The sequence below is a fragment of the Prionailurus bengalensis genome, chromosome C2 (genome assembly GCF_016509475.1).
Source record: "Prionailurus bengalensis isolate Pbe53 chromosome C2, Fcat_Pben_1.1_paternal_pri, whole genome shotgun sequence".
Lineage (NCBI taxonomy): Eukaryota > Metazoa > Chordata > Mammalia > Carnivora > Felidae > Prionailurus > Prionailurus bengalensis.
The window spans coordinates 21152193-21296371 of record NC_057350.1 but is presented as its reverse complement, the minus strand read 5'-3'; the positions used below and the strand labels follow the sequence as shown (position 1 = coordinate 21296371).

Here is a 144179-nt window from a genome sequence, read left to right as displayed (position 1 = left end):
AAAAAATTCCCTCCCCGAAGCATTATGGCAAACCTGAAACAATTTTAAGTCTGACATTGCCTGCAGATGAATCTGATGAGACACAGATCAAAGTCAAGGTGAATGCTATTCCTTTCTTCTCCCTTAGTGAACAAGGTAAGCTTTCTCAAGATTTGCTTGAGAAAATAGTCTCCAAGATAACTAACCATAAGGAGGATGTAAGATCTCATTTACTTAAGGGGTGCTTGGGTGGCTCAGTTGGTTGGGCATCTGACCTCGGCTCAGGTTGTGTTCTTTTTGGCTCATGAGTTCAAGCCCCACATCAGGCTCTATGCTGACAGCTCAGAGCCTGGAGCCTGCTCGGGATTCTACGTCTCTCTCTCTCTCTGCCCCTCTCCCACTCACACTGTCTTTCTCTCTCAAAAATAAATAAACATTTTTTTTTTTAAATTCTCATTTTCATAACATCCCTTGGTATTTCCCTCACCCAGTGTTAGTTTTTTTGTTAGTTGTCAAGTTGGAAATAATGTAATTAACTCTTTAATTTAATATGTTCATAGTATACATGTATGTCTTAGATCATCCCTCTAGTGCATGTTTACCTTTTTTTAAGAGACAAAAAAAAAAAAAGAAAATCAATCTCCAGCTACATAAATTGTGATACTGATACTGGGTATACAAATTAAGAAATTTAACCATCTATGTCTCCTCATGAACTTGAAATAATATCCTGGATTAATTATTTAATTATATAGTTAGATATACCCTTGATCTTGTATACTACATTGGTATCCGTGGCAGTAAAGGATTTTCACTTAAAAGATAATAGCCTACTGTTTCAGATGAAGGAATCCCAGAAATAGATCACTATAAAATTGCCACGTTATGGACAAAATATGAAAATGTGGATAACTTAAAATAACTATTTCCCTATTTCTAGATTTCTTCCAACAGGTAAATTAAAGTATATACACACAAACTATAAATATGTAGGTGTTTTAGTTTTATTTTTTTACTGTTTTTAATTATTTTTGAGAGACAGAGTACAAGCAGGGGAGAAGCAGAGAGAAAGGTAGACACAGAATCAGAAGTAGGCTCTGGGATCTGAGTCAGTACAAAGCCTGATGCCAGGCTCGAACTCGGTAATGGTGAGATCATGACCTGAGCCAAAGTCGGACACCCAACCAACTGAGCCACCCAGGTGCCCCATATGTGGGTATTTTAAAGAAACTGAATCTTTAAATGATAAGTTATTATAAAATATTGAATTACATATAATGTTAAAAGTAATACATATTTACAAGAGTTTGTTTGTTTTGCCTCAGTTAAATTTAGGCAGTGAACCCATGACTTCTAGCTCTTAGAAACGGGTATGATGAAGTCCATTTCAACTATATCCTAAAAGTGTAAAGAAAATTGGAAATCTAACATTAAGAGTCTCTGACAGATGTTTTCCAGAATTCTTTAATGGTGTAAGAAATGTTTAAATGACAAAGGTTAGCCATTTATTTTTATTTTTGCACATTTTGAAATAAATAGTATTAAACATGACATACTTTTACATTTGACATTAGATTGGAAATAAGCTCTATACATTAAGACACCTAACTACAAAGAATATCATTCATCTAGGACGATACAACAGAAACAATAAAGGGAAAACGATGTCTGTAGGAGGAGATATGGAGTTCCTAATTTGAAACCGTCAATAGTTTAACAATATACATTCAATGGACGTTAGTAAACCCATACATTAAAAAAATATGCATTTTAATGTAATGAAATTGGTTGATTTAATTGGTTAAATAATTGCTTGTTTAGAAAAGTGGACCATTTAATCATATTTTTCTTACTGTTTAGTTTTTAATCAGTGATTATGTCAACAACAAAATCATCTTCTTCGTGGAGACTTTGCAATGTGCCTACTTGGCTAGAATAAACTATATTTCTCAGAATTCCCTTTCCCTGTATGTTTCTGGTAGTGTGGGCAACAAGGGAGATTTTTTCAAGAGCTGGGGAGCAGAAGGGAGTCCCCAACCATTTTAAACAACTCACTTGTTTCTGATTTGCTGAATCAACATGTGGTCTTGAGGTAGCATCTATGTCTGCATTATTCTCTCTCCTGGATTTTCCTTCAGTTTCTTTGACTCATGGGTTCTATATTTTTGTTCAATTTCATCTGAAAGAGCCCAGAATTCTTCAGGAATTTTGGTGACATAGGTCACCAAAGTCAGAGGTTAAAAATGATACGGGGCCAAAAAAGATCAGTCGTTTACAAGGACTGACAGTGCATGAAGGGTTATTTTGAAATAGATTATGAATAAATTTTTCACAACGATGTGAATATTCTGTATACTAGTGTGGCAATGGTTATATGACTTCTATATTTTTCACTCATCAATTTGCTTTTTAAAAAGTGGTGAGTTTCATGGTATGTAAATTATAACTTAATAATACTCACCATAAAAGAAGAAAACACAGCAGTAAGTTATTTGACTCTTCTGGGAAATACAAAATCAAAGTAAGGTAATTGTGAATGGTATAGCATTGTGAATGGTATAATAAAAATTTTGTAGGGCAGACTATATCGGTATGTCAATTATTTGGTATACTTCTTAGTTTTTATGTCATGTAACTGGGTATAAAAAAAAAAAGTAACCATGGGTGATTTCATTTTCAAAGCTTCATGTCTTGAATTCAGGTATCTCAAATCAATAACAAGCTACTATATATATATATATATATATATATACACACACACACATACATACACATATACTTATATATTTGATATATAATTATAAGCACACAAACATATATAAAATATATTTTTGTATATGTTTGTGTGCTTATACATATGCATACATGCATATGTATTATTTAATGTATATATATATGTTTAATTTCAAATTTATGACATAAAATAAATCTATCAGTATTTTGACTATTAATTTCTTACTTAAAAAGATAAAATACTATAAAATTGCATATAACAAACTTGTTATTATATTGAGTGGTGATTATGTGTTCTAACAATGACAATGATTATAAAGCATTCAATACTTGTCAATCCACTAGGTACTTTACTTATTATATTCATTATTTAAATTAACCCAAACTAAGAGAGTCATTTGCTTTCTGAATTTGGAAATAGTGCCACCCCTCAATGCTATCGTCTGTATAATGAGAGATTTACTAAAAGATATGTAAAATCTCTTACCACCCTCAAATTTAGAGAGTTAATGAAAATATAACATGAATAACTCTTTTTATCTCAACTTTTAATAGTTTTATAGTAGGTATTCAACACATTTCTTATGTCAAAATTAATTTGTTTTCTTCCATTGAGTAAACAGTTTTAAATTAGGTATTCCTGTAAAACTTCTGATAATTTGATCTTATAGTTAACTATTTCCCTTTTGAATGTATTTCCAGCAACGAGACTGATCATTTCTGCTATATTTTGCTTAATATTTCACTAGTTTTATTCTGTATTTAATATTAAATTCTCTCTACTTTGTTCTTTGATTAGCATACCTTTTAAATTTATCACGGTCTACCTTCTATTAATGTACCATTTGTGTAAGAACTTCAGAATAATATGCTTTTTTGTCTCCCCTACTGAAAATTATTTTGTCATAACCTTCACTTTTAATATGTTATAAACCCCATTCTACATCTTTGCTATTTTTGTTCTAAAAATTACCCTTTAAAAAGATTGAAATAATTAACAAAACTCTTATATGTTTAACCTTGTAGCTACCATTTTTAATGTTCATAGTTTATTTATTATGTGGGTCTATATTTTCATCTGGTATCTTTTTGGTTTGTTTGCTTGAGGAATTTCTTTAGACATTTATTGTACTGCCACAAGTCTGGTGATAATGAATTCTTTCATTTTTTATGTATTCTGATAATGTCATGTTTGTTTTTTTAAAGTATTTTCTATAGATAGATTCTAGATTGACAGTTTTATTTTTCCATTCAGTACTTTAAGAACAGCGCTCTATTGTCATCTGTCTTGAAATCTTTCTCATTAGACATCTGCTGTCATCCTTTTTTTTCTGCTCTGCACATAGTGAGTCCTTTTTTCCCCATATTTTAAGAATTTTTCCTTATTATTACTTTTCACAGTTTATTTTGATGTGCCCTCCTATAGTTTTTTTTTTCCTTCTTCATGTTTTCTTGGCATTGGAGATCTTTAAGCTTTTGAAGCTTTGAGCTTGTAGTTTTCATCAAATTTGGAACATTTTCTGCCATTATTTCTTCAAATTCTTTTTCTGTTGTATCTTCTCTCTTTTCTTTAGGAGCTCTAGTTTCACTCTGATTTCAGCTTACTGACGCTTTGTTTATTTTTTTAAATTCTCTTTTTCTTTGTATTTCATTTTGGATAATTTATGCTGATGTTTTCAGGTTCTTTTCTTTTCTCCCCCCCACCCCTGGCCCCCCAGCAATTCTTAAACGACTGCTAATTCAGTTTGGTGCATTGTGGTTTTCTTTCTATTAGTGTACATAACTCACCATTATGAGACATGATACATTTTCTTGGATTTTTTTTGCATGTCTAGTATTTTTTTATAGAAAAACATGTGTTTAAAGGTTTTCTTTATTGTAAATGAATTGTAAATTCATTTTTGTATGAATTACAATAAATTCTTTATTGTAAATGAATATATATTATTCATTTGTATAAACATTCTGAAACTAGTATATAGTTAATTTACTTCAGAAAAAATGTTGTTCTCTTGGGCTTTGCCTTTAAAGTCTGTTTGATGAATGCAGTCTGTGCCCAAACTGTGGAGGTAAGATCTTTCTCTGTGTCCTTATGCAAGATTCAACGACCTGAGTTTTTCCATTCTGTTTGGTGGTATATTTAGCTGTGGTATACCTAGGCACTCTGACTTCTAATCTCTTGAAGTGGTTCTTTCCCAGGCCTGAGATATTTTCCTTAAATTCATCAGCAAATTAATACAGCTGAATACTAAAGGATACCCTCTCCTCTCTGGCACTCTTTTTTTTTTTTTTTTTTTTTTTTTTTTTGCAGATTCTTGTCACTTGAATCTCCATGGTTCATCAAAGCTAAAGTCAAAATCTAGGTCAATTATAGACTTACCTTGTTTGTTTTCTCATCTCTCTGAGGTTACTGTCTTACAGTGCCTAATGTCCAGTGAATGTTCAACTGATTTGTCTTCTTTGTGGTTGTTTCAAGTAGGAAATTGGATCTCGTTTTCTTCTTCATCTTGGTTAGAAGCAGAAACCTATAAGTCCATATGTGGTTGTTGAACATGTTTCATTAAAGTGAATTTCTCTTTCATGGAGGAATCTAATTAATATGATCATACTCTCTGCCAAGGGCCACAGTATGTATACATTGCTACATTTATGTTTCATAAACACAGTATTGAAACAAAGCAGAAACTGATACATATGATCAGAATACCGATACATATTGAGAGAAAAGATTCTTGGTTCATAACCTGGCTCCCTAACCCTGGCACTTTCTTGACTATTAAAAGAAAACAAATATTCCACACATCAGTATTTTGTACACATGGCTTTTTTTTAATTGTGTGTATAATTTTACCTTGTATGTATCCATTCTCTCGTCTACAAGTTTGAAAATTCTGGAAATTCTCTACTTCAAAATCAGAAAATATTTTGAGGAAATTAAAATGGAAAGCCTAGAATATTGTTTATTCACATCTTAACTACTGCCTGATTTTATGCAAATAATTTTGCTTTGTAATGTTGGGTGACTGAAAACAAGTCACTTACTAATCAAAATTTTCAGATAAGTTCTTATAATCCAAGGGATGCCTGGGTGGCTCAGTTAGTTAAGCGTCCGACTCTTGATTTTGGTTCAGGCATGACCTTGCAGTTTGTGAGACTGAGCCCAGCTTTGGGCTCCCTGGTGTCAGTGTAGAGTCTGCTTGGAAGTTTCTTTTTCTCCCTCTCTCTCTCTCTCTCTCTCTGCCCATTTGTGCTCTCTCTTTCTCTCTATCTCCCAAAATAAATTTAAAAACTGAAAAAAAAATAAAGTTCCTATTGTGGTATATTATTTAAAGATTGTCCTTTACCTCATTGGATTGGCAATGAAATGTCGTTTGCTTGGATTGCTCATATAGTAAGACAAAAGTCAAACAATTGAAACAAATACAAATTCTTTTTTCCCCTACATTAAAAATTCCATTTCCAACAAAGTGTTCCTACTTCTTGGTTTACTTTATGCATATCTTCAAGCAAAAGTACTAAAATAAGATTTGTAGTTTTTCTTTTTTCTTTTCTTTTTTTTTTTTTTTGATTCCCAGTTTTTCTTAAAACAGTGTTGACTATGCTTAATACAGTATCTTGGCAGTCTATTTCAAACTTACTGATGTTGTGCCTTCTGTGAGTGAGTGATAGCAAGAATCCCAATAATGCCTTTACAGTATGGGATACCATGATTTGTTTTTAGGTAAAGGAATGAGAGTAATGTGTAAAATTGACTGGAGGGTTTTTTTTTAAAGAATCAATTTAAACAGGTAAATATTCTTTTAAGGTTTTCAAATATATTTATAAACATATTGTGTATCATATAAAAATTCATATATGGACGACTTATCTGTTGGGAGGTCCTATGCATTTATTTCTATAAAGTATAGGAGGTTGAATCACTGATCAAATTTTGTCCCAGAATCTCTGATGGACTGTGGTATTGTCATGCCAGGAATAACAGTGGAGAATTTTTTCTTTGTACCAGGCCCTCCAACTGAAGGTGACAGACTCTCAAGGAAGCAGGAGACCAGAATCAGCACTAAATTGCCAAAGTCAGGATGGATGTGACTACTATAATGAAAAGAAGATCACAGCTATAATCAGAATGTTTTTACCTACAGAGATTTTTAACACTGGCTCATAGATCACAGGAAACTTGAGAGATGATCATCATCATTGTTATCATTGTCAAAAATAGCAGCACTAACAACATGAAAAAGTTCTTGATTTATGATATAAAAAGTTTCTAGGACTCCTGAACAGAAATCTGGCTTGAATCAAAACCAGTTCCCACACTAAGGACTTATCAAAGAAATCTATGAATGAAGAGAGAGCTGAGTGGCGCTGAGGAAGAACACTACCCCACCTATGAATTGTAACACATATCTTCCTCTCAACTTTTCCCAAAGCAGTCTGCCTATTTACTTTGTAAAGGGGAAGGGAGTATAACTAGAACTTGATGGGAGTACTGGTCACTGATACTTAATTGATAGTAATTTCTGTAGACTCAGGAAGAATATGGACTTACAGAATGGAGGCAATTAATGGAGTTTTGGTTCCTGGTGAGAACAAGAGACCCTAAATCCACTCTGTGCTTGATTGCCCAATTTCAGAATGTGTAGTTGAAACAGCCATACTGAACAACAGTCATAGTCTCCACACTGGTTTCCTAACCCATGGAGTGAGAGCTTTATAGGAACAAGGCCAAGTGGAAGCCATTAGAATTATTTCTGCTGAACAAAATAATATACTAAAATCAATATCACATTTATTTAAGGATTTGTAGAGATTATTGCTATACTTCAGTAAGGTCAACCACATATTTGATGGCAGATTTTTAAGGTTTTTATCATGGAAGGTGTAGTCGTCTGTGCTCACTGGAAAATAACCTAGCTGTGGATTTCTGTTTCACTGCCTGTAAATATTTTGCCAAAACCATCCATGGTTTATATAATGCCTTGCTCACTTTCATATTATACAACAGGACGTTGCTTCTGACTAGGGAATTCCTTTATAGTGTGTGAAATGCAACACTCAGCTCCCACTCTTGGAGTTCACTGGTCTTATTTTTTATTACCTAAAACAGGATGACTAATAACACAGAATTCCTGATAGAATAGCATGCCTTTAGCTGGCAGTGCAGTGTGTGGCCATGTTAATATCTACTAGAACATGGTATTTGCTTTGAATCAGTAACCACAATATGTTACTGTTTCCACAGGCCAGGATTCACATGTCTTGCTATCAGAGAGAGAGAATGTAGGCAACTCCTCTCTTTACTGCCTCTTATGATGTACCAGTAAGAGTTTTCTTACCGGTTGGGTTGACTAATTCTGAGCCCAAATGGGATAAGAGGAGGATTTTGTGGGACACTTCTTTGTACTCTCATTTACTTTTATGTGTTTTGGTGGGAATCACATCAAATATTTAAAGCTGAAAGAAGTGTTAATTACTCAGATACTTCTGGAAAGAGGCTTTGGGTGTCCCACAAGCAAGCTGCCATGACCAACAGAAGTGCTTACCTAGGACAAAGTGAATATGAATTGGATGGTAGAAGAAAAAAAATTATAAATACCCATTAAGACTATGTTATCTGATGCAAAAACGAAGACCACAATAGTTTATAGACTTTTCTTCCTTAAGTTGATATTATTTTATCTCCATCTTTTATATGTAAATATTACCATTCTTTTTCTTCTCTCTCATTCTCTTACTATCTAGGGGATACACAAATGTGTTAATACTGTATCTCAGTATTGAAGTTATAGGAAATCAAAGAAGAATGTGACTTAGAAGAATTAAAATATGTCAAAAATGGATAAAGTGGTGCACGAGTAGTGATGTGATGGTATAATTATTTAACAGCTATCTCTGATTTAAAAGAAAAAAAAAGGCATCTGTAACATTTTCTCATTTTCAAATGTCAATACTCTGATATCCAAATGCAGAGTTGAGAAGAGATACACAAAATCAACCCTCATGGGCCGATGCAAGAGAGCTCCAACACAATAGTGAATATTGAGCTTTGCAGATTATATTCTCCAAAGATGGCCAAGAGAAGATCATCTCTCCCACAATTCATTTTATGATGGGACTTCCATATTCCTCTCATTGAAGATTAGGATCTCTTTTATCTGCGGGCTCATGACTATGACAGAAGTGTTACTATGTGATATGTGAGGCTAGGTCATAAAGGCAGTTCAGCTTCTCTCTGGATCTCTTCATTTTCTGGCTGTTCAGTTGCAGGAACCACATTGTGAAGACCAGGCAACCACATAGATAGGCTCCAGGTAGGTTTTCTCATGGGTTTCCCCACCTGGGTTCCCAGCTGATAGCATCAACAACAATCGTGTGAGTAACTGAGCCTTTGGATGAATCCAGCTCTCAGTTATCAAGTCCACTCTGGCCTTTTAATGAAAAAACCTAGAATGGGCTTCTACACAGGTAAATGCATAAGAAAGAATTGTATTTCGGGGGAGAATTTACATAAACTTGAGTTATACCAAAATAGCTAATATTAACTTTTGTGCAGTAACAGCTCTTACGTTCCAGAAACTTTTGGCTTTTATGAGATGTGCAGCATGCATGGGTCTCACATTTGGCCATTCAGACCACGTCTGTTTGAGAATGGCAGGACTCTTTCAATAGCCTTCTTCAACTGCCTCTGCTCACTCCAGTATTCATTTGTTCTCTTTTAAATAGGCATGATTTATGCTTCTACCAGCAATATTCCCTTAGATGACCATCACAGAAAGAGTGGATATGTGCAACAAGTAGGAATTGATAGCTGTTAGTATAGTTAAGTGAAATTAGGAAGTGGTACCAAGGTAAAAAGGAGAGAACATTTAGACAAGAAAGAGATAGCTCTCCTTCTCAGGCAACCACTTAGGTTTTCCCTGATTTTAGAACTGGATCTGGTGTCACGGTGAAAATCACTTGTACTGGGAGAATATATTCCATGGTCTCTTACATTTCTGTACATTTTGCAGAGCAAGGAATGTGTTGCCTTTTGTTGTGCACCACCTTTTGAAAGATGTCTGTGTAGCAAAAAAAAAAAAAAAAAACCTTGAAGGATAGAGGCAGTGTCTTCCTTCAGAACAAAAGGCATATTTGTTTACTATCTATTATAAAATACTTAGGTTCCCTATATCCACTGGGAGCCATTCTGCGAATTGTCATACACCTAACCTCATCTGCATGACCCCTGTGGAAGCTGAGAAAAGGAGAGGTAAAGTATTCTTCCTGTGGTGGTTGTTGGTGACTATTTCACTGAGCATAATGCAATCCTTTTTTCTGATTCAGGAGTCTTGTGTTTTCTGCCATCTTCTATGCAACTGTGCAGCTGGTCTTGTTGGCTTGAAAGCAGAGTGAAATCACAGACCCTTCACCATTCTTGACAATCTGCAGTCTATAGTGAGGACAAAATTTGAGCAGATAATATTTTTCCCAATTAGCTTACAACAGAAGTTTTTGAAAATTCCTCAAATTTTGCATTGTAGGAATTTAGTAGACTAGTTTTTAAATGTTGAGAGGGCACTTTTTTCAAACTGAGATTCTCACTGATGTTTATCTTCCCTAAGCATGTCTACTAAGATGTTGTTAGATACATATTTGCCTAAAAATCACTGAAGCGGAGCGCCTGGGTGGCTCAGTGGGTTAAGCGTCTGACTCGAGTTCAACTTTGGTAATGATCTTGTGGATTGTGCAATCAAGCCTCTCATCAGCCTCTGGACCAACAGTGAAGAATCTGCTTTGCATTCTCTCTTTTTCTCTCTCTCTGTCCCTCCCCTGCTCATGCATGTGTGCACTTTCCCTTTCTGTCTCAAAATAAATAAATAAACTTTAAAAAATAAAGATCCCCGAAGACAAAATAAAAAATAACGGTCTTCCACATTCTAATACTTTGTTGTCTAGGCAAAGCCAATTATTGTTTATCATTCTAATTGGTTTCCATCAAGATTATTTTTGCTTTTTCTTTGATTTTAATTATGCTTCCAATCCATTCCATTTTATTTAAAATTTACTTTACATCAATGTTTGTCTACCATTTAAAATTGCACATTTTAAAACATCTGTTTCAATTAAGCTTTCTCTCTTATTATCATATTTGCTGCAGCTGTTTCTACCATTGCCTGTCTGATGCCAGAAGTTTATTTTGCTTGATTTTTCAATTTGTTTTTGTTTATCTTAGGAGGAAATGCTTTTTAAAAACATTTAGATTAGGGCAACCATTTTCTTATTATTTTCTTTGTATCCCTGTGTAGGAGTTCTTTCTTTGCTCTAAAGAAGGTAAACTGTTGAAGCTAGTCCATGGGGAAACCCCAACTATGAGTAGAGCCACCTGGGAAAAGTTTTACAGGCTCAGTTGTGAGCAGTGCACTTGGCTGTGTCTTATGACACCAGACAATATCACCACAGGCAGGACTCCAAGAGCAGAGTAAGTGAAGCTAGAAACATAAAAATTGAAGCAATAGTCATCTGACAGTGTCCTCCACCAGGCTCTTTTTTTTTTTCTGTAAGATTGTTAAGAAAGATTTCAGGAACAGGTAAACATGCGTGTTAAGCCAAGAATTTTTCACTTTGAATCATTGTAACAGTTTAGAACTAAAGGAAAAGTAAATAAATCCATGTGTAGGGATGTATATATCTGAATATTCAGATAGTTCCGACCCATAAAATGGATTTTAAACCCATTAACTTCTGGTAGTTATTGTACATATTATACCATTATTTTTATCCAGTATCTATCCAATATATATCGTATATGTTACACTATTGTTTGAATCACCAAAAATGAAAATACCTTGAATTAAACGAGACAAATATTTACAGCTCTTCTGCATTTGTAACTTTCTATTAGGAACATTCACAGTGACAGAATGTTAATGGCACTTAAATAATGTTGTTTAACAGGCTAGAGAACCTTACAGTGATTTCATACATAATATCCCTAAGCTCTTTACAAAAGTACAAAGGGTCTCCTATGGTCTCCATTTTATGGAAGAAAAAAGATGAAATTCAAAAATACTTAGGTAATGTATGTATTACAAGTCACAGGCATACTAAGTGACCAAAGTGTAACAAGGAAACTGGTGCTTTGACTTATTTTAGCTTCCTTTCCCTGTATGTGGGAGTAATGGGAATGTCACTGGTCAGGACATTTGTGTGTAATTCCTGGAATTATAACATTTGTTTCTAATTCTAATTCAATCAATAACAGTATATTTGTTAATGGACAGGTGATTTTAACTCTCAGTTATTCATTTTTTCAGTTAGATCAAAAATTAAGAATTCTGACTCAATACTTTCCTAATGCTTTCTGGTTTATATATTATTTCCTATAATTCCAAGTTTTCTAAAAATTATGGTGTGAATCAGATGCTCACATATTAAATATATTACTCACACACACTTATGTGTGTGTGTGTGTGTGTGTGTGTGTGTGTGTTACTTCTGATACTTGGGAAGAAATGATATCAAAATCTAGGCATTTTCAGGGCACCTGGGTGGCTCAGTTGGCTCTTGATTTTGGCTCAGCTCATGATCCCAGGGTTGTGGGATCAAGCCCTGTGTGGGGTTCTGTGCTGACTATGGAGCCTGCTTGGGACTCTCTCTCTCTCTCTCTCTCTCTCTCTCTCTCTCCGCCTCTCTGCCCCCCTGCCCCCCGCGCTCCCACTCTCTGTCTCCCTAAAATAATTTAAAAATATCTAGGCATTTTCATAGAAATAATCCATATTTCTAGAATTAATTTTATTTTTATCAGCCAATTTTCTTTTATTAACAATATTAATTACATGAAATGAAATATGTAACTTTATATTAAGACATTCAAATGTATAGTGGTAAATTTTTACTTACGTCATCATTTTAAACCAATCTAAGAAGTATTATCCTTCTAATAATGGATTTTTTTCATGACATAGTGTATATTCGTTCCGTTTAGTTATCAGATGGACTTTGGTAAGGATTATTTTGAAGATAGTGACTGATCTGAAATGGCAATCATCTTGTTTTCTCTTATTTTCTGTTTTCTTTAAAAATTGCCCATCTTTTCTTTGCCATGGTAGTGATATCATTATCATGATAGTGATATCCAACCAAACTTGGAAGAGTAGAAATAAAAAAAAAAGTTTTAATTGTTGGGGTGTACATGATAAGGGAGAAGATAAAAAAATGCTTTTGAAATTCTCTGAGTTGGTCAATTAGCATAAAATACGGACAAATTATATTTGAAACGTATAGCCTCCCATTTATCTTAACAGTTTAGGAGTCTTGTTAGGAATGAGGTAATTGCTTCCTTTTAGATAGTTTATAATTCTCCTGGAAACATATTTGAGGTTTATAGTCATGAAATATGAAATGAAAAATTCCTCTTATGAAATTAAGAAAGGGAATAACGGAAATTCATCATACTAAGATATCAAAATGATACTTGAAAAATTTTACATGAATAGCTACACTAATTGCTAAGGCCATTCCTTGCTCAGATAGCTATTTATCAAAGACAGAATGATAAATATAAGCTGTGGTTTTTAAAATCCTTTTGAAAATATTAAATGATTCATATTGTGCACAGATGGCTAAATGCAAAAGTACTACATTATGTATTCAGAGATTTTTTTTTTCTTTATGAATTGGGTAGGATTTCAGTGAACTAAATAAGCAAAGTACCTTTAAATGAATTATTGGCATGATTAAGTTTTAGAAGACTTTTAGAGTGTGAAAATCCTGAGACACCATCATAATAAATTGCAGTAGGGATTTTAGAGTTAGTTTAAACGTGTAATTCACAAAACTATGGAATTTTAGTCTATGAGGGTGCAATTCTATAGAAGAAAAAATGATGAATGCTGATAGTTAAACATCAAAACATCTTATTTTCTGATTGTGTGAGATCTCTACACAAGTTGTTACTGTTGTCAGCATGAAGGTTGTTAAGTGATTTTGTTTCTTTTTTACTTCTTGATGCTGTGCATAGCACTTATCTAAAGGTACTTGGAACAGAATATTTCATAGAAAAATGACTCCCCTTTTTATTATCATTTTTTATTTTATATTACCTAACAAAATATTATAGTTTTTTGCCTATATACTCTCGATTAACATGAAGATTGGTAAGATTATGTTTCTGGAATTAATTGAATATGATGGGAAGAAATAATTGCATTGAGGAAAATGGTTTCAACATTCATACAAATCTCAGCTATCCTGAAATTTGTTTGGGGCAAGTCACTTGCAATATTACCTCTGCATAATTTTCTTAATCCATTATCATAGTAATTCCTATTTTTGTTCCCCATCAACAGCATAATTACAAATTAACTTTTAAACCTGGGAAATATGTTTATTTTAGAGCAAATATCAGCAAAATTTTTCTGTGAATAGCCAGCTAGCAAATATTTTAGTCTTTGTGGACAACACACTCTTTGTAGGTAGTTTTCAGTACTCAACGTTGTAACACAAAAGTAGCCACTGACAATGCCTAAATGAGCTGGAATGGCTGAATCCAGTAGAAAATTTATTCAGCAAAACGGGTGGTCATATTTTTCCTGCAGAAGGTGGTTTGCTAACCCATGTGAAATGGAATATAAAAGAAACATTCAAGCATGGTGGAAAGACTGAACATGCCAGAGGTATGTAGTCCCTGAAATGGTTCCTGGATGCCTTGTCTTCCATTGAGACATTTTGGCAGAAAATTCTCAAGGAAGTGTTGGGATTGTCACTTGGGCAGAGTGGACAGGAAGATGTGTTGATAGTTTTCAGAACAGTTGAGAGTGTCGCAGAAGGTATAACCTGCCTTTTTTCCAAGTGAATTATAAGGGAAATTTCATTAAATCCTGAGAAAATCCTCTGATGCTTTGGCAATGTCACATGGCCACAAAGAAACTTCTCGGGGATTTGAGGTGCCCAGATGATTGTTCCACCAGTGGGAGAATGTTGACAAATGTCCTTTTCTATTTAGTCATCTGTTAATGTCACGTTTATCCTCATTAAATAAAGGGTTGTGATTGCCTCCAGAATCTGTTTGCCTCCTTTGTCTACCTCAAAGCTTAGTATCTTGAGTGTCTAAATCAAATTACCTGGCTGTGAAGTCTTGTGTGGTGGGGCATGATCTCACATAATTGGGAATAATGACTCAGCTATTATCCATAGCTATATATTAGGCTAAAGAAAAGGTAGAAGAAGAATCAAACTTAAAAAAATCAAGCTACTGTAAATAGTATCTTTCTCATAGTAAATCATCTATTCAATGAAAAATGAAATATATCAAACAATGAATCTAATGTGATTTATTAATTAAATTATGTGTCATTTAAGTAGGTTTTTTTCATCATTTGGACTATGAGGAATTTGTGTCCTTGATAAACCACCTCCTGCAATAGTCATTGAAATAGCTCAATAATAGCCGACTTTTTTCAACACATTTATTTTTGGAAGGCTACTCTGTCTGTACAGTGAAACTCCAAAATGTCTTTGTTTGGGACAAATGTTATTGGTCTACTCCCTCTCATTTTATATCATCTAGTAAATAGCATTATCTAAGTGTTATTTGGAGATAGAAATTAGACTTACTATCCATATTTAGACCAGACTTACTATCCATATTTAGAGATTTATTGACATCCTTTGTGCATATCAATGTATTTCATGATACAAAATATATTTTTTAATGAACACTTTAAATAAGTGGGCATTGGCTGTTATACTTCGGTTCATGCCATGGTAGAATGAAACACTTTAAATCAAATGGATGATGTAAAAAAAAAAATGGATGATGTCAGCACCACTGAATCATACTCTTAGGCTAATTGTTTTCTATTTCCTTGGGCAGGCTATTTATCTGATACTCAAATATGCTTCTTTGATTGTGTAATTATACCTTATTGTATGAATTAGCATTCGGAAGCTGAGGATATCCACACATACATTTAAATTGATTTTACACATGTACTTTACTCAGACATATATTTATTTATTTATTCATTCCCGATTCATTAACTTGCATATACTTTTATGTCCTTTCTGGTTATAAAGAACTATCATTTACAGAGTTTAGGTCTTTAGTATTTTTTGTGGAGATTATCCACAATTTTATTTTCTTAGGAAAGTTTAAACAAAAGATCTATATAACATAGCTAGCATGTTATAATAATACAATAAGAATTGAAATTGATTCACGTTACTAAAAAAGAAAAGGGAGAAGAAATTAATATTACTAACCAACTACTGAATATCAGACAAAATAAATCTCACTGATTCCTATCAGCAAGGCATTGGTTGGTCTATGTTCCTAGTTAAGGAAACAGAAAATGGATGCACTTTCCCCCAAAGCAACCCTAAGCTGGACAATGCCTAAGGATTGTATTGCATTTATTAAGGGAAACCAGAAAAGAAGTTTAAGAGCAGTTAAGGAATTGGACCTTAGGCATAATGGTATCTTTCACTTTCTGTTGGGTGTTCCACAATGAAGCCTTTAGCACACTATGAGATTTTATTTTTAGGGTAGCATTGAACTTCTTTTAAAATTTTTTTTATGTTTATTTATTTCTGACAGAGAGAGAGAGACAGAGCATGAGTGGGGGAGGGGCAGAGAGAGAGGGAGACACAGAATCCGAAACAGGCCACAGACTCTGAGCTGTCAGCACAGAGCCCGATGCGGGGCTGGAACTCACAGACCGCGAGATCATGACCTGAGCCGGAGTTGGATGCTTAACCAACTGAGCCACCCAGGCGCCCCGGCATTAAACTTTTTTTGATTCTTATTCCCTTTATCTATCTAAAGGGAGTGCTTAGTTTTGGTCAAACAATGTGTTCATATGTTGAAATGCCCTTTGAACAACCACTTATTTTGCTTCAAATAACCAACCTAATTCAGCTGTTTCTTTTCATTTCAATTATAGGTTTTTATAGACCATAATTTCACTCCTGCACATAAAAATCAAGGATACTCTTCTAGTTCTTCACTCTCCAAACTTGGACCTAAAGAAATCCTCTTTCTCCCTAGGATGGAGAGAAGTAGGGAGATAGAAAGCAACCAAATAATGTGGTTAACAATGTGGTCTTTCCTAAACCAATACAGAATTATTCTAGAATAATGCATTCTCAAATTTGGAAGCTATATAGTATTAAGATTTCAGATTGAAGTGGAGAACAAGTTCATATCAGGGAAATAGAAACATAAGAACCTAAAAATTCAGAAATGAGTCACAGGACCTCAACCTTATTGCCAAGGTTAATCTTATCTAATTTAGTTCTCATTTATTCTCATTACTCTCTGATACAGTTTTTGCAACAATGAGGACAATTTCCTTATTTTCTCTCCTAAAGAGAGAACATATTTACATTGACCTGCTTCTGATGAAAGCACTTCATTTCTCTGAAAGCAATTAGCAAATACATTTCTGAGCACTGACTATGTGCCAGACCTTGTGTTGGATACATTAGAAATGAAATATATCAGCATTGCCAATCTTTCAGTGCCAAGAGTAACACCAGAGAAATGTCTCTGACTACTTCTAAAATTTAAATTCTTTTCCTCTTTCTGAATAGCAATTGGCCTTAGTAATACAGTGGATTGTTTTTCTTTTGTTTCTTGTCCTTCATTGCATCCAGCCATGAGGATGTATTGGAAACTGACCTCATCTCAGTGTGTTCTGAAACATTTAGTACTTTTATGGCTCTGTAGCAACATCTATATATTCTTTTATAGAAGCACTTTTAATTGCACTTTCTTAACTGATCCCATGAGCTAAATTGGTCAGATAGTATTATTTCCATTTTACTCTTAAAGAAAATAAGTCTTACCGTGATTAAATGGCTTTTTAATGTAATTGATATTTTGGAACGGAATATTTATATGCTATTTGCTCTGATCCAAAATTCCATACCCTTTTCAGTGTTTCATGTGATTCATTTTGAAAGATTAGATTTACAAGAAGGGCTTCCAACTGAACTGCTTATATTGTTCTACACACACAGAATTTTCTTCTACCTAATGTAATTTTTTTGACCTGCTATGATTCCAAGTTAAATCTAGAACAGCCTGGAGAATAATTCCATTTGAAGAAACTGGGCGTAGTTTCTGTCAATATGCAATACTTTAAGATTTTTAACTTTACCATAAAACTGTATTTGTGATACCATATCTCTCATTGATTTCATTAGTCTAGTGCAAAGCTCACAGAACCTAAGTACCAAACATAATACAAGTGAATGATTTTGTAGTTTATAAATTCTATCATTATTCTTTTACATTTTAAGTGAAGCGCTCAAAGATACAGTTTCTAAATCAGAGTGAGAGAAAAGTAAGATACTAGGTGAAAAAGTAGATGAAGTCTTTGAAGTAGATGAAGTCATCTGAAGGAGATGAAGTGTTTTTAGGAAGCATAATTAGGAAGTGTTTGTGAGAAAATCTTTCTATCACTTTGTATTCAATGCCTTGGATAGTACTCGCCACATAGTTAATACACACTGTATAGGTTTTTCTTCATGAAGACTAGAAAGAATAAAAGAAAGTAGGGGACCAACAGAGATAATTTAATAAGTGATATTTAGGGTAACAGTTACCTGGAAGGTAGTGTAGGTGACAGTATTCATCCCATTACTGCTAGCCAGTGCATCAATAGACATGTTCATATGTTGCATTGTAGTGTTTGGCAAATATTGTGGCAGTATGTGAGATTCAGCTGGAAATGAACACCAACAGTGCAGACTTCTGTTTGAAATAATATGAGATATATCACATAATATACGCAGGAGCACATTCCAGGTTGTGAGGGGGCAATAATATCCTGGCTAAAATAAATAACTTTTATTACGTTTAACATTAAACTGGCAAAAGGGTCAAGATGCTTTGGAGCCTACCAAGAAAGATAAAGCAAAAATCATGTGCCAGAAACAAGCAGCAGGCCTATTTTCACACTAAGTGCCTCCGCCAACCGCTGTAAAATTGAAATTCTGAAATGACAATTGCACTGAGCAGAAGGGAGAAAGAAATCGCATGGCTACCAGAAAGTTAGGAAGGTAATAGGAGAATCTCACATACTGCATTGACTACGAGAATAGCAATCACAGTGGGGACATGATTGGAAAATAAACCTAACTATACAGAAAAGGACAGCAAAAACAATTACCTGCATGTGTTACTAGGTAGAAGACACACACACACACACACACACACACACACACACACACACCATTTATAACCACATAGAAGAAATCAACCCAAAAATGTTACTAGGAATAAACTTATACCAAAAAATATGAAAAGACAGAGGAAATCCATATATTTGTAACAATAAATAGAAGATAAAAATTGACTCAGGAAGAAATAGAATAACTGAATGGTTCCAAAACCATTAACGTAATCTAATTAGAAATTTAAGAAACCCTTTACACAAAGTGATATATATGTATGATATAGAATGCTTTTCAGGTGAGTTCTATCACTTAATAAACATAATTCTAATATTACAGGAACTCTTTAAGAAAAAATAAAAGTGGACATTCTTCACCTGATTTTATAAGCCATGCATAGTCTTTATACCAAAGCAATTGGAATACATTAAAAGAATGAAAAAAAATGCATGTTCATTTCACTGAAAAAGTAGTCATAAGTGTCATAAATTAATTTCTAAGTAATGCATGAATACATTAATGCATATTAAAAAGTTTTGTTTATCCCACAAGTAAACTAAATGGTTAAGATTAGAACATTGTGGGGCTCCTGAGTGGCCCAGTCTTTTAAGCATCTGACTTTGACTTAGATCATTATCTCTTCGAGCCCTGCATTGGGCTCTGCACAGAGCATCTCTGGGATTCTCTATCTCTCCCTCTCATTCTGCCCCCCCCCTTCAATGAGAAATGAAAGGACTTTAGAAAGCAATATAAGAAAATACATTTTGAATTTGGGTAAGAAATTATAAAAGAAAATTACAAACCATTTGGAAATAATTTATAAGGTTGACTTATCCAGTATAAAATGTTATTTACTTAAAAGTCCATAATTAGAGTGAAAATACAGGTCACACACTGCCAGAAGAATGCTTATTACCAACCAAGAATTTTTATTCTAGATATATAAGCAATACTTGTGAATCAATAAAAATAATTTCCAAATGAAACCACTTGAAAAACAGCAACAGATATTTCTTATACAAATAAGCCAGAAGCCTATTTAAAGACGCTTAATCCCATGAGCATCAGACAGAAGAACTTTAAATTCATAATAAAATTCATTTTTATATTCATCAGTTTGAGAAGTAAAATTAAATTAAAATCTATCTATATTAAGTGTATTGTGAGACCATAGGAGTTTCCATCCTACCACTAGTGGACGTGTATTCGATACATTCATATATGGTTTTTTTTGGCGGGGGGGGGGGGGTAATTCCCAAAAAGATGAATATTCTTTGTCGTTTTCAGGAATGCTACTCTCATATTCAAAGGAAATATTTCTTAATGTGAGCAATCAATGTATATATTTAAATTTTATTATGATTTTCCAAACCAAAAAGATGAATTTTACTCCATTTTATTTTTACAAACAGTAAAACCTTGGTTTGCGAGCATAATTCACTCAGGAAAAATGCTTGTAATCCAAAGCACTTGTATATCAAAGCAAATTTCCCTATAAGAAATAATGGAAACTCAGGGGCGCCTGGGTGGCTCAGTCGGTTAAGTGTCTGACTTCGGCTCGGGTCATGATCTCGTGGTACACGAGTTCGAGCCCCGCGTCGGGCTCTGTGCTAACAGCTCGGAGCCTGGAGCCTGCTTCCGATTCTGTGTCTCCCTCTCTCTCTGACCCTCCCCCCATTCATGCTCTGTCTCTCTCTGCCTCAAAAATAAATAAACATTAAAAAAAATTTTTTTAAAAAGAAATAATGGAAACTCAGATGATTCGTTCCACAGCCCAAAAATATTCATACAAAAAAGACAACAATACTGTAATAGAATGTAAAATAATAAAGAAATTACAAAATAAAAGAAAATAAACTAATCTACACTTGCCTTTGAAAACCTTCGTGGCTGATGTGAGGGAAACAAGAGAGAAGGAGGGTTATTGTAGTAGGATGACTTTCACTATCACTAATGGAATCGCTGCTATCGATTGGCTCAATGGAATCTTATTTCTTTTCCTGCAACTTTAACAAGGAACCTATCCAACAACACTTGCTTTTGCCTCCTTTTGAGGATTCCACGGAAATGTGACATTGCATTGTAGTTACACAGATTCATCACTCGCACTCCTACAGCCTTATTCAAGTGGAGCTTTTCTACAGAATTTTGCAGTTTCCCACATTTTACACATCTTCTTAATCTCATTTCCAATGAGGGATTCCTCAGCCTTTTTCTCTTCCTCTGCAGACAAGACGCAGAAGTAGACTTCTTATAAAATCTTGCAATTTCAGCCACTCATGTATCTCATTCATACTTCTCTATTATTTCCTTCCTAGTTTCCACTCTAAGCATTTCCTTCTTACCACCTTTATTTTCAACCTTTTTCTGCATGGGCTCCTTCGTATATGCTGGCACAAATTTGGACTACAGTACAGTAATAATAAACTCTGGTCATATACTATATTTAATGTAACTGGCAATAAGACAGCAGAGGAAAGGGTCTACATCTGCAGGCAGCCTGACCTTCAATGGAGCAAAGCATTCCTAAGCTTACTCTTGTATGGAAAAGCAAAGGACTGTCCCTACAGTCTGCTTGGAAGTGGCAAAAAAAAAAAAAATACACCAACGCCAGTTGTGGGCACCTTCCAACGTTCTGAAGAGTCATTGATTTCTGCCAAACACCACGGCCTGACCCTGAGCATCTGAGTATGGGAGGCAATCACCCACAATTCTGCAGAGAGAGAGAGAGAGAGAGAGAGAGTAAGAGAGAAGAACCATTGGCTCAGTTGTAATTGTGTGACATTTCGTATCACATACTACTCAGTATTGCCAGATATCACTCGTTTATCAAGTTCAAATTTACTGGAAATGCTTGCTCATCTCGCAGAGCACTTACAGAACAAGTTACTCACAATTCAAGGCTTTACTGTATTTCACAATAAAAATGTTCAAGAAAAATAGGTGAAAAAATATTGCCAATGAAGTTGCTGTGGTAGACCACTGTTGTTAACATGAAGTACGGTTTTTTTTTTATGTTTTATTATTTTTTTAAGTTTTATTTATTTTGAGAGAGAGAGAATGAGTGAGGGAGGGGCAGAGAGAAAGAATCCCAAGCAAGCTCTGCACTGTCAGCACAGAGCCCAACACAGGGCATGAACCCACGAACCCACGAACCGTGAGATCATGACCTGAGCCAAAATTAAGAGGCAGTCGCTTAACTGGCTGAGCCACCCAGATGCCCCAACATGCAGTACATTTTATATGTTCTATATATTTGTTCCAGTTATTTTAACATAGTGAGTTGTAAGACATCTTATTCAAAAAGAAGTCACAAATTCAATTTAAATATCCCACTAATATTCAAGTTATACTGACAGTTCACTGAGTTTAATTCACTGTGTGTATATAGTCAGCTACTAGTCTGCTGTCACATTTTATAAAAAGAGTTTTGACAAGGCCACACATCCATAGTAATTTAATACAGTGATGTGAAATGTAAATTAACTAGAAAATAATGCATTACGATCTCCATAATACCTAAATTAGGATGGATATATTAATTACTCTCATTTTTGGTAGCTGCCAGCATTTTTGAATAGATAATTACATGTATGATTATTTTCTACATGAACCAGAAAGATATGAAACTTAAAAAAAAAGAAGGAATACATAGTAAAACTGATTATAAATATAAATATATCCAACACCCCTAAGGATACTTTCAGAGGATCTTGGCATTAAACTTATATTTCAAATATTTAAAACATGTTTCTCAGTGTGTTATAGCTTTTAAGTTTATGAAATAAAATATATTATTTTTTCTCAGTGAGCTCTTGAATTATTTTTCTTTCCTAAAAGGACCCTCTAACATTAGAATTGTTTTAATATTCCACAGCATCAGTCTTTATCCTTTGGCTCTCATTCATGTCTTTTGTTTTTTCCATAAATATATATGTTCTACATGGCTTTCAACCAAACTCTTTGCTTTCTTCTATTTTTCTTTATTTAGGTTATTTCAATTAAACTTAACATTTTGATTTGATAAAATTTTATACATGTTTAATTATTCTTTTCTAGGGCCATAGCAGTTCAACTGATCACTTACTAAAAATACATGTGTTGGATACTGTTACTGTTATTGTAGAAGAAGCAACTTCTTGCTTTCATTAAGCTTGCATTCTAGTGGGAGGAGACAGAAATACAATTAATAAGAAAATATCAGAGATTAAACAGGTGCATTAGAAAACTCAGGTAGCAAATCATTAGATAGTTAAAATAGTAAATGATGGCCTGATTTAGAGGTCATGTAACATCTGTAAGCACAGTCCGTGAAAGCTTTAGCCAATTTCGAAGTTGATTTCGTGGGTCACAGCCAGCATTTAAAAGTGTAGAATAAAATAGCGGACTATGGCGCAAATGTCATAGCATAGAATTAAGTGAAAAAACTCAGGTGCTCTATGCACAGAAAGAGTAAATCTTCTGAGAGTTCTTTCGTGTGTTGTGTGCGTGTGTGAACCTGCATGAGTCTACACACGTTTATTTGTTTGTGTACCCAATCACAATATCAAATGCATTTCTTATGATTGGTCAAAAATATTTGGAAAGCACTGAGATATGTAAACATCCTCTTATTCTATTTCTATGGAAATAGAGGCGTGGGGGGCACCTCAGTGGCTCAGTTGGTTGACCATCTGACTCTTCCTTTTGGCCCAGGTCATGATTTCAGGGTTCATGAGAGTGAGCCCCATATCAGGCTCTGTGTTAACAGTGCAGATCCTGCTTGGGATTCTAGCTCTTCCCTTTCTCTCTCTCTCTCTCTCTCTCTCTCTCTCTCTCTCTCTCAAAATGAATAAATAAAATAAAATAAAAAAGAAATAGAGGGTTGGAAGATAACAGTTAGTAATTATTATATAGCAGGTTCACTGCTAAGTGCTTCCCATTTAATGCCTGCCATAGTATTAGATTGTGTTAACATTATTCTCTTTTCCAGATGCGGACATTGAGGCAACAGACGGGTTAAGTGCTTTCTTAAGTGTGGTTTGAAACTAACATTAAATTTGAATGTATACGGAAAGATACTAAATACACTTTAAAATGGGGTTTACAGAATTGTTTTTCATGATTGAGAGAGATAACAACCGTCTTTCTCTTTTGGACACTTTGCTGCTTTATTACTCATTTTTCTTTTTACTCATAAAAATGCTGCAGTAATCTTTTATAGATAAAATTATATGCATGTCTGACCATTTCCTTGACAATTTTCTTGGATATATTTGAAGCCCCAGATGTATTTTGACAAAATCCTATCTAGAAAGATCACTGAAATGTATGCACCAATCGAAAGTAAGAGCGTCTTGAAGGCGGAGGTTCTCCTGTAGGAAGACGCAGGTTCTCTGATTAACCTAGACACTTGAGCTTCTTTGTGCTATTGTTCTTTGCACAGCTCTTGAAATTAATCTGTTATTCTTCCCATCTCTGCTCTGGTTCACAGAGCTACTGCTGAGATTTCTACGTATGCTAAGATCCAGTGAGCTTCTGTAATTTTTTCAACATTTTTATGCCATATTGCCTTATTGCCTACAGGAAGTCAGGGTTTTGTTTTGTTCGTGCAGTCACATTTGTTTGTTTTAGTTTTCCCCTGATACACAGAAAATGAAATAAATTAGTAGCAAGCCGTGATATTGGCTTTGGCTCATGGTTGACACACAGACAGGTCATGACCACTGTGACCACTGGTTTTTCTGTTGAAAAAAGATCCCATAAAACAGAGTAGGACACATAGATTTCAAATGATTAAAACTATTTCCCTATGTCTTTGGGGCCATCTGACCTTTCCAAGCTCAGATGATAGATTGTCCTTTGTACTTAATGTGTTTCTCATCTCAGGCAATTTTCAAGCTGACAGTTTTGTTTGGTTCAGCTACCAGCCTTAAAAATAGAGTGAACTGGGCTCTGCTCCCTATTAACCTAAAGATAGTATATCCTGATAGAGAGTATGTGCAGAAGAAATGACAGTAAGTCTATTGGATGACCAAAGAGTTTCTTTGAAAGCAATATCATCTGGGATGGGGGCTGCTGTGTTGCTGTTGGATATAAGATACTTAGGATTTTAAGATGTGAATGAAGTTCCTTCAACGTCCTTCAAATTACATAACCCTGCAATGTCCTGTGATGTTATCAGATATGATGGATAGATAGAAAATGCTTAGGAATACATTATCAGTACCGTAGTCATGTAGGGATATATGATTGGTCACGTGATTAGTCATCCTTCGACAATCTTAGAGGTCAGCCCATGAGCCAAGGTGCTCAGTGCTGAAAGTCTAAGTTCTATGGCATTGAATTGCCTGTAAGAACAAGGAGCAGTCTAAAGTAACTAATAGTAATTGTTAAAGAACAAGGAGCAGTCTAAAGTAAACTAAAGCAGTCTAAAGCATGGAGCTGGGATTTCTAGCATGATGAACACTGGCTCTAGAAGATTGTAGAAGCAGGGATGCTTTGGCTGGGCAGTTCTGTAGCACAGGATGCCAACTGGGACTGCAGGTATCTTCACTGGTCTGGACTTGTATGGCCCAAATGAATCACTCTCTTGACTAGAAGTTGATGCTATTTCTGGCTGGGAGTTCATCTGCAGCAGTTTAATTGAGTGATGCCTGTGGCCTCTCCGTGCAGCACGGACTTCTCAGTGCATGGTGGCTGAGATCCAAGAAAAAGCAAGTGGAAGACGCCAGATATTTTCAAAATTTGGTACAATCCCACAATGTCACTCTTGCTGTGTTCTAATAAATTCAATTCCTCATTAAAGAGTGAAATGCACATATGAGAAGGGAGAGAATTGAATATAATCATTTATAAATCTTTTTATGATAAAAATCTTTTAATTAATTATATCCATCACTCTTGATGATTCATTCATTTAAATATTCTATTGAGATGTCTTCAAATTCACTAATCTTTTTTTTTTCTTTTTTTGGTGGGAGGGCTGTGTATAATCTGTTGCTAAGCCTATCCAGTAAAATTTTCATTTTACATATTGCTCTTTTCAATTCTAGAATCTCCATCTGGTTCTCTTTTAGAGTTTCTATTCTTCCACTGAGGTCCCTCATGTTTTCTGTTATTATACCATTTTTTTTTGTTCTGAAAATATGAGGGCAATGGTTATGTTAAAGTCCTCGCTTGCTAATGTCAATTCCTGAAACTTATGTTTTCACATGTTTTTATATTTCTTCTTTCACCAATTACCACAGGTTGGGTGACTTAAAACAACAGAAATTTGTCATCTTACAGATTTGTGGGTCAGAAGTGTGGCATATATCTATCTCACTAGGCTAAAATTGAGGTGTTTGGGAGCCATGTTCCTTTCTTGGTTTCAGGGGAGAATCCATTTTCTTGACTTTTCCAGCTTCTAGAGGCTGCCCCATTTGATTCCTCATGCCCCGCTCCTCCTCCAACTTCAAAGCCAGAAAAGGCAGGTTGAATCATCATGTCACATAACTTAAAACTTCTCTTCTATTTCCTGATCCAGATTTAAGGATTCTTATGATTACCATAGCTTCATTGGAAAATCCAGTATAATCTCTCTATTTTCATGGTCATTTAATTCTGTCTGCAACCTTAGTTTTCATAATCTAACATTCATAGGTTCTACAGATTATGATGGGGACATCTTTTTTATTCAGGTAAGGGGACATGATTATTCTGCTTATTCACATACCAAGTGAAAATTTCATTTCAGATATTGACTTTTTCAGTTTAGAATTACCATTTGATTTCCTATATAGTTTCCATTTTCCATTGATATTCCCCATAATTTCATTACATCAGTCTTTTTCTCTATGGCTTTGAAACACTTGTGTAGTTGTATTAAATTCTCATTTGCTAATGTTAGTTTTCTAGATTATTTTTTCATATAATGCAGGATATACTTAGTCTAGACCACATTTTAACCAGGACTTTTATTTATAAGGTGTCAGTAATAGTTTTTGATTATAATCAACGTGTGCTCTTTAATACCTGCTTATAGGCATTTATGTAATTAATTTATGGAATACCTTTAAGCCAATCCGCTCTAAAACATTTAAAGCATGTTTTGAAATTTCTCTTCTCATTGCTTTGTCATTGAATCTTTTCTAATGTTTGATAGTATGTCCTTAACTTTGATGTTTTCCAAGCCCCACTTATATATCGGTCCATCTACAGATCCTTCTTTGGTTCATCTGGCCCACATATTTTTCGTTTATACATTGTCTCTGTTACTTAAATTCCAGCCCTTAAATGTTTGTTTCATGGGCCAGTTTTTGACCTCTGATTCATTCATATAGGTGTATGGAATAGGAGGGATGTTAGATTCAGACAACAGGGAAAATGAGTATCTTTTTTTACAGTTCTGAAATTGTCTAATTGTCATTTCCAGATGCTTCAAAGTAAAATGTGAAATCCAAGAAGATCCAAAATAAATGTATGTGTGAATGTGTGTGTGTGTGTGTGTGTGTGTGTATGGGTGTGTGGGTGAGTGTGTTCCTTTTGGCATGAAGGAGAATTCAAGAAATTTTATCTTTTCCTGAAAATAAAAGAAAATGAGGAACCTAAGAATCCACTTCCGCCAAACTATTTCTATTTCTATTATTTATTTACATTTGCTCAAAGAGTCAATATGGTTACTTATTTTTCTGATCTCTAAGATAGGATCCTTTTTATGCGTGCCTTTCCTATATGTGAATTTGAAATCTTTGTTGGTGACTTTTCTGTGTAAGAGCATGTGTAAGTGTATGAGGATATGGATGTGTGTGTGTGTGTGCTTTAAGCGTTTAGTAGATGCAAGCTTTGGGTTTCTTCTAGAGGATAAAATGTGTGATTTATACCTGAAGACTCAATTAGCTACCTTTTTTGTATGCCTCTATAACACCTTTCACTCTCTCCTACCAGGATTTAATTCTCCATTGTAGAGCAATGTTTACCTTGTCTATATTGTTAATTTTCATTTATTTGTTGTTATATTTCTAGGACCTAGCCCCAAAGAGCACTTCCTGGGATATGCTTATGAGTGACTTATTATTGAGGGAGAAATTTGATTTATGAAGGAATATCTGTAAATACAACCATGTCAACAAAATGAAAAACTTTGAAAAAATCAACTTACTGTATATTTTTTTACAAATTACTAAAGTAAGTTGTTTAATTTTTATCATATTTATTACAGTGCAAACTCAAAGTTTGTAAACATCAGTATGAGTGGCACTTGTCAAAGTTTGCTGCTAGCTAGAAAACATTAGGAAAATCACTCCTACTGGCAACGTCGATGTGAAAGATTTCTTTTTTTTTTTTTAACGTTTATTTATTTTTGAGACAGAGAGAGACAGAGCATGAACGGGGGAGGGTCAGAGAGAGGGAGACACAGAATCTGAAACAGGCTCCAGGCTCTGAGCTGTCAGCACAGAGCCCAACACGGGGCTCGAACTTACGGACCGCGAGATCATGACCTGAGCCGAAGTCGGCCGCTTAACCGACTGAGCCACCCAGGTGCCCCGAAAGATTTCTTTCTAAGAAAACATGTAATAACATCAACATTTTCCTCAAGAAATTATTGCGTCTATCTTGCTCATTTTCTCACTCTAAAGTGCACATTTTATTTACGGATTCATTTTTATCACCTCTTAAAGCAAACTTCTGTATTATGTGGCCTCTGGTTCCGGCCAAGGATCAGTGGTGTGTCAACAACTCTATGCTTAGCCCGTGTGAAACAGGAACATGGAAAGTCACGCACGCCAAACAAAATGACCTCATGTGTAGAAGTTGAACATATAATTACCTTAAGAGCTACATGAGGCAGTTTTCTTACAGGAATTGTATTAATAGGTAAGGTAGCAAAATAGTAAACAGAAGGGAAAATGAAAACCAGATTCTAGAACACGTTGGCATGCTCTCTTATCAGCCAGTTCTTTTTTTATTTCTGTCATTGAACTCCAACAGGTGCTTTTATGAAGCATAAGTAAATTAGTGGCTAACCTACAGCTATCACGTTCACTTTGCTTCTCGTCAGAGGGTGACTGTGATTGTATGACAGCCAACGACTCAGAAGAGAACATGAGGTTTCAATTCAGGCGATTTGGTTGACGGCTTGCCAGACAATGACCATATATTTTGGCCATGCCCTTTATGATGTGGGTCACAAATAGGCCGAATTAAGGTAGGACACTATGACAAAGAATTCAAGCAGCCAGGAGTTGAATGAATGACAGGCACTGGATGTTGAAGCCAGCAGACTGAACTGTGGGGCAGAGAGAAGCCCACATGAAATCAAGCAAAAAATATATCCACTAAATAGGATGTAGGCAGAGCAGACAGACACGGCAGGAGTGAGGAGTAAATTTTGCCCGAGATTATAGTGCAACAAGTCAAGGTTCTAGACCTTCTGCCTTGAGTGCCCCAGGATTGTTAATAAGTATTTGTTTTGTTTAAGCATTGATGAATGTAATATTAAAAACATATTATGGGCCGCCTGGGTGGCTCATTCGGTTAAGCGGCCGACTCCGGCTCAGGTCATGATCTCGCAGTTCGTGAGTTCCAGCCCCGCGTCAGGCTCTGTGCTGATGGCTCAGAGCCTGGAGCCTGCTTCTGATTCTGTGTCTCCCTCTCTCTCTGACCCTTCCCCGTTCATGCTCTGTCTCTCTCTGTCTCAAAAATAAATAAACGTTAAAAAATTAAAAAAAAACATATTCGTTTAATTTGGTATGTACTATACACCAGGAAATTTACAAATACTTGTGTTGACCTTGTGATAACTTCAAAGGGTAACTAATAGTGTCACGTTACTGATGAGAATTTAGACTCAAAAAGTTTGAGAGATGTACACAATAGCAAACAAAGTAATTAGCAACAGAAACAAATAAAATCTGTCCCTGTAATGCTTCATGTAATTAGGCAAATTTGGAAGAGTGACTATCTGAGAACTACAATCTGTGATCCTTGCCTTTTTATGCGTTTTTCTCATTATTCTGTCTCAGTGTTACATCCATTTTCTGTTTCTGTTTCTGTTTCCTCTGTTTCTAGTTCGCCCAATCCCTAATACTGTGGTTTGGAAAATGAGAGTATGTGTGGTCCAGCACGGGACAGGTGTCAGCCATAGTCCAAACTCCGTCATCAGGTAAGCAGAACCATATGGGAAGAGGGTGGTGGTATAGTTTGCCAAGGCTGGCATTGCAAAGCACCATAACCTGAGTGGCTTAACAACAGAAATATATTGTCTCCCAGGTCTGGAGGCTCAAAGTCTGAAGTTAAGCTGTCCGCAGGGCTGATTCCTTCTGAGGACTGCAAGGGGTGGATCTGTTCCAGTCTGTTCTTCTTGGCTTGTACAAGGCCATCTTCTCTTTATGGCCCTTCACTTGGCATGCACATCTCGGTCTGCATGTTTCTGTTCAAAGTTCCCATTTTTACAAGAACATGTCTTCCTCACTTTAACTTAATAACTTCTGGGAAGACCCTCTCTCTAAATAAGATCACGTTCTGAGGTACTTGGAGTGAAGAATTCGGTACATGAATTTTGGCGTGATACAATTCAACTCATAATTGTGGTTCTCATTTGGACAACATGGTTGAGGTTTCACAGAAGAACATAAGATGCATTCCCTGAATTACAACCCATGTTATTTATAGTATATTAACCATGATGCAGAATCACACCTAGTAGCTCCAACTGGGTCTCATATCATCAGGAAAATTTGTACATTTGAGGTCCACACAATCTAGAGATCTGGTAAGTTCAGTCCCCTTGATATTTTCTGCTGTTTCCACAATTTTTATTTCTGTGTTATTTACTTATTTACTTTTATTTTATTTTTAATGATTTTTAATTTATTTTTGAGAAAGAGAGACGGAGATACAGAGTGTGAGTGGGGGAGGAACAGAGAGAGACAGAGACAGAATCCAAAGTAGGCTCCAGGCTCTGAAATGTCAGTTCAGACACGGGGCTCGAACCCACGAACTGTGAGATCATAACCTGAGCTGATTTCGGACGCTGAGTTGACTGAGCCACCCAGGCACCCCTCTGTGTGATTACTATTTTTTTAATGTCCCTGCCTTTCAAAATCTTTACATTAATCACAATACATTATACATTTCTTAACTTTCCTAACTCTAAAGTAATAGGGATAATTGTGCATGTACAACTTTGACCACAGTACATGGAAATATTTACTTGAAAAATAACTTGTTCCACCTGTACTGTTTACATTATGTAACAAGGCACCTGCCCATGAGGCTAGTTGATAGTGTTTAATTAATTTGCAGAGTCAGCACAATGTTTTGGATGGATGACCAAGCTAAATGAGTCTGATATCACCAACCAGCCAGCACGAGAGAAACAGATCATTAAGCTTGTAATTTTCACAGGTAATAAAGATCTGAAAATAGTCACTGAATGCTTGGCCCCATCCTATGATTATATATTTAACTCCCAAAGAGGTAAACTGAAGCCATAAAGCTACCAAATATTTCGAGAGATATACTCAAATATACTATCAACTTCCATTTGTCAAGTGATTGCATTAATAAACTAACCAGTTAGTGGCTTTGAAACTGGATTTTTTTTTTTAGTGTGACTGCATGAACATGAATTTTGTGATTAAATGGCAAGGCAAGATTAGCAGAACAGATTAAAATGAAACCAATGTGCCGATGTCAAATATTGCTAGCTAATGCTTGACTGATAAACAGTGTTACACAAAGCAAGTGCTATACAGTGAAGTCAAGTAGTAAGCCAGTCAGCTGACTGGTACATAAGCAGGTTCTAATAATATCCGAATATAGAACCCAAAACAAAGCGGCACATGCAGGCCTGCTCAGACACTTCAGGTAGAATGCCTCCACCTAGTTTCAGCCAGATAAGGTCACTCTGAGCAGAGGCAGTGATGCTAAACTTTACCTTATATTGTATCTTGACTCCAACTATGACTAATAGATTTGCAAAGCAAAAACCCAAACAAACCAGAGCAAACCCTAAACTCTCTCTTCTGATGTGAATTTACATTTTGTTTCATAAAGTATATTTTTTCCTTTAAGAAACTGTCTTGTTAAATTTGTGCACTGACAGTGTATTCTGATATGGTTGGTCTGTCTGTCTGCATAGTTATAAGCCATCTGTCTACCTGTCTACTGTCAGTCACTTGCCTATCCCTAACTTAGCTAACTTGGGAACAAAGCCAATTTCTTGGTCTATGCCCGTGGCTATATCTCTTTATCTCTGAAAGCCTTAGTTCTCACAATTATAGAGCAAAAGGAACAATAGTTTTTACCTTTAACTGTTGTAAGATTGAAGAAGTTAATTTCAGTAAAGCAACCAAAATGTGATTTTGCATGATTTTATATTTGCCCATACAATAGATATTATTTCAAATACATTTTTCCCTAACGCAAATTAATTAATTAATTCCATGGATCAATAAATGTATTGTGAATATATGCTGTCGGGAAATTCCCAAGTCACTAGAGATATAAATAAGTCTTAAGTATCTAGTATGCAATAAGCCTTTCTAGTAACAGGATATATCAGAAGTTACCCCAAACACCTTGGGCTAATGGAGTGGATAATCTAGTGGGGAGACAGAGAATGAATGTTAAAAACATTCTCGATTAGTAAGGAGTGTTAAACTGCTCCTAAAAAAGGGCAATTCTAGTCAGAGAGAAATGTGGAGATACATCAGAGAATGAGTGGTCCCTACAGGCCTTTCTGACAAGTGGACCATCATGTAGAGACCTTAATGGGATGAGGCAGCACTGCCTTGCTTGAGAAGGTGAGTTGGGGTTGAGGGAGTTTGAAAAGCAACAGATGAGAGGCATGGGCAAGTTTTGCACGTTCCAGGAAGATACTCAGGCCCGTAAAGTTAAAAGCCATTCACAAAGCCTTGTGTGTGTGGTAGGTAACACAGTGTCCAAGGAAGTGAGGACTCAGACCAATTAGGACCCAATTTACAGCAGGGTAGGGAGTTTGGAGATGGGAATTTGGAAATGTGACGTGTCTCAGAATAACGAACAAGTAAAACAAATCGTGTCTTTCTTTTGAGGTTTTTAAATCTGGGAGAACATTAACTGATTAAGGACTTCAAAGGAACTCAGAATATTAAAATGGAGATAGAAATAAAATGTACTTGCTAACATGCTATTCATTTAGAACTGAGTGCCCAGAATCTATACATATTTAAAACTTTATCATAGGTTTTACATTTTATATTTATGATTTTAATTGTAAAGTGCAAACCAATCTGTCATTCACTTTCTATTAAAGGGTCACAGTATATCGATATTCTTATTTTTCATGAATTGGATTAAATTTACCTTTAACGTGTATCCTTATGCTAATCACAAAGCAACACAAAACAGCACATATTTTGTTTGAAAATAACACATAACACGGGAAGCAAAATAAGATGGTTTTCAACTCGGAAGCAGTACATTCAAGCCACTTTGATTTCTTACAGAAAAATGGGTTCCTCCCTGAATACTCTGTCCTAAAATCATTAGCTTCAGCTATGCATATAATTTTCTGCCAAGATTATTTAATGGACATACCACACTGGTCCCCTGGCCTCCCAGAAGGAGGGCAGTAACAGTGACGGGGCTCTGAGGAGAAGGTTGACAAAAACACAAACTAGATTCTAAATCTGCTGTAATCAAGAGGCTGCACTTTGTTTCAGAAGATTTGTGTTTCTAAAACAGAAAATAATTCATGCCACGTATGTTTTGTTATCTTTTGCAGAAGGCGGTATATATCACCTAATACAAAACGTCCCTAACATTTCAAAATATGTTAACACTGCCACGCAGCTAAGACAATCACCCTCAGATATCTGTACTCACCCCTGTTTCTGGTTCCCACTGTGGTTAGGTTGTTGTCGTAACTATTTCTGGCCAGTAGGCTGTAAATTGAGGCAAACATGTCATGTCTGTTCTTGGATGAGAAGTCATTTATCCAGATACACAGCTTGGAGTTAGAACAGATCCACCCGCCTTTCCTGAACTCTGAATGAATAAAGACTGAAACATGTGATGTTTAGTTTCTGCAGGGTGTTGATTCTAACATCTTGCTTACAAATACAGAAATCAGCCCCTGGGTGGAATAATGTTTAAAAAATAAATAAACAGGGGCGCCTGGGTGGTTCAGTTGGTTGGGCGTCCGACTTTGACTCAGGTCATGATCTCACAGTCCATGGGTTCGAGCCCTGCATCAGGTTCTGTGCTGACAGCTCGGAGCCTGGAGCCTGCTTTGGATTTTGTGTCTCCCTCTCTCTCTCCGCCCCTCCCCTGCTCAAGCTCTGTCTCTGTCTCTCTCAAAAATAAATATTAATTTTTTTTTTTTTAAATAAAGAAGGAGGGGCACCTGGGTGGCTCAGTCGGTTAAGCGGCCGACTTCGGCTCAGGTCATGATCTCACAATCTGTGAGTTCGAGCCCCGCGTCAGGGTCTGTGCTGACAGCTCAGAGCCTGGAGCCTGTTTCAGATTCTGTGTCTCCCTCTCTCTGACCCTCCCCCGTTCATTCTCTGTCTCTCTCTGTCTCAAAAATAAATAAACATTAAAAAAAAAATTTTAAATTAAAAAAAAATAAAAATAAAGAAGGAAACGAGAACAAACTTAATTATATGGTATTGGCTTAGGAGTAGTTGGGTGGGGGTGAGGTAAGGAAACTGATAATCCAAGTATAAAGAGATGCAGGGGATTCTTATTAACAGTAGCTAAATATGTGGATAATTATTGCCTGAAATCATTTGGCAAGCAAATCCTAGACCTTGTAGCTTGTAGCTCTGGAGGAAAAAGTTAGAACCATTTTAATAGTATGCAGGCATGGGTAGCTATCACCTGCATTTATCAAGGCCACAGAAAAAAGTGGCAATCTCTAAATCTGATTGTTAAATTTAATACCAAATTTAATTTGATATTAAAAACAGATTCAGACTTAGTAGATTATTTGGAAAGTTGATTGCAAGAGACAGGCAGGGGGTTGTTACAACAGGAGGTAGGACACTCCAATAACAGGGTGAATATTCCAACCAAGAGACAAGCCAGCATCTCAGAAGTCAGGCAGAAAAAGGCTTTTCTTTTATCAGGAGGAGTAAACAAGACTAAAATGAATAAAGTGCGGGAGAGTAAGATGATCAGGAAATACTTTTCCCTGAGGTCAGTAAATTCTCAAAATTGTGAACAGGGTCTTTAAGAAGGGGCTATATGTTTGCTGATGGTGTGTCAATGTTTTTAATTTTTTAATTTTTTAAATTTTTTTAATTTTTAATTTTAATTTTTTTTAATTTTTTAATGTTTATTTTTTGAGAGACATAGAGAGACAGAGCACAAGTTGGGGCAGAGAGAGGAGACACAGCATCCGAAGTAGGCTTCAGGCTCCGAGCTGTCAGCACAAAGCCCGACACGGGCCTCGAACTCACAAACCGTGAGATCATGACCTGAGCCGAAGTCAGACGCTTAACTGACTGAGCCACCCAGGTGCCCCAAGGAGGGAAACTTAACTACAGTTTGGGTAAGTCACTTAATAAGCACACAGGTTGATAGGCCATGATAGACAAGTTCCACTCATCTTTCATGAGGCAGAGTGGTATTTGGAAGGTCTGGCTTTGATACGTATAAGTAAACACAGGGAACTTTTCTACGTCTTACAGGAAGTTATGGGGCTGGGAGAGGGCATTCTTTTTAGCAGAAGTTTCTTTTTCTTATCCCAAAATGGTACTGGCAATTTTTTAACCATGGCAGTTTTCCAGGAGTACAGGTATCAGATAAAGTTTAATACTGTAACAAGCAGAACTTGGGACAAATTCTGCGACTCACAGAAAGTCAACCACTGTCTGATCCCCAAAAGTAAGACATGATGTCACCAAAAAAACTTTTAACCAAAAGTCCGGTAACATTTCTCAACCAGTGGCACAGCTTAAGTATTCATTATAAAAGATTCTATTAAGTGAGATGGAATCAGGTAGGGCAAGGAAGCGAAATTTCCAGGAAATAAAACAGGTTTTAGAAACACGTCTCCAGAGAATTTTAGGTGTGGTAATTAGAGCATGAAAATGACTGGAATCAAATAGATGAGAAGACAACTAAAATGCTGAGTAAATTTTTCTGGTAAAGAAGCTAAGAGATTGGACTCGAAAACTTGGAGAATTAAAAAAAAAAAAGAACAGGGGTGCCTGGGTGGCTCAGTGGGTTAAGCATCTGACGCTTGATTTGGCTCAGGTCATGATCTCATGCTTCCTGAGAGCGGCCCGTCTCAGGCTCCTGCTTGGGATTCTCACACTCTTGCTGTGCCCTCCCGCAAAATAAATAAATAAATTGAAAAATAAATTGAAAAAAGAAAACACTTAAGAGAGGTAAAAATAGAAGAAACAAACCATGCTTGGTCCCATAACCTGACTCATATGTCGATAAGGAATACAAGCTATGGATACTCACAAGAGCAGAACAAGGCAGGAGCCAGGAGAAAAAGGAGTTCTGAGAGAAAGGACTATGGGATTTCAGTTATGAGCCCCACCCCCAGACTTACAGTAGGGAATCCTTCAAAGTGTCTTGTCAGTTGCAGTCACTGACTGGACAGGACTTGAAGTCTATCCTTAGGAAAAGGGATGTGTGTGTTCTGTGTGCAGAAAGAAGGAATCAATGAGATGCATGGTGAATAGGACAGATTTTACCCTCTTTCTACCATTCTTACTCTCTTCTATGGCAGCTTCTGTTGACCGCTTACATAGGAAGTACGAATATTCTATGGGCCACATGTCTTTAATTCCTTCAGACCATATAAGAGTGAGGGTTGAACTCTTATTGTGCTAAGCACGTAAATATTTTTTTTTCTTTAGGTCTATTGTTATTGCATCATAGCTGAGCATTTTATTATTTAATGTGAATTATAAGCCATATTTGTTATATTTTCATTATTCCCAAACCAGCATCACCATTTGTTTCTGATTTCTGTTCTATAAAGTTTGTGTAACATTTACACACATTCTATACACATGTATTACCTTTATCCCAACTAACACGTTTCCCTCATCAAAAGACCCCTTGTTTATCGTACACTCTCACTGCAATAATAGCTATTAACTCTTGTTTTATTTTCAAATGCAAAAGAAATACCGATTTTATGCTATGTTATGGACAGTGTTCCTTTTTTAAAGGCTCTCTAGCACACTACAAACTCCAAAATTTATAATCTACTCAGATTTCTTGCAAAGATGTTAAGGGTATTAAATTCCAAATAAATTTTTCTAATGTAGTATCAAGTGATAAACTTAATAACTAGTTATTAATATTTTTATTTGTTCCAACATTTGTGATGCAAATATTACTTTTTTGGGGGAGTATAAAATACTCAATTAATCCTTTACTATTTCTAAAATAATATTTCTTGCACATAGTCATGATTATATACGGTCAAATCTATCCAATATGCAATGGAAATCATATCTGGTTGCAAATAATGTTAATAATTTGTGGAATTTAATGTATATCAGTGAACATTAACACATTCACTTTTACATAATAAAAGTCAACCCCTTTTGCATATTCAACGTTTAGACAGTTGTAAAACTCCATTGGATGCCCTGTAGTTAAGAATAATATCTCCATACTTGAATTACTTTAGAATAATTATTGTCTTGTTCTGTTATTGTTTAGATTATATGACCTAGGTCATAAATTCAGATATATCACACACAGTCATTCTGGTAGCAGATTCCCCAATTCTATAATGCTTTCTCTACAATAGATTATTCATTTTTGATTTTCAGTTTCACCAAAGGAACACTACTGATTTATAACTAAATATTAACCTTGTGACTCCCCAGGAACTATAAGCCCTAAAAATCTTTGCAAATCTAGTGATGTAAAAAAAAAACAAATTAAAATTAAAAAATAAAAAAGGGAATAGGTTCATTTTCTATTTCCTTGATATCCAAAATGTGGCTTATATATCGGACACATTAGCATGCCTTTGTGTAGCTTCTTAGAAATGCAGAATCTTAGGCCCTACCCAGAACTTATCAAACCAGAAACCATACTTTTGTAAGATACCCATGTGATTTCTACAGGTGCATTAAAGTTGGGAATACACTACTCTTTACCCCGGGGTATGATGCGTGTTTTTTTTGTTTGACATAACTGAGAAGAGAATAGGTAGTAATGAACTTGGTTCTGCAACCAACATTCCCTTATGTAAATTTGTAGAAAGAAAAAGAATGTTGGGGCGCCTGGGTGGCTCAGTCCATTGTGTCCAACTCTTGGTTTCGGCTCAGGTCATGATCTCACCGTTTGTGAGTTCGAGCCCCACGTCAGGCTCTGCACTGGCAGGGTGGAGTCTGCTTGGGATTCTCTGTCTTCTCTCTCTTGTTGTTCCTCCCTTTATCTCTCTCTTTCTTTTCTCAAAAGAAATACTAAAAAAAAAAAAGTCTTTAAAAAAAGGAAAAAAAGAATGTCAATGGAACTTCAATAAAAAAGAGAAGCTTCTGCCCACCACCCTCCCACTCTTTTCTTTGCTGGTCACAAAAACTAACACAGTCCCTCTTCATCACCTATTAATACTCTTTGTGGAAATACACTGCACATTGACTTGGAGTTTCCGACGTAATAACTAACTTCCTATCTCTTAAGTAATGATTTTCGACTTGACCATAACTTTGAAAAGGCATTTATGATCTCACATTAGGAATGCGAAAAAGGAAGAAGTGATATCTTCTTCTTAAGTTGAGTGTTCATATTTACGATGCAGAAGGAAACGGAAGGATGATAAGTGTACAATATTATGGGAATATATTGTGTACAATATGATGTTCATTCCATTACTCTCTTTTCTAATCATTCATAGAAATCTAAATTTTGTTCTTTGTAGAGGCAATGATTTGAATAAGATTATTTTTTATAAAAAAGTTGGAGAAACTGTTTATGTAAAGCAATTAGGAACTTGCCTCAATACAAATTCATTGAACTGAAAAATATGTTCTGATTGCCATTCAAGCTTGAAAACAGCAAAACATCAGTTTGCAGAACCAGAAAAGGGCCTCAGAGAGCAATAGGAGAAGATGAAAATCATCATTCTGAGTGCACTAAAGAAATTAGCCCTAAGATAGCCCCTCCCTTCTGAGGCTCATTTACATCTTAAAAGGAGTCCTAAAACTGGTTTATAGATGAATACTTTTTTTTTGACACAATTCAGTAAAAAAGAAAATATTGGATTATACTTGACTTTCTGCAAGTATTTCATTTTATTTTTAGAAACACTCTTTTTATTGTTATCCAGTTTAAATTAAGCAAAATACGTCATTGTGACTATTAAGTTCTTTGCCTGTAATGTATGTTTGTGAGATAATGAACCATATTTTCCCACTGTGTAAACTACGCCCTGGGGACTAAAAGGCACTTTTAAAAGTTGTACAAACTCTTTTAGGTCACTGGGATACCACTTAGGAAATTAGCACTCATTACACTAAATGATACCCTAGTGGCTTGGAAAGGTCAACATAGCTTTCAAAAAATTATGACTCTTTGAGAGTGTATTGCTCAACTGTGATCATATTATTTGCAGTGCATTTGGCTAGAAGTTTGTAAATAAAGATCTTGTTGTATAATAATTGATGGAGTATTTTTGCTGTATATGAAAATAAGCTAATTCAGATTTAAAGGAATATACGTTTATATAAATAAACCAAATGTAGTTGATCTCTTTCCTTGCAAAGATGAATATTTGATATGTTCTATAAATGATGACAGCTAATAGATTCATCAGATCTCAATTCTGTACTTTACTCATAGGCTAGTTCATGTATATAGAATAACAATATGCATTTGTAAGTACTATATGAAGGCATTACAATGTGATTCAGACAAATTATCTCCAACCTTATGAAAATATTTAGTATACATTAAAGTGACAGAATCTATGGGTTATGGTGTATAATATGCATAACTAACATTTATTGAGATTTTAATATGTTCCAAGTACTTTTCTAAGCACCTTGCATGACTGAACTTACTTATTCCTCCTAATCATTCTATAACACTGGGATATTGCTTGGATATTGAAAGACAAATAAGAAAACTTGCCTTTACGAGATTGGCTTGAAGGTCTAAGGTCACATAGAAAATTGATTGCTAGCTTCCAAAGCCAGGTCAGTCTTAAAGTTTGTTTGGATTTTTCTACACTATATTACAAAGAAGTGGACAATTTCTGATAAACATTTTTATTCCTTATTTATTACCATAGCCTTTTAAAAAATCAATGCTTAAATTTCCAACGCTGCTGTTATCTTAGTTCAGGACACCAGCCTCTCTTACTTGGATTACAACAGTAACTACCTAGCTGATCTCACTGACCACTCCCTTGCTCTGACACCCTTTTCCATTTCTCTGTCAAAAACATAATTTTAGAATTCAGACTGAAGATTTCATCACCCCTTGAAGCACCTTTGAGTGCATTTAAAGTATGTCTAAACAAGGTCAAATTCTCTATGTCTTTGCCTTAAGGTCCTTAATTATTTCCGAACTTATTTTCCATCCAGTCAAATTACCAATCGGCTGCAAAAGTAGAATAAATACGTTTTCAAGCATACATTTAAAAAGCACCCAACAGAATAAAATAAACCCTCACATATATGGTCAAATGATCTCTGACAAGGAAATAAGACCACTCAATGGGGAAAGCAAAATCTCTTCAGCAAGTGGTGGTGGGAAAACTCAACATCCCATGTAAAAGAATGAAGTTGAATTCTTTACCTTATGCTACATACAAATAACTCAAAAGGGACTAAAGACCTAGACATAATACAAAAATCTATACAACTTTAAAAGAAAACATAGAAAATTTAATGACATTGGATTTAGCAATGATTTCCTGGAAATGACGCCAAAAGCATAGACAACAAAAGAGAAAAGAGAGAGAGAGAGAGAGAGAGAGAGAGAGAGAGAGAGAGAGAGAAAGGGAAATGGAAGTACATTAAACCTAAATTTCTGTGTACCAAAGGTCAAAGCCAACACACTGAAAAAGCAGCATACAGAATGAAAAAAAAAATTGCAAACATAGGTTTGACAAAGGGTTACAATCCACAACATATTAAAAACAGTTGCGTGCCCCAGTGTCTGACGCTTGATTTTGGCTCACGTCATGATCTTGCAGTCATGGGATCAAGCCCCACGTTGGGCTCTGTGCTGGGTGTGGAGCCTGCTTGGGATTCATTCCCCCTCTCTCTGCCTCTCTCTCTCTCAAAAACAGAATTAAAAAAAATAAAGTAGGAAAAAACTCTAATGTATGTATTTCCATTGAAAGAAAAGCAAAGTAAATGAACAAGTAGGCAAGGATGGTAAAGTAAGTAGCCCCAGAAATCCATTTCTCTATAAAAACAACAAAACCGCTCAAAAATTATCAAAATTAACATTTCAGAACTCTGGAAATTAACCAATGGCTTGCAACAGTCTTGGGAGCAGTCAGTGAAAATGGCAGAATTGGTATACTATATGGCATATTAACTTGCCCCATTGCTAGCCCCCTCTATCCAGCGCTGCAGAAAATATGAAAAAGAGCAATGTCATAATCACAGTAGAAACTAGAAGCCTAGCAGCCACTAGAAGGGGCAAAATGGCATTAGTATTCCTCAAAAGCAACATTCTTAGAGAACTGCAATTATTTGATTTGTCTGGCAAATCCCAGAAACGATCAATGCAGGGATCATTTTTATTTGATCCGACTCAGAACTTTCCCAGTGTGAACAACCATTCCCCAAAGGTGTGTGTTAAGAATAATCAGTGCAATGGTTTTTTTCCAAAATGGAAAGTATGAGAACAATGTTTCACTAAATGAAGGATGACAATAAAGAAATTGAAATTAAAAAACAGAAAGTCTGTGGAGTTGAAAAATAAAACAGAAATGTAAAATTCACGAGTGGCACACAGCAGATTTCAGCTGGCATAAAGAATAATTTGGGTCTGAGGATAAGCCATTGATATTACCCAGTTTGAGAAAGAGAATTAAAAAAAGAATAAATGCCTCAGAGATCTGAAGGACAGAATCAAAGTATGAACATAAGCACAATGGGAGTACCAGATTAAGACAGAAAGAGGTAGAAATATATGAACATTTTTTTTTTTTGCTAGCAGATCAGACCTATAAGAAATACTTCACTGTGAAGGAATCCTTCACTGTGAAAGGAAAAGACACTTGACAGTAACATGAGTTCACACAACAGAATAAAGAACACTGATAAAAATAACTACATAAGTATATTTCACAGAGAGCACAATGCATTTTTGTTTGTAACTTTTTGCATAAGCCAATAATTGTAAAATTATGTCGACAGTGTTAAAATGTGTAAAGATGTAATTTGGATGACAATAAATCACAAACAATGGCTTTGAAAGCAGTTATGTTGGTAAAACAATCGTATACTCTTGAAATTAAGTACATAGTAATGTGAATTAGATTATTTTAAATGAAATGTTAATTGTAATCTCGTGAAGCACTAAGAATAATTCAAACAATATATAGTTTTTTTTTAATTTTTTTAACGTTTATTCATTTTTTGATAGAGAGAGACAGAGTGTGAGTGGGGGAGGGGCAGAGGGAGAGAGGGAGACACAGAATCTGAAACAGGCTCCAGGATCTGAGCTGTCAGCACAGAGCCCGACGCTGGGCTCAAACTCACGGACCTGTAGATCATGACCTGAGCTGAAGTCGGATGCTCAACCGACTTAGCCATGCAGGCACCCCTCAAACAAAATATAGTTAAAGAATCATTGAGGAGATTGAAATAGTCCAGTGGAAAATATCTTTTGGGCACAAAATAACTCAGTAATGGAAGAATGGAGCCAAAAAAAATTAGACATATGATAAATAACATGATGTCAAACACAAATCACAGCTCATCCATAATTACATCAAATGCAAACGGCTTAAAACTTTAGCTAGAAAGCGTAAATTTACAGAGTAAAATTTTTAAAATATGACCAGTTTTTCGCTGTCTCTGAAAGACACAGTTCAGATTTAAAGCACAAATAGGTTAAAAGGAAAATAATGGAAACATATATGCCATTCAAATAGTAAACAATGAAAAATGGAATGGATATATTGATATAAGGTAACATAAATTTTATTTATTTATTTATTTATTTATTTATTTAATGAAATTTATTGACAAATTGTTTTCCATACAACACCCAGTGCTCATCCCAAAAGGTGCCCTCCTCAATACCCATCACCCACCCTCTCCTCCCTCCCACCCCCCATCAACCCTCAGTTTGTTCTCAGTTTTTAACAGTCTCTTATGCTTTGGCTCTCTCCCATTCTAACCTCTTTTTTATTTTTTTTCCTTCCCCTCCCCCATGGGTTCCTGTGAAGTTTCTCAGGATCCACATAAGAGTGAAACCATATGGTATCTGTCTTTCTCTGTATGGCTTATTTCACTTAGCATCACACTCTCCAGTTCCATCCACGTTGCTACAAAAGGCCATATTTCATTTTTTTCTCATTGCCACGTAATATTCCATTGTGTATATAAACCACAATTTCTTTATCCATTCATCAGTTGATGGACATTTAGGCTCTTTCCATAATTTGGCTATTGTTGAGAGTGCTGCTATGAACATTGGGGTACAAGTGGCCCTATGCATCAGTACTCCTGTATCCCTTGGATAAATTCCTAGCAGTGCTATTGCTGGGTCATAGGGTAGGTCTATTTTTAATTTTCTGAGGAACCTCCACACTGCTTTCCAGAGCGGCTGCACCAGTTTGCATTCCCACCAACAGTGCAAGAGGGTTCCCGTTTCTCCACATCCTCGCCAGCATCTATAGTCTCCTGATTTGTTCATTTTGGCCACTCTGACTGGCGTGAGGTGATACCTGAGTGTGGTGTTGATTTGTATTTCCCTGATAAGGAGCGACGCTGAACATCTTTTCATGTGCCTGTTGGCCATCCGGATGTCTTCTTTAGAGAAGTGTCTATTCATGTTTTCTGCCCATTTCTTCACTGGGTTATTTGTTTTTTGGGTGTGGAGTTTGGTGAGCTCTTTATAGATTTTGGAGACTAGCCCTTTGTCCGATATGTCATTTGCGAATATCTTTTCCCATTCTGTTGGTTGCCTTTTAGTTTTGTTGGTTGTTTCCTTTGCTGTGCAGAAACTTTTTATCTTCATAAGGTCCCAGTAATTCACTTTTGCTTTTAATTCCCTTGCCTTTGGGGATGTGTCGAGTAAGAGATTGCTACAGCTGAGGTCAGAGAGGTCTTTTCCTGCTTTCTCCTCTAACGTTTTGATGGTTTCCTGCCTCACATTTAGATCCTTTATCCATTTTGAGTTTATTTTTGTGAATGGTGTGAGAAAGTGGTCTAGTTTCAACCTTCTGCATGTTGCTGTCCAGTTCTCCCAGCACCATTTGTTAAAGAGGCTGTCTTTTTTCCATTGGATGTTCTTTCCTGCTTTGTCAAAGATGAGTTGGCCATACGTTTGTGGGTCTAGTTCTGGGGTTTCTATTCTATTCCATTGGTCTATGTGTCTGTTTTTGTGCCAATACCATGCTGTCTTGATGATAACAGCTTTGTAGTAGAAGCTAAAGTATGGGATTGTGATGCCTCCTGCTTTGGTCTTCTTCTTCAAAATTACTTTGGCTGTTCGGGGACTTTTGTGGTTCCATATGAATTTTAGGATTGCTTGTTCTAGTTTCGAGAAGAATGCTGGTGCAGTTTTGATTGGGATTGCATTGAATGTGTAGATAGCTTTGGGTAGTATTGACATTTTGACAATATTTATTTTTCCAATCCATGAGCAGGGAATGTCTTTCCATTTCTTTAAATCTTCTTCAATTTCCTTCATAATCTTTCTATAGTTTTCAGCATACAGATCCTTTACATCTTTGGTTAGATTTATTCCTAGGTATTTTATGCTTCTTGGTGCAATTGTGAATGGGATCCGTTTCTTTATTTGTCTTTCTGTTGCTTCATTGTTAGTGTATAAGAATGCAACTGATTTCTGTACATTGATTTTGTATCCTGCAACTTTGCTGAATTCCTGTATCAGTTCTAGCAGACTTTTGGTGGAGTCTATCGGATTTTCCATGTATAATATCATGTCATCTGCAAAAAGCGAAAGCTTGACTTCATCTTTGCCAATTTGGATGCCTTTGATTTCCTTTTTTTGTCTGATTGCTGATGCTAGAACTTCCAGCACTATGTTAAACAACAGCGGTGAGAGTGGGCATCCTTGTCGTGTTCCTGATCTCAGGGAAAAAGCTCTCAGTTTTTCCCCGTTGAGGATGATGTTAGCTGTGGGCTTTTCATAAATGGCTTTTATGATCTTTAAGTATGTTCCTTCTATCCCGACTTTCTCAAGGGTTTTTATTAAGAAAGGGTGCTGGATATTGTCAAAGGCCTTTTCTGCATCGATTGACAGGATCATATGCTTCTTCTCTTTTTTTTTGTTGATGTGATGTATCACGTTGATTGATTTGCGAATGTTGAACCAGCCCTGCATCCCAGGAATGAATCCCACTTGGTCATGGTGAATAAATCTTTTTATATGCCGTTGAATTCGATTTGCTAGTATCTTATTGAGAATTTTTGCATCCATATTCATCAGGGATATTGGCCTGTAGTTCTCTTTTTTTACTGGGTCTCTGTCTGGTTTAGGAATCAAAGTAATACTGGCTTCATAGAATGAGTCTGGGAGTTTTCCTTCCCTTTCTATTTCTTGGAATAGCTTGAGAAGGATAGGTATTATCTCTGCTTTAAACGTCTGGTAGAACTCCCCTGGGAAGCCATCTGGTCCTGGACTCTTATTTGTTGGGAGATTTTTGATAACCGATTCAATTTCTTCGCTGGTTATGGGTCTGTTCAAGCTTTCTATTTCCTCCTGATTGAGTTTTGGAAGAGTGTGGGTGTTCAGGAATTTGTCCATTTCTTCCAGGTTGTCCAATTTGTTGGCATATAATTTTTCATAGTATTCCCTGATAATTGTTTGTATCTCTGAGGGATTGGTTGTAATCATTCCATTTTCATTCATGATTTTATCTATTTGGGTCATCTCCCTTTTCTTTTTGAGAAGCCTGGCTAGAGGTTTGTCAATTGTGTTTATTTTTTCAAAAAACCGACTCTTGGTTTCGTTGATCTGCTCTACAGTTTTTTTAGATTCTATATTGTTTATTTCTGCTCTGATCTTTATTATTTCTTTTCTTCTGCTGGGTTTAGGCTGCCTTTGCTGTTCTGCTTCTAGTTCCTTTAGGTGTGCTGTTAGATTTTGTATTTGGGATTTTTCTTGTTTCTTGAGATAGGCCGGGATGGCAATGTATTTTCCTCTCAGGACTGCCTTTGCTGCGTCCCAAAGCGTTTGGATTGTTGTATTTTCATTTTCGTTTGTTTCCATATATTTTTTTAATTTCTTCTCTAATTGCCTGGTTGACCCACTCATTCATTAGTAGGGTATTCTTTAACCTCCATGCTTTTGGAGGTTTTCCAGACTTTTTTCTGTGGTTGATTTCAAGCTTCATAGCATTGTGGTCTGAAAGTAAGCATGGTATAATTTCAATTCTGGTAAACTTATGAAGGGCTGTTTTGTGACCCAGTATATGATCTATCTTGGAGAATATTCCATGTGCACTCGAGAAGAAAGTATATTCTGTTGCTTTGGGATGCAGAGTTCTAAATATATCTGTCAAGTCCATCTGATCCAATGTCTCATTCAGGGCCTTTGTTTCTTTATTGACCGTGTGTCTAGATGATCTATCCATTTCTGTAAGTGGGGTGTTAAAGTCCCCTGCAATTACCACATTCTTATCAATAAGGTTGCTTATGTTTATGAGTAATTGTTTTATATATTTGGGGGCTCCGGTATTCGGCACATAGACATTTATAATTGTTAGCTCTTCCTGATGGATAGACCCTGTAACTATTATATAATGTCCTTCTTCATCTCTTGTTACAGCCTTTAATTTAAAGTCTAGTTTGTCTGATATAAGTATGGCTACTCCAGCTTTCTTTTGGCTTCCAGTCGCATGATAAATAGTTCTCCATCCCCTCACTCTCAATCTAAAGGTGTCCTCAGGTCTAAAATGAGTCTCTTGTAGACAGCAAATAGATGGGTCTTGTTTTTTTATCCATTCTGATACCCTATGTCTTTTGGTTGGCGCATTTAATCCATTTACATTCAGTGTTATTATAGAAAGATACGGGTTTAGAGTCATTGTGATGTCTGTCTGTTTTATGCTTGTAGTGACGTCTCTGGGACTTTGTCTCACAGGGTCCCCCTTAGGATCTCTTGTAGGGCTGGTTTAGTGGTGACAAATTCCTTCAGTTTTTGTTTGTTTGGGAAGACCTTTATCTCTCCTTCTATTCTAAATGACAGACTTGCTGGATAAAGGATTCTTGGCTGCTTATTTTTTCTGTCTAGCACCCTGAAAATCTCGTGCCAATTCTTTCTGGTCTGCCAAGTTTCAAAAGAGAGATCAGTCACGAGTCTTATAGGTCTCCCTTTATATGTGAGGGCACGTTTACCCCTTGCTGCTTTCAGAATTTTCTCTTTATCCTTGTATTTTGCCAGTTTCACTATGATATGTCGTGCAGAAGATCGATTCAAGTTACGTCTGAAGGGAGTTCTCTGTGCCTCTTGGATTTCAAAGCCTTTTTCCTTCCCCAGTTCAGGGAAGTTCTCAGCTATGATTTCTTCAAGTACCCCTTCAGCACCTTTCCCTCTCTCTTCCTCCTCTGGGATACCAATTATGCGTATAGTATTTCTTTTTAGTGTATCACTTAGTTCCCTAGTTTTCCCCTCATACTCCTGGATTTTTTTGATCTCTCTTTTTCTCAGCTTCCTCTTTTTCCAGAACTTTATCTTCTAGTTCACCTATTCTCTCCTCTGCCTCTTCAAGCCGAGCTGTGGTGGTTTCCATTTTGTTATGCATTTCGTTTAAAGCGTTTTTCAGCTCCTCGTGACTGTTCCTTAGTCCCTTGATCTCTGTAGCAAGAGATTCTCTGCTGTCCTGTATACTGTTTTCAAGCCCAGCGATTAATTTTATGACTATTATTCTAAATTCACTTTCTGTTATATTATTTAAATCCTTTTTGATCAGCTCATTAGCTGTTGTTATTTCCTGGAGATTCTTCTGAGGGGAGTTCTTCCGCTTGGTCATTTTGGATAGTCCCTGGCGTGGTGAGGACCTGCAGGGCACTTCCCCTGTGCTGTGGTGTATAACTGGAGTTGGTGGGCGGGGCCGCAGTCAGACCTGATGTCTGCCCCCAGCCCACCGCTGGGGCCACAGTCAGACTGGTGTGTGCCTTCTCTTCCCCTCTCCTAGGGGCGGGATTCACTGTCGGGTGGTGTGGCTCGTCTGGGCTACTTGCACCCTGCCAGGCTCGTGATGCTGGGGATCGGGCGTATTAGCTGGGGTGGGTAGGCAAGGTGCACGGGGGCAGGAGGGGCGGGCTTAGCTCGCTTCTCCTTAGGTGATCCACTTCAGGAGGGGCCCTGTGGCAGCGGGAGGGAGTCAGATCCGCTGCCGGGGGTTTGGCTCCGCAGAAGCGCAGAGTTGGGTGTTTGCGCGGAGCGAGCAAGTTCCCTGGCAAGAACCGGTTCCCTTTGGGATTTCGGCTGGGGGATGGGCGGGGGAGATGGCGCAGGCGAGCGCCTTTGTTCCCCACCAAACTGATCTCTGTCTTCCGGGGGCTCAGCAGCTCTCCCTCCCTTTGTCCTCCAGCCTTCCCGCTTTCCGAGCAGAGCTGTTAACTTATGACCTCCCAGAAGCTAAGTCGCACTTGTTGTGGGAACACAGTCCGTCAGGCCCCTCCGCTTTTGCCAGCCAGACTCGGGGGCTCTGCTTGGCCGGCGAGCTGCCCCTCCGCCCCAGCTCCCTCCCGCCAGTCCGTGGAGCGCGCACCGCCTCGCCGCCCTTCCTACCCTCTTCCGTGGGCCTCTCGTCTGCGTTTGGCTCCGGCGACTCCGTTCTGCTAATCCTCTGTTGGTTTTCTGGGTTATTTAGGCAGGTGTAGATGGAATCTAAGTGATCAGCAGGACGTGCGGTGAGCCCAGCGTACTCCTAAGCCGCCATCTTGCAAAACCTCTCAAGGTAACAAATTTTAAAAGAAAAAAACTGTTACTAGAGACAAAAGGGATTTTTTGTTATAATAAAGTCAGAAGTATTTTAGAGAAGCATAACAATGATCAACAAATATGTAGCTAAAAAGAACCCCAACATACGTGATGTAAAAACAAAATAGTTGAAAGGAAAAATAGATAAGTCAACAATAATTGTTGCAGACTACTGACCTACTTTGAATAATGAATGGAACAACTGAGCACAAGATCATAAAATAGCCAAAGACTTAAACAGTGTAAACTAACTATACCTAACACATCTATAGAACACTCCAACCAATCACATCACAAAATAGTTTTTTTCTGAAATGAATCTGGAATATTTTCTAGGAAAAACATTTGATAGTTCATGAAATAAGCCTCATAAATTAGACTTCATCAAAGGAAATATTTTTACTTTAAAAAACACAATTATGAAGAAATATGCAGATAATGGGAGAAAACATTTTATATCATTTATCTGATATGAGATATGTATCTAGACTATATAAGGATTTCTTTTTTTTAATATTTATTTCTGAGGGAGAGAGTGAGAGGAAGAGAGCAAACAGGGAGGTACAAGGAGATGGAGACAGAGAAACCCAAGCCAGCCCTGTTCTGCCAGAACAGACCCCGATGAGGGGCTCAAATTCACAAACCGCAAGATCGTGACCTAAGTCAACTTCAAGAGTTGGACTCTTAATAGACTGAGACTTCCAGGCGCTCCTGTAAAGAATTTTTAGGGGCACTTGGGTGGCTCAGTCAGTTGAGCATCTGACTTTGGCTCAGGTCATGATCTAGCAGTTCATGAGTTTGAGCCCCATATGGGGCTTGTTGCTGTCAGTGCACAGCCTACTTTGGATCCTCTGTCCCTCTCTACCCTTCCCCAAATTGTGTGCACGTGCAAGCACACACATTCTTCTCGCTCTCTCTCAAAAGTAAACATTAAAAAAATTCTTAAAACTCAACAATTAAAAGACAAAAAAGGTAATTTACAAATGGGCAAAAGTATTTAATAGATATTTATCAAAAAAACAAAAAAGATTACGAACCTCAGGGATATCTGTAGATATTTCTTTACGGTTCTTAAATATATTCCCCTACATCTCAGAGCCAGCAATGGCATATCAAATTATCTCAAGTGGAATAAATCTGATTACTGTATATGCAACGTTTCTCTTTCTCATCTTCTGTGGCATCTCTCTCACCCTACCCAGAGAAAATTTTCTATTTTTAAAAGTTTTGTGATATTGGACTCTACCTCCCAAACCCCATATATTCTGAGATATCTCTCCATTGTAAGCCTATAATTTTAATAGCATTGGCAAAATTCCCTTTGCCAGGTAAGGTAACATATTTGTAGATTAGGATATGGATATCTCTGGAAGGACTTGCTATTTACTACATATAGCACACTACCATCACTGTGGGTTCCAAGAGGTTAACCAAGGAACTCATCTCCCACTTCACCCTGCACCTTGCTCCACAGAATCAGGCAGCGGAACTCTGGACTACCCGACTTGGTAGTTTTGGTGGAGTCCAGCAAAGAATTTATCACCTATCCCTGGCTCATGGAAATAAGTATGTTCTGATTCTTTCACTGAGGTAGCATTGGTAGGTCTGAGAGAGAAGCTGGTATACCATTTCCTGTCTTAGGGAAGCAGGTAGTGCTCCCATTTTCTCAGCCAGGGTAGTTTCAGTGAGGTTTGGTGGTAAGATAAGCCTCTACTCCCACCTGGCAGTAAGGAAACTTAACAGGGCACCACAAGGAGCTAGTACCCACTCTGAATTATACCTTTCCACATCACTACCTAATGTCAGGAAGATTAAACAAAGCAGGGAGAGTCTAAGCTAATTAGCATCTTACCACATGCACCTGGGACCCATAGGGCCCAGTGTGTAGGGGAGCCTCAACACCCACAGGGTAGCAGTGACACTGAATGAGGCAGTGTGAGCTGGGACTACTGGGCACTTCGGTATCTCCACTTTAGAATGCTAAGGCCCAGTGGGGAGCTGAGCCTCCACCATGGGCCTTCAATGAAGAAGATAGAATAAGGTGGTACAAGGAAGGACTGATTGGCACTTAGCTTCTTCCTTTCTAAGTCTCAGCGCAAACCATGAGGAGCTAAGCTTATACCCCTATCATACAGAGAGAAGGTAGTATGTATCAGTCCTATGGTTCCCCTTTCTCTCAAGTTTGTGAGGCTAGCAGAGAGGTAAGCATACTCTCCCACTTGGAGGTAGCAAGATGGTATGAATAAGTGCTCAGTTTTTTTCCAGGATAGTGTTGGTGGGGTCCAGTGGGAAGTTGAACGGGAATACCCAAGCAGCCTTAGTACTACAACTTAACAGCATTACCAGCTTCAAGAGAAAAAAAAAAGATCCATAGTTTTATATAGAATATCAACATATCCTGAATATAATTGAAAATCACTATTCATACCAAGACCCAGAAAAATCACCAGTGGAATGAAAAACAAAACAAAACAAAACAAAAAACAAAAATCAACTTTGAAGTGAGTTAAATGTAGCAATTATCTATTCTATACCTGGCTAAAGTATATTTTGGGAATTAAAGGGAAAAAAGACATTCTGAGACAAGAAAAACTAAGAGAATGTGTTGCTAGTAAATATAATCTTAAGAGTAGCTGAAGTAAGTTCTCAAAACAGAAAGATGTTATAGAAAAGGGCTCATGGGGTGCCTGGATGGCTCACTCTGTTAAGTGTCAGACTCATGGTTTTGGCTCAGGTCATGCTCTCATGGTTCCTGAGATTTAGCCTCCCAAGGTGATCTCTGTTCTGACAGCATGGAGACTGCTTGGGATTCTCTCTCTACTCTCTCTTTGCCTCTCCCCTTGCTCGCATGCTCTCTCCCTCTCTCTCTCAAAACAAATAAATAAAAATTAAAAAAAATAAAGCCTTGAAACTTTATAAAGGCATTAAAGAAACTTATGGACGAGATGGTATAGACAAGTTTCTTCCTTCTCTTCCCTACTAAGTAAACCATAAACTCTTAAAATAATGTGAGAGACAACCAAAGGAGAACCTAAGGTATGGAGAAGGAGAACTGGTGTGAGATGGCACTACTGGAGGAAAATCAAAGCAGTAGGGAATCTTAAGTTCCCTTTCTCCGCAACAGAAAAGGTGAGCCAGAACTGGGATTTTCCATCTCCAAGTTAGTAGCAGAAGGCAGCCAGGTAGGCTTATTTCCCTTCAAATCAAACATGATTCTTTCTCACAGTAAGTCTGACATCACTGGCAAGGGGAATCAATCACAAACTCCATTTACAAAAGTCAGCAGGGGAACAATTATCCTTCCCTTCCAGGTCTGAAACACCTCCTGTCTATGCTGAGACATGGGAGTAGCTGGGGAAGGTACAATGGGGATCCTGACCTAATAAACACCTAGTCTAGAATGGACTTTACATCTCCCTCAAATGATTAAGGATACTGCCACAACAAGTACCCATAAGGGAATCATCTTCATCTTTATATTTAATAGGTGAGAAAAAATACATGATACAAGTAAGATTTCTACACTGTACATGAGGTAAATTTTTACTTTATTTTTTGAGGTACAATTTAATATACCATGATAAGTTATACCTGTATGCTCTAATAGTTAATGCGACCACTAGAAAATTTTGCAAAGCAATATGTTAATATGAAAATAACAACATAAAAGTTTAAATACATCAAGATAGAATTTTAAATAAAAATTTAAATTCTTCAAAGGAAGATAGAAAAAAATAAAAATAAAAAAAGAAGCAGGGGAATTAGAAGTAGAGCAAACAGAAAGAATAATAAAATGGCAGACTTATGTACCAACATATTAATTAGTATTTTCAATATAATCATTTAAATACACTAGATAAAAGACAGAGGTTAAGTGGGAAAAAATGTTCCAAGTATATGCTTCTTATTAGGAAATTAATTCAAATCCAACAATATAGACAGATTAACCATAAAAGAGAAGAAAATGATATACCATAGCTACATACATAGCTTATATTTAAATATAAGCAAGAATGATCATGTAAATATCTGATTAAATAGATTGTAGAGCAAAGAAAATTACAAGAGACAAAGAGGCAATTTGTAATTATAAAATGAAAAATCCACCATAACGATGTAAAAATGCTAGATGTATAAAAGAACCAAAGAACAGAGTTAAAAAAAAAAAACATTAAGGAAAAAATAGTAGAGCTAAAAGAAGAAATAGACAAATCCACCATTCTAGTTGGGGACATCAACACTCCTCTCTCAGCACATTTGATAGAACTGCTAGGCAGAGCATCAGCAGGAATGTAGAAGAACTGAATCATACTGTCAACATAATTGAATTGCCATTTATAAAACACTCCACAATAAAAACATAAAAATTTCAACAATGATAGAGTATCCACTTTTCAAACACCCATGAAACATTCATCAACTATATAGTGGGACCTAAAACAAACCTTAACAGAATCAAAGAGTTGAAATCATGCAGAGTTTTTATTTTCTGACTAAAATAGAATCAAACTATAAATAAAAACAGAAGGAAAATCTTTGAAACTCTGGAGATTAACAACATACTTCTATATAATGGGGGGAGGGAGGCAAAGAGGAAATGGGGCTGCAGGAAGATAGAAATAAAAAATTTAAAAAATATTGTACAACCTAAGGTAGGGCTGAAAAGGTAATGTATAGCACTAAAGGCTTACACTAGAAAAGGGTGAATATCTTAAATCAATAATTTTCTACCTTAAGAAATGAGAATAAGGAGAACAAAATAAACCCAAAGCAAATGGAAGGAAGAAATAATAAACATCAGAACAGAGGGTGGTTCTGTTGGTTAAGCATCTGACTTTGGCTCAGGTCACTATCTTGTGGTTTACAAGTTTAAGCCCCATATCAGGTTCACTGAGGTCAGCACAGAGCCTGATTTTGATCCTCTGTCCCCTCTCTCTGTCCCTCCTCCACTTACATTCTTTCTCTCAAAAATAAATAAACACTTAATTAAAAAACAAACAAACAAACAAAACAGCAACACCAGAACAGAAATCAATGAAATTGAAAACATAAACCCAATATAAAAAATTAATGCAAGGCAATCAATAAGGCAAAAATCTGGAATGGTTACCAACAGCTTTTTGCAGCATTGTTGATAGCCTTTATTCCATCCCTGCCAAAAATGACACATTCTTTTTGAGACAGAGAGCTCACAACTTGTAATGGGCAAATAAAACAGCACTGTCCGTACTTGTGTGAATGGATACAGGAAACTGAAGTGTAATTCTCCATAGACAAAACAATAGAAGTAGCAGAAAGGAGCTTTTGATGACTAAAGATGCCAAGTAGGGCTTCCAGGTTTTTATTGTTCACCCTTACCACAAGAGTTCAATGAACAACAAAAATTCTTAATATCTTGATCTGCAGAGGTTAACTGCCTATCTCTCAGGCCATCATGTGCATACATCGGTTCAAATTATTATTTTATGGGATTATCGAATGGCAAACACATTGGCACTTGGAAGGGAAATAAGCCAAGTCCCTATTTAGCGATAATATTCTTAAACTTAGATTCACAATTAATCACAAAACAGTTAAAATCATTGTCCTTTTCACTCGTTTTAGTATCATAATTTTTCCAATGTTTTATTTTAAGGCATTTCTTCATTTAGTAATGTAAGTGAACTTCTCAGTCCAGCAGTTAGAAAGGAATTATTTATGACATTTATTAGCAATGTAGAACAAATAAATTTTATTAGATGCATGTTGTTGGTAATTAAATAAAATAGAAATTGCAAACTGTGTAATTTTATGTACCTAATGCATTTTTTTCTCAATTTGTGTTTCATTTTGAAAATAGGGATAAAAGAGAGTGGACATAATTAACCATATATGGGATATTAATGTGTGCTTGTAATAAGGATAACAGCTTTTATAGAGTGGGATGATTACTTTTATAACCCAATTAAAATTTAAGAGTTACTGTTCCTTCATTACATAGATTGGATTTTCTTTAATCCAGAAGTTTCATATATTTTGCTTCAGAGTTTATGTATGTGAAGTGCACATTTGGAAAATGGAGGCATAATACTAGTGATTTAATTTCTATGTGATCAGATGAAATTTAACATTGTCTTTCCCATTTTTTTTAACCTTGTGAAAATTTATTTCCTTGCTCATTATTTGCTTCTTAATAGAAAAGAAAAAAAAAATATCTCCATGGCTGAAGGCCATGTCTACATAACAGCAGGTTTATTCAGAAACACTGAATGAACTAAAAGTCTGTCAAAATTAGTTTTATTTATTTAGCATGATTTTGCAACTTGGTAAAGAATTCAGAAACTATGTTTTGGGCCATGAATATCAAAGTAACTGAACCTGTCTCTCTTCATGTGCATTGACTTTTAGCTACTAACCAGTCTCGTCTCTTGCAAAATTTTTAAAAAATTATTTTATGTGTTTCTTGTTATTTTGGTTCATGTTAGAAATTAAAGTAACTAAACTACATTCATTACTTTATTTAAAAAGCTTAATAGGGATTAATATTTCAGAAAAAACACAGTTATAATGTTCACTTGGAAAAACAATGTCAAAAACTTGGTAGAGAGAGATTTATGAAGGATAACAGGACCTAGATTCTGCAGGATATGTAGTTGTATCACTATGCGTTATATCACTAATAATTATAGCTATGATATTATATGGCTATGAAACATCCACATGTACACACATAAACATATGCATCAAACCTACATAGCTGTGAAAGAAAATAGGTCATATTTAATTCAGTTGGAAGAGGGTAGTCTTCAACTTGGAGACACATAAAACTAAATAGTCTGGCACTCTTACACTTTTATAAAGCTATATTTTAAATGTCTAATTTTTAGGGGTGCTTGGGTGGCTCAGCTGGTTAAGCATCCGACTTCGGCTCAGGTCATGATCTCATGGTTTGTGAGTTTGAGCCCCACATCAGGCTCTGTGCTGACAGCTCAGATCCTGGAGCCTGCTCTGGATTCTGTGTCTCCCTCTCTGTCCCTCCCATGCTCATGCTCTGTCTTTCTCTGTCTCTCAAAAATAAATAAACATTTAAAAAAATTAAATGTCTAATATTTAAAGATGTCAGTAACATGACAAAAATGGAATCTTAATTGTATGAAAACATATTGCAAAACTTGCCACAATTCTTATTTTTTAATGTTTTTATTTATTTTTGAGAGAGACAGAGAGAGACAGAGAGAGAGAGAGAGAGAGAGAGAATGAGCAGGGAAAGGGCAGAGGGAAAGGGAGACACAGAATCTAAAGCAGGCTCCAGGTTCTGAGGTGTCAGCACAGAGCCCGATGCGGGGCCCAAACCCATGAACCAGTAGACCAAGACCTGAGCCAAACTCAGAAGCTTTACCAACTGAGCCACCCAGCTGCCGTGCAAAAAATGGCCACAATTCTTCATTCTTCCCTTTATCCTAAGCATTTGCAAAGCTGCTTTAAGCTCCTCCTATCAGGAGTTTATTTCAATTTATTTCACTATCGCTGTATGTAAGTTGCCTTGTGTCCTACTTTGGTCAATGGAATTCAACGTTCTTCCAGTCTTGCTTGGAACTACACCAGTACATACCCACAGCTGGCGGTTTGAAGACAACGTGTGGACGAGAACTAACATGGCTCAGCCGACCTTCAGAGGTCGAGTCTCTTAGCTGACCCACAGCTGGCACACAGGAGTTCTGCTGAAATCTGAATAGACAACTGACTTGTTTAACCTTTACTGCTGACTGGCACAATCATGTACTAAAATAATGGTGTTTTGTTTTAAGCTACCAAATTAGAAGTGAACTGTTACATAGCAATAGCTATGTGATAAAGCTTACATTTTAGGTAAAGCTTACATTTTAACACATTACTTTAAATATGACTTTAACAGAAGCTTTCTAACACGCAATCTAAAATATAAAACAGATACAAAATATTTGAAAAAATGCTAATATATAAACCATATCAGATTTTATTTCAGACAATGCAAATGTTTGGAGTGCCTGGGTGGGTCAGTTGGTTAAATGCCTGATCTCAGGATCACACAGTTCATGGGTTCAAGCCCCACATCGGGTCTGCATTGACCATGCAGAGACTGTTTGGGATTCTCTCTCTTTTCCTCTCTCTTTCTGTCCCTCCCCTGCTCTCCTGCTCTCTCTCTCTCAAAAATAAACTTAAAAAAAAAGAAAATACAGATTTTTTTTTTACTAAAAGCATTCAAAATAATTTGAATTCATTCTTCAGATATGGAAACTTTCTGGATTAAACTTATCTTCTCTAATTTTTCCTCTTCATATATTTAATATTCAGAATATTCTAAACTATATTTTTAAGTTTTTTTAATTTATTTTTGGAAACTAATTATCAAATATTTGATTTTGTTGTATTTCTGTTTCCTATTTTTACATGCAAAACTTCCTTGACTCTATGATAACACTTATTTCCTCCATTTGTGTTTTCACTATATTTTTCATTTATGCTACTAGATTTACTCATCTGTCATTTTTCACTTGTCCATGTTCAAAATTAATTACTGATATGAGAGTTTAAGATTATAATAAATTAATTTGTTATAATGTGAATGATGGATATAAGTTAAATTAAATCTACATTAAAGAGATAAATAATCGACACTGGTGGATCCTAATGAGAAATCCACACTCCTGTGTGTTTACTTAGTTGTAGAACTCCAATCCCTAGAATTGAGAATTCACATTTTAGAGGTGGCTATAAAACGATCAGTATACCTTGCTCTAAATTTTCACTGGAGGATGCATTAATCGCCAATAATAACAATTTAGTTTTGCATTGGAAATGCCTATTAGGTTTCCGTTCTCATATCAATCAACTCGGCTTTTTCAAACTTTCTTTTTAGAATTGTTTATTTCAATCAAGTACATGTTTTTGCTTATGTGCAACTTTGTAGGTACGCTACCAGAAACAAGAAGTTAAGAATGTACATTTTCATTTATACTAGCCTTACTCCTATAAATACTGCTATAAATCACAGGAAAAACTTTTCTCTGACATAACAAACTAGCTTTCCAGAGAAGACCCATTATTGGCAGTAGATGAAAGAACAATTCACTTAACAGATTTTTTTTATCATCCTAAATATTCACCTAGAGATATGTATTACTTACTCGTAAATATTAGAATCCTCAATACAAAATGTGTCCTCAGCAACTACATATGATTGCACCCCAAATACCAAACCATATGCTTTTTATCATCATGGTTGTTATTTTCTGATTTCGGTTTAACTTTCTCTAGAGGCTATTAAAGAATACATACATTTTTTGCTGACATTTTATCACAGCAATAAAATGAGATGGGGATCCATACTCAAAAGGCCACTAAAATCAGTCAGGATGTTTACTGCAGAAAACAATTGCTTGCCAAACACTCTGAAAAAATTCAGTCAAATGTGACCAGATTTATGGCTAAATGCATTGTCACACAAAGCTTTCAACTGTAACTTATTTTACAATATTGTAACTACATATCTATGAAAGACAGCATCACTTAGTACCATTATTTTAATGGCATACTTACCTTAACATGTGAGAAATTATCCATGAGAAGTCAGGAGAAATTAAATTTATTTTTAAATTTTCGCTTATCAAATCACACAGAAATCTACACATATAAGTCAATTTTCTTGATTATATTCTTTCAGTTTATGCTAACCTATGTTTTCATTGGTAAGAGTCATTGTACCTGTCAACGTTAGTGCAGAATCTGATACGATCGCTTTTACAAGTTCCAGGAAATGATTGGCAATGCTTTTAATCCTATATAATTGAATCCATCCACAGGAGGGAAAAAGAAAAAAATCATTCAGAAAGTGTCTTGGTAAGTGTAGCACTTCGTGAACAGAGCTGAAATACTTCTGTAGCAGGTGCATTATATAATTTTGGGCGAGCTTTTTTAAATATGTTTTCTCCTAGGAATTTTAGATTTTTCTCTTTAATCCATTTTCAATTAATTTTTTGAGTGCTATAAATTAGGGGTTCAATTTCAATTTCCCTCTCTTGCATTTGAATATACAGTTTTCCAAATAGCATTTGTTGAAGAGACTATTCCCGATTGAATATTGTTGACAATTTTGTCAAATGTTAGTTGACAATATATGTAGAGGTTTATTTCTGGGCTGTCAATTCTATTGGTCCATGTGTCTTTTTATGCCACTACCATACTGTATTGATAACTATAGCTTTGTAATATAGTTTGAAATTAGGAAGTGTGATACCTCCAGCTTTGTTTTTCTATCTCAATATTGCTTTGGCTATTCAGGGTCTTTTATGGTTCTCTAGGAATTTTAGGATTGTTTTTTCTATTTCTGTGAAAAATGCTACTGAATCTTGATAGGCATGGCATTGAATGTATAGATGGCTTTGGATGGTATGGGCATTTTAACAATATTAATTCTTCTGATCCATGGACACTGGATTTCTTTCCATTTATTTGTATCTTTTCCAGTTTCTTAAAAGAAAATGTCCTATTGGGGCTCCTAGGTGGCTCAGTCGGTTAAGCGTCCGACTTCAGCTCAGGGCACTATCTCGCGGTCCATGAGTTCGAGCCCACGGCGGGCTCTGGGCTGATGGCTCAGGGCCTGGAGCCTGCTTCCGATTCTGTGTCTCCCTTTCTCTCTGCCCCTCCCCCGTTCATGCTCTGTCTCTCTCTGTCTCAAAAATAAATAAACGTTAAAAAAAAAAAGAAAATTTCCTATAGATTTCAGTGTACAGATTTTTCACCTCCTTGGTTAAATTTATTTCTAAAGCCTTTGTTGTTTTTGATGCTGTTGTGAATGGTAGTATATTAAAAATTGATGTATTTAAAATGCTAAATTTTCCACTTCATGAACAACTTATGTCTCTAAATTGAATAGATTTCTTTAAATAATCTCAGAATGTTTGATATGTTTATTGTAGAAGTCTTGCATATCTTTCATTAGATTTATTCTTTTTTTTTTTTCAACGTTTATTTATTTTTGGGACAGAGACAGAGCATGAACGGGGTTGGGGCAGAGAGAGAGGGAGACACAGAATCAGAAACAGGCTCCAGGCTCTGAGCCATCAGCCCAGAGCCCGACGCGGGGCTCGAACTCACGAACCGTGAGATCGTGACCTGGCTGAAGTCGGATGCTTAACCGACTGCGCCACCCAGGCGCCCCTCATTAGATTTATTCTTAAGTATTTAGTGCTTTGATGCCTTTATAAATGGTCTCAATGAGTTTAAAAATCTATTTCTCCACCTCTAGTATTACAGAGATTAATAATTTTTTGTTGGATTTGTATCCAAACAACTTTGTAAATACACTTAACTCTTATTTAATCTGCAGGTGCTTTTGATATATATATATATATATATATATATATATATATATATATTATGTGACGATTACCACAAATTTGTCCCCATTCCCAAATCTTACCACTTTACTTTGTCTTATTTCACTAAGAATATTGACAAAAGTTGTTGGATAGAATTAATGTTTAATTAATTAATGTTTAATTAATGTTTAATTAATTTAATTAATAGAATTAATGTTTAATCAATAGAAAGTATTGATTTTTCTAAATGTTTAGATGATCATAGTTGTCCTATTTATTCTACTGATACAGTAAAATGCATTTTATGAATGCCAAATATTAAATTTCTAGTGTAAATTGATGTATCTGTTTATATGTAAGTAAAATGGATTGACTTGTTTATAATATGTTGTTGCCTTTATTCTTTTATTTACTTATTTATTTTATTTTATTTATTTACTTGAGAGAGAGAGAGAGAGAGAGAGAGAGAAAACAAGTTGTGTAGGGGCAGAGAGAGAGGGAAAGAGAGTTTCAAGAAGGCTCCGTGCTGACAGGGCAGAACCCGAGGCAGGGCTCAAACCCAGGAACCGTGAGAACATGACATGAGCCATCCAAGTGACCAAGAGTCAAATGCTTAAATGACTAAACCACCTTGTTACCTATATTCTTGAGAGATGTTAGTTTATAATATTGTTTTTTGCAATATCTTTGTCCGAATTTTGTGTCCAGGTTATCCTGGGGCAATGGAACGAGTGGGTTTGGTGTCATGTCAGATTCTTGAGCACTGGAGCCAATAGATTTTGGGCAGGGGGGATTCTCTCAGAAAGAGACCAGAGTACTTATTTAGGTAAGAATGTGATCTTGGCTGAACAAACCTCAGTCTGATACTATAGGGAAGTTTTGGAGTATACACTTCACCACGAAGGAAAACACTGTACTAATTTTATGGAGAAGGCACCAGCTGAAAATTTCATTAGCCAACAGTGCCTGAAATTGAGGAGTGGCTATGCCATTTGGCAAAGGACACTCTGGATGATTGCACCCAACAAAGTCTAACTCCTTGGACCATGCAGATTCAATTGCTTCTTCCAACTTTTTACTCTTCTAGGCTAAGCCTCACTAAAATTCCATTTAATTATAACTTTTGGGAAAATTAACAGAGGAGGGTTAATGGGAGAAACCTTAGGTCCTGTTGCTGCAGATGGTTGTGGGGCCATAACTGATCATCATACACACCATTTTCTACTCTCCAGTGCAGTTTCATTTCCCGTTTATTTAACATTTCTCACGGTTGAAATTGACTTGCCATCTTGGTTGACTTAAAACTTCATATCTGATAGCCTGTTTATCATATTCTCATTGGACTTTTATTTTTTACTTATTCATTTACAAATAATGTCAGGCATGGGAAAAAACAAGCATTGCTTTAATGAGCTGCAGTATATTGCTCTCTGCTCCCTTTGCATAAAAGCTGACCATAGTGATTAGAGCCAATTATTCTCTCTCTGCTGGTCTAGAAGCAGGCGTCACCCCAAATGGTCAGGTAGCAGATGTAGCTTTAAGTTTACCTGGTGTGATTTATTTTTTAAATGTTTTATTTCTTTTTAGAGAGATAGAGCATGAGTGGGTAGTGGCACAGAGAGAGAGAGAGAGAGAGAGAGAGAGAGAGAGAGAGAGAGAGACAGGATCCGAAGCAGGCTCCAGGCCCCAAGCCGTCAGCCCAATGCAAGGCTCAAACTCACGAGCCATGAGATCATGACCTGAGCCGAAGTCAGATGCTTAACCAACTGAGCTACCCAGCCACCCCTATGTGGTGTAATTTCTTATCTTGCTATTCATTGTTTTGATCTTATTTAAATGTACTAATCAGATTTGTTTTAAATTTCATGCCCAATGACTTAGTTTCTGGGTCACCTGTGGATCGGTTTCATTTGTGAGGTTTTCTTCCTGGTATTTAGTCTTTCAATTTTGGTCTTATGTTAACACTAGGCAGATTTTATTGCATATTACACCGTGTATATGAAAAATTCAAACAGTTCTAGATAGTTTTATTTTCCTTCAGGGAAGAATTGCTCTTTGCCAAAAGTTAGAGTAAGGGCGTATTACTGGGTCTCAATAAACAACTTCAAGTTTTTGAGCCTGTGTTGTAAGGTTTGTCTTTATCTGGTTCACATTTTATTTTAGGGCATAGCTCTTTAGAAGTCTCAACTGAACGTATGGGGTGTTTATTGCTATCCTTTCTCCTCACCCATCTTGCAATCCAATTTTGTCTCCCCAGCAACATAAGACTATTGAAAGGTCTTAGCTTTTAGTCACTTAACAATTTCTTTCTGATTGATTTCTCGGCCTCTTGCCCCTATGCTTTTTAGGATTTACCAGTGACCTATAGTATTAAAGCACTCAGAATTCTGGGATCACTTCTCTGGGTCATTTTTCTCCCAAGATTTCTGTTTCTCACATCTTGAATGCCTTATTACTTCTAGAAACAAAAATTTGCCTCCCACATAACAATATCTCAAACTCAAAGTTTCTGCTTTCTGCCAGGCCTTTATGCCTTACTCTGAGATTTAGGGAAAAAAAATCCCCAACATAAAAAGTAGTATAATTCTGGCCCCCTGCGATTTGTCTATTTTCTCTTCACAATCTCGTTGCTTCAAGTTTCAGTTACTTGTGCTCTCTGATAGTGTGTACCAGATGTTTTTGGCACTTCTTCAATTTTATGGATGTGCTTTTCTGATTTATGCTACTCAATGGTAATCAGTTGTGGAATACCACTTTTTATGATTTCGATACAATGAAATCCTTTGAGACTCTTTTTTAATGGGGCAACATAGGATGTGTGTGTGTGGGGGGGGGGCGGGTATAACTATTGGGAAAAAAATACCGTATTCTTTGAAAAAAAAAAAGACTATTCTACAATTACTACATACTCGTTTTCACAAAATTAAATCCTTAGTCCTACTCACATATTAAACAAGTGGAATTAGACTTAATTTCTTTAGCCATTATTTCATCACTGCCTATAACTTTAGAGTGTATAACTGCATCATTGGAGGTTTCATGTTAACAGAAATTCCTAGGTTATGATAATATTAAAAATTCTTTTTTTTAGAAACAGGAAATAATCACTAAGTAAAATCTTTGTAATAGATTGCCATTATGGGAAAAAAAAATTGTGTCCCCTTCCAAAAGATGATGAAGTCCTGACACTTAGTGCCTGTTAATATGACCTTATTTGGAAATAAGGATTTTGCACGTGATCAAGTTAAGATGAGGTGATTAGGCTCTTACCAATTTGGTGTCCTTATAAGGACAAGAAATATGCAGAGACAGACACATGGGAAGATGGTACAAATACACAGAGAGCATACTATCTACAAAGCACTGAATGACTAAAGCTACAAGGAATTAGAATAGGAGCATAGAACAGATTCTCCCTTGCACCCTTCAGAAGGAACTACTGACCCTAGCAACATCTTGATGTTGTGTTCTAGACTATGGTACTGGATTGCATAATCCACCTAGTTTGTGGTACTTTGTTCAAGTAGCCCCAGAGAACTAATACAATAGATGAACCACCTGGAAGGTATAATTTCTAAACCTAGAACCTAGAACCATAGAACCTAGAACCCAGGTTCTATGCAAAGACTATGAATCCAAATCTCCGTTTACTCATTCACTCCAGGATTCAAATAGAAGAAGCCATTAATTGGTCTTTGCATCAGCCTCTAAAGGCAAGGCTTATAGTTTGGAATGAAATACTGGAGTTTTGAATCCATTTTTTTAAAAAAATGGAAATAATTATAGGGATGTTAATAGACTATAGTTAATAATTTTTAAAACTTAACAGGATTTGAAGCAGCTTATATCAACAGGTAAATCAGAGTAAGAATATAAATATATTTAATTATAGTTAAAAATAGGTTAAGTAAGCCAGCCTTCCCTCTTCCACCTCCTAGCACTCCCATGCACAAGAAGAGATATTCTGAGCTAGTTAAAAATGTTTCAATATAGGGGGCCAATATTCGCCTACTGTAGGTGAGGATACTGATTAAATGATATTAAGTTTCAAAGGTCATACAGATTTTGCTAGAGATATTCACCTCAAATCCAGTACTTGATAGCTCAAATAATATAATAATTTTTTTAGCTTCCAAGAAAGTCAGGCTGACCATCCAATTTTGCAAACCATCACATTATCAATTTCTTCTGTATTGAATTATGTTCCTAGTTATGCATACGTAGCTTCTATGGTCCTTGACATTAGGAATTGAACTCTAACTGCTATAAATATATAATGTGAAACAAATGTCTTTCATTATCCAATTATACTTGAATATATAATGAGTATTTCAAGTACCAGAGATTTTAATAACTAATTAAATATATCTCTCCATTAGGAAAAGCTACTATAACCATTCATTATGGTTGAACATTTGAACATTTCTAAGTGATCAATAATTTTTAGCCAGAGGAGAAGGAATTAAAGAATTTTCTAAGAAAAGGTAACAGCAATGTTATGCCCCAGATTCTGGGAAAAGTTTAGAATTTAAGAGAAATTTAGACATGCAAGAATGGAAAAATTTGGGAGCGAGATGGAAAATCACATAATATGAAACTGAAAGAATTACAGAGGACATATAACACATAGAGCCATGCATAGTGATGACCATATGGAGAGACATAGGAGTACTCTACATTATGGATAAAAAAGATAGATCAGAATTTACTTAATTAAAGCAAATTACAGGATACTTATAGGTCTCTAATTTTCAATTATTAAAAGTAGCTGATCTTTTATAGTCTTGTCCAATTTATTGGAAGTTGAAAAAGTAAAAAAGATATGCTGGAGAAATAATATTCTAATTTCGTATTAAATTATGTTCCCAGTTTGTCTGAGTAGTTTGGGACCCTTGATATTTTAAACACTTTTCTATATGAATCTCCAGAATTATGTATATGCAGTTTCTACAGCATATACATATACATTAGAAGGTGGATTTTCATATCTAATGACACATATAGTTACATTTCTCTTTAGAAAATGGAGCCCAGTGCGGGGCTCCATCTCAAGAATGGTGGAATCATAACCTGAGCAGAAATCAGGAATCAGACCTTAACTAACTGAGCCACCCAGGCACCCCAATAGGAGTAACTTTGTTTCTAAAACCTCTTTTATCATGTTATTTTTAAAGTGCCTATAGCCTATGAAGTTGTTTTTGTTTTTCCTCTTATGGCTTGATGCCATTCCATTTTTATATTGGGTTATTTTGGTTTTTAAACTTTGTTAAGTGTAGTTTTGGGTTATAATAACATTATGAGGAAAGTACAGAGATTTCCCATGGGCCTTCTGCCCCTGCACATGTACAGCCTCCCTCATTACCAACATCCCCTACCACAGTGTTTCTTTTATTACAACTGATGAAACTACATTGACACATTAAAATCATCCAAAGTCCATAGTTCACTTTAGGGTTCACGCTTGGTGTTATGCATTCTTTGAAATTTGGACAAATGTATAATGTCATGTATCCACTGTTATGATTTCATATAGACTATTTTCAGTACCCTAAAAATCATCTTGTGTTCTGCTTGTTCATTCCTCTTTCCCAGCCTTGAGGAACCACTTACCTTTTTATTGTTTCCATAGTTTGGCATTTCCCAAATGCTATATCGTAGAAATCATACCATATGTAGACTTTTCAGATTGGCTAATTTCATATAATAATCTGCATTTCCATTTCCTCCGTGTCTTTTCCTGGCTTGTTGGCTCATTTATTTTTATTGCAGAAGAATATTCCATTGTCTGGATCAACCAGTTCATCCATTTGCTTACTGAAGGACATTTTGGTTGCTTCTGGGTTTTGAAAATTATGAATAAAGTTGCTACAAACATCTGTGCAAAGGTTTTGTGTGGGCATGAGTTTTCCGTTTCTTTTAATAAACACCAAAGGGTGAGGCTGCTGGATTGCTTGGTAAAAGTATGTTCAGGTTTGTAAGAAATAGCCAAACTATTTTTCAAAGTGTCTGTATCATTTTACATTATCATAGGCAATGAATGAGGTTCGTGTTACTCCATATCCTCAGTAACATTTATTGTTTTCAGCATTCTGGATTTGGGCCTTCTAATGGGCGGGTAGTAGTATCTCATTGGTGTTTTAATTTGCATTTGCCTGATGACGTAGGATGAGGAGTATTTTTTCATGTGCTTATTTGCCATTTGTGTATCTTCTTTATGGAGGTATCAAAGTCTCCAGATGTTTCTTCAATGTTTATTCATTTATTCTGAAAGCGAGAGAGCACGAATGGGGAACAGAGAGAGAAGGAGAGAGAAAATCCAAAGCAGACTCTATGCCCAGTGCAGAGCCCAATGTAGGGCTAGATCCCATGACCGTGAGATCGTGACCTGAGCCTAAATCAAGAGTTGCACACTTAAGGGACTAAGACACTCAGGCGCCCTGTCCAACTTTCTTTTTAATCAGGCTGTTTGTTTTCTTATTAGGGTTATTTTTTCTTCAGTTTTTGCTAGAAACCTGACTAGAGAGCAGATTGCTGCTTCATCATAGACATAACAAAATTTTCCTTTTAAAATTATGTTTATTGTTTGTTAATAGCACATTAAATTTGTATGATCTAGTGACCATCATGTCTATGATTTCAGATATTAAAACCGTGTTTAGACAGGCTTCCTTCACCCAGACCTAATGTTGTCTAATTTATTTTATTATAATACTATTATGGTTTTATTTCTTATATGTAAATATTTGGTCCATCTACACATTTTGTAATTATATGTAAAAAACTGTATAGTTTAATTGTATTCCCAATGTTCATTCAATTGGTATAATGTCAATCACTAGAAAAAAATTATATATATTCATTTATTTTCAATATTATCCATATCAAATAATTATATATGAATATAAATAAATATAAACTTATAATTATACATACATTTATATATAATTATAAATATATATACATTTATTGTTTGTTTTGTTTACTATACTTCAGGTGTAGATAAGTGTGTCCATTTTGTATCAGTCTCATAAAGTTTATTTTGATCTGTGTTATGGACTGTATGTCTTTCTTCCTCTCCCACCCCAAAATTCACGTGTTGAAGATTAATCCCCAATTGGATGGTATTTGGAGATGCATCCTTTAGGAGGTAATAAGGACTTGAGAGTGAGGGCCTCCTGAATGGGATTAATGCCTTCAGAAGAAGGGAAAGAGATCAGATTTCTCTCACCCCCCGTCTTTCCCATATGAAGATACAAGAAGGTGCCTGTCTCCACACAGAAGACCTGCCAGTGTCATCACCTATGCTTCGCAGCCTCCAGAATTGTGAGACACAAATGCTTCTCATCTAAGTCATCCAGCATATGGTATTCTTGTTACAGAGATCCTAAATGACTAATTCAATCTGGTTGGATTTTTTTTTTCTCCAAATATTATGAAATACGCGATGATTAATTTCATCTGCCGGGATGCCCAGATATTTGTTCCAACATTTTTGTGGGTGTGTCTGTAAGAGTATTTCTGGTTGAGATTAACATCGGCCAAAGTACAGCGAATGAAGCAGATTGCCCTCCCTAAGGAGGATGGGGCCCCATCAGATCATTTCAGCATCTGAACAGGACAAAAAGACTGAACAGAACAGTGTACCATGCCCAACTGACTGCCTTCAAGCTGGGACATAAGTTTTTTCCTGTTTTCATATTCAGGCTACACCTTCAGCTCTTTCTGAGTCTTGAGCCCACAGGCTTTCAGACTAGAACTGCACCATCAGCTCTCCTGGGTCCCCAGCTTTCCAACTGCAGATCTTGGGACATGACAGCCTCCATAATTGCATGAACTTATTTCTTACAGTAAATGTCTCTCTCTCTCTCTCTCTCTCTCTCTCTCTCTCTCTCAAAATAGATGAAACTTTAAAACAAAACAAAACACAAATACATACTTGAAATTCTCGCATCTGGAAATAAGTAATTTTATTATTATATGCGCTTTTATGCAATCATTTATAAAGAAAGGCAACAAGAAAAAGACTTCTTTTTTTTAATGTTTATTTTTGAGAGAGAAAGTGAGAAAGAGAGAGAGAGAGAGATAGCAAGCAGGGGAGGGGCAGAGAGAGAGAGAGGGGCAGAGGATCCGAAGCAGGTTCTACACTAAAAGCAGAGAGCCTGATGGGGGGCTCAAACTCACTGTGGCTCTAACTCACTAACCATGAGATCATGACCTGAGCTGAAGTCAGATGCTTAACCCACTGAGCCACCCAGGTGCCCTGAAAAAGACAGACTTCTTAAATTATTTTGGTGCATACCTTAGATACATATAAAATAAATAGAAATATTTTTTAAACTTTAATGCATGCCTAAAATAATTTTAGATTTCTTAACAATCAAGCATGGAACAATAATCATAAAGTGATTCATATGAAATGCTGTTCTTAAATATATCAAAAATATTACATTTGCATTACTATGCCTTTTAAAAATTATATGGCAGTCACTTTAACTATTCCTAAATTATATTACAGTTTAATTTGGGATGATTTTTGCCTTTCTCTCTTTTTTTTTTTTTTGGTAAAATTTATTTATTTTGAGAGAGAGAGACAGAGAGAGAGAGACAGAGAGAGAGACAGAGAGAGAGAGTTCATGCGCACAGGTGCATGAGTGGGGGTGGGGCACAGAGAGAATCCCAAGCAGGCTCCATGCTGTCAGCACAGAGCCCAGCTTGAGGTCACAAAAGGTGACATCATGACCTGGATGGAAATCAAGAGTGGGACACTCAACCCACTAAGCCACCCAGGCTCCCCTACCTTTCTGTTTTAAATAAAGAGAATATTTCAAATACAATACATTATATCTACTCCAAAGCTAGGAAACCAAAACAATTTAGATTTAATTTGCCTTTTATTGTTCTTTTTCCAACACAAGAATGTTGGGCAGCCATTAAATTCTAGAATAAACTATTAATCCCGAATAGCTATTAATTTCATTAACATGCGGTGAAGAACCTTGAATCTTTCCTAGACTGAATGATTGTTTTCTCTTCTCTTTATGTTAATATGAAAGACTAAGCTGTTCTTCTTGACTTTATATATTTTTGTCATTAGCAGTCCAACAAGCAACTCTGTTAAGTGCACTTAGTCTTGGAACATTGGGTTTTGACTTTGAAGAGATCCAGTTTCATTTTTTCCACTCTTATAAGAGGAACAGTCATCTAATCTTTTTGCTTTAAAATTTAGATAATTACTTTTAAGTAACCATTTTATTTTAAGTTGCAGAAAGACATAATCCTTTAGTTACACATTATATTTCATTTTGCATCATCACATTTTAAACTGTCTTATACTTGAGAAACAATATATCTATGCAATAAGAACAGTGTAACATATAATCTGAGTCTCCCCCAAACAGGTAGGATACTTTGTATCTTACACAATAATTGCTCTTCCCAAACCCTTTTATTACCGAAGAAGAGGTATTGATTTTACAATATGCGCTGCTTCGAAAAACACATATTTTTAAATAAAATGATGGAGCCATGTCCTAATCTTTATATTACCATTAACAACCTTTGTTCCCCGAGCCACAGTTTTTGTACTTTTAGAAAAGGCATCAAATCATAAATATTCTTGATAGACTTGTGAGGGATCAATGAAATGTGTGACATATAATTTACTTTTTACATTCTTAGTTTCTTATCCATTTCACTAGATCATTGTTCTCTAAGATGCTGGATTTTTTTTTTCAGCATGGCATTTTCCACATTTCCTATCATCGATCACATTCATCATTGGCAAATAATGGCCAATTGATAATTATTACCTAAATATATTTGGTCTGAGAAAATTATATTCTTAAAATTTGCTGCTCAAATATGCCTTAGAATCATTACCAAACCAAATTGATTACCTAGATACTGGAGATTTTGAGGTAAATCAAATCCCTATTTATCCACTAGGAGAAAAATGATTTTCAACAATTCCAGTGGTGCTATACCTTCTTTTAGAACACTAACCTGGAGTACCTGGATGGCTCAGTTGGTTGAGTTGCTGACTCTTGATTTCAGCTCAGGTCATGATCTCACAGTTGCTTGACTTCCAGCCTTGTAGGGTTGTGCACTGACAGCATGGAGCCTGCTTGGGATTCTCCACCCCACCCCCACCCCCCCGCCCTGTCTTCCCTTGCTCACATGCGTGCGCGCGCACACACACACACACACACTCTCTCTCTCTCTCTCAAAATAAATAAATAAATAAACTCAAAAAAAAAAAAAAAGAGAGAGAGAGAGAATGAGAATACTAACCAAACCAAATTCCACATTTCTGAATGACTTTATTTTAACTAGTCACTCAACATTAAAATTACTTTTGGTAAACTACTACTTTCCCAATTTAAACACATACCAAAAAAAAATTTATACTCTGATCAAAGTCATTGCTTCTTTCAGAAATACTGGATTAATTTTTTGCGACATTTTTAGTGTACTAAATTTATTGAGACAACAATATTAACAGAATGAGAGATAAAGAGATCTAATGCATTGGAAGAGAACTCTGCGACACTTAAACTTACATATGTATGTGTTTGAGTGCTTATTGTCATTCCCTTTTAGAATATTTACTCCTTGAGTTCCAGGACTTTGTTTATTTCAGTCATGTACTTTGAGCACTTAGGACATTGTTTGGTACACGATATGAACTTAGTAAATGAAATAATAAAACAAATATTGAATGAATTAATGAATATTGCAAATGACAGAAGACAAGAGATTACAAGGGAGGGAACGATGGTTTGCACTTTGCCTACCAGAGTCCTTAAAAGTGCTATACTTATGCTTTGCAGTTTAAAAAATATATGCATATAATACAAAATTATTATATATATGTATATAAAAACTCTATGTATTTATTATTATCCTCATTGTATAGTTACTAAAACTATCAGGTGAATAAATTAGCTTGTTCAAGGTTAAATGATTTGTAAATGGTAGAATGATGATACTTTGTGCATATTTCTAATCCTCTATAGTCAATTTTCTCTAATTCTCCCAATATGTAATTAAATTGTTGCACAAGTCCCAACCTTTGGAAGTTAAGAAGTCCAGTTTATTGTTTGATTTCTAAGGGATTTAAGTTGATGTTTCAACCTGATAGAAATAGATTTGGGTATGCGGGTCAGATGGTTTTTCCTAGGTTAGAACTTGTCATAAAGGAAGAAGGAGCCAATCATGGTCATGTAATTGGTAATGTCCACTGCTCAGGATAATAAGCCACTCCTGGCCAATACTGTGAAGTAGACAGGAAAAACCACATCTAACAGGGCCGCAACATGGGGCACCTGGGTGGCTCCGTTGGTTGAGCATCCAACTCTTGACTGCAGCTCAGGTCATGATCTCACGGTTAGTAGATTCAAGCCCCACATCGAGGTCTGTGCTAGCAGTGTGGAGCCTGCTTGAGATTCTCTGTCTCTCTTTCTCTCTGCCCCTCTCCCCTCTCTGTGTCTCTCTCAAAGTGAATAAATAAAAACTTTAAAAAAATACACAAATTAACAGCATCTTAACAGTCACTCTCAGCATAAGCCTGTTTATTGCAGAAGAACGGGAAAGCGCATATTCCTGTGTGCATGTGTAATGTTCCTTTGGGGGTCCTAGAAATGCTTGTTTGAAGTTGGAGGGGGAGATATTTTATGTATGGACTGGAGTTCCTTCTCAGGCAAATACGATTGATTAGGGTAATTTCAGTTTCAATATTTCATGAAATATGCAACTCAGTCTAATATCCTGACAGAGAATAGGTAAGATACTTTTAAATGGAGTTTTTTTGGGGGCACCTGGGTGGCTCAGTCACTTAAGCGCCTGACTCCAGCTCAGGTAATGATCTCATGGCTGGTAGGTTTGAACCCTGTGTCCGACTCTGTGCTGACAGTCTGGAGACCGCTTCAGATTCCTCCCTTGCTCTACTCTGTCTCTGTCTCTCAAAAATAAATAACTTTAATTATTTTTTTCATCATGACCAGGGTCAGGTTTAGCATGGATATTCTGTACACTAAATATGGTGAGGAAATCCCGACATAAAGATCAGGGTCATTGTTGAGACAGTGGGGGTAGGGAGGTTGGTCCCCAAATTTATTATTAGCCTGTAAGTCATGAGATTCAGTTGGTGCTGTCACAGAAATAAAGGCTACACAATGGATAGATATTTGAGTCATAATAATGGCAGACCACAGTGTCCCTTAGTTTCTGCGTGCAAGAGATATGACAAAACTGGCAAAAGTAAACTGTTAGAGCTGAGGATTTCTATAGAGATCCAGGGGTTATAGAAGCGATGGACTGGAAGAAAATACTCGCAAAATATGTGCATGATAATACTGGTATCCAAAATATACAACAAATTCTTAAAATACAACAGTAAACAAAAAGAATTTGAGTAAAAAAATGGATATTTCACAGATTCAACCAGAATTTAGAACTTCGTATTGGTCTTTCTGGATTCACTACACCCTAGACAGGGGCTCTTTGATTCGTCTTTGTGCAATGTCTATCACATTCTCTGATCCAGAGTAGATATGGAACAGGAACTGTTGAACCTAAAATATTTGCTGATTTCTTGTTTGAAATGGAAAAAATGATATTTAATACACCTTAGGAATATAGACTCTTCTATACCAAGTAGAGTCTTTGAAAATACTTTGAAAATTTTAAGTCCTAAATTAATCTCTATTCTCAGTAAGCAGGAGAGGACACTGAAGAACATTTACATATTAGTAATTACAGGCGCCAAGAGCAAAGAGAGAAGACGGGTAGGGAAAGATGTTATTTAAGTGAAGGACAAATGAGAATCTCTTAGTATATTTCACACTATTGTTTCTTTTATTCAGTAATAAACATAAAGCCCTTTTTAAATTTCCTTGGAATATAATTTTTAATAAAATATGTAAACTATTATAATTTTTATTTAATCTATAGAATATTTTTATGTTAGAGAATGTAATGGGCTGACCTGTTATATACTAATTCTATTAAGCCCACTCTTCACAATATAAATCTTGCAGTTACCTTATTAGAAAAATATATCCCATGTCTATTCTTTTTCATTTCAGTGATAGAAGTAAACATGATAACTTCACCAGTTTTGAGAATTCAAACTCAAGACAAATCCTCTTGCCTTCAATAGGGATAATCACTTATAATAATCAAATGAGTAAATCAAATAATTAAGGACACTAATAAGTCACTGTCAGAGTCTATTCTGAATTTGATTACAATCCTAACTGATACAATTTCAGAAGTAAGGCCATGGTGCCCTTTATAGACCCTCAGCTCTGATGACTTTATTTTTGTAATGAGGAGACTGTGGCATACAAATAAATAAGAGTTTCCTTCTGTCCTTTAATTGTGATTTCCACTTGCTCTGTTTGTTGTTTGTAGTATACTTTGAGTTTAGTTTAGGTCAGGATAGTCCTCTACTCCATGACCTATTACTGCTTAATTTGTAGTACTGGAAAACAATTTCCTATTTATAACACAAAGCTATTTACTCCCTAGGGAGTACTGACTCTCTGGGAAATGAACCACTGCTAAGGCAATTACCATTTTAAAGACCCAAATACCTTTTAAAGAATCCCAATTATATTTGGAATAGGATATAACAGTTTTTTTAAAAAAACTATGTACAATTGGGGCTCCTGGGTGGCTCAGTCGGTCGGGCGTCCAACTTTGCCTCAGGTCATGATCTCCCCATTTGGGAGTTCCAACCAGGTGTTGGGCTCTGTGCTGACAGCTCCAAGCCTAGGGTCTGCTTCAGATTCTGTGTCTCCCCCTCTCTCTGCCCCTTCCCATGTTCATGCTCTGTCACCCTGTGTCTGTCAATAATAAATAAATGTTAAAAAAATGTACAATTGCCATTGATCCAGTCTCAAAAAAATAATTGATTAAAACATTAGGTAATTCTTTATTTATACTAGATGATATTGCTTCTTCTGCTTTTAGGAAATCATCACCTTTTTTTATGTTTTTTTAAAGTGTAGTTGACATATAATATTATATCAGTTTCAGGTGTACAATGTAATGATTCAACATTTACATAAATTAGGAACAGATAACCAGTCTAACCTGTCACCATACAGTTATTATTATATTATATTATATTATATTATATTATATTATATTATGTTATATATTACATTACATTATATGTAGCAACCACCAATTCTCTATTTATGGCTCTGATTCTGTTTTGTTTGTTCATTTCTTTTTTTTATGTTCCACATATAAATGACATCATATAGTATTTTACTTTCTCTGTCTGATTTATGTCACTTAGCATAAAACCCTCTCATTCCATCCATGTTGCTTGCAAATGACAAGATGTCATTCTTTATTATGGCTGAGTATATTCTTCTGTATATATTGACCATATTATCTTTATCCATTTGTTTATCGATGGACATAAGTTTTTTCCAAATCTTGACTATTGTAACTAATGCTACAATGAACATAGAGGTACATATATCTTTTCAAATTAGTGTTTTTGCTTTCTTCAGATAAATACTCAGAAGTTGAAATGTTAGATTGTATGTTACTTCTATTTTTAAGTTTTTGAGGAAACTTCATGTGGCTTTTCATAGTGGCTGCACCAATTTAACATCCCACGAGCAATGCACGAGTGTTCACTTTTCTCCTCGTTTTCATCAATACATTTCTTGTCTTTCTGACAGATGTGAGGTGATAACCAGTTGCGGTTTTAATTTTCTCTTCCTTGATGATTAATCATGTTGAAACCCTTTCATGCATCTGATGGCATTTCTGTATGCACCTGTCAGCATTTTTCTGGAAACAATGTCTATTCAGGTCCTCTGCGCATTTTGTAATTAGAGTGTTTCTTCTTTTGGTGTTTGAGTTGTATGAGTTCCTTATATATTTTGGATAGTAACCACTTAATAGATACATCATTTGCATACATATTCTCTCATTCAGTAGACTGCCTTTTCATCTTGTTGATGGTTTCCTTAACCGTGCTAAAGGTTTTTAGTTTCTTCTAGTTCCATCTGTTTATTTCTGCTTTTGTTCCCCTTGCCTGAGGAGACAGATCCAAAAAACAAAACAACAAAACATATTTCTAAGACTAATGCTCAAGGGTATTTACTGCCTGTATTTTCTTTTAAAAGTTTGGTTTCAAGTGTCACATTTAGGTTTTTAATTCATTTTGAGTTTATTTTTGTATATGCTGTAAGACAGTGGTACAATTTTATTTTTCCATTGTACCTTTCCAGTTTTCCTAACATTATTTACATAAGAGGCTGTATTTTCCCCATTGTATTTCTTTCTTCGTTTTTTGTAGATTAATTGACCATATAAGGATGGGTTCATATCTGGGACGTTTTTCTGTTCAGTTGATCTATACCTGTTTTTATGCCAGTACCATACTGGTTTGATTTCTGTGGCTTTGTAGTATAGTTTGAAATCAGGAAGCATGATACCTCCAGCTTTGCTCTTCTTTTTCAAGGCTGTTTTGTATATGCAGGGTCTTTTGTGGTTTTTATACAAATTTTAAGATTATTTCTTCTAGTTCTGTGAAAAATGCAGTGGTATTTTGATAGGGATTGCATTGAAATCTGCAGATTACCTTGGGTAATATGGTTATCTTGATATTAATTCTTCTAATTCATGAGCATGATATATCTTTCCATTTGATTATGTCATCTTCAATTTGTTTTATCAATGTCTTATAATTTTAAGAATGCAGGTCTTTTACCACCTTGGTTAAATTTATTCCTAAGTATCTTACTCTTTTGATGCAGTGTAAATGGGATTGTTTTCTTAATGTCTTTTCCTGGCATTTTATTATTAATGTATTTAATATATAGAAATGCAGTAGATTTCTGTACATTCATTTTGTGTCCTGAAACTTTACTGAATTGGTTTTAATATTTTTTTGTGTGTGGTAGGGTCTTTAAGTTTTCTCTGTATGGTACTGTATCATATGTATATAGTGACAGTTTTTCTTCTTCCTTACCAATGTGGATGCATTTTATTTCTTTTTCTTATCTGATTGCTGTGGCTAAGACTTCCAGTACTACATTGAAAACAAGTTGGGAGTTTGGGCATTCTTGTCTTATTCCTGATGTTAGAGGAAGAGCTTTGAGCTTTTCAGAGTTGAATATGACGTTAGTTGTGGGTTTGTCATATATGGCCTTTATTATGTTGTGGCATGTTCCTCTATACCCACTTTGTTGAAACTTTTTATCATGAACGGATGTTGAATCTTCTCAAATGCCTTTTCTGCATCAATTGAGATGATCATATGATTTTTATCCTTTATTTTGTTGAGGTGGTGTATTGCATTAATTGATTTCCAGATATTAAATCATTCTTGCTTTCCTGAAGTAAATCCCACCTGATCATGTTGTATGATCTGTTTAGTGTATTGATGAATTCAGTTTGCTATTATTTTGTTGAGGATTTCTGCATCTGTATTAAGGATTTTGGACTGCAATCTGCTTTTTATTTTTGGAGTGTCTTTGTCTCATTTTGGTGTCAGGGTAATACTGTCCTTGCAGAATGAATTTGGAAACATTCCATCCTCTGTAATGTTTAAAATAGTGTGAGGGCACCTGAGTGGCTCAGTCAGTTAAGCATCCAACTTTGGCTCAGGTCATGATCTCGCAGTTCATGGGTATGAGCCCACAGTGGGCAGGAGTGCTATAAGAGAGAAGGGCTATAACGGCACCTGGGTATCTCAGTCAATTAAGTGTCTGACTTTAGCTCAGGTTATGATCTCATGGTTCATGAGTTCAAGCCCCACATCAGGTTTTGTGCCGATAGGTCAGAGCCTGGAACCTGGAGCCTGCTTCGGATTCTGTCTCTCTCTCTCTCTCTGCCCCTCCCCACTCACGCTCTGTCTCTCTCAAAATAAATAAAAATTAAAACAATTAAAATAGTGTGAAGAGGATAGATATTAACTCTTTAAATCTTTGGTATAATTTACCTGTGAAGCTGTCTGATCTTGGGCATTTGTTTGTTGTGGACTCTGTTATTATAATTCAATTTAATTACTAATAATTGGTATATTCAGATGTTTTATTTCTTCCTGATTTGTGCCTGGAAGATTGTCTGTTTCTAGGAATTTTAATCATTTCTTTTAAATTTTCCAATTTGTTGGCACATAATTATTTGTACTAGTTTCTTATAATGCTTTGTATTTCTGTGGTGTCAGTTGTAGCTTCTCCTCTTTAATTTCTGATTTTATTTATTTAGGTGCTCTCTGTCTCTCTATTTTATGAGTTTGAGTAGAGCTTTATTAATTTGACCTTTTCTCGAAGAACCACCTCTCAGTTTCATTGATCTTTTTTATTGTTTATTTAGTCTCTATTTAATTTATTTATGCTTAAACTTTTTTTATTTCTTTCATTCTAATAACTTTGGACTTCATTTGGTCTTTTTCGGGTTCCTTGAGGTGTGAGATTAGATTCTTTATTTGAGAGTTTTCTGGTTGGTTTCTTTTTCTTTCTTTTTTTTTTAATTTTTTTTTCAACGTTTTTTATTTATTTTTGGGACAGAGAGAGACAGAGCATGAACGTGGGAGGGGCAGAGAGAGAGGGAGACACAGAATCGGAAACAGGCTCCAGGCTCTGAGCCATCAGCCCAGAGCCTGACACGGGGCTCGAACTCACAGACCGTGAGATCGTGACCTGGCTGAAGTCGGACGCTTAACCGACTGTGCCACCCAGGTGCCCCTCTTTCTTTTTTTTAAGGTAAGCCTATATTACTCTAAATTTCCTTCTAAAAACTGCTTTTCTGTGTCCCATTGATTTTAGAATGTTGTGTTTTTTCATTTTCATTTGTCTTAAGGTATGTTTTGACTTCCTTTTTGTTATCTTCATCGACCTACTGGTTGTTTAGTAACACACTGTTTAGTCTTTACGTATTTGTGTTTTTTTTCTTTTTATTTATTCATTCATTCATTCATTCATTCACTTAAGTTTTAACTAGTTAATATACAGTGCAATATTGGTTTCGAGAGTAGAATTCAGTGACTCACCGCTTACATACAATAACTAGTGCCCATCACAAGTGCCCTCCTTAATACCCATCACCTATCTAGTCCATCTTCTACCCACCTCCCTCCATTAACCTTCAGTCGGTTCTTTGTCATTAAGAGTCTCTTGTAGTATGTTTCCCTCTCTTCTTTTTCCTATGCTTCCTATATGTTTATCTGTTTTGTTTTTAACTTCCACATATGAGTGACATCGTATGGTATTTGTCTTTCTCTGATTGACTTATTTTGCTTAGTATGATACATTATGGCTCCGTTCACATAATGCAAATGGCAAAATTTCATTATTTTTGATGGCTAAGTAATATTCGTCTTCCATCATAGGTAGGTATCACATCTTCTTTATCCATTCATCAGTCAATGGACATTTGGGATCTCTCATTTGGGATGTTTGGCTACTGTTGATAATGCTGCTCTAAATATTGGGGTGCACATCCCCCTTTCAAGCAATATTTTTGTCTCCTTTGGGAAATTCCTAATCGTGCAAGTGCTGCATCGTAGGGTTACATTTTATGTTTTCTTTATTTTTCTTCTTGTAATTGATTTCTATTTTCATTACATTGTGTTTGAAAAGATGCTTGATATGATTTGAAGATTCTTAAATTTATTAAGACTTGTCTTGTGGCCTAACACGTGATCTATCTTTGAGAAAGCTTCATATGCACTTCAAAAAATGTATATTCTCCTGTTGTCTGATGTAATGTTTTATATATATCTATTAAGTCCATCTGGTCTAATGTCTCATTTAAGGCCACTGTTTCCATATGGATTTTTGGTCTGGATGATTTATCTATTGATGTAAGTGGGTGTTAACCTCTCCTGTGACTGTTATATTACTGTCATTTTCTCTCTTTATATCTGTAAATATTTGTTTATATATGTGAGTACTCCCTTGTTGGGTACAAAGATATTTACCAATGTTATATCCTTTTGTGGAATTAATCCTTTTATCATTATACAATTTCCTTATTTGTCTCTTGTTATAGTCTGTCTATTATTTTGCTCTGTAGTAACTATTTTAATTACTCTATCTCTGCCCCCTCCTCAGGAAGTTAAGGTTGTACCTGAGGCAAATTGGAATTAAGATCACGGAAAAAGAAATGCACATGAGATAAATGCATTAATATATTCCATGGCTATGCATTACAGTCCCTCAAATCAGTACCTTGAATCAAACAATTAAGCAAGAGTAATCAAAACATAGAAAATAAAGTTCAGTGAGAGTTTGAAAACAGAAAGACAAGTAGGTAGAACAGGTTTATGATAGAGAAATAGCTCACCATGTGCCCAGTGTTTCCTGGTTGCAACAGAACAGTGAACAAATCCTCATCATGTGGTTTAGGAGATTAATTAAAAGGATGTACAGAGAAACTGCAGTGGAATATGTTAAATGGTAGTGATTTAAAATATGAACTAAGAATTCAAGTCTGAAGAGAATGATGAAAAAAAAATGTGTGTGTGCGGGGGGTGAGGGGAGGGGGGTGGCGGGGAGGAGGACAGTGATGAACATTTCAAAACCATAGATCTTGAAAAGTCCAGGGCAGCTGAGTATGCCAGGAAGATCATCCAAGGAGTCCATTCAGCAAGAATGCGCATTTCTTTAAAAGAGAAAGCCTTTGTTTGAACCATAATTTCTATGAAGTAGAAACACTTATCACATTATTGAGTAGCAGGGGAGGGCTATAATTTGACATTGTTTTTAGCAGTTGTCTGAGAAGTGGCTAATACAGTTTTCACAGCATCTTTTGTTCCAAGTGAAATTCTGCCATTATCTTGCTATTCAATAAGCTCCGCTCAGTTCCCAATGAGGATTTTCTTTTTATTTAACAACTTTATTGAAGTGTAATTCATAAACCATATGATTTAACAGTTTTTTGCATATTCAAAGAGTTGTGCAAACCATCATGACAATCAGTCCTAAAATATTTTCGAAAAATTTACAATGTCACCTCTAAAAGGAATCCCACACCTATTAGCAATTCTTGGCATTTCCCACAAAATCTCTCAACCATAGGCAGCCACTAATTTCCTATCCGTCTTTATAAATTTGCTATTCTGGGCATTTCCTATAAATGAAATCATATAATAGGTGGTCTTTTGTGACTTCTTTTTTTCACTTAGCATTACGTTTGCAGAGGTAATTTTAGTGTAGAATGAGAGTATTCAATTCCTCTTTCTTGATGAAATAAGATTTCGTATATTGAACAACTACCAGACTATTTTACAAAATGAGTTCATTCCACCATCTTTAGTGAATGAACATCTCAGTTTCTCTACAACCTCACCAACATTTGTTGTTGCCTGTCTTTTTCGTTATAACCATTTCATAAGAGACGCGAAGTTATATGTCACTGGGGTATTGATTTACATTTCCCTGAGAGCTACTGATTTTTCGCCTATCTGTATGTCCATAATGGCCACTTGTATGTCTTCTTTGGAGAAATGTCTGTTCAGATTCTTTTTCAGATTCAGCTTCATTTTTTAATGGAGTTATTTGCCCTGTTATTGAGTATACAATATACTCTTAGGATAGCTTCCTTAAAGTAATTTAACAAATAATTTTTTCCAGTTTCATAGGTGGGTCTTACACTTTCTCCAAAGGGTTTATTTAAATGCTCTTTAAAAAAAATTAGATAAAATTCAGCTTATGTATTTCTCTTGTTGTTGTTTATGCTTTTGTTGCCCTGAGAAAGCTTTGTCTATCCATGTCCAGGAAGATTTACTTCTCTATTTTATCCTAAGAGTATTATAACTTAGCTCTTGTATTTAGGTGTGGATCCACTTTGAATGTAATTTGTGTGTACAGTGTGAAAAAATGGTCTATCTTCATCCATTTACACATGGCTATTCAATGATTCCAACACAACATATCAAACATACTATTATTACCAGAAAGAGGATTAAGAGCACATTTATCATGACGAACACTGAATAATGTATAGAATTGTTCACTCATTATATTTACATCTGAAACTAGTATAGCGTGGCATGTTAATTATACTTCAATCAAAAGTACCATTCTTTTCCCATTGACTTGTCTAGCATCCTGTTTAAGGTAAATGGGTTGTAAACATAACAGTTAATTGTGGAACTCTCAATTCTATTCCACTGACATATATGGAATCTATAAATCTGTATGTCTGCATTATGCTAGTGCCACACAGTCTTATTTACAATAGCTTTGTAGCATATTTGAAGTTTTCAAGTTTGTTTCTGTTCTCATTCAAGTTTTGTCAGTGTCCCTTCAATTTCCACATGAATTTTAGGATAAACTTGTCAATTTTTCTGCAAAAACTAGTTGACATTTTGATAGAGATTACTTTGAAGCAATAGAACGATTTGAGGAAAATTGCCATTTTAACAATATTAAGTCCCATAACTCATGAACACGGGGTATTCTCCCATTTATCCATGGGTGTTTTAATTTCTTTAAAAATATTTTGTAGTTGTCAGCGTATATGTTCATACTTAAGTAATTTATTCTTTTTGTTTCTATGACAAATGGAACTGTATTATTTATTTTATTTTTGGATGGCTTATTGTTAATGTGTAACAATACAATTACTCTACGTATACCGTTCTTGTATTTTTTGTGTGGATTCCTTAGGATTTTTTATTTCAAGATCATGTCTTCTGAAAATGAAGAGGTTTACTTCTTCTTTTATGGTCTTGATGTCTTTCATTTTATTTTCTTGCATAATGTCCCTGAATAGGATCTCCATGCGGAATATAAGTGACAAAATTGAACATCCTGTATTACTGCTGATTGAAGGGGAAACACGGTCAGTCTTTTATCATTACGTATGATATTAACTGTGTAGTTTTTGTAGATGTTCATTATCACATTCAGGAAGCTTCCTCTATTCTTAGTTTTGGAGCATGTGTGTGTGTTTTAACCATGAATGAGCATTTAGTTTTATCCAGTGATTTTTCTGTGTCTATGGAGATGATTGATGCTTTTCACCAGTTGAAATTTACTGTTTGACCCTCTCTGGTGGATTTTTCATTTCAACACCAGAATTACCAATTGGTTCTCTTGGGTAATTTCTACCAATTTATTGATACTCTGTATGTGATCATCATCACCATCATCACCACACGATACTGTATATTGTTAAACATGGCTTCCTTCAGTTTTATTTTTTTTTATTTTTCTTCACATATCCATAATGGCTAATTAGTCCTTTTTGTTAAGTGTCACACCTGGGCCCTCTCACGATTTTTGTCACCTTCTCTTCCTCACCCATACATGGCTCACACTTTTTTGTTTATATATGTATCTCGTCATTTCTTTTCAAACCTGGATATTTTATAGAGAATATTATAGTAACTCTGGCAGCTTTCTTCCAGTTCTATTGTTTCTGTCGTTTGCTTATACATTTGTTTAATGTCTTGGCTGTATTAACTAGCAAAATCTACTTCCCCTGCTTTATGAGGCCCCTGACCTGCTCCTCAGAAAGCTCACCTTTGAGCCTGCAAACAGTCATCGTGGGAGAGCAGTGAGAGAGAGAAAGAGAGAATAAGGCTCCCTTTGGGCATCTCTTTCTCTCTTTTAAGCCTGCTGCTTCTGTTGTTAACCCACACGCAGCAGTTGGGCTCCAAGGGCTGCCTGATGACTGCTCTGCTTGTTTTCTCAACAATGTCCTCCTTCCTTGGTGTTCTCTGGGAATACCAAATGGGTCTGTGGTTACCTGGTTGCTTTCTTGGAGCTACCAGCCTCCTTTTAGTTGCTCAGAACAGAAATCTCCACTGTTCTTGAGAGTTCCCTTAGACTGAAGTGGCACACATAGTACAATAAATAAAGTTTTATTTGGGGGGAGCTTAAGAGCTTTTCCTTATGTTCTGTTGATCACCTTTCCGAAATGTCTGGAAACGACGCTCCAGAGCTGGCAGTGGATACAGTTGGGACTCTTCTCTCAAAGTGACATTCTATTTTATAATCAGGATACTGAGCAGGTGCTGTTATGATCTGAATGCTTATGGTCTTTCCAAAATTCATATGTCGAAATTCCTATCCCCATGAGACAGTAGTAGGAAGTGGGGTCTGTGGGACGTGCGTAGGTCACAAGGGTGGAGACCACATGAGTGAGATTATTGTCTGTTTTTTTTAGTGGTATTATTGTTCTTATTAGAGACTCTGTAGAGCTCTCTAGCTACTTCTACAATGTGAGGGTGCAGCAAGAAGTAGGCAGTCTGTACCCCAGAGGAAGACTTTCTCCAGAAACTGAGCATTCTAACACCCTAAATTTGGACTTCCAGCTTCCAGAACTGTGAAAAATATGCTCGCTGTTGAGAAGCCACCCAGTCAGTGGCATTTCATTGTAGTCGCCTGAATGGACTAAGACAAGTGTGGTAGGCCATAGTATTCTCAGCTTGCCTTTCCTAGCATGGGGAAAGCTCATTCTGTGAATGAGCTTAGGCAAGGGCAGTTGGAATTCTAGGGTTTCTTGCTTTTGGAACCTCACCTAGAGCCTTTGCTTGGCACAAGGGGGTTTCATGGAGAAACGGAGATGTTAAGTCTTAGCCACTCTTGCTTGAAGTTTAGTCTCTGCAGTGTGTAGCTGGGGATGATGAGTATGCTGGCTGTCTGTCTGTCCCGTGGGGAAACCATGGCCCTTCACTCAGAGCTGGGCATAGTGGGAGCCCTACCTTCTTAGCCATAAATACTTGGAATGGGACCCTTTTCTCTCTGAGCTAGGGTTAGTGGGGAAGGAGCGGATTATGGCTCCAAAGCTACAGACTTGTCTTGATCTTCATGAAATTATGTAAATACTTGAATACACGTGTCCCCAGACACTTCAGATACTTTTCAAAAATACTTTTTGCTCATTATGGTTATATCACTACGGAATATGTCTGTAGAGCGTTTCCTCCACCATTCCAAAAGTGCATATCCTCCCTGGTGATGACTCTTCTAATGGTTTTACATACTTTTCAAACTTATAAACAAAACACTCCTACTTGGATTATATGGAAATACTTTTCAAACTTATAGACAAAGATGCTGTTCTAAATAAAATCATTTTTACTAGAAAAATTAGTGTCTCATCACTCTGAAGTTAAGTGAAAAGTAAAAACATTCAAAAAGAGAAAAAAAAACTATGATTCTACCTTATTTCCATTTTTATTCTACTTTATTTTGCTCATTGTTATTTTGGGAGATTCATTTGTATTTCTGAATGCAGCCATTCATTATTGTTACTGGTTAAGTACCCCTTGCTTAGACTGCATCACGATATATATTTTTCCATTCGTACTGTTGATGAGGTGTTTCCTGTTTTGTGTCATTAGGACTACAGTGATGCTGTAAATCCCTTGTGTATATTTTGTTGGAATATGTATATTCCTTTTGTGTAAAAGTCAAGGGTCAAATCCCTTTATCAGAAGTATAGGTATGGGCAGCTTTATACACACAACTAAGTGTTTTACAAAATAATTATACCGTTTTATACCAAATTAGAATTCCACAGAGTATATATTCCAGATGGTTGATATTCTTGCCAATGCTAGTTATTTCCCATATTTTTAAATAATACAGTTTTTAAAAAGTTTATTCTGGTGGATATTTAGCTGTTTTATATAAATGTTTAATTTGAATTTCTTTTATGACTAATATAATTGATCGCATTTTAATGTTCATGAACATTTTAGGTAGACTGTTATGAACTACCTATTACAAAAATTTGCCTGACTCTGTTGGATTTATGTATTTTGGAAATTAGTTTCTTTTCAGATATATGAATTACATTGTTTTTCCTGTTCTGTAAGTTGCTTTTGACCTTACGACAGATACTACTTTTTAAAAATATTTTAAACATTTTTGAACAAATATTCTTAATTTAAATGTGTCTGATTTATCAATTTCTCCTATGATCAGCACTTTTTGAGTATAATTAAAAAATAATTGTTTATATAAATATCATATTTTCCCATATTTTAACCTAAAAACTTTACTGATTTTTCATATTTAAATCACAATCTATCTGAACTTGTTTTTTGTGCATATGACGAGTGAGGAATAAGTTTTATTTATTTTTCCACGTGAATATGCTATTGACCTAACACAACTTACCAGAAAGACTATCCTTTATGCATTGCATGTCAGTGTCACAAATGTCAAATATAAGGACATGGTTAATGTAAGACTATTTCTAGACTATCTCCCAGCGTCTAGTTTTCTGTCATTGTGGCAACACTCATTGTATTAATTAGTATAGCTTTAGAGTAGGTCTCAGCAACAGGTAGTCCAAGTCTTGTAGACTATTCTTCTCAAGTCCTGTAGACTATTCTTCTCTGGGTATTTGTTCTTTATATTTTCATACAAATTATAGTATCAGCCTGCCAATTACGACACCATCTTTCTTGTGATATGATTGGGATTACAATGAATATGTATACCTCAAAGACAATAAAAAGGCATAGGTAAGTGCTGAAGGTAGTCTAAATAAGAGAGATACCTTCATAAAGATACTTACGAGTTTTCCTTTATAACATAACAGAGGTTTGGGCATAATTAATAAGAAAAGAAAGAACACCATGAAATGGAGAAGACCAGTCATGATCTTGAATAGTGTTTTTATGACACAAGTAAAAATGGTCTGGAGACCTGAGATTGATATTAAGGAGGCTTGATTGAAAGAGATGGCTTATTGGTGCCTCACTGGAAGAGAAGATTGTAATAGTGAAGGGCTGGTTGCAGGATCCCAGTGGCTGTGTAGGTAGCAACAGCAGAATGAATAATATCACAAATGAGCTTAGGCAAAGGTGATATGGATCATATTAGACTTCCAACATTTAAAACAAATCTGAATTTTATCACACCTTTTGCACTAAAGATTTTTATCTTAAAATTGTACTCCTTCTTTATTTTTATTTCTATTAAATAATCTGTCAGTTCCTCTAGCAAGACTATGTGTGCATAGAGCAGCCGGTATAACTATCACAGATTTCTGGATCGCAATTATCTAAGTAATGTATAAATCCTATTATATACCATTTTTTGTGTGTGTGAAAAAAATAAGTTCTGTTATTCTTACTGCTACATCCCTCGTGCTTAAAATAGTACTAATAAGCATATGATAACTAGCAAATAAGAAGTAACATTTATTGAGAGCTTAAATCTTCAAATTACAAAAATTTTATTGTTTTTTTTAAAAAAAAAATATTTGTTTATTTTTGAGAGAGAGAGAGAGAGAGAGAGGGCGAGCAGGGGAGGGGCAGAGAGAGAAAAGGATACACAGAATTAGAAATAGGCTCCAGGCTCGGAGCTGTCAGCACAGAGCCTGACGTGGGGCTCGAACCCACGAACTGCGAGATCATGACCTGAGCCAAAGTTGGATGCTTAATCAACTGAGCCACCCAAGTGCCTCCAAATTTTATTTGTTAATATGATGTTGACGAATTCTGTTAATGTGACATTCACGTATAATGCCATTTATATACTCTGTAGTCACACCGTTTCAAAGAGTGAAGCAATGAATGTAACTTAAATATTGCTTTTTAATGAAAATTAGCAAAAACAAGAAAATAATTTATATTGCTATTACTACCTTTCTACGTTCCTGAAGGCTCATGCCATTTTTAAATTTGGTGTGTGTGAACTGAGTGTTAATAGGAATGTTAACTCCTTTGAGCATATTCACACTGAATATGCTATAAGTTTTATCAATTATTTTCCTGTATAACTTTTTTTAAAAATCATCATTGGCATTTTTAGTCATTTTTCTTTTTTTTTAAATTTTTTTTTCAACGTTTTTATTTATTTTTGGGACGGAGAGAGACAGAGCATGAACGGGCGAGGGGCAGAGAGAGAGGGAGACACAGAATCGGAAACAGGCTCTAGGCTCTGAGCCATCAGCCCAGAGCCCGACGCGGGGCTCGAACTCCCGGACCGCGAGATCGTGACCTGGCTGAAGTCGGACGTTTAACCGACTGCGCCACCCAGGCGCCCCTCATTTTTCTATTATACACACAATATCTCCGCATCCTACTTGTTTCAGTAATTGAGCGGACCATCCAGCAGTGTGGGGAGCAGGTTGGGCAGTGTGGTTTGAAAGGTGTAAGAGAGGAAGGGGGATGGAATAAAAATGTTTTGCATTAGAGGAGAGAGCATTTGTACCCATATGGATGATGAAATTAGGAAGCCTTTTCATTGAACGATTACTGACTGCAGAAGAGAAACAAATTGTGATATAACTGCAGCTTTCTCATTTGTAAAACCTTTTAATATCCAAACATTTTATGCCCACAGTAATCTCTTAAGTTATGAATGCAAACGCTGTTATTCTTGAATTACTGCTATTCTCGAAGTAAGTGACATAGAAACAAAAGACAAGTAGTAAAATATGGAAAGAACAAAGGTTGCAAGAAAAGAAAAGAAAGGAGGAGAGCCAAGAAATACTGACTCTGCATTTTAGATAGATGTTATTACCTCTGCTTTTGTCTGCTACTCTCACATAGTGACTACAAGAACCCAGGGATGAGACACAGGAGAAATTATGGCTAGAGTTCTTCCAGTTTAACAGCAGATCTGTATCATGTTTCCATTTTTAATCTCTAGTATTAATCCTAGCCATTATTAGCCCCTCTCTCATGAAAATAGTTTGATTATAATTACAATAAATCCTTCTGAAAGATAATTTATTTATCCTACATATTTTGATAGAGTTTACAAATTCTTTCATAGGCTGAAAGTTTTAATAGGACCCTAGGTTTAAGTATATTTTAGAGAAAAAAAGAAAAAGCATGGCCGAAATATTTGAAAATAATGTTTTAAAAACAGTTTTCAGGGAAGCAAAGATTCATATAGTCTACATATATCTGTATTCACGAGAAAACTTTGTTTTCTGTGAGTAATGAAGACATAATACACTGGTCACCAAACTTGGGAGAAATCGATGCAGGAAAATCAACTCATGGCTGCCTGAGAAAACCAATGCATTTCTTTGGTACATTTTTTTTTACGTTATTCATGGATAATCTGAAATCCACTAAAACGTCTTAATTTCAAATGATACTAGGGTTTTATTGCCTCCTAAATATACCCCTGGAATCAATATTAGCAGTTGTTTCTAATGATTACATGAGAAATTAGCTTTAATTAAATTGTATTTTTAAAATAGTTTATTAAAGGTGTCGGTAATGAGAATGGATTCAGAAATTGGGTTAAAAAAGCTCCTTTGAACTCTCTGTTGGAAAACTTTGGCAAGCAGGAGATAATATTTTGTAATAAGCATATTTTGGGGGACAGAATGTCTCCCAGGGGGAAAAAAAAAGAGCAACAGCCAAGAACAACAAAAATCTCATGCAAATAAATGTATTTGCAGAGACACTTCACATTTAATTTTTTTTTTTTAAAAAAAGCACCTTGGGGCACAATTAAGCTGCAAATACCATAGTAGTGATGGCAAAGATATTTTATTTTCCGCACTATCCTTTCATTTGATTAAAATATTCAAACTTTAGACTCACATATTTCTTCAGGCATTAGATAACTATTCTGTAAGAAGCACTGACCCCTTTATATTCTTCAGATGGTGATGTTTCTCAACAAGTAAGGCTGCAAAGATATACCTCCTCATTCGCATTATAAAATCCGTAATCATGCACCTTGGAGGATCTTGCTTTCCAATTCTCTTCTCTCCTATAAATAGGCTAGAATAGACTATGTTTGATACATAGCACATCAGAACAAATGCTAAGTTTCTTTTTTTTTAGGTGATTACTTTTTTAATTTATCATCTTAAAGATGGCTAAAAAAATCTAAAAATATGTAGCAAAGATGGTTACAAAATCTAAAAACACACAGCATAATAGTATTGTATATATATATATATATATATATATATGCCTAGTTTACTAAGATTTCATTCTTCTTTTATTTAGTTATCCATTCGTTCAGCCATTATTTATGGGAAATCCCTTCATGAGATAGGAATGAATAGGCTCAGAAAAGTCAAAGATACACAATCTCTGAAGTCTCACCGCCTAGAAAGTAAAATAACGAACACAGTAAAGTATTTTGGTGTAGTGGCAATACTGTACCAACGTAGTGATGTTAGTTTTGTTTTTTTTTAAACGTTTATTTATTTATTTTGAGAATGGGGGGAAGGGGCTGAGAGAGAGGGAGAATCCCAAGCAGGCTCTACTCTGTCAGCACAAAGCCTGATACAGGGCTTGATCTCAGGAACCGTGAGATCCTGACCTGAGCCGAAATTACGAGTCGGACGCTGAATCGCCTGAGCCACCCAGGTGCCCTTAGTTTTGCTTTTTATATTATCATTTAAATATATATAACAAGTAAAGCACAGGCAGATCTCAGGTTTATTGATCAGAAGTTGGATGCCTTTTTAACTACTCTTTCCCAGTAGTCAACATCGAAATATTCATTAAATCCTTCAAGCATTTGTCTTCGTTTGTTTGACAACAATACAACATTGCATAGAGTTGGGTGGTTTACATCTAATGAAAATTTATTTTTCACAATTGCAACAGCTGGGAAATCCAAGATGAAGGTACGAGCAGGTTGGTTCAGAGACAATGGTCCTCTTGCTATGTCCTCACAGAGCAGAAGGGGAAAGAGAGTTCCCTGGGGTCTCTTTAATAAGGTCCCAAATCCCACCAAGGAGGGCTGTATCCTCTATGATCTAATCACCTCCCAAGGTTCTACCTCCTAATACTATCACCTTTTGGAGTAGGATTTCACATATGAATTTTGTGGGGGGTATAAAAATTCAATCCCTCGTAGCCTTGCTAATATTTCCTTTTTCCACACATATTTTTGTCACCTCAATCTCTCAACTGTATTTATTTCAGTGATTTTTCTATATTCCTTTTAGTTGCTTTTTGCTCTGTCCAATTTCTACTCAACTTTACAAATGGAGTTGCCTTGCTTTAAAAAAATGTTGTATTTTTATTTATTTTGAAAGGGAGAATATGTGAGCAGGGGATGGGCAGAGAGAGAAGGAGAGAGAATCCCAAGTAGGCTCCATGCTGACAATGCAGAACCTGACATAGGGCTTGATAACACCAACTGAGAGATCATGACCTGTGTGGAAATCAAGAGTTCGATGCTTAACCAACTGAGCCATTCAGGCACCCCTGGAGTTACCTTTTCAAAAGAGTGATTTCTAATAGAAATTATGCAATGATATAAATGTTTTATATCTGCAGTGCCCAATATGGTAGCCACCAGGCATATACTGCTCTGGAACATGTACAGTGCTGCTATTACAACGGAGAACCTAATTTTAAATTTTAATCAATTTAAACTAGCTAACATAATAAATAGCACAATTCTAGAGCAAAAATGTGATTCCTTACATGCTAATAAACTGTGAATTCAAATTATTCAACATGAATACAAATCAATATCAATGATGGCCTTTGGTTATATATTCCCCTAATATCTACTTTTTTTTCCCTTCATTCCACACAATGAAGTTCCAGCCAGACTTAACGTTGTTTCCTGAATACACTATACACTTTTCTGTACTCGATAATCTACATGTCATTTTGTCTGCTTGGAATGTTTCCCCTTCATTCACAAAGGACCAGGAGCCAGACAGTGGATTCTGCACAGTATAATAATTTCAGTGAATTGTAAAGATGGGAAGAAAGTCACTACATTAGTTTTCTCTTGGTTGGAAGCCAGCCACAGGTTCTGGCTGCACTCAAGGAGAGGGATTCTACTAAGGTGACAGCCCGTGAGTCAGAAGGGTCAGAAATAAAGATGTGACTTGTTAGTAGTCCCCTTAGTTCACCTTAAGTCGCATTCTGCCTTCTGGCCCCCAATGTTTCATAATCAAATGCAAAATACATTCACCTCACGTCAAAGTCTCCAAAGGCTCATCCTATTTAGCATTAGTACAAAGTTCAAAATTCGGTCATCTTACTCGGGGTCAGGTACAGATGAGGCTCTTGTTTGTAATGTTAAACACAGCTTCCGAGGCCCAACCTCACTGTATCTCTGGACGTGTAAAACTAAACAGACAAATTTATCTACCGCAAACACACCCAACATACAATGGTGGCACAAGAGTAGGACTCCAGCTAGAGACATTCCAGTTCCAAAAGGAAGGAAAAGGTGAGAGTCCCTGATCCTGGCAGTTTTGAAATACAGCTGCACTGACTGTAGTTGGAATTTCTTGACCAGGTTTCAGGACCTGAAAAATCTTCCATGGCTCTCTGCTGTGCTCTCAGTGGTTTTAGTTCCATCTGTTGAGTAATTCTTCCTATCAATATGGAAGTTAACACACGTGGGTATAGTTGTATTAGCTGATCTCCTACTATTAGATTGTTGGAGATCTTGCAATTTACTTTTTTTTTTTAATTGTGTGTTTTCTGTCCCTTTTGGTCCATGTTGGTGATGCTTCTGCTGAAATGATTTTTAAGGAAGTGTGTGGGCCTTCTGTAGATTTCACTGGTTTTCCCTACATTAGACAGAACACACACACACACACACACACACACAAAACCCCACATGATCACAGATCCTTCTGAGATAATGCTTTCTGTATCTTGGCCTCTTGCTGAGATGAATGAGGAGCAATGCCCTTAAGCTTCCTGGAGACTGACTTGATTGAGACCTGCAAGCCACACTCCTAATCTCTTGAAAAGACATTTGTGTAACAGCATTCTATTTCCTTTTTATCCTTCTGAAGCTTTGGTAAAAGGAGGAATAGTCACATAATCTTACTGTCAGTCTTGACTCTAGAGCTGTTTTCCAGTGAATCTTAATTCTAATGTCTTTTGGTGTCTGTTCTAGAAGGGCTGACAATTCTCAAAATCATAGAGTTCTGGTTATTATTACTTTTGGTTTAGCAATCCTTCCTTCCATTTATTTCTCGTTTCTGGAATTTCACTGTAAGCAGCAAGAAAAAATCAAGCCCAACCTTCAGTGTTTTGTTTGGAAATCTCTTCATTGCACGACCAAATTCCTTACTTCCAAGTTCTGCTTTCCACATGTAGGCAACATTTGGTTAAAGGCTCTGCCATTACATCATAAGAATATCTTTTCATACAGATTCTAATAACATACTCCTCACTTCCTTCTAAGCTCTCACCAGCAGCACTTTAATATCTGAATTTCAACAGTCTGTTCATGTGATTTACACTTTATCATGCTCCTCAAAATTATTACAACCTCAGCCCACTTCCTAGTTCCAAAACTGCCTCCACATTTCAGACATCTGTTCAGCAGCAACCCCCTCTCCTGTATCAATATCTGTATTAGTTTTTATATAGATTAGAAACAAGTCCCAAGTTTCACCTACACTGAAGGTTTTGACTCATTGGGAGTCACTTTAAGGAGCTTCCACCATGCCATATTCCTGTTTGTACAAATGCCATTTGAACACGTGCTAGTAGGAATACGTTTGAGGAATAGATAATGTTAAGACATTACACTGTAATGTCATATGATGTTTTACATGAATTTTTTTTATCTAAGGACATGAACAATGAAATTATACCAGTGAGTTTGCTGGAGCAGTTGATGCATAAACTAAGGATTATATAAACTCTGATATGCTTTGAAATGTGTCATGGTGAAAGGTCAACTAGATGTTAATATATGACAAACTGTTTACCCTGATGGAAAAGACAGTGGTCTTTTATTCTCATAAACCTTAACAAATTTTGCTTTTTTTCTGTATAACAGAATAAAAATAAAGCAAATATTAGTATTTATATGTAAATGTAGAGTGTGTCAAAAAAATGTTCTATAAGGATAAGATACTCTGAATCAAAATCAGTTATGTAAACATTTTTAGAGTGACCAATCACTGTGCTAGGGAAAACAGGTGATTAAGTTTTTGTATTGTCTTATAGGAGACAATAGTCAAATCAAAGAGATATGAAAAAATAAAATGTCACACGTCAGGCATAAAGAGGGTAAAGAAAAGACACATTGGGCATGGAAGATCACATAGAAAGCAAAATAGATTATTTCTCTTCTATGAAGAAATATGTGTAGAAAACACAACTGCCTGATACAATCAGTACCCATAGGAACTGCATGAGAACTTGGGTGAAGCAATTTTACAAAGTTAAAAAACTACCAAGTCACTTATTTATGAATTCTGTGAGAGCACTTGACAGGGATGCAATTCCAGATTATATAACTGCTAGGTAATTGATTGATACAAATCCTTCTAGAATAGCCCATCTCTTCCTCTCTTTAAATGAACCAATACCAAGAGCAAGCATATCTTAAATCCTTACCAACTGTCCTCTTATTTGTCTGATAATCCAACAGCATTTTGTCTGGTTGTAAGGGAATATAGAATCTACTGCAGTTTGCGTTAAGATAGAGAAAATGAGGAAGAAAAAAACTAGGAGAGCACCCTGGTTGTTAAGAACCAGGAAATTGATGCTAAAGTGGAAGTTTGAGTTCATCCAAGTCTAAAAGAATTATACTGTAAACACCACTGCCAATGTTTCTTTAGCATTAATAAAATGCTAGACAATTCAATTTTTTTTGTATATAATCTCACTTTAATCTCACAGTAGTTTTGTTACATAAATGTTATTTTCATTTTCCCTATTTTACAGGTGAAGAAATCAAAAAATACAGAGGTTAAATAATTTGCTAAAGGTTGTGCATCAGGTAAAGGATGAACAGGCTTTGACTCTAGCAATTAGACTCTAAGTTATTCAGGGCTCATTGCAGAGTATATTTTCTAAGTGTGGACCAAGTTTAATTGAACTCTTTATTCTATCTCTGGAAGACAGCCTAGAATTTCATCTAAAATCAAGGTATGCCTGGATCTCAGTAGTAGATGTCTTTGGCTGAAAGCAAACACAGGAAAATAGTAGAGTTTATTAGAACTATTGGTCTGAAATGAATTCCTTAGCAATTATCAAGTCCCATCCCATAATCTTAACTCAGGGGGAAAAACTATGATCATAATGATTACTTGATAAAGGATTAACATTTTTACAAAGTATGAAAATACATTTGTTTGGTATACATATTTGAAATGAGAGTTATTTGTATTCTAAAGGGTTATAAACTATTTTGGACACTGAGAATCCACATAAACTACATACCTGTATTTTTTAGGAACACTGTTTAAGTCTTAAGTCTCCTAGTGTTATAAGTGGTAAACACTTAATGCAACAGCAATCATGTGAAACAAACATTGAAGTTTCTGGAAAAAAAAGAAATCTGCTTTCACAGAAAAGTTAAACTATGACCACATAATCTCTCTGATTAAAATATATTTTCTATTATTTAACAAAGATAAAATTCAAGGATAATTATTTTTATATTGTTATGCATTTATTCATTCATTTGGGAAAATTTAGGAAACACCTATAACCCAAAGATTTACCTGATTTTAATCTGTATTATTCAGCCTTACAATTATTCTTACACTGAAAAAAGAATCCGCATTGAGTCTACCTACCAGGTTTGTGTTTATAATCATGTACTGGGTGCTTCAAACCTAATAGAAAATTGGTAATGAGTGTCATGCAAAATATTTATAGGACATAAATGTATGTCCTATACATTTTTCACACTCTAAAACTTCTTTAATTTTGAAACATAAAAAATAAATTTTGTGTATTATTTTCTTGTAGACATACATTCTTTTTTAATAAATGCTAACAATTAAAATGAAAGCTCCCCAACAATACGCTAAGTTATTTAAAAAAATTCTTTTCAATTTATGGATTAAAAATTCAATTTATGGATTAAGTTCAATTTATGTCTATATTAGCAATTTAGTCAGATATATTATATGCCCATATTTGACAAATATATATGAACAGAGGGCTTACAATGAGATATCTAGTTATTTTGTCCCATGGTGTTAGCATGTACATTTACACCAACTTTGATTACTTCCTTTCCATGATTTGTCAATGTCATCAGTTCAATAGATTTTATATTGAAAATCATTTTATATTTTTTACACAATTATTTGTAGAATTAACAAAATGTGAAAAAAATCAAATTGAATAATTTCAATATACATTTCATAAGTTTTCAAATAAATACAAACATTGAGAAGTATATTAAGATCTGACATATCTCTAATTCCCCAGAAAACATATTCTCCTCTTCTGAAATGTGAAAGGAGAAAATTTGTTGGGAGGTGGTCTCAGGAATAACCACCACACACATCAGGCAGAGGAAGAATTTGAATTATTAAAATTCTATGGGAAGATTCTATGGGGCTGAGAAGGACATTCAAAGCTAGTCCAACTGATGCAAAGAGATTGGGACTTTGAATCCCCATGCTTTGTCCAATCCTTGGATGAAGGCAATCATTAGACATTCAATCCTTGTATAGCAACCTTGTATGAGGAAGGTTCATGCAGCTGATAGAAATTATAGAAGGGTTCAGCTCATCAGCAGGCAACATTCTCAACAAGTAGAATGAGAGCCTCTATTATACAGAGGTATCTAGACAGCACACTATTGTAGACCACCACATGTGCTGCTCAGAAATTTTAGCTGCATGTGTTGAAGTCAACATTTTGTGGAATTGTTTATTTCAATGTCTGGTCAATGTCTTTATTGGAGAATGTCACAAGAGGAAAATGAATGGAATAACACTTCTGCTGCTGAATTTTGTCTTAAGCTCATGACTGCTACTTCCTCTCTGAAGTTACCTTCCTCCTTCGCTAGTATCACTGTTGTTATTAAATGATGAACAGGACAGATGATCTAGATTATCATCCTTGAGTATTGTGAGCACCTGGGCACCATGTGCTTCTCAAGCTATATGCTGCTGTACCACTCCATTGGCTATCAAGATTCAACAGGTGACTAAGGAGATAAATCATCAGATCACCTCAGTACTAACTGTATTATTCTATGCCTCCATGATATAACAAAAAAGTTAACTTCTTCTTAATAAGGCAAATTGCCCCTTCAAGGGTTTTGTGATTTATTTTCTTGATCACTTCCCACCTTGACACACGAAGGTGCAAGTTACCAGTCAGTAAATGTACCACATAGTTTAATGGGAATGTCCTTAATGGAAGTGATCCACTATTGGAAACCAAGGTATCTAAGATACGAAAACCTAAAATTTTAGATTTGGGATATATTTATTCTCCAAAGCATCATCAAGGATAGTGATAAATTGACTCATTCATACATCAACTCCTTGTTTTTCTGACCCATTTACTCAGTCTATTGAGTACAGAGCACCATGCTTATTGATTTAGGCTGTGAGATTCTTTCTGGAGGAGGGCACCTCATCATGTAGCGTATTACTTTTATGATGGTTCCTCAGATATGCTCTTAACAGGCATTTTCATCTCCATTACAGACCAGCAATCTCTTAGTAGCATGGCATGTGATAAAATTGGGAGATCCAGTTCTGTTCTAATAAATGTATATCCATTGATACTTTGTTGTGGGAGAAAGTCCTGGTTTGTAGCATTTGTCAGTTTCCACATTATACATCCTCCCACCATGGCAATTTCAAGCTACCAAAGTAACATCAATTAGCTTGCAATTTTCCTTAACTTTCAAGTATTGGCTCTGTAATGAGGGAGCCTGGGCCACTGTCACATACCATTGAATGGATCCCAACAGTATGTGCCCACTTCTACACTCCTTTTTCTGTCAGTTGTGTCTCTCGTCCAATGCAGTATTATGCAGGATATTGTGTCAATAAATAAACACTGTATACCCATGGAGAGTGGTACGGGCTTAAGTCTCGGGTCAGGAAAGGCAAATCTATTCCTGAATATATGTCAATTTTAAGCATGAAGAATCACTGCCATTTCTTGCCGAATGCTATTCTAGTTGAATATTTCAGTGATCCAAAGTAGCTGGTTAATCTCTTTGAGGAATGGTGTCCTATAAGGATCTCAGGAATAGTGACTATCAATGACCAGTTTGACATCCATCAGTGGTAGTAGCTAGAGCAACCTTGCTAAGTAAAACCCAGGCTGTTGTCGTCATGCAGAACCTCCATTATTAACATCTATTTTCTTTAAAGATAAGTCCTGGGTGCCTTACTGTATCAGTCAATGTCCAGCTGACATCCCTTTGCCTACTTTATTATTTAGTGACTCTTCCATTTAGGAAGCTAAGTTTTTGTTAAAAGGCAATAAAAGATTTTTACATTTTGTTCCCACATGCATAGGTCCATCCACATGCTTCTTATACAGATATTCTTGTCTCTGGTAGTTTTTTATCTTTGTGCTTCCATGCCTTTAGTAATCCAAGAATCACATTCAAGATTGCCCAAGTTTGTATATATGTTAAGCTTGGCCCACTTTTTTTAATCTCAGAAGCTCTGTCCATTGGAGGTGTTTGCCCCCAGTGTTACGTTACAAGGCCACCTGGGCTTGCGCCCACACGTTGAATCAACATATCCATGGGCAAGTTTGACTTTTATCCTTCTCTCTTGGTTATAAAACTCAACAAATCTCTCTGAACCCCATTAACTATCACCACGGCAGCTTTAGATATGAGCTAAAGGAGACATAGTGGGCAGGACTGTAGATGATATCGTGGTCTGAACAATCTGCTTGAACAGCTTAATTGTAAAATCTAGCCAACTGATGCCATGTTAACGTGGGTTATCACTGGGCCAGCCCAATATGTGACTTGGTGGGACTGACCGTACCCAAGTGATGAGAAGTTCCTGCTAATGGTCACTTATATGCCATTGTCAGATGTTCTATCTCTACCAGGACACTGTAGCACTACTGAAACGATACATAAATCTCTGTTGCAGATGACATGACCTTCTTTCAGAACTAAGGATCTACATTATAAAGATGACATTAAGGTTTTCTATAAACCTTGCACAGGATATTTTCTCACCACAGATAACTAACTCAGAATCATATGATTCCCTGGACCCTATGATTTCCCTGGCCTGAAATACAGAGCCATGTGCCTCATACCATGGACCCTCTGCAGAGGGTTTCTTGCTCTGGGTCCCAACAAATCTGCTAACCTTCTTCATGACTCCATAAATACATCTAAAGAGTACTCTGAAATGTGGAATATGATATCTCCAGAACCTAATAAGGCCTATGAGATGTCGTGAGTCTCTTCTTAGGAGAGAAGTTCTGCAATACAAGTATTTTCTTTTTACTCTGCAAGAAATAAACCAGCATCCCCCTGATAATTGAATTCTTAAAAATTTAAGCGATGTATTGGGCATCTGAATATTTATAAGGTTATCTCCAAGCTTTAGGGGAACATGCATCTTACCAAGGCCTCTGAGGTGTTTGCCATATCTTGCTTTTCTGGTCCAATTATAATGATGTAAAAAATAGAATGTACCAATATGATGTGTTGTGGAATATCCAGATGGTTCAGATTCCCTTGGAGTATTTTATGAACGAAGCCAGGAAAATTATCATAGCCTTTGGGTAAAGCCGTTAACATGTATTTTTGTCCATCACATGTGAATGGGACACGTGTACTCATCCTCCTTGATAGGAATAAGAAAAAATGCTTTTGGTGGATTGAGGACCATATACCATGTTCTGAGGTTATTTAATCTGGACTAGCAAAGATGACACATTGACTCTACAGCTGCAACAGGGTTCACGTTTGCCACTGCTAAGTAAAATGGCAATATTGTGGGGACAATCATTCTTGCATGTTTAGATTAGTTACACTTATCTCTGGCATTCTCCTGGCTCACGTAATAGCTTTCTACTTACTCTCTTGGCCAGGTAGGGGAGAGGTAGTTTCACTGCCTGCCCTTCACCATCTCTACTAAAATATCTCTCAATAGACTTCAAAATTACATAATTACGTGAGTATCTGTCAATTTTCAAGCCTGTTCTTTGAACTCAGACATTTTATGTATGTCTATGTGTATTTGAGTGTGTGTATATGTCTATGTGTATCTGTATGTGTGTGTGTGTGTGTGTGCGCGCGCGCATGTGCGTGTGATGAATACTGGATTCATGTATAACCTGACACCGTATGCCCCACCTTTAAACGCTGTTGTGATAACAGTACAAGCATGTCAGTATCAGGGACTATTTACATCCTAACAGTCATTGAAAGATTTTGTTTTCAAGTGGATTAAATGACTCAGAATACTTTGGAGGAATACTTTGGAGGACACCTGACAAAATTATTGCAGGATACGTTTGCCTTTGTGTCGCTAAGGTTGTTTCTCATGAGGATTTGGCCTTTCATTTAGAAGCTGGACATTGATTCAACCTGAGCACCTGAGCAAGGGGTCATGACATTTTATCAGAGTTGCTTCCGCAGGCTCCTGATGATTCGTTCTTAATTTCTTTTGTTTACATAGATTGAGCAATATGCTGTTGGTTACCAACTTGTCTTGATCCTCAGATTACTGATTAATAACCATCCCTATTGCTCTCTGTGGTTGTACCCACCCTCCTGTTTGCCACTTGTTGTACCCTCCTATGGTAATAATGTGTCTACCTTTTCATTCATACTTAACTATCAATATGTAACCTCTATTATTTCAGGATTTAACATCTCTTTTCTCTCAGGGATTCCAGTTATGTAATAGTGTCTCCAATCGTTGTGGCCTCCAAAGGACAGCCAACATTGAGCTTTAATTTTTTTAACGCTTATTTATTTATTTTGAAGGACACAGAGAGTGGGGGAGGGACAGTGAAAAGAGGCAGACAGAAGATCCAAAGTGGGCTCTGTGCTGACAGCAGAGAGCCCAAAGTGGGACTTGAACTTGCGAATGAGTAATAATAACACCTCATGTTAAACCTACATTTTGTGTTTGGAAAATCACTGAGTATGCAATACCTAGAAAATGTCATATGAGATTACCCTTTAGACTAAACTGTGAAAAGTGTGCTTGTTATATTTAAGATATATAGATTATACACACACATATTTCATATGTATATTTCATATATATGTGTATATTTACATATACATACACACACACACACACACACACACACAGACACACAGGAATAGACCTTGAGGGAGATCAAGAGCAATGGTAAGAACTTCAATTTTATATTACATGAGGTATAAAGTGATTCGAGAGTTTTGATAGGATGACTGACACCACCTTTCTTAAAATAATCTGTCTCCTGTTTTGAAATTATACTTAGGAAGTGAAGGGTAGAAGCACCGAGTTCAGTTAAAAACCTATGGCAGAAATCAAATGGAGAAATGATGTTGGTTGTAACTTGAACAGTAGCATTAGATTTTGTGGTTAACGGTCAACAATGATGTATTTGCAAGTAGAACGGGTGGAATTTGCTGAGCGATTGAATATGTCCACCAAGAACAAGTGAGTATCCAAGGAAAATGATAATGTTTTGGAATGAGCAATGCAAACTGAAGTTGCCCTTGATATAACAGGAAAGAATATGGGGTGGTTTAAGGAGAGAGTAGTAGTTTGTTTCTGGACAATTTAAGTTAAACCATCGTCTAGATACATGATTAGTGACAATGAGTCCGTTGTTTTTAGACATATATGATTGGGGCAAGGATTTAAAACTGAAAACATAATTGTGGATATCACTCACATATTGATGTTATTTAAGGCAAAAGGGTAGGGGCGCCTGGGTGGCTCAGTTAGTTAAGCGACCAACTTCCACTTGGGTCATGATCTTGCAGCTCGTGAGTTCGAGCTCCCCGTCGGGCTCTGTGCTGACAGCTCGGAGCCTGGAGCCTGCTTCCAATCCTGTGTCTCCCTCTCTGCCCTTCCCCTGCTCATGCTCTGTCTCTCTCTCTCAAAAATAAATAAACGTTAAAAAATTATAAAAATAAAGAAAAAAGGGTAAATGAGATCACAAAGTATGTGTGATGAGAAATAGACCCAAGAAATGAGAAGTGTTCCCAGGACGTCAGTGGCTTTTCTGGGGAATAAGAAAGGATGTACTGATTGAAGGAAATTCAAACTTGTTTTAAATATTTTTCAAAGCAGTGTGGAGGTTCCTCAGAAAATTAAAATAGACTTACCCTATGACCCAGCAATAGCACTGCTAGGAATTTATCCAAGGGATACAGGAGTACTGATGCATAGGGCCACTTGTACCCCAATGTTCATAGCAGCACTCTCAACAATAGCCAAATTATGGAAAGAGCCTAAATGTCCATCAACTGATGAATGGATAAAGAAATTGTGGTTTATATACACAATGGAATATTACGTGGCGATGAGAAAAAATGAAATATGGCCTTTTGTAGCAACGTGGATGGAACTGGAGAGTGTGATGCTAAGTGAAATAAGCCATACAGAGAAAGACAGATACCATATGGTTTCACTCTTATGTGGATCCTGAGAAACTTAACAGGAACCCATGGGGGAGGGGAAGGAAAAAAAAAAAAAAGAGGTCAGAATGGGAGAGAGCCAAAGCATAAGAGACTGTTAAAAACTGAGAACAAACTGAGGGTTGATGCGGGGTGGGAGGGAGGAGAGGGTGGGTGATGGGTATTGAGGAGGGCACCTTTTGGGATGAGCACTGGGTGTTGTATGGAAACCAATTTGTCAATAAATTTCATAAAAAAAATATTTTTCAAGAACAGTATATTTAGCTGTCATTTGCAAATTAAAAAAAAACACTTTTTCTCTTTCGAGTGAACAGAGGAGTAGATATGAAATGATAACGAATATTTCACCCAGTAGATATTAGAGCAGACCTTCCAAAACACAGATTAACACATCCATTCCCAGGTGTGCCTCACGCTATTATTTTGTTCAGTTGATCTTATACCCACCGCCATGGTCAACGTGTGAGCAGGATATCCCAACTGAACTAAACCTTCCAGCTCATCCTAAGCACTTACATTATTGTTGTATTAATAATACAACACTTACAATACAATACAGCACTTACAATAATACAGCACTTACAATATGTTGTATTATTCAACATACATTTAATATATTTTCTTAGAACTCTTTTGGGCCTCAACAATATTAGCAAGAAAAAATAGCGTAAGTCACCATGAGTTTTAAAACATAAAGCCATGATAAAGAAAACAGATGTGAGAAACACATGTGCGTGGTAATAGGTAAAGATTGCTATACACGCAAATGAATAAATAAAAATGTATATGGATTATCCTACATCCGAAGTATATCTGGTTACCAACCTTCCTAATGGTTAAAGACACAAAGAAATATTTATTGAATACTTACTACAAGCTGTCGCAAATATCGTTGGTGTTTTTTTTTTCTCTTTTGGATCACAGATGTCTGAGGCACATTTTCTGCCTTTAAAAGACCTCCAGTTCATAAAGAACTAACAATATCCGTACCCTGAATATAACGATAAGAATAGTTAAAGGTCTATGTGACTATAAATAAAGTATTTTATATATTGGAACTGCTCACACTAGGTATACATGAAAAAGGAGAAAATCTTGTCCCTGCTCAAAGATGTGTGAATACGCTGAAGTAATTTTGTTCCTATTACTCATATGCTTTACACTGGAGTGTTACTTGAGAGAAACGACTAAAAGCATTGAGCCATCAGTTGAACACATGGGTAATGCTTTATTTGAGGTCCTAAGATCAAGGCCAGGGGCAAAGGCGCTACTATAACTCCACAGAGCGATAATGTGTGTACCTACCACCAGTGACGGACTAGCACAGTGGGGTTCATGTGCAGTTTTCCTTCTGGGAGAAATCCCAAAGGGGCCTCGACAAAGTCGTAACCACTGTGTAAGCTGGACCTACATCTTCCCTTTCTGGTGGGTTCAAAGAAATCTCTATAATCGGTTCCTCAAAATTGGAAGTGAGCTCACTCTGAGAAAATTGACAAATGCTTGTTTACCTGCTGGGTGGAAAAATTGAAAAATATCAACCTAAGGACATATTTGTTTTGATCTTGTATTGTGCTTGGTGATTACACAGCAACCGGAAACTGGCTATATGGCAAGAAATCAGGAGGTGGCCGCATACACAGAGGAACTCAGTGCTGGAAAACAGATATTTCTGGCTGCCAAAAGTTCCCTGCTCACCACAAAGCTGGGTGACTCCAGGATATTTATATACTCTGCAGCTGCATCATGGTTTATGGCTCAAATACCGGGGAGAATCTTCACATCTCTGAGAGTATTTCAGAGATTCAGATAGGACCTAGCTAAAAGAGGACATCTTTTGATTTAATTCATTGTAAATTTGAGTTTAAGAAACCAAACTTTTACCGCAAAGATGTTTGGGAGGAATAAAGGAGATTCCGGGGGGGGGGGGGGGCGGGGGGGGCGGGGAGGGAGTACTATTATAAGCCTATTAAGTCATGTTGCTTCGAGTAGACTAGGAACCTCCATGTTTATCAAAAACCTCTTTTCATGTGTCAGGAAAGGTCAGATATTTCTGTTTAAATATATCATAGTTCACAATTCAGTTGAATTGTGACGTATTCAAAAACAGGAGAAACCTGTCTCAAGATGTTTAGAAAACACAAAACCCCATTGACTTTAAAGGTGTTTGCAGAGCAAGAAGTTACACGTCTGAAATACACCACAGAGTGTTTCCAATGGAGTTGGGAACAGTTTTCGTGTGTCCAGCCGGGAAAATAAATATAATGAAAACGGGCAGAGGTTTCACGCGTTAGGGCGGAAATGAGTCCATCAAGATTCAATGGCAGGCGATAGGAAAGAAGCACAGAAGATACAACGAGGTCTGTATGCTTTCCTCCACCTACGAGGAGTGTCCCATTCAGCAGTCATAATGAGGCGCTGACACTTAAGAAGGTGTCAGAATATAAATCCCATGTGGGCAGCGAGGTTTATAGGATGTGGTCTTTGCTCCATCAGCAGTAGCCAAAAGAGGGTGTGGCCTACCTGGTGCTCAGTACCTATTTATAGGCTTGAATGAATGAGTGAAGCTGGGGATATGGGACTTTTATGGAAGCCAAAACAAGATAAAACAAAATAAAAACACATAAAAAGTAGAAAAGAAACAGTTTGTAACAACGTAAAAAGCCACACCCCCTTGAAAATGAATTAAAAATAAATAGCAAGTTGATGGGGGCGCCTGGGTGGCTCAGTTGGTTGAGGGTCCGACCTCGGCTCAGGTCAGGATCTCAAGGCTGGTGGGTTCGAGCCCCACATCGGGCTCTGTGCTGACGGCTCAGAGCCTGGAGCCTGCTTCGGATCCTGTGTCTTCCTCTCTCTCTGCCCCTAACCCACTCGCATTCTGTCTCCGTCTCTCTCAAAAATAAATAAACATTAAAAAGAAAAAAATTAAAAATAAATAAATAAATACCAAGTTGAGTCCGAGGAGACATTAGACAAGACACCTCATAGGTGTTTGAGGTGCCTTTAAACCCCCAGGATCCTCTTCCTTGACACAGACACAGTTCACCATTTCCCTGGACACATTTACCTGCCTTAGTGCATCCCGTTGCACCCACTTGTCTCTTTTGGACAATACCTAAAAGCTCACAGTTTCATTTTCCTCTTAAATCCTGTTGTGTATTCCAGCCACTTAAAGATGAGTTAACTTTATAGCCAGTTAGATAAACCCATGATCACTATATTGATATCACTGCCACTGAACAAATATACTTGGCTCTCTCTCCCTGGTGTGTGTGTGTGTGTGTGTGTGTGTGTGTGTGTGTGAGTGTGTAGATACACCAGCTGGCTAGCTGATAGATGGATTATGTGATCGATTGATTAATAGATAGGTACACAGATACACACATACCTAGAGAGCTGGTAAATATAGATATATAGGTAGCTTCAGATATTTGGAGGTCTTTAATAAATCAAAATGAGTGGTACAGACATGTCTGGTGTTCTAGGAGGTTGTTTATGAATTATATTAAGAGGTGGTCTTTGGGGGACCTAAGTGGCTCATTAAGTTAAGTGTCTGGCTTAGGTAATGATCTCATGGTTTGTGGTTCAAATTCTGCATCAGGGTCCACAATGACAGTGTGGAGCCTTCTTGGAATTGTCTCTTTCCCTTTTTCTCTCTTTACATACCCCACTCGTGCTTTCTGTATCTTAAACGGAATAAACTTAAAAAAAAAAAAAAGACATGGTCTTCTAGTTACTCTCAAATCATATTAAACTCAAGTCATATCCACAGTTTCTTATTAAGAAAAAAATAAAGTGATGTTACATTAAGAGTGATGGTGACAAAAACTCCAGATTCTCTTGAGATCATTTTCACTCTGCATAAAACAAACCTGGGACAACCCATACTTGAAATGTCATGTTCTAGATCATATGAAGATTCAAATATTCTTTCTATAATAGGCATTATGAATTTACACTGGACATTTTTTAGGAAATCATTCATTTACTATGTATTATAACCATTGACGATTCATCTATATAAATTTCATCATTCATTTTTATGATAACAGAATGTCATCGGGTTCTGTCTGCACTTTTGATTTGTTCGGCAATACAAAGAGAATGGCCTTACTTACTGTTTCACTCTGTCTTGACAATGAGTTATGGACCTTTTCTAGGTATTTTATCATTACTGATCATAAAAATGCATTAATTGCCAAAGTCTTAATATTTCTATTTTTTGTAACGAATTACACATAGATCATCCTGGTACAATTCCATAGCTGAAGAAGAATGTGTAAATCACCTACATCCTTCGTATTCTCACCAGTTGATTTGACCAATGAAGACCAAGTTCTACAGAGGTCAAATGATTTAACAAAGGCTGAACAGTTGAGGGGGCTTTGTGAGGATTATGACAGACACATGTCTTCTAAATTTCGATCCGTGTCTTATCAGCCTCAGTAATGGTTTTCAAACTTTTCTGAAACTACCAGAAAGAGAAATTATTAGGATCAGGATTCTGGAATTTCTGAGCATTCTGGTACTAGTTCAACTGGATATTGTGTTTTTTTTTTATTCTACTCCATATTGTCTTTATGGTAAAGTTTGCTAAAAAAAAAAAAAAGCTTTCTTTTGCTAAAATCTTCAGAACTTACATGCTAAACAACAGCTCTTAAGTGTAATACTATTTAATATACATTCTTCTTTTTATGACAGGAACCATCACCACCCCTTACATGAGCACATATATGAAACTAAACATATCCTCAAAAATAATGGCAAAAATGTTTCCTGTAAGCTATCAGGGATGGTATAGGACCACTTAATTCTAAAATTTTGCCTTTGACCAGTAGAACATACCATTAGATTATATCATTTGGAGAATATTTCACAAGAAAGTAAAAAGAATTAGGGCACCTGGGTAGTTCAGTTGGTTAAGCATCCGACTTTGGCTCAGGTTATGGTCTCGTGGCTCATGAGTTCAAGCCCCACATCGGGCTCTGTGCTGACAGCTCAGAGCCTGGAGCCTACTCCAGATTCTCTCTCTCTCTCTCTCTCTCTCTCTGCCCCTTCGCCGTTCATGCTCTGGCTCTCTTTTCTTCAAAAATAAATAAACATTAAAAAATTAAAAAGAAAGTAAAAATAATAAAGTAAAGGAGTCTTCAGAAGTGGATAAAGCCCAGGTAAGTACGAAACAAAATCATTTCAGGTGAATACCTAACACAAAGGAAAGAATGGCTAATAATCACACTCTAAGCATTGCTAAAAATAATAATAAACAAGAAGAAAAGTATTGAACAAATGAGAACAAGAACTTGTGAATATAGTTTAAGGGGTGATATGTTGAGGAGAAGTTTTGCATGCGCTCCAGAGTGTTTCATTAAGACTGAGGGTAGAGTAAGAAATACACAAAGAATTGTGTCTTCTGATTTTAGATGGTTTGGCTTTTGAATCCATATGATTCTTTCTTCAAGCCTTTAGACTGTATTTTAACCCTGACTAGCCTACTAAGTTTTCATCTAGGTTTTTGTCCTCAGTAAGCAGCTAGTAGAGCACTATAAACTATGGGAAGCATAATCTACTCCCCATGACTTAATCCTCAGTCAAATGTATCCACTTGTTATTTTCAGATCCATTAAAACACAAACTCCTGTCTCCTGTAGGGGATTATCCTCCTCATTGATGTCCACCTATTTGGAGGACTCTATAAAAACATTGATTTTCTTAATCTCTGGTCAAAGTTTCAGGAATCTTCAGGGTCATGGCAAATCAATTATCAATATTTATATATTTTATTTCAATTATGATATTAAATTATGTAATTTCAGAGAATTCATCAAGTGTTTCCCTGAAAATATCTTTTTCTGACTATTTATTATTGTAGGGAATTCGTCTTCCAGCCATGATAGAAAACTGGCACCATGTTTACGGTCGAGAAAAAGTGAACCTCAAAATTGGACAAAGCATATGTGCCAACTATTTTTAGTAATTGAACAACAGCTTTGCTGGACTGTATTCTTTGGCAAAAGTTAATTGCATGAGATGAACTCCAAGGTCACGCTTCAATAAACTTGGCATTCTCTCTGTAAGGCGTTTTGAATCTGAAAGCAGGAAGATAAATCCCAAATGGAACACCCAACCTCACTGAGCTTATGAGGCTGCTAAAGCGGATGGAATTGGCAGGGCAAAACATGTAAGAAGATGGATCTACACAAAATGGTAGGGAGAAGCTTCCAGATTTTTTACTGAGTCTTCCTCAGAATACATTAAGAGTTGTTATTCAAAGTCTGAATTACCCCTGCTAAATGTAAGATTCTAAAAGGATGTTTGTGGGTATGCTGGAATTTCATTCAAGGTAAGATCAAGTTAATCCAATGTCTCATTGGAAAGGAAAGCGTGCGCGCACACACACACACACACACACACACACGGAAACACAATTGCACAGTTACCCACAGATGTTCCAGCACATCCATCAAAGTAGTTGACAGAGATTGATTCGGTGAATTACTGTTATGTCTTGGATATTCAAGTATAATCTGATGAGTACAAAGAATAGAAGCAAGGGTACAATTAAGAAAAAAAGGAGCAGAAATAAACCATATAAGCAGATGTTAAACAATTAGAGAAAATATTTACAAATATATAATGATGCAGTAGAATTATTAAGAAAATATAAGGTATTGAAATGTGTAATGTAATTCATAGCATAAGTCTGAATAAATGACTTGTAGAGGAAAAACATGGAAACACACCTCCTATGTAAGCCCTCCCCTTGAGAGTGAATGTAGTACAATATGATTGTGTTACATGGCAACGGTGAAGGAATTTTGCAAGTGTAGTTAAGTTCTAGGGACAGGTGACTTTCAGTTCATCAAAGAAAGATTATTTTATATTAGCCAGACATAATCAAGTGAGTATTTCAGGGATAGAAGAAGTCAGAGAGAATGAAAGTAGTGACAGACTTTCTTCTGTTGGTCTTGAAGAAGCAAATGCCCATATTCTGGAGGAAGTCACATGGCAGGTGACCTCCATGTGACACATGGAGGTGGCCTCCAGCAGTTCAGTACCTCAGTCCTGTCCCTACAATGAATTTCTGCCAACAATAACGTAGCTTGAAAGAGGACACAGAGCCTCTGATGGTATCGCAGACTTGCGGACATCTTGACTTCAGCCTAATGAGATGCTGAGTGAAGGACTTAGCCATCCTGTTTGCAGACCCCTGGTCCACGGAAACTGAGCTAATAAATTTTAGTTGTTTTAAGCCACTCAATTTGTCAGAATATGCCTCCCAGCAATAGAAAACCAGTAGTACAGATTAAAAATGAAAAGTTGTCCAACTTTTAATATGAAGCTCACAGAACCTTAATGATAAATCTATACAAGGAGAACATTAAAATAAAGGAAAAGAAAAATGACATAAGGCAGCCGTTTAAGACCTAATGCACTTAACACACCTAAGGCAATCAAATAATATAATTGATCAGCCAATAAAATGCTTTATCCTTATAGATGCCAGAAGTCTCTTTTCGTCGAAATTAACAATAATTTATGTGGGAAAGATTTCAATAGCTGAGGAATGGAAGTTTAATGATCAGAAAAGTCTAGATGATATTGAATGACTCCAAATTTCAGGGCCTAAATGCAACACAGGTGGAATACTAATTCAGAGATTCTGGTGGGAATAAGACATCCCTCGAGGGCAAATGTCTTTCCCTGTGGTGACTCACGTATCCTGGCTGCTTTGTTTCTTGTGTGAGGGCAGATCCGTACCACAGACAAGCAGGATATGATGTAATTACCAAACAAGCAAAATTTTTATGTGGACACAGGAAATACAGAGAAGTTACTTCTCCAGTTTAACATTTGCTAACATGTTCTACGGAGGATGTATTATTGGAGCTTGTTTTTAGTAAACTGAGACATCTGTAAGAACTATCTGTCTCAAAGTTCAGTTTTGCAAATATTTCAGAGCTGGTCCTCTGCAGAAACACATCCCCAAACCCAAGTCACCCTAGGAAAAAAATGCTTATACCATGGATAAAATAAAAATAATTTTTATAACTTGATATGAAAAAAAATTCTGATGAGGAATTTATAAGAAATATTTGTAGTCTATTGGGGGAAATTGCAAAACCATATCTAGAAGTTTCAAATATGAATTGTAAGTGCTAAAGTCTGAATGTGTGTGTATCCCCAAAATTAACATATTGAAAACCTAGTGCCCAAAGCGATGATATGGAGAGGTGAAGACTTCTGGAGTTGCTTAGGTCATGAGTGTGGAGCCCTCATGAATGAGATTAATGGTCTTATTGAAAGGGTCCCAGACAGGTGTTTGTCCTTTCCACCACCTGAGGACACAGAATGTGGCAGTCTGCATCCCAGAAAAAGACCTTCACAAGACATCTAATTTGCCAAACTTCCCAGACTCCAGAATTATGAGAAATAAATGTTTATTAACTGCCCACTCTATGGTATTTTTTTTTCTATAACAGCATGGATGGACTAAAACAACAGATGTAGAAATAAATGTAAGCTAAATCATGAGATGAGATTTTCACTAGTCAGATTAGCAAAAAGACTCTAATGTGAAAATACATACTTACACATATAGGTACTGTAAGTATATTGATTCCAGCTGTCTCCAATATTAAAAAAAGTGAAAACAGTATACATAATTACAGTTGACCGTTATTAGGGAGGGTCATTAAAATTTTTAAACTGATAGCCAATTGGAATGATTTCAGCCATATGTAAACAGATGAAAAAAGAAATCTTCCAAAACATAATTAACTGACATAAAACAGGTCACTCCAGAGTTAATAAAATATACATTCACACTAAGTTATACAAAGCAAGTTTCTATAAATAAGTATACATATTGAAGAATTATACAGAAAAATAAATTCAATGGAACCATTAAACTACCAATGTTATAGTTAACATAGTTAGCTCTGAGGGAAATGTCATTTTATTCAAAACATGTCTGTATGTGCTCACATGTATTTCAACAAGAATGCACCCCCTTTACTTAAGTAATTTACAAAATACAAATAATCTAGAATTATTGTAAACTTAAAAACATGCTCTTCAGACACGTCGGAGATCAAATAACTGTCAAGTTAGTGTTACTTTGCCAAAGATAAACCATAAACTCGTACTATTCCACATGGTGTGAAATAAGTCAGTGTCCATCCTTGGCCTGACAATTTTCATGTTTGCTCTTTGTAGCTTCTCGTAAGGATTATGTCTACCCACAAGGCACACAATGCAAATTTAGCTAAATATGAAATAATTTATACATATTGCAAGTTTTTATCTGATGTGGGGTGATACCCCAATGTTATCTATGTATTGTTTATCTTTTTTAATGTTTATTTATTTATTTCTGAGAGAGAGACCACAAGCAGGGGAGGGGCAGAGAGAGAGAGAGAGAGAGAGAGAGACATGGAATCCAAAGCAGGCTTCAGGCTCTGAGCTGTCAGCACAGAACCCAACGAGAAGGGCTTGAACTCACAAACTCTGAGATCATGACCTGAGCCAAAATTGAACGTTGAACCGACTGAGCTGCCCAGGCACCCCTATTTATTATTTATCTTACTCTAAATCCTACTATTGGTCAGAAATAGTTGGGGCCAACTTCTATATGGCATGGTTTTGTTAGCATAGGGTTAAGGTAGGCAAATAAATATTGTGTTTTCATACAGAAGGAAACATCAAGGGGTGAAGTAACAATTCACAGGACACAGCACCCCATCTCAAGTAGTCAAATAAATGATGAGAATATGTTAATCACAGTTTAATATGAGCAATTAAGAGAACTTGAAATAAACATGATGGGCCAACAGTCAAAAGAGTACAGTGTATGAATCCTGGCTAGAAGCCTGAGAATATTAAGAGAGAGACTTAGATGTAGAAAAAACAAGATCACTAGGATGCAAATCTAAGTGTGGATGATATATTCTCGAAAACGGAAAGAACAGGGTGTAGACAGGGTCCATTCCCTAATTATAAGCATAGAAATACAAAGTTCTGTGTTTTCCAACTGAGCATAAACAGCAACAGGAAGTCAGGTTATGTTCACTTATTCTAGAGAAATTATTTGTTCTGGGTTGGAACCGTGCTCCCTATTTGTGAGATTTCTCATGGGTTGATGGTTGTTTGCAGGGAGGCGGCTTGCAGCAGCTGTAACTGCAGACCTCTTGAAATAGAAGCAGAAGCATCCAATAAGACTTCCTGGGAGTTTGGCTCTTTGATCACTGTTTTTCTTTTATAACGTTGCCTACTGGAGCCTGGACTGGTAGACTAGGTTCTAAATATGCTTCATTCAACAAAGAGTGGAAAACATGCCTATTCCTGTTTTTCCATAATGAGACATGCACACAACACATGCATACACACACACACACACACACACAGGCCACCATGGGGAAAGTGAGAGAGAGAGGAAAGTGGTCATTAATTAGCTGCATTTCTTTAAGTAAAATCTTAGCAAATTCTTTTTTTAATTTTTTTTAACGTATATTTATTTTTGAGACAGAGAGAGACAGAGCATAAACGGGGGAGGGTCAGAGAGAGAGGGAGACACAGAATCCGAAACAGGCTCCAGGCTCTGAGCTGTTAGCACAGAGCCTGATGTGGGGCTCGAACCCACGAACCGTGAGATCATGACCTGAGCTGAAGTCAGACGCTTAACCGACTGAGCCACCAAGGCGCCCCAAAACTTAGTAAATTCTTACAGAATGAAAATATTTCGCATATTTAGGACACAACGTCAAACAATTTTTTAATGGGTACCAGAAATGCTTTCTGATATCCACATTAAAAACAGAAAGGCATATGTAATTTTACCCTAAAACCATTACAGAAAGTAGTTTTTATACCTCTTCAATGTTCTGCATATATAAGGGACACAGTAAATGTATTGAGGGATGGTTTCATCAAGATACAAATATTTAGGTTGCTTTATTTTTCTCTCTCTTTTGTGAACCTATGAGTCAGGATCTTATAACCTCACGCTGAATTCTTCAAGAGATTTTCGATGTGGAGACATTTAGTAGTGTTTCAGTTCAGTAACACAGTGTGCATTATAAATGTAGCTTCCCCAATAAGAAGCAGAGTTATCTTCTTATTTCTCTATCCATCTATTTATCTCTATCTACCTACCTGCCTACGTATATATATCCTATAAGTAAGAGATACCTTATTTGAGTAATAAATTCTGATTAAATGCTAAATGTAAAATGTTTCTCGCTAAATGCAGAGAAACTGAATCTTGATAGAGAATATTTTTTTCCTAAAAAACTCAAAACTGTCAGCAATAGTGACAGTGAAAGATATGAGCAAGACGGAATATAAAATGGTTATCAACTAAAACACTTCAGATTGCAAGCTATGGCTTCAGAACAAGTTCAAATTGCTTTTCAAACTCTATATTGGCTTTTTCTCTATGTGCCCTCAGCACCCCAAACTATCTGAACATCTGATAAGAAATGGAAGCACTGAGCTGGTCTGTCCTGATTTTTTTGTACAAATTTTTTGTCGGAGAAAACAGCTGCAAATGTTTTATGCCTAGAAATATTTTTTTCTCATTTTTTGTTTGTATGTGAACAAAGTGAGAAAGTTCAACTAACTAAATGCTCTATTTTCCTTCAATATTGTTTGTTTATATATTAAAGTACTTCATTTAAAATTCTCCTCTAATGTTTATAAAGGATTAAAATTTTAACTAAAATAGAGATTCAATAGCAAATACAAACAAGTAAAGATTGCAGCAACTTATATCAGGGATAGATGGGAAATAACAGGTAACACTAAATATTGTGAAGTCAAATTAGTAATCAACTCTCTATTATTTTTGTTAATGGGACAAGTTAGTGGCCCAGATAATATAGGATGCCATCCAATGGTTCATTTTTATGGGCCTGGTGATATATTACCCTATTTTGTTCCTGCATATTTATAGTTTTAATTATATTTTAATATTATGTTATTAAATTAAATGTTCATTCCTTGAACAGACACCAGGCATTGAGGAAGCAAAGCTGAGTGTGAAAGACTCTTTGATGGAAGGTGGAAAATACTCTGCCGTTAACATTTCATTGTTTTCATCCAGAATACAGATAACCAGTGCGTAAGTAAATGAGACAATGATGTTACCAACACATTTCTTCTCAGTTAGTATATTGAATGACTCTACAAACTAAAAAAGGTTTCAGAAGTCTTATAAATGCCCCTTGTGGTTTTTGATGAAGGAATAGCAACTGTAGACGGGGATATTTCACATAAAAACACAGAAACACATATGTAAGCCAAAGTAATAAATATCTTACAGTAGTAAGCAAAATATAGCCCATGTCTCCAAAACAACATGAGCAGATACAAAAAAGGAAAGATGGCAAGAGAATGAACAGACAAACTAAATAGGAACCAAATCATTGAGGGTCTTGTATGCCATTTAAGATGCTTGAACTTCATGATAAGAGTGATATATGAGTAAAATATGATTCAGGTAAGGACACTCGATGAATGTTCCTTCTAGAAAGTCAAAGTTTATTGAATAAGAGAATATTAACATTATCTCGAGTATCTCCTCTAAGATTGCTTATTGAATGCAAAAAATGAAAATAAAAACACAGTAACTACAGTAACTGCTCGACACTTTAACTACAAGATGAAAATCGTTAACTTGACAAATCAGATTAACTGAATCAGGTGCCTCTAGATATGTTACCCTGGATACAGCACAGTACCACTTCCATGGTGTTTCATCTAGAAGTTAAAAGCTTCAACTTAATCATCAGAGAATCCAAAAATTAAGAAAAAAATAAATAAGCTGCTTGTATTTTTTTTTTTCTTTTTTGGTCAACTACATGAGAGACAAAGAAAAGTTGTTGGAAAAGTCCAGATTAAAAGAGATGAAAGGGAATGACAAGTAAATGCAATGAAAGATTCTAGACATGAACACATACTGGGAAAAATAATTACTTTGAAGGATGTTACTGAGCCAAGTGATATATTAAAAATGTGAGTGTAGGGGCACCTAGGTGGCTCGCTCGGTTAAGCATCCGACTTCGTGTCAGGTCATGATCTAGTGGTTTCTGAGTTTGAGCCCACGTGTCAGGCTCAGAGCCTGGAGCCTGGTTTGGATTCTGTGTCGCCCCTCTCTCTGCCCCTCCCCTGCTCACAGTCTCTCTCTCTCTCTCTCTCTCTCTCTCTCTCTCAGAAATAAATAAATATTTAAAAAATGTGACTGTAGATAATGAAATGTTAATGTTAAATCAAATATATTTTCTTGAATATTAAAATTATAGTTACATAAGAAATACTCTTATTCTTCATAAATGTAAGTGGAAACACTTAGGGGTCATTGTTCATGATATGCAATAGACCCTAAAAGTTTTCTTTTTTTCTTTAATGTTTGTTTATTTTTGACAGAGAGAGAGAGAGAGAGAGAGAGAGAGAGAGAGAGAGAAGCAGACACAGAATCCAAAGTAGGATCTAGGCTCAGAGCTGCCACACAGAGCCCGATGTGGGGTTCGAACTCAGGAGCTGTGAGAACATGACCTGAGATGAAGTCAGACCCTTAACCGACTGATCTACTCAGGTGCCCGTACTCTAAAAGATTTCATAACAAATGATACGAATGATGTAGATGGAGAGGGAGAAAGGGAGAGGAGAGGGAGAAAAGGAGAGGAGAGAGAAAGGGAGAGGGAGAAAGGGAGGGAGGGAGAATGGTTAAATGAATCTAACAAAATGTTAACAGTTTGGAGAAAAACGTATATGGGTACGGTGAAGAGGATGAATTAGAAAAGCTCCTGCTGGTTATGGACTGATCAATTGGGAAGATGTAGTAGTTTTCCAGGTGAATGGTGATGATATCCTTCCATAAAGTATTGGAAGCAGTAATAGGAAGAAGCCGAATCAAGAACCTGGTGGTTAATGGGGCGCCTGGGTGGCTCAGTCCGTTAAGCGTCTGACTTCTGCTCAGGTCATGATCTCATGGTTCCTGAGTTTGAGCCCCGCATCACGCTTTGTGCTGATAGCTCGGAAACTGGAGCCTGCTTTGAATTCTGTGTCTCTCTCTGCCCTTCCCCCACTCATGTTCTGTCTCTCTCTCTCTTTCAAAAACTAATCTTAAAAAAAACCAAAAGAACTTGGTGATTAACTGGCTATAGCAAAGGGGGAAGGGAGTAAAAGGAGGTACCCAGGCATTTGATATGGTCAGCTCCTTTGACGGTGAGGTCAATCAACGCAGTAAGGACCAAGGGTCAGGAGCCCAGAGAGACAAGACATTCAGCTGGTTTGGAATGTAAAATGCCCATGGAACTATTACATGAGCATATCCATTAGGCACTTATCTACACAGATTTATAATTCAGGGGACAGATACGGTGAAAATAGAGTTTGGAGCTCATATTTTTGAATCATAGCAATGAGTGAGGTCCCTGCTAAACTCGAATGTTTCAGCATTTGGCGAAAGAAGAGGTGGAAGGAAAACTGTGATAGAATGAAATGAAAGGAGGAAATCAAGAAGTGGTAAGATTTTCAGACAAAGTCAGGTACAGTGTATTAGTGGCAAAAATCAGGTAACCGCAGTGTATTAGTTTTCTAGAACTACTGTAAAAAAAAAAAAAGTACTACAAATTTGAGTGATTTAAACCAGAAGTTTATTATCACACAGTTCTGGAGGTTCAAAGTCCAAGATCAAGATATCCCATCCTGTTCAGGGGGTTGGTTCCTTCTGAAGGCCATGAAGGAGGAAGCCTCCTTGGCTTATAGACGGCCATCTTCTCCCTTGTCTCTTCTAAGTTTCTTCCTGTTACATGTGTCCGTGTCCACATTTCCCCTTTTTATACGGACATCTGTCATATTGGATCAGGGGCCCAGGCTACTCGACTATGGCCTCACTTTACCTACTTTGATCTGCAGTTACTCTGTTTGCAACTATTGTCACATTCCAAGCTACTAGGGAGGTAGGACTTCAACATATGAATTGAGTGGGGAGGGCACAATTCAACACACAGCAATCAGAAGCCATACGTGTTCTTTAGATGAAACAAGGAGGGTGTAAGCATAGTCCAGGTTAAGAGGTTAACAGCAAGCTAAGAGAAGCAGTGGGGAAACGCCAGATTATCACAGCGGAGAAGGTAAAGAGAAGTGAGGGATTGAGGACTGCAACATAGAGACTACATTCTGAAGTTTGACACCAATGGAGAAGACAAGGATTTTAAGGAAGCTCGTATTTTAAAAATTGAAGAAGAGTTGTCACCCAATGTTACATGAGTTTCAGATGTACAGCATAGTGATGTGACAGCTAGATCTACACGTTATGCTATGTCCATCATGGGGATAAGAAGCCCAGTTTTTAAGATGGGATTAAAGAAAAAAAAAGGGAAACAAGGCTTCATTTCTGCAAAAGAGGAATTAGCTAGGGCAAAGGTGCAAATGCAGAATGGTGAGGGAATCAAAAGAGAGAGAAACTTGTGAGAGAAGAAGCCATGAGCCCAAAGAATTTAGGCAGGTAGAGGGTCACCAATACTCCAGTAACAGGGAGACAGGTTACAAATGGTTTACATCTTTACATAGCATAGATAAGTCAAGAAAAACCTGTGACAGTAGTTTAGAAACAGAAATAGGCTGCACGTATAAGTAATACTTGTATTATGTTATTATTATGAACAGCTATAGCCTGTTAAGTATCCTTTGTCATTCTCAAAAAGAAATTATCCATGTAGAGAGTGAGATGATTTTTCAAGTCTACACAGTAACGTAAGATTTGAAACATTGTATTGGATCATGCCTACACCTGGATGTCAATACATTTTCATTACACTTTTTGCTTTTCCATTGGACCTTTCAGTGGGCTAATTTCTGAAATTGAGAAACCAACCCCAGCTTTTCGTGGTGCATGTAATTTGAAGACAGCCAAATGAGACTAAAACACCTCACCGTACTTCTGCATTTAAATGTGCAGTGTCACCTCTTATGTGGACCCTGAGAAACTTAACAGAAACCCATGGGGAGGGGAAGGAAAAAAAAAGAGGTTAGAGTGGGAGAGAGCCAAAGCATAAGAGACTCTTAAAAACTGAGAACAAACTGAGGGTTGATGGGGGGTGGGAGGGAGGGGAGGGTGGGTGATGGGTATTGAGGAGGGCACCTGTTGGGATGAGCACTGGGTGTTGTATGGAAACCAATTTGACAATAAATTTCATATATTGAAAAAAAAATGTGCAGTGTCACTAAATGTCACTTTTAAACTTCATTTTTATCGCTCAATAATGCAAATAAGGTAAATACTCAAAACTTCACAGACTTTTCATGGTAAAATACTAGCTGTATTTGTTTTGTTTCTATCATAAGACAAAACATTTGCTGGGATATAAAAACTGTTGTTTTTTGTCAGTCTTAGCATGAGTTTTTCTAGGCAAAGATTCCCAGATACATGTCTCATAACCTGAAAAAATGGCCAACTGTTAGTGATCTAGCTCAATTATATGATGAAATCCATGTGGGAGAGTGTGTTTTTTAAGTAACTTCACTTAACTAATAAATGCCAACCCAAGAATAAATTAACAGCTTATTTTTTTAATATAGACTACAGTTTTTGTTGATAAACTTGGGGTCCAACATGGTTCATATTATTTACATTACTTTTTAAATTCTGGCATTCATATTCATCTTAAGAGCAAACAAAGCGATAAAACAAACAAAACAAAGCAAATTATATACTTGTGTCAACAAGACAAATATGGTAAATATATTTGTTTCAGATTTGAGAAGCTGTTTAAGTATTTGTGGGTAAAATTTAACAGCTTTTCACACCAAGGATTATATATGGAAAATAAGCCACTGCATCTTTATATATACAGACATCAACTATTTATTATTATTATTACTATTATTATTATTATTATTATTATAGTTTTGAGTTCTTCCTTTCCCTGTTATGAATCACTGAAACCAATAGGAAAAGTATGGGCAACCTGTTACCCCTAAATATACATTAAATTACTCCCAAGTATTTTTCACTGAAGAATGTATAATATTGCTGATTATTCTCTCCAATATTTTACAAAAAATAGTGAGCATTAAAATCTCCTTGGATGTTCTTATTCTCACTCTTTCCTGCCTTCTCGGGGGCCTCATTGTCTCTAATTCTTCACTCACATAATTTTCTCAACTATTGGATAATTTTCTCAACTATTTTTTTACTTTGGGGTCAGCACACTCAGGATCGATCTATCTGAAAACAAGACACCCCCCACTCCCTGCCTCATACTTTCTCAGGAGGTTACAGGTCAAACTCTCATTCCTCCTTTTAGCCCTTACAGATGTCTACATTTGTGGCCCTAAGGATTATTTGTGACTCCTATGTTTGGAATGCTGATTTCCTCCAAAGTTCTGTGCCAAAAAGCAAATTATTTATCCTCTTTCTTTTTATCCTCAGGACAGTGTTTCAGAAAACCTTAATTCTCCTTGTGACTCTTGTACTACCTAATAGTAAGTCCCGGGACACCTCCTTTAATGACTTGTGTCTTCAATTTCCTCATTAGTAACATGAAAGACATTGTGTCAGCTCTTGTCACTCTTGGAAAACAGCAGCATCATGGGAAAACCATTGACTTTGGAGCCAAACTGAAGTGGGTACTAATCTCAGTAAGATAAATTATTAGCACATGAACATCGTAAATTTATCTACTCACTCTGAGGCTACTGTTTCTTATTTATGGAAAGGGAACAAGATCAGTTCTTCAGTATTTTACTATTTGAACTTCTTACAATTATGCTGTGATACAACCACGAAAGGCCATGATGTTTCAGAATGTTACAGTTACACTCTTAGATGAATGGTACCTTGACCGCAAATGAGTGTCAGGCCTTTATTTTTAACCAAGTGCCTGATTACCCAGCATGCCCAGGGTAGCAGTCACACTAAAGCTCATCTACATTCAGTTCTTCTCTTCTCCCAGGCTCAAGGAAGATTTACACGCCGACCTTCCCGTGTTCGCCAGGGGTCAAGTACTTTGCCTTAGACATTGCTTTAGACACACAAATGTGAGTGCGAGCAACATGTATTACTTCCAGTTTGAGTAACTAAATTGTTGACATAAGATTCTCTAGCATGTGTGCATGTGGATGTATGTTTGTGCATGCGTGCTGTCTGTGAAAGTCCGCATGTGATTACGCACCTATGGCATGATGCAACTGTTCTAAGTTTGTATTCGAAGTTGCCCTGTACCAGATAGTTGCCTAGAGAGTTTTCCATCCCTTCAGTGGACTTTGTATGAGTGAAAAAGGGAAAAGAAAAATAACAATAGTTTGTTGTATTAAGGCAACAGGACTGAAATTCACAGAAACAGGAAATAAAATCTAAGATACTCCTTGTACTCAGGATACTGCCCCATTATCAGACATCAGTTTTTCAGAGAATTCAGACACGAAACTGCCACTCCGATGTAATCTAAAAATCTCTTAAAACTAGAGAGACAATTATGTTTAAAATAGAATAGAAGGACCCTTGGGTGACCCAGCTGGTTAACTGTCTGACTCTTGGTTTTGACTCAGGTTGCAATCTCACAGTTCGTTGGTTCAAGCCCCACGCTGCACTCTGTACTGACAGCGAGGACCCTACTTGGGGTTCTCTCTCTCCCTCTCTCTCTGCCCCTCCCTTGCTCACACTCTCTGTCTCAAAATAAATAAATAAAAATCTAAAACTAAATAAAATAAAATAAAAAGAAGAATTCTAGTTCTTGAGAGAATGTAGTTTTTACTGTTATTCTTTAAGAAGTCATATACAGTTGAAAATAGAAATGTCTACATTCCCAAGTAAGGACTGAGCTTATTTATTTATTTTTGAGAAAGACAGAGACAGAATGCAAGTGGTTAGGGGCAGAGAGAGAGGGAGACACAGAACCCGAAGCAGGCTCCAGGCTCTGAGCTGTCAGCACAGAGCCGAATGTGGGGCTCGAACTCCCAAATTGTGAGATCATGACCGGAGTTGAAGTCAGATGCTGAACTGGCTGAGCCACCCAGGCACCCCACAAAAATGTATTTTAAGAAAAACTTTTGTTTGAGTGCAATAATAGCTATCTTCCCAGAAACAAAAGCAGAAAGTCATAACAATAGCCTAAATTAAAGCAAAACTATAATGGAAAAATAGTAAATGAAATAACAATAATTATCCATGATTCAGAGAAAACAAAATTGAGAATATTACTTCAACTTCCTGTGGAACTACTAGAATAAAGAAACCTATGATCAGAGACAAATCTATGACCATATGTCATCAAACATTAAAGGGAATACATTTTGGTATTTACATTACTGGATAACCCCTGAACAATATTCCAATAAAAGCACATTTCAAAGAACAGATAAATTAATACAGATATGCTCTTCAATGTATCACTGACTTTGCAACAAACTAAGGCAATCCTAGATATGTACCTTGAAAACCACTTGCCTATATGCACAAAGTAACATCACCAACAAACACTTCAACATTTTACATAATAATGATGGAAAACAAATACAGGTTAACACAGGAGAATTGTTAAATAGGACCGGAGAAGCGTAAAGCAATGCAAATGAAAATGTAAATTTCAAAATGAGATATACAATGCCTTATGAATTTATAGTTTAAAATGTAGGTATGAGAATCAAAAGAATTGAGAGTTGAGCCTCAAGTTTTGAAGATGCCACCTAAGGGAAAAAGAGGCTCAGGGAAAAGGGAGAAAGGGGGAGCAACCATCAGGTGACAGTCCTGGCAAGGAGACTCAGGGTCACAAAGGTGGTGGCAATGCAGTAAAGGTCAGACACATTCTGTGTGAAAACTATGGGAAAAGCATGGAAGCCATGGAAAAGTTAAAAGTCTGGAATGCAATTTAGTGAAGTAGTTTCATGGTATAGTGAAGACAAAGCCAGGCAAGGGGGTGACTTGGACTGCATGACCAGAGGTTCCATGGTGGAACCATTTCAAGAAGCAGCATTTGCATTGCTGGTAATGGGGCTGCATAAAGCCTGTGTTTACAGACTCTCTGGTGAAAACAAAATTTGGATGTCATATTATTATGGTTGAAGGGAGAAAATAAAATTTTACTGAACACTGAAAAAATAAAATAAAATATATAAAATAAAATAAAACAAAATGTACACAGTGGTGAGGCATCTGAGTGGCTTGGTTGGTCATCAGAGCCTTGATTTCAGCTCAGGTCATGATCTCACAGTTTGTAAGATCAAGCCCCATGTCGGGCTCTGTGCTGACAGCATGGAGCCTGCTTGGGATTCTCTCTCTCTCCCTTTCTTTCTGCCCCACCCCTGCTCGTGTGTGCTCACTCTCTCTCAAAATAAATGAACTTTAAAAAAAATAATAATAAAAATAAAATGCACAGAATGGTGTTATTTAACATTTAATAGTAATATGTAATTAGAAAATAACAAAGATATGCATAAAGATAATATAACCTCAGCACACGATTTCGATTAATTTTTGAGGATAATGAGAGAGAATATAATTTAAGAGGGTTTGATGAAAGCTTTCAATGTCACATGAAATACTTTATTACTCATCCTTTTTTCTCTTAAATATGTTATAATAAAAAAACAAAGAATAATAAAAGAAACACAATTAGCATTCAAAGAAAATACAAGTTTCTAATGTATAAAAAAGCAAATATACAAGAATTAAAATGAGGAAAGAACAAGAAATATGGGAGAAATCTGTAATAACAGATAAAATTAACATAATTAATGAGCTTGACCTCTCTGAAAAATCTAAAAGAGGTTATAAATGTCTTTATAGGTGCATATTTATAATCCTAACAATATTTAAAAACATCTCCTGCATAGAATCTTTTGTGGCCAAGATACATGGAAACCACAGGGATGCTACTTTTACAGTTCAAAAGAAATGGATTTGAAACGTGACCAAAAGATCATCTTTTTTTCTGTAAGTGTATAAAAGTACTGAGGCCTACTGACAGGAAGTTTTCTTCTCTAAAGTTTGACAAGTATCTGGGCTGAATTTTATTTTTGGTTTGTTTGTCTGTGTTCTCCACTAACCACAGGCCATACATGCTCTTGTGCTTTACTTCCTGCCATGCAGTTATCATGAGCTACAACATGAATGTTCCGTTTACGTGTGGTTATAAGAAGATAAAATAAATCTGTTGCATTTAAAGGGAACGTCTGCTTAAATCACGTAAACCCACGGGCTTAACATACTTCTCTTTCTTTCAGCACAATAATACCCTAAATTGAATTGTAAAAGCTATCTTGGACCCTAGAAAAATGCCATTTCTTTTAAGAAACATTTATAATCAAATGGGAGATTCTACAACTTATCTACTATCACTCTTTTCTTTTCAAATTTATATTTAAATTCTAGTTGGTTAACATACAGTGCGATATTAGTTTCAGGAATAGTATCACTTACACACAACACTGGTGCTCATCATAACAAGTGCCTTCCTTAATACCCATCACCCATCTAGCCCATCTCCCACCCACTTTCTTCCATCAACCCTGTTTGTTCTCTAATCTCTAAGAGTCTCCTACAGGAATTTCCCTCTCTCTCCCCCACACCCCCCTATGTTTATCTGTTTTGTTTCTTAAATCCCACATATGAGTGAAGTGATATGGCATATGTCTTTCTCTGACGTATTTTGCTTAGCATAATACACTCTAGCTCCATCCACCTTGTTGAAAATGGCAAGATTTTATTATTTCTGATGGCTGAGTGATATTCCATTATATATATATCTATATATCTATATATATAATATACAATACATATGTACTATGTATACATATACATATACAATATAATATATATATATTATATTAAGTATATAAATATATATACATATATATAGATATATATATATAATACAATACATCTTTTTCCATTCATTAGTCAGTGGACATGTGGTCATTTGGTCTCTCTCCATAGTTTGGCCATTGTTAACGATGCTTGATAATGCTGCTGTAAACATCAAGAAGGTGAATGTATCCCTTGAAATCTATATTTTTATGTCATTTGGGTAAATACCTAATAGTGCAATTGCTGTATCATAGGGTAGTTCTATTTTTAACTTTTTGAGGAATCTCCATACTGTTCCCCAGAATTGCTGTACCCGTTTGCATTCCCACCAACAGTGTAAGAGGGTTCCCCTTTCATTCTTAATGAAAATTGAGTGACAGATTTGCTGCATGAAAAAGAAATAGGTTATGATGTGTTATATATAATCCCAGGATTAACTGTAGTTTACATAGCATTAAACTCTCTGATGATTTTAATGGCTATTTGTATCATTATTATTAATATCATAGGCTCACCCATTACTATTGGTATCATCAGCCCATTCTTCTTGGTCACTTTCCTTAAAATACTAACTGCACACATATGATATGAAAAAAACATTTGTGACTTCATGAGAAGAGTTAGAAAACGTAAGGAAACTTGTAAAAGAGTAACTGATACAAGCTCCTTTGTTTTGTTTTGTTTCGTTTTTATCCAGGTCCTTGGAGTTGATCTTAATGGTAGGCAGTTCAAATAGTATGACTAATTTTAATCACAATCTAGTTGAATTGTGACTTTTACTAAAGGTTTTATTTAAGATGAAGTGATGCAATATTGAACATCTTATCAAAATAATTAATAGGCATGGGGCACCTGGGTAGCTCAGTGAGTTGAGAGCCCTCTTGCTTTTGGCTCTTGCCACAATCTCACGGTTTACGGGGTCGAGCCCTGCATTGGGTTCCACTGACAGCCTGCAGCCTGCTTGGGATTCTTTCTCCCTCTCTCTGTCCCTTTCCACCCCTCAAAATAAATAAATAGATTTAAAAATAATAATTAATAGGCATGAAAACTGGAATTCAGCCCAGGGTCCTTTAAACTCAGTCCTCACTGGGGCGCCCGGGTGGCTCAGTGGGTTGAGTGTCCGACTCCGGCTCAGGTCATGATCTCAGAGCTCGCGATTTCGAGCCCCGCGTCGGACTCTGTGCTGACAGCTCGGAGCCTGGAGCCTGCTTCAGATCCTGTGTCTCCCTCTCTCTCTGCCCCTAACCACTTGCATTCTGTCTCTGTCTTTCTCAAAAATAAATACATAAGCTCAGTCCTCTTGGCCACTGTTTACTTTATAAGTCATGAATATTTTCATCAGTCCCACTAACAGAACAAAAAACTGTTAAGAATAATTATACTAAAAAATTAATAAGGAGGATTGGGTGAAATAGTCGAAGGAGAGTGAGAGGTACAGGGGTCCAGGTATGAAATAAATAAGCCATGGAGATAAAAGGTACAGCGTAGGGAATATATTGAGTGATACTGTAATAAAGTTATATGGTAACAGACAGTAGCTACACTTGTGGTGAGCACAACATAACATATAGACTTGCCCAATTACTACATGGCACGCCTAAAACTAATGTAAATGTGTGTAAGCTATATTTCTTTTAAAAAGTTAATAAGAGGGAGCTGATTCATGTTCCTCTGAGGACCATTTTTGGGGTATTGGTAATTGAAATGAGGTCGAAACAAAGCTTATAAAATACGAGCAGTATTGTCATAAGTCATACACTCTAATGGTTAATGATAGCTACTTGTCAGAAAACACTACAAAAAGCTAATCAAAGATATATTTTATTTTTCTGAGGTATGCTTATTTCAGAACAATAAGCGTATAAGTCTGAATGATCCTAGCATTTCAAGGTTCACAGCTTGGAGAATCAACAACAAAACATCCTTCATTTCAAGCTAAACATAGAGTGACTCCTACAATTTAAGATTAGATATAACAACTGTATTGCAGTGAAACATGTTCTGCACTTTGCTCTGTTAATAAGACACCATCCGAGTTTTGTGGGAGTATGACAGTAGACTAAATAACTCATTGCAAGACACTCATCTCTAGGGAGTCAATTACCTCAATCACATCGCTTGGTTGTGATGAGAGCACTTAAAGCAGGGGTACCGAGATCAACTCATTCCATTTAGTCCATAAAATGATGGCAAGTCATATTTTAAGAGCAGATTTTTGAAGTGGTTCAGTAATGAAACAGAAAAATCTCTAAGCCAAATCACAATCACGCAGTTTCTGCACAAGGTAAACTCCATGTAAAAGAGATGAACATAAGCACGTGTTAAGTACATTAACGGTTTTCATACTTTTAATTACGTCTGTGAATATAACTTGTAGATATTAGAATGTCATGCGGTGGCACTGGAAGTGGTGGAAGGGAAGGGTTTGAAAATAGCTTTAAAAACTCTCTGCACGTGATAATGGGTTAAGCAGTGTACAGATTGAGTTCAGGCGAGATGATGTATAGTTTTGAGAAAGCCTGACATAAATCATGCTGTGCTATAAAAGCTAAGCTATAAAAGATTAATCTTCTTAAAACAAAAAATGGTACGTGTGACTTTTCTGTTTAATACCACTCAAAGTTATCTAGAAAAAGTCTATACTTCTTACGAGAGCTTACGGGGCCCTTATAAGCCCAGCTGGTCAATGTCTCCAGCCTCAGTTCCTGTCTGGCTACCCTGCTTCAGCCACACAGATCTTGTCATTCTAAGTCTTGCTTCCTGGCTTTTGAACATGCTGTTGAACTTGTAAAGAACACTTTTTCATTTCCTTCCCTTGATAGTTTCTCTCTTGAGTCTTCGAAGAATCTTGAGGGCTCTAATTATTATCCACATTCCTAAAGAAGCTTCCATTCTTCCTACATATTTCTGTGTGAGTTTCTTTAATGCTTATGTATAGATCTTATTTGAATTTTTTTCATCATTTCTATCTTGGGAAGTGTTATTTCCAGACAAGAAACACATGAAGGCAAGCACTAAACGTGTATTTCTTATAGTAAATAATTTTATTTCTTTTTTTTATTAAAAAAAAAAAGGTAGCATTGCACATATAAACTAGGCTTCAAGATTACAGTGAATAGTTTCCAGGAGGAATATTCCTGAAGGAGAGATAAACTTAGAGGTCATTGAGGGAGCACAGAGAAGCAAACTTCTTGGGGAGAAGCAGTGAAAGTAGTTTCTTTAATACTTCACAACACCATCTCCTTGTTCCTCAATTCTGCCACCAGGGTTTGTGGGTTGTGAGAAAACCCACCACCATCACTTTGGGATATCAATTTTCAGGTAATATGAGTAAGAAACATCTCTAGGAAGGAAAGCGCAGGGTCAGTGATCTGGGTTTCAGACAATAATCATTATTTATCTGCAGGAACAATAAGAAAAGGGAAGAGTTTATTTTTAACTTTCAGAAGTTTTTGTTTTGTTTTGTTTTTAATGAGGGCTAGAGAATATATATGTAAAATTCACTCTTGATCCCCTAAGCCTTAACACATTATTTGCGATAGTGTAAGGACTCAGTGAATATGAGTTGATTTAATGAACAAACGTTGACTATACACAACAGTAATGATACTGTGGAAATAGTCTCCTGAGATAGTCCAGTGATTCCTGCCTCCTATTCATGCCTTTGCATAATTACCACTCCCCTTATGGGCTGAATCTAATGACTTGCTTCTAACTAATAGCATATGATTACTTCCATGTTTAGAAAAGAAGAAGATGAGTGTGTTAACGGACTGCTTTTATTGATCCTGTTGAAGCAAGTTGCCTGTTGAAACAAGATGCCCGTATGAGCAGCAACTGAAGGTGGCCGCTATCTGGCAGCCAAGAAGCAGCTGATGCCTTTAGTCTAATACTTCTTGAAGAAATAAAACCTGCCAACAGACACATGGGTGAATTTAAGAGTTGTTCATTCCCCATTTGGGCTTTCAGATGCAATCCCCACCTCCACCCCATCCGTTGATTATCCGCTGGTGAGAGACCTGAAACAGAAGACTCGGTTAAGCCATGTCTGGATTCATGACTCGTGGAAACTGAGATGATAAAAGTGCACAGTTTTTAGCATTCAAGTTTTGAGGTATTATTATACTGTTACAGATAATGGAGATAGATTTTGACCATCAGAGAATTTGAAAGGGAGCAAGTCTCACTCTAATGCAGAGAAAAGCACAATAGTGAAGGTGCATAGAGAGACGGGGGAATGGGAGTGAATGCTGACTTTGTGTGAAAAGATGGCATAATCTCTCCTTCTGATGCCTTTATGTTATTTGATTGTATTTCTTGGCTTTGGAAGCCAATAACATTTTCTTGTTCTTTTGATACAGAAATTCTTGCTTTCGTAACCTAATTTCAATACGTTATTATTTACTGAAAGTTAACACTGATTAGGACCATGTACATATTTATATAATGGAAAATATGGGCTATGTTTAAGTAATTAAGGAAAAGAGAGAACCTATGACTATTTGGGATAAGTGATTCTTAAGGGTTAAGATATAACTTCAGAGCAAGTTCAGAACCAGAAGTTGAATTTAAGGGAAAAAAAGAAGATGATATTGAATAAGCAAAATTCAGAGTGATGAGGGAGTGGCACTCCTTGAGGAGACAAGGAAGTGAGTCTAATTATTTAACTTACAGGATAAATAAAATCAATGCTGTGGTAATTTAGTTGATTAAGCATCACTTTCCATTTTAATGCTCTATGTAGCTCAAATTAGCCATGTATTAGTTAGACTCATTTGCATGCATGGAAAGAAACCTGAAATTTACTTAGCTTAAAAAATAAAGGATTACGAATTTCTTTAGGAATTTTCCTTAGTAATAAACGATTTCATTGAAAAAAAGTTGAGGGACAGAGACCACTGTAGCCCAAGGCCTTAATAATCAGGGACTTGTCTCTGATTCTCTTCTCATATTCTTGTGATTCTCGCTAGCTATAGCTTTTCTCCATGGGGCAGGATATATGGCTACCAACACGATAATAATTTTATGTTGTATACCTCTGGCACTATCACTGAGAATTTCTGACATACTCAAACTCAAATCAAGAGTCCCATGGAAGGCACTCATCGAACCAGATTGAGTAACATGTACATAATTGGACCAGTCAGTCACACGGTATGAACATGACACTAGGGGTGTCCATGGGAATGGAAGACATGAGAGTTCATATATATTTACTCATATTTAGTGCTAGAAATAACATTAAGTGCATGGCAACAAAGGGAAATATTAGATGAATTGGACTTCATCAAAATTTTTAAAATTTTTTATATTAAAGGACACTATCAAAAAAATGAAAGAAACAATCTACAGAATGGGAGAAAATATTTGTAAATCCTATATCTGATAAGGGTTTAATATATAAAATATATAAAGAATTCTGACAACTCAACAACAAAAAAGCAAACGATCCAAATTAAAAAAAAAAAAAAAGGTTAGAATAGACTTTTCTGAGGAAGATTTACTAACAGCCAACAAGCACAAGAAAAGATGTTCAGCATCATTAGTCATTCAGAAAGTGCAAATAAAAATCAGAAAATAGCTAGTGTAGGGGCACCTACGTGGCTCCGTCAGTTAAGCCTCCAATGCTTGGTTTCAGCTCAAGTCGTGATCTTGCTGTTCGTGAGTTGGAGCCCCCACTCCAGCTCCACGCTGACAGCTTAGAGTTTGCTGGGGATTCTCTCTCTCTCTCCCTCTCTCTGCACTTTCCCTTCTTGCTCTCTCTCTAAAAATAAATAAATAAACATTTTTTTAAAAAGAAAATAACTAGTGTCTGCATGGTTGTGAAAAACTAGACCCCTGTACGTTGCTGGTTAGAATGCAAAATTGTGCAGTCACTATAGAAAGCCGCTCAGCAGTTCCTGTAAGAGTTAAACACAGAATTACTACATGACCCTGTAATTCTACTCCTAGATATATGCCTAAAATAATTGAAGACAGGTGTTGAAACAAGTAATTTTACAAAAACGTTCATAGCAGCAGTGATCACAACAACAAGAGGTGATATCAAGTCAAATGTCCATCAGCTGCTGAGTGGATAAACCATGGTGGTAAAACCATGCAATTAAATATTATTCAGCCATCAAAGAAATAAAGTGCTGCTGGGCTACCACGAGAAGGAGCCTTGAAAACACGCCTAACGAGAGAAGCCACAGAATGTCACATATTGTAGGATTCCATTTACATGAAACTTTTGGAAGAGGTAAACCCCCAGAAACAGAAGGTAGACCAATGGTTTCCAGGAGCAGAGGGGAGGGGAACTGAGTAATGACTGCTTTGTTTCCTTTTGGGATGATGAAAATGTCTTAGAACTAGGTAGGGGTGATGGTTGTGCAATATGGCGAATGTACTAAATGCCATGACATGGTATACTTTCAAATGGTTAATGGATGGAGCACCTGAGTGGCTTGGTTGGCTAAGCATCTGACTCTTGGTGTCTGCTCAGGTCACGATCTCACGGTTCCCAGTTTGCGAGTTCAAGCCCCACCGCAGGATCTGCCCTGACAGTACAGAGCGTACTTAGGATTCTCTCTCTCTCCCCTCTCTCTCTGCTCCTACACCGCTTGCCCTCTCTCTTTCTCAAAATAAGCTTAAAAGTAAAATAAAATAAGACAAAATACAGTAAAACATAAAAGAAAAGAAAATAAGATCATCAATGGATCATTTTATGTTGTGAGAATTTCGCCCCAAGAAAAGTTAAAAAAGAAATGTTGTGAGGACCATCTCACACATATGTGTAATAAGAAACATATTCTGGTTTATTCTTTTTTAACTCTTCGACGATTTAAACATAATCTCAATTATCCAGTAAAAGATATATATGCCATGTTTATGTTTGGAATCAAGTAACGTGTGTGTATTTGTGCATGTGTGTACTTGTGTATTACAGGGTATAGGCATTTCATCTCAATTAAAAAAAAAATCCCATGAAAGAGTAATATTATTCCATTTAATTACACAGTCCCCTGATCATAAATGACGCCCCTAATTCTATTTATCTACACTAACATTTGGCTGTTCTTAATCACAGGTCAATGGCAAAAAGAAGACAGGTGTATGACTTACGTCCACAGAGCTAGTTTGATACAAAATCTAACGGGATTCTGAAGTTGATCCAAAACAACACTTCTGAAGCAACTATATCTCTCCTACTATGCAATGGGCTATTACCTATTGTGGAATGCAGTCTGGATAAATATAAATGTGCTTTTAAAAATTAGGACAATATTTATACTTTAAAGGAATTTTGCATGTTTAAGTAGTCCCTCATGGCTGACAAAAAGAAAAACAACACAAACAAACAAAAAACAAAAACAAACAAGCAATATTTAAAACATTCACTCATTTTTTTTCACATTTTTGAAGAAAGGATCTGAGGTAGGATAAAATTTGAAAACTGCTCATATAATGATTCAGTAACCCAGATTATAATTGGCTTATAATACATTTTTTTTTCTGAATATCAAAAAAATAGTAAGTTGGCTATCACTGAGGAAGGATATTTTCCCCAAAATGAGACACAAATACTGAAGGCAATCACTACAGCTTGCCTTCCAAACTATTTTGAGTTGTATCATTATTAATGAAATGAATAATCACATATAACTACACTTATGAAAGTTATCATTCACTTATGTTTGTGTGTGTGATACTTCTATTTTTCAATAGTCTTACCTAGTATTCAACAAAAGTAGCGTAATAACTAGTCTTAAACTAATATGGTCATCTGTTTCTCTCTTTTATATATAAAAAGTGTTTGTATACAGATACACAATATGGTGTGTATGTGTACATGCAGTTATTGAATTTGAGAGCTAAGAAATTGCATTTTTAAAAATATCCTCATTGTGGAATTTGGTTCCAGAGGACACCTGGGTGGCTCAGTTGGTTAAGCACCTGACTCTTGGTTTCAGCTCAGGTCATGATCTCATGATCTGTGTGTTCAAGCCCCGCATCCAGCTCCTCACAGACAGCCTGGATTCTCTCTCTCCCTCTCTCCCCCTGCCTTTCCTCTGCTTTCTCTGTCTCTCAAAATAAATAAAAACTTAAAAAAAAAAAAAGAAATTTGGTTCCAGGAACAAATCTTATGTGTGATTTTTCAGGCCTGACCCTAGACACTTACAAAGGCTTTACCTGGACGTTCTCCCAGGGGGAAGCTATTTCCCCTCGCCAGACTTGATGTAAAGCTAATGCATTGTTGTCCCTTGAGAAAGTTTCAGTCAATCACTCAGCCCTCTTGGTCAACCTTGCTGTCTGCATATTTCCATTGGTAGCCCAGGCGTCTCCATTTCTGCCTCCATTTTGTGAGGCCTCTTGTCTTGTTTTGTTTTTTTGTTGTTTGTTTGTTTTTTTAATTTTTTTTTTCAACGTTTATTTACTTTTGGGACAGAGAGAGACAGAGCATGAACGGGGGAGGGGCAGAGAGAGAGGGAGACACAGAATCGGAAACAGGCTCCAGGCTCCGAGCCATCAGCCCAGAGCCTGACGCGGGGCTCAAACTCACGGACCGCGAGATCGTGACCTGGCTGAAGTCGGATGCTTAACCGACTGCGCCACCCAGGCGCCCCTCTTGTTTTGTTTTTTTAATGTTACTTTTTAAAGTTTCAATTTAAATTCCCATCAGGTAGTATACAGTGTAATATTAATTTCTGGTGCACAGTACAGTAAATCGACATTTCCATACAACATTGGGTGCTCATCCCAAGTGCACATCTTAATTTCCATCACATGTTTTACTCATCCCCCATCCTCCTCCCCTCTGATAACCTTACTTAAGAGATTGTTTCTTGGTTTGCTTCTCTCTCTCTGCTTTTTTACCGTTGGCTCATTTGTTCCGTTTCTTAAATTCCACATTTAAATGTAATCATGTGGTATTTGTCTTTGACTGACTGATTTCACTGAACATAATAATACTTTCTAGCTCTATCCATATAATTGTAAACGGCAACATTTCATTATTTTTGATGGCTGAGTAATATTCCATTATATGTATATATCTTCTTTATCCATTCATCAGTTGATGGACATCTGGGCTCTTTCCGTAATTGAGCTATCATAGATAAAGCTTCTATAAACATTGGAGTGCATGTATCCCTTCTAATTAGTATTTTTATATTCTTTTGGTAAATACCGAACACTACAGTTTCTGGATCATAGGGTAGCTCTATTTTTAACTTTTTGAAGGACCTCCATACTGTTCTCCAGAGTGGCTGAGCCAGTTTGCATTCTCACCAACTGTGCAAGAAGCTTCCATTTTCTCCACATTCTTGCCAGCACCTTTTCTTTCTTGTGTTTTTTATTTTAGCTATTCTGACAGGTATGAGGTGGTATTTCATTGTAGTTTTGATTTGTATTTCCCTGAGCATCTTTTTATGTGTCTTAATATCCATATCATCCATATGTCTTCTTTGGAAAAACACTTATTCATGTCTTCTGCCAATTTTTTTTAACTGGATTATTCATTTTTTGAATGTTGAGTTTTGTAAGTCCTTTATTTTTTATACTAACCCTTTATCAGATATGTCATTTGCAAGTATCTTGTTCCAGTCCATACGTTGCCTTTTAGTTTTGTTGATTGTTTCCTTCACTGTGCAGAAGCTTTTTATTTTGATGAAGTGCCCATAGTATATTTTTGCTTTTATTTCCCTTGCCTCAGGAGACATATCTAGAAAAAAGTTGCTACAACCAATGTCAAAGAGGTTACTGCCTGTGTTCTCCTGTAGGATTTTTATGGTTGGAGGTCTCCCATTGGGTCTTTAATCCATTTTGAATTTATTTTACTGAATGGTGTAAGAAAGTGTTCCAGTTTCATTCTTTTTCATGTTGCTGTCCAATTTTCCTAACACCATTTGTTGAAGAGACTGTCTTTTTCTCATTGGATATTCATCCCTACTTTGTTGAAGATTAGCTGATCATATAGTTGTGGGTTCATTTCTGGGATTTCTACTCTATGTGCCTACTTTTGTGCCAGTACCATATTGCTTTGATCACTACAGGTTTGCAATGTAACTTGAAGTCCGGAATTGTGATGTCTCCAGCTTTGGTTTTCATATTCAAGGTTGCTTTGGAGCTTATCATTTGTGTAGCTGAAGTTTAAAGAAACATTTCATAATATGGTGCAAAAGATGTACATTTTACTAAGTGTTTTGGTAGCAATTAGTCACTGTACCTAAAATTTATGTAATCCACTATAATACAGAAAATACCAAAAATAATTCTCAAATGATCGAAATCATACACAAATAATAATGGAAAACAGTATAAGGGAACAATTTTGACAAAATGAAGATCAGGTATAAAGTTCCAAATGATCTAGGAACTAAAAAGTTAAAACCACATTCCATTAATTAATATGGCAAATGTATCCCTATTTTTTGTTTTAGTATCCTCTTTCATTTTCAGTTTTTCTCTAGGATTAATGATAAATTATAACATTATGTCATAGACTCTGGGTCTCGAGCTGTTTCTCATCCAGCAAGAGAGCAGACTCAGGATTAAAATGCAAGAGAGGCTAATGTCTGGGAGGAGACAAGAGCCCCAAGTAAGGGTCCTTGTTCTGGTTTTTATTAGGATCAGAAGGGTTACAAACATGGTGATGGATGTGCACAAAGAGACAATGAAATCGTGAACATTCACTCATGGGCATGAGGGAAAGGGGGTTGTGAAGAAATTCAGTGTTAGGGTTTGGGTCAATACAAAACAAAACCCTGGGGTGGGTGGTGGAGGAGGGGGAGGCTCTTTACAGCAGATGTGAGCCCCCACCTCTGTTTACCTAAACTTGCCTAGGGGATAAGAAAGACAACATGCTACCTCAGGGTCAACAAAGCACCTTTCTTTTGCTAATTAGCTCCAATCTGGCCAACTTCACTCAGCTGTGGTCTAAAGTCTTTTTTACCTGTTAACCTATTTTGGTCCTTCCTTCATATGAAAGCAGCTTTCTGCTATTGTACTAGTTGGGGGGTGGGGGTGGGGATGGCTCACTTCTGCCCTGAGTACCTAATCTGGTTTACCTAATCTTGGGTGTTTACATCCTGAGATTTCCTATTCCTATACCTTTGTCCTATACTGGGGGCCTTTGTCCTGTTTACCTAATTTTGTTCTGAGTTCATCCTGGGGCTTTCTATTTCTTCATGCCTTGTTAGCCCATTGGTACAAGTTCAGAGAATTCTTAAGCTTATTCCCCACAACATTACATATTTTAATGTTTAGTCCTGCAATTACTCAGTTATCAGCAATTAATATCAAAGATAACAGATGTACTTGGAAAAAATACATTGCTTTTAAACTCAACTATGAATGTCATCATCCTACGTGTTTTATTTTTAGTTTATACTTTTATCGTTGATATGTTCCAACAAACACTAAGTAAAAATAGACTTGAATTTCCAAGGCATATAATCTTGAAATTATTGTTTCTCTCATCACATTACTCTATTTTCCCCTAAACACAAAATATGAAACATCATGTTTAGGATAGTCCTCATAAGTAACTCATTTTGCTTTTATTTATTTTTTTTCCTTAGGCATAAAACAGGAAGGAAAATTATAACTAGCATTGTCCTAAGAATATATTCCACCTGAAAAATGAAATGGTTAAATATTTTTTAAATGAGTACAAAAAAATTCCACAGAACATTTCATTTGACTCGTAAAAGACTGAAAAACATTCATATATTTGCAACTAATAAGTAACCCTTAGTTGGAACACATACAAGAATCAGTGATATTATTATAGGAATTTTCATGATAATCAAAGAAGTTGACAAAATGTTTTATCCTCTGGACAGTAAATAACCAAATGCATTTTAAGAGTCAGAGAAAAGGAATGGAGTGTGTATAAAATGACTATGAATTGATTATGTACATTTAATGCTAGCCAGCCATTGTGCACTGCTCATTCCAAATGCACTGAATTGTTTTCTTTTATATCAGAAGTAAGAGAAGTTGGCATATCCAGGGAAAAACACAGGGCCCCTGATGATAGCATCCACTGAAAAATAAAAGTTACAATCTGATTCTTTTCATTGTTTTCCTAGGCAGAAATTGGTGCAACCATCCAAAATCTAAATTTATGGAAAGAACTGGACATAAAATTTTTGAAGGGAAAACATGTAAATGGGCATAATCCACAGTTATTTGAGGAGGAAAATAAACTGCTATAAACCAGATAGTATTTAGATATACCCACATCATATATCATATTTTTATACTTTTTATTTCTTAGTCTGATACTCTATACATAGTTTATTTAAAATACAGAAAGAACTATCATATTACCATTTTATTTTATCACTGTATTTCACTGAGATACAAATGCAAGGTTTCTTTTTCTGTTTTCAATATTTTATTTAAAAAAATTTTTTTTCAATATTTTTGGGACAGAGAGAGACAGAGCATGAACGGGGGAGGGGCAGAGAGAGAGGGAGACACAGAATCGGAAACAGGCTCCAGGCTCTGAGCCATCAGCCCAGAGCCCGACGCGGGGCTCGAACTCCCGGACCGCGAGATCGTGACCTGGCTGAAGTCGGACGCTTAACCGACTGCGCCACCCAGGCGCCCCTTCAATATTTTAAATATATATATTTATATTTATATATTCAGCTTTCTCCTTTGAAAATTAAATATTGCAGGGGATGAAATAATTGTTATTCTCTGTGTTTCTCTTGTGTTTAGCTGTGGAACCAGGCATATTTTCCTTTGCAGTTAATATGACAGGAAAATTTTAGGACATTTTAGACTTTTTATTTTCCATCAACAATTACCTACAAGCAGAAAGCCCTGAATGGTACCATGTCCCTGAATGGTAATTGATTTGGGGAATAGGAAGACGGTGTGAAGAGGTTTTTCTAATTAGTAAATATAATTGAATACGATAAATCTATATTAATTTTACATCCGGAATAAACTATTGTTTAATTAACTTCTTATACATACAAATTAAATTCTATTGCATTAGATGTGACCAACAAAGATATACACATAAATAACTTCACATGCATAAATTACAATTGGAACAAAGTTATTTTTCTCAAAAATTATTTTTATGAGTAATAGAATGAAAATAAGCCGATCATTTACAGAGAAATCTCTTGTTAAAATGTACATGAATCAACATGTCCCTGATATATTGGATCGCTGGTATGCTGGTGAAGTTTAACAACTGGCTCTCTGAGGAAGAAAATAATATATCTATTGATTCGATGACATGATTCTTTTCCCCAAAGACAAATTTAGGCTACCAACATGACTTAACTGAACATTGGGTTGGGAAAAAATGCTCACAATGGACTCCCATGAGCTGGTGCAAACCAGCTGTCACGAAAGATTACTTTGTTATGATCAAATGGTAACCATTAATGAAGTTGAAAGAGAACTTGGGTTCTGCTTCCATTTTGACCTCAGACTTTTTTAGTTAGATTCTCCTTTCTAGTTTGTCCCTTAGTTCAGGGGGAAGACCCTGAGGGCAAAGCATTCCAGAATGGGAAGGGAAACTGCCTCCTCAAGCAATAGGGACTGTCTTGAGCCAGCAAGACCCCAGTGACTGAGCCCAAGAGAATAATCAACGCGACCTTTACTGCTCACCTGCATGTACCCGCTGACCTTTGTCCCACATTTTCCTTGCATAAACCTAGCAGTATTTTTAGCTTTGGAGAAGGTCCTTGAGACACCAGTTTGCTATCTTCACAGTGTTTGTCTCACGGAAATAAATCCCTTTCTTGTTTCACCACCACCTGTCTGTCTGCCTTTGGATTTGTCAGCAGTCAGTGGCCAAACTAGTCTGTCTGGGACCCCAGAGTCAGGTCGTGCGCTGGCACCCCTGCACCTCAGCTACATAATTATAGGTATCATATTCATAAAATTGCGAAATGAATAATAAGCAACAAAAGCATAGAATAAATCCCTAATGACCTAATGCATGAGAAATCAGAAGCACAGAACCATTGCTAATTCCAGACCTCATTCAGATAAACAAAACGTCACCCATTGTCTTTGACTTCCTAGGTACACACAGAAGATCAGAGTTTTCTTTACAATTCTATGTGAATTTGGGTATAACAATTAAACGGACTACTGTGTAAAAACAAAACACATCATCAACACTGACCGAAGGATAGTTAGAAAAATATTGTCAGTAGAGTTTGAAAATATTAAACAGGCTACCGGAATTCTCTCAAATGATCAATATGTTAAACACTCTTTAGAAGAGATTACTTAAACTGTTGAAAGAATTCTAAAAAAGTAAAAATAAATGACTGTCATGAGTTTTTATTATCTAATCCCTTCCTCCATGTCCAGACTCCTCCCCCAGCACATTTTCTTCATTTTGTTCCGCTATGTGCTCCTATGGCTTTCCCTACAGCTCAATGAATTTCCTTCCATTCCAGGACCTTGAGGCTCCTTGCAGTGATCTGCTGTCCTCTTTCATCCCCAAGATACCATACCCTTTGTCTTACACTAACCTATACTGCACTTCGAAGCACTTCTTGTCTGAAAATGCATTATTAGCTTTTGCTCAGATATCTATTATCTGTCTCCCCCAGTAAAATATGAATTCCATCAGGAGAGGTAAATTAATTTTCTCATGCTATATAAAGAATTATCATATAGAGTGGCTTAAAAGAGCACAAATTTATTTCTTAGTTTCCTAAGGTCAGGATTCTGCACAGGGGTTACCTAAGTCTTATGCTCAGGGTCTCAATTCATCTCAAATCAAGGGTATTCAACCAGGGCTATGATCTCAGGAAGTCCCAGAATTCTCTTCTAAGTCCATTAGGTGTTATCTTAACTCACTTTCTTGGAGGTACAGGACTAAGGTCCCTGCTTTCTTACTGACTGTCAGCTGAGTCCTTTCTCAGCTCCTAGAACTCACACACCATTTCAAAGCAAGCTGGAGAATCTCTTCTTTCAGTCTCCTAAGAGAGTCTCATATAAGTTAATTATTGGAGGAGGACTATCTGTAGCATTATATATACATATATATATATATATATATATATGTATATATATATTTGTCCCTGGTTTCTGATACAGAACTCCTAAAATCTAAAATCCTTGGGATTTCCTGAATGATAGAAGTATCTTTTGTATATTAATGAGATGATTCAATTGTGCGTGTGTATGTGTGTGTGTGTGTGTGTGTGTGTGGTGGGGATGGAGATTAGATAACTTCAGAATGGGGTCTGATCACCAAAAAAATTAACTACATGATTAGAGGGATAGAACTTTTAGTTACACTCCCCAATCTCTGGGGAAGGGAGAATGATTGGAGATTGAGTCAGGGATCAAAGCAATCATTGCTACATAATGAAATTTTATTAAAAAAAATCAGAATGACAAGACTTGGGGAAGGTTTTGGGTTGGTGAACATATCTACTTGCCGGGAGGATGATGTACCTTGGCCCCACTGGGATAGAAGCTCCTGTGTTCAGGACCCTTCTGGACCTTACTCTATGTCCCTATTCATCTGGCTGTTAATTTTACCCTTTATAATAAAACTGCATTCATAAATATGGTGCCTTTCTCAGTTCTGTGAGTTACTCTAACAAATTATGGAACGTAATGTGGGTTTGTGGGAATCCCAGACTCTGTAGTTAGCTAGGCAGAAGTGTAGGTCACCTGGGGGCCCAATTTGCAGCTAGCTATGCAGTGGGGGTAATCTTGCGTGATGGATCCCTTATTAAGCTAATTCCATGTATTTAATGCCCGAATTGACTTGAATTCTGTCATACCCAGTTGATATTATATGTTGATTGGAGAATCAGTTGCTGTAGAGAAAAACCAAGCACTATCTTATCACCTTTGCCATATAGCATAACCTAATCAAAGAAGTAAATACTCTGTCATATTGACAGGTCCCGTCCACAACGCAAGGGAAGTGAATTCTGCAAGGGCTTGTCTAATAAGGGGAAGGCAGAAAGGCCATCTTAGAATTCTTCCAAGTACAGCAGAGTTGCTATAGGCCTAGTCATAACATATAAACAATGCTTGACACATATAAATAGACTGGCATAGATTTGCTTCTTGACAGTGAGTTTTTTTTTCACTTGGCTTAGTGTTTATGTACACAAAACTATTTTACTTGAAAATATTAGGGATGCCTAGATGTCTTAGTGGGTTAAGTGTCCGACTTCGGCCCAGGTCATGATCTCACGGTTTGTGAATTCAAGCGTCGCACCGGGCTCTGTGCTGGACAGCTCAGAGCCTGGAACCTGCTTTGGATTCTGTGTCTCCCTTTCTCTCTGAAAATCCCCTGCTTGTGTTCTCTCTCTCGCTTGCTCTTGCTCTCTCTCAAAAATAAACAAACATTAAAAAAATGAAAAGAAAAGAAAATATTTAAAATATTTGAAGTTATTTTAATGATCGATGATACAGGTCAACATTATCCACTTTGACGTTGATGCAGTCCTTGTTCTATATTAGATTTTGAATGCTGGTGCTACAAAGGTAACCAAAGAGTCATCTACTTATTTTTTAATCATTTTGAAATTTTATGGTAGGTATCCTGAAACTTGTTGTGTTTCTATAAGCTGTAGCCTTGTGATCTGGTTTTTGCTATGCTTCATCAACCTCCTAAATTCTATGGTTAGGGGTGAGACATTTTTTTTTTTCCTTCTTAAGGTGTGTCAAACAGCTTCTGAGATACCAATTACCTGGAAATGAAAAGGTTTTACATGCAGTCAAGTCTCAAGTTCAAAGTTAAGAAGTAAATTTACATAAATGTAAAAACCCACTGAGATAGTTATCATTTAACCATTCACTAAAAAGCTGTAACAACTGTCCAGTAAAAAAATGTTCATATATATGTATATTTATTTCACACACATATATATTTCTATAATATTCAAAAACACATTGTGTATATAATTCTTTTAAAAACTTGGTAGGTGATCTAACCTTACGTCCTCTTAAAAATGGGGTGCAAGTTAAGGATTGACAGTTTGGGCTAGATGATAATGCTGAGTGTTTCTGAGGATGTGAATCACCTTTAAACCTGGGGTATTGTTCTGAATATGTGGCCACTGGCCCTGAGGCTGAACCATAACTCAAATTTTCCTGAACCTCAACCACTACTTTTAGTGACAAATGAAACAGATTCTACAAACTGCCTCACACAAATAATGCTTTTGGATTGCTTGTTGTGCTCACTTGCAGAGTTGAGAGAACTATTTTTCTTCTAATCCTTAAGGACGAAAATGTATTAGTCTTTCCACTTCTAATCCAATCAGTGCCATTTTTCCTCTTGTGAGTGAATGGTTTTGTGGAGTCTCAGTTGGTCATTATAACCACTGGCTTATGAAAGCTTCAATGCAATTCAGAACTTCTATATTGTGTAACCTTCAATGTAGCACTTTGGCTGTCCGTAAATAATTTAGTTCAGAAGAAAGCATCTTAATCTTGTTATTACTATATACAGCTATTAAAAAGTAAAAGTAATACATGAATAATATAATGTTTCCTAGAAAAATAAGAATAGCAAGGACAAATTATATATGATTTATTATGTGTAAATATTATAATTTTATTAAAAATCAACATACTACATTGCTTAAGACGACGGACTACACACAGTCTGACTCCTGGATCCATCCCCTTAATGTAAAATTTGTATTCATTTAAAACCCTCATTTAATATCTTATGCATCCAACATTATAAGTACTTTTGAAAATTGCACCATTTAGCACCCTATGAAATAGTCATTACTATTTGTGCCATTTTGCAGAAAAGACCATTTTCAGTTCCGTAAGTTAGTCAGCAGCCTACAAGGAGAGGTTAAAGAAGTTTCTTCCAGAAGCAAAGTCTCATGTCATCTTCTTTCAATATCACACTCACCAATTATCAATGGCTACCACTGTCTGATCTAGAACTGACTCAGTGGAGTGAGTTATGTCCCAACAACAACCATTACATTAAAGGGAAACCTTTAATGAACTTGCTAATGAGATTTGTCAATCACTGTCATGTGCATTAATACGGAAGTAAATAATTGACTTATTTTCAATCATCTTGCCTTGTAGAACCCTTAGGGATACCTCACAGAATTCTGGCTTGATACACTTTATTCTAGAGTTAAATAACTTACCTGAATTTTTTCCAGGATATTATACATTTCTTCTGGTTAACACATTTTTCATAATTTGAGTTCAAGTAAAGCATATGATTATTTTGATATTCCATTTATTTAAATAGAATTTTTATCCTAAATGGATCAGTGGGATCATAACACTGTGATTTTTTGATTTTGAGAAAAAATAGAATTTCTTATAAGTCCTTATTTTAAATAGACATTCATGGATGAACCCTTAAAGTTTTTGAAATTTGATTCAAAATGTTGAGTGGACAATGATAGTTGAAATAATATAAATCAAGTCAAAGTTAATTGCCAGAAGAGGTAATCAAGTTCACATATGCTTTATTTATTTTACATAGATTTTTAAATGTTTCCTAATTCAAACAATAATGTGAAACAAACATGATATTGAGTGCTCAACCATCCAGTATAGAAACATTATCACATCTAGTGCTCTAAGCCTCAGAAATATTGGTATCAAATAATGAAATTGTACACATCCACTTTGTCATTTTATTAGTAGTAAACACCTTGTTACAGAATATTGTTTGTTTGTTTGTTTGTTTGTTTGTTTGTTTGTTTAAAGTAATCTGTACGCCCCCTGTGGGACTTGAGCTCATGACCTCAAGATTGAGTCATATACTCTCTTGACTAAACCAGCCAGGCACCCCACCCTTGTTAGAGAATATTAAGCAAAGAATATGAGCAAGTAATATGTTTCCAATTTAGCAATTTGATATCTGAAATGCATTTTCCTATTAGATTATATATTCAAAATGAAAATATTCATTTTATTTCATTTTTTAACTCCCTTTGGAAAAAAGTAACATGGATGTAACAGTTACGGGCTGCACTGCGTCTCCCCCAGATTTCTGTGTTGAAATTCTAACCTGTACCTCAGAAATGTGACTGTATTTGAAGATAGCGTCTTTAAAATGACAACTAAGCTAAAATAAGGTGTCAGGGTGAACACTAATCCAGTATAATTGATGTCCTTATAAGAAGAGGATAGTAGGACACAAACAGACACCAACCATATAGATGGGTAGAGACACTACCATGTGAGGACCTAGAGAGAAGGTTACCATTTGCCAGCCAAGAAGAGAGGCCTCCAGAGATCCCAAACCTGCCAACAGATTGATCTTAGACTTTCAGCCTCCAGAATGGTGAGAAAATGAATTTCCCTTGTTTAAGCCATATGGTGTGGTGTGTTTCTTTTATGGCAGCCCTAGGAAACTAATATAGTAACATCCCCTAAGTTTCTCTTCCCTTTCATATAATTACTTTTCTTTCTTTTTGTATGTGTGTCCGTATGCTAGGCCTCCCTTGAAAAGATACCACAGACTCTATGACTTAGCCAATAGAAATATATCATCTCACAGTTATGGAGAATGGAAGTCCAAGATGAAGGTGTCAGAGGTTTTGTTGGTCCTGAAACTTATCTCCTTGGCTTCCGTGTGGCTGTCTTCCCCGTGTGTGCTTACACATGGCCTGTTCTCCATGAACACTCATCGGTTGTATCTCTTCCTCTTCTAATGAGGACATAGTCATATTGGATTAGGGCCCCACCCATAGGATATCCTTTAATGGTTGCTACCTCTTTAAAAGCCCTACCTCCAAATGCATTCCAGGTTTAAGGTTTCAACATACAATTTTGAAGTGACTCAATTATGTCCATAACGATATGCACATGTATTCAGCAGTTCACATGTTTATTTGATTTTAAACATACATTTTCATAATTAGTAAATGGGAGCTTAGCAAAAAGAAATTTCCATAAAATGTCTGAGTATGACGATTTCTCTAATATCTATTTTTATTAGATTATGAATAACTGGCATTTGGTAAGATAGTGACTTTCTATTATTATTTCAGGATGCAGTGCTAGCATTTAGTCATTAATTTTATGTCTCTACTTACACGATTGATGATTTTGTAGCCCCTCTCTATTTTTTAATGTTTATTTATTTTTAAGAGAGAGAGACAGAGCATGAGCAGGGGAGGGGCTGAGACAGAGGGTGACACAGAATCCAAAGCAGGCCCCAGGCTCTGAGCTGTCAGCACAGAATCTGACCAGGAGCTCAAACTCACGAACTGTGAGATCATGACCTGAGCCATAGTCGGACTTAACTGACTGAGCCACCCAGGTGCCCTTATAGACCTTCTCTCTTACAGTACTCCTGTCCACTGTGCACCTATATTTTTTAACTGTGAAGAAATCTTAGCCCCGTTTCTATTGAAAACTGTCTCCCATTTGAGTCTCATGAACTGTGAAATATAGTTTGGATACAGATAACAGGATAAATAGTTTTCGATTGTAGCCTACAGATAATGGTTTGTTCTTCTCTGGAAGCTAGTGAATCCAAAAAATACCCTGATATAAATTCTTTGTTCTTTTAATAACAATCAGCATTTAAGTGGATGGGTGAATTCCTCCAGACTCCATGTGATATATAAGAACAAATCTTATCAAAAATGTATGCTTCAGACAATATTTAATACCATTTAATTTAGAATTAATTTAAAGTTAATTTAGAATTTTCATTTAGAATTTAAGAGGACAGGCTTTTAAAAATGAAAACAATAGGGGTGCCTGGGTGGCTCAGGAGGTTAAGCTTCTGACTTCCCCTCAGGTCATGATCTCGCAGTTCGTGGATTTGAGCCCCACGTCGGGCTCTGTGCTGACAGCTCAGAGCCTGGAACCTGCTTCGGGTTCTGT

At 36.2% G+C, this 144179-nt stretch overlaps 1 pseudogene; it reads left to right on the top strand.

Annotated features, from left to right (window-relative positions):
- Window positions 1-121209: 121209 nt before the first annotated feature.
- On the top strand, window positions 121210-121623 carry LOC122492330 (annotated as a pseudogene).
- Window positions 121624-144179: the final 22556 nt, after the last annotated feature.